We start from the raw sequence: 144,179 nt of genomic DNA on the forward strand, positions 1-144,179 counted from the left end.
TCTACCATCTGTTCTGGAGGAAGAATTGGAGTTAGCCCAAAGTAAGACAGGTTTAACTTGAATATTATGAAATAAATACAAATTGCTTCAGGTACTTTTTTGCCTTCTACCATTATAAAAAGAATCTTACATGAGCTACCATACATTTCTTATTATCATAGCATTCTATCAATCTGAGTTAAACAGTGACATGAATCTAAACTTATGCTCAGAGTATTATTTCCTTCATCTGCAGCCTTGTACTAGTTTGACTGTTGATACAGCAGTTGCTTGTTACTCACTCACTTAAATTAAAATGCTACTGACAAATCTCCATGCCTAACTTCTAATCATATATATTATTATTATTGTTGGAGCGAACTGAGAAGGCTTTGCTCTTGGTACCTTGAGGTTAAAAAGACAGTGACTTTGAACAAGGCTTTCTTGGCTGTGACACACCCCAGCCAATCAGAGCACAGCCAAGCTCCCACCCAATCAGTTCAAACCCCACTAGCAGTTAAAAGGAAGAAACAGCTGCATCACACATTGCTCCCAGAAGCACGGTTGAAGCCTGAAGATGACGAATGAGACTTCGCCGAAACGCCGCCAAGACACTTCCAATTTTACACGGAGAAAACCCAACAACCAAAGACCTATATACAAACACCCGTGAAAACCTCAGAAAACAAATATATATATATGTTGTATAGTCTGGAAAATTCATAAATGAATAGTACATTTCAGTCCAGGCAACGCCAATGCAAATTTGTCATACATATACAAAAACAAATCTTCATGGAAAAATAGTTTTCATGAATAGCATACAATGGCCAACTTTAAAGGGACTATGACACCATCAGTCTATTCAACTTTGTTTCTATTGCCCTTCTATCATATTTCTATTAAATATATATATATATATATATATATATATATATATATATGTTGTATAGTCTGGAAAATTCATAAATGAATAGTACATTTCAGTCCAGGCAACGCCAATGCAAATTTGTCATACATATACAAAAAACAAATCTTCATGGAAAAATAGTTTTCATGAATAGCATACAATGGCCAACTTTAAAGGGACTATGACACCATCAGTCTATTCAACTTTGTTTCTATTGCCCTTCTATCATATTTCTATTAAAGTCAGCTGACACTCAGATTTAATTCTAGCCAGCAAAAAGCCATTCTTGTTACTACACTGTCATTCAAGTCACTGTCTCTGCTCACATAATTTTCATGACTTTCATTTTTGCTTAACTTAGATACACATAGGGTGGGGGGGGAGAGAAGGGGAGAGGGGGGAGAGGAAGGAAAAGAGAGAGAGGAGGGAGAGGGAGAGGGATGGAGAGAGTGAGTTGGTAGGCTCAGTCGTCAACCATTCTATTGACCTACATTCCTTTCTTTTCCAATAAATTCCTAATGATTCAAATTCATTGACAAATGGATAGTATTTCAATTTCTTTATCTTAATTCATTATCTAGGTATAGTTTGTGTTTCTCAGTGTATAATTTTTCCTTTGGCTTACAGAATAATGCAGAATAATATTACACATCAAGAAATTGAATTGAAAGCAGTAGCTTATTTTTTTATCATTGCTTCTGTATCAAAATAGATTTGTTAATAATAATTTAGAAATCACTGTTAGTATTAAAATGGTTACAAGAAAATGATAGTGAAATGTGGCTTTTAGAAGAAGAAAAAACATTATAAAAATATTATAATGCCATGGCTGAATTTTAGCAGAATTAATTAGTAACAGAAGGGCACATCAGGCAATTATAATCAAGTTTTTTTTTCTATTTAATAAGTATGAATTAGAGGACAACATTAATGATATATACCTTGGAAAAACAGATTTGACATACTGACCACATTAGTAAAGGCTCTCAAAAGCTTATAGTTTTATCCTGGCTACAAGAAAGGTATTAAAAGAATTGAAAAGTATTGAAATAATCTTATTTTGTTTTCTTCTCTCAGTGTAGTTATATTGCAAATAAAATATTAAAGTTCTTGGATTTATTTTAAACAATGTTCTCTAATTTTCAGTGCAGAATGCTATTCAGACCAGAAGATTGTTACCTAATGAGGTTTTCTCACAAACTGAATGGACACAGCTAATGGATCTTGCTTTTTCTACCATCTGTTCTGGAGGAAGAATTGGAGTTAGCCCAAAGTAAGACAGGTTTAACTTGAATATTATGAAATAAATACAAATTGCTTCAGGTACTTTTTTGCCTTCTACCATTATAAAAAGAATCTTACATGAGCTACCATACATTTCTTATTATCATAGCATTCTATCAATCTGAGTTAAACAGTGACATGAATCTAAACTTATGCTCAGAGTATTATTTCCTTCATCTGCAGCCTTGTACTAGTTTGACTGTTGATACAGCAGTTGCTTGTTACTCACTCACTTAAATTAAAATGCTACTGACAAATCTCCATGCCTAACTTCTAATCATATATATTATTATTATTGTTGGAGCGAACTGAGAAGGCTTTGCTCTTGGTACCTTGAGGTTAAAAAGACAGTGACTTTGAACAAGGCTTTCTTGGCTGTGATTTCCGTATTGTGGCAATTAATCTCTCGATGTTTCTCCAGGCAAATTCTTATTCTTAATGTACATGGTGAAGCAGGACTACTAAATAAGTACCCTTTCTCTGGTAGCATTCATAAGACCATCCTGCTTAAGTGCATGTTAAGTGCCTCTGGTCTTTCTTATAACAAAGGATTCACTATTTAGGGAGCAAATGTCATCCTAAGCTATTTAAACAATATATACTCTTCTGCAATGCTGCAGCAATTTCATTGTTATCATTGCCCTTCAGGAATTATTTGTCCATTAGGGAGGATGCAATTTAAATAAAGCAAAGTTTAAACTCCCAAATTCTGAATAATAATCATCTTTTCCCTCCAGCCTTTTTTTAAACCAACTTTTGTTGCTTTTATTTTCAGATGTGCTCATTCAATAAATTACCAGGCATTTAAACTTACCCTTGCCACATGAAAAGAAAGATATTCATAGTTAACTACTACTTCCACCTGAATATTCACCAAGCCATCATTTCCTCTTGGGGAACTCTGCATGAAAAGGCTGCTGCTTTTGTATATCAAGCCAGAAAGCACCTGCTGTGCTGCTCGAAGCATGAGTCCTGACACCAGAGTTCTTTCCATGCATAGTCAATAGACGATCAGGGCAGCAGTTCACTTGCAGGAGAAAAGATGTGGTGGCAGAGGGTCTCAGAGTGGCAGGCAGCTTTCTCCTTCATCCTCACATCAGAGTGGGAAAAAAAACACCAGCATATCCTGAATGTGGGATTTTATTTATTATTGTGGACTTTTTTTTTTTAACCTGCCTTTATTACTGTTCTAAATAACTCAAAGTGGCAAACACAGTTAGTATTCCTTCCTCCTGTTTTTGGATTCTTCCTTTAAATTAAACAATCCATATAACATCTTGGTAAGGAATTACTGTATAAACCTTTTTCTGTTGATCGAGTCTTATCATGCCTAACCAGCAGCATATTGAGAAAACACGAGAAGGAAGGATAGATTATTATTCCACCTTTATTACCTCTCAGGTAACTCAATTTAGGCTGTAAGGTCTGCATTGTATTTAGCATTTGTAGTTTTCTCTGACATTGCATGCCATACAGTAAATAAATAGGTAACTCAAGGTGGTAAATCTACCTCCTGCTCCTTTTTCCTCCTAGTTTCAGCACAACAACCTTGTGAGGGTTTGTTCAGGTAAAAACCGTGATGGGTCAAAGTCAACTAGCTGGCTTTCATGTGAGCTCATTGTCATGTCATGTCTTGTCTTGTCTTGTCTTGTCTTGTCTTGTCTTGTCTTGTCTTGTCTTTCATGGAGCTCACTGTAACAGCATTGCCAAAAAGGTATTAAGAGTTGTTAACCTAATTTTGCGAAGCTTCTTCTCTGGTAACATTGTACTGCAAACCAGGGCATACAAAACCTTTGCCAGACCAATTCTCGAATACAACTCATCTGCCTGGAATCCACACTGTATAACAGACATTAATACAACTGAGCAAGTCCAGAGGTATTTCACAAGAAGAATACTGCACTCCTTTGTTCACAATAGAATACCTTATGCCACCAGGCTTGAAATTTTGGACCTGGACTACTTAGAATGCTGAATATGGTCTGACCTAAGCTTAGTACACAAAATTGTCTGCTACAACATCCTATCTGTCAATGCTACTTCATCTTCAATCAGAATAATACATGGGCAAACAATAGATTAAAACTCAAAGTAAACCGTTCCAAACTCGATTGCAGAAAATACGATTTCAGCAATAGAATGGTCAATGACTGGAATGCACTACCTGACTCTGTTGTTACATCCTCACACCCCTAAAACTTTAACCTTAAACTGTCTACCATGGACCTCACCCCATTCCTAAGAGGTCTGTAAGGGCAGTGCATATGTGCACCAGCATGCCTACCGTCCTTGTCCTACTGTTCCCATTTATTCGTACTCATTTCTTATATTTATACTTATATCTCTTTATACTTATATGTTAATAAGTTATGTTCATACTTATACTTGTTTTCTCATACATGCTTGACAAAATGAATGAATGAATGAATGAATGAATGAATGAATGAATGAATGTCTAAGGTGCTACTAGAACTAACATAGCCCTGGTATCTGCTCTGTTATCTTAACTACTAAACCAAACTACACCAAATAATGTGGAGTTAGTTAATGTGGAGTTAGAGCCATGGTGGTGTAGTAGTTAGAGAGCAGTACTGCACTCTACAGTACTTGAGACTACTTCTGCTGACTGCCGGCTGCCTGCAATTTGGCAGTTGTACGTAGTAATGATCGAGGATGTGATTAAAAATTTTATATGGTTTATATTAATTCTGTTACCTTCTCTCCTCATGGACTCTAATTGATTTAATATAAACAAAGAGTGCCTTGAAATGGTTTTTAAGATTCATGCTATTAGGCAATTGATTGCATGTGTATGGAAGAAGTGTAAAAGAAGATTAGCTGATAAAGTGCCACTTTTGCTATCACATCATGAACCACTATATAGAACAGAGATGATTTGGAATGTAAATGAACAGCATATCGAGACTTATTGATATTTGAAAAAGAGGGATTTAAGATAAGGACAAGAGAAAAATTAGTAAGTGAAGGATTTGCTTGTGATTGGTTTAATTATTATAGAATTTTTGAATCAAAGATAAATCTTTCTAAAGTTTTGTTTTTACAAGAACTAAATCTGAACTGGATGTTAATTTATGTTCTGGACATGATCACTAGATTTCTAAAGTATGTTTCACTTGATCACTTGATTCTAAATGTTAGTCAAGATGAATAGAAGATGAATACATTAAAGAGTGCATGGTAAAATGGGCAAAAAAATGGTATAATATAGTTTGAAAGAACGCTTTTATAAAATGATGTATAGTTGGTACTTGACCCCAGATACTGTAGACTAGTGAAAACATATAAAGGGATTTCTAATAAGTGCTGGAAATGTAGTCAAAATCCAGATTCATTTTATCATATATGGTGGTCTTGCAAATATGTGAAAGCATACTGGATAAACGTAACAATGACAATGCAAAAAATATTTAAGATACAAATATTAACAAAACCTGAAGGTTTTGTTTTTTTTTAGGTGTGATGGATAAGCCAATTGAAAAACAATTTGGGGTGCTATTCCTTCCCATGGTGATGGCTGCAAGGTCTGTACTTGCCAAACACTGGAAAGAAAAATGGATGCTGAAAAATTTGAAATTGACTGAATTATCAGAGAAGGTGAAATTAACTGCTTTGATTAGAAGATAATAGACTAGATAGCTTTATAAGAGACTGGAAACCATTTGTGGACTTTTTAAATATAATAACATATGATTAACAGAGGGATTTAAAAATTAGTGTAATGTTTAGTTTAACATGTTGACTACTTTTTCATATGTATCTATGTATGTATGTATATGTATATATGAAAAAAGAAGAAAAAGCAGTCAACAGGTTAAGCTAAACATTACATTAATCTTTAAATCCCTCTGTTAACCATCTGTTATTATATTTAGCATGTAGAATGTCCACAAACGGTTTCCAGTATATTTGTAAAAGGGAAGGAGAATTTACTGCTTTTCCTTTTCTTTCAGCACCCAACCTGGGTGTATGTTATATGTTAAATGTTAAATTTAATTGATCACTTTTTCCTCTTTTTGGTACACTATTTTTTTCTTTTTTGTTGTTAGGGTTGAAAGTATATTTTTGTTTTGTTTCATTTTTTTTGTGTTTTACTGTTTTATTTTGATAAAACAATAAATGATGTTTTTAAAAGTTTATATGGCTTCTCATCTAGGAAACAAAATAATATATTTACCAAAAAAGCAATATGTGAACTTATATCATCATTGTTGGGTATCATGGACTTGATTCCCCAACATGATTCTATCAAATATAAAGAACACTATTGCAGTGTTTATGGAAACCAATTGTAGGCAAAAGCAACAAGGTCTTCCATAAGTAACAAAAGTGGTATTTTGACTCTGTGGATGGATGATTAAGCTAATGTCTGTTGTGCCAGAGGTTTATCTAAACACTGCAGCAAGACTTTAGATTTTTATCACAATAAATGGTTAGTTGTAATCAAACTCTGCTCAAATGAAAACTTGGCCCATAGTTGTAATTACCACTCTCTTGGCAAAACAAAGGGTAATTACAACGTGCAGAAGAAGTGTGCTTGCAACCATGAAGCACTTGATTATAGAGTGGAGAGACAATCAGCATGCAGCAAATTTTGCCTGCACTGGTCTAAGGAGATATCATTGGAGATTCTACTTTGGTGGGGATTTATTAGGCCAAATTAAGTCAAAGGCAATTTCTTGTTTCAATGCATATAATATGTATGTGTGTGCGTTTGTGTGTGTACCCATACATATTCATATTCATTCTTCAGTTGTTCCTGTTATGTATTAACAGTTGTGCCTTTAAATATTTGAGCGGGAAATCAGCACGTTGCTGATTGGACGAAGCCTCCAGCAGAACTGTATAAAAGGAGAGGTTTTTCCCCCAGCCTGTTGCTGGGTTCACCATATATTAAAGAGCTGTTGTCACTACCCTGGTCTCCAGCCTCGTTACTTCCCGAACTTAACATTGGCGACGAAGGTGGGATCTCGAGGCTAAGGAGAACCAGAACCGAGCTGAAGCACGCTAGTTCCGAACCCAGCAAACTCAGGGCAGAAACGCGGAAATGGCAAACACGCCACCCGCACCGTACAACCCGGGCAAGGAGAAATGGGGAACATATATGACCCGTTTCAAAGCTTTCTAGAAGCCAACGAACTACAGGATCCTGATAACCGCAAACGGGCTTACTTCCTAAGCCATTGCGGGCCCGAGGTAATCGAGATTGCGGAAGCCCTGGCAGAGCCAACGCCGATACAATCGGTATCGTGGCCGACTCTGCAGACTTTGCTGAAGAACCATTTCGCACCGACGCCGTCCAAATACGTGCAGCGGTTCGAATTCGGAGAACGTAGACAGATGGAGGGCGAGTCCATCGGTGACTACATGGCCGCGTTGAGAAGAGCGTCCAAGGACTGTGGATACCGAGACTTAGACGAAGTGCTACTCGAGCAACTCATCCGAGGGGTCAAGGACATCCGCCTACGGCGACGACTGCTAGCCAGGAGCAACCTGACACTAGCCACCGCTCTGGACGAGGCCAGAGCACACGAAATGTCTACTAAAGCAGCAGAGACTCTGCAAAAGCCTCTTCAATCCAAGGCGAGCGCAAAGCCAACGCCAGTACACCAGGAGGAGATTCAGTCCGAATCAAGGTGAGGCGAGGATGAGGAAGGGTCTGCCGGACCGAGAAGCGCGACACTGAGGACCGTGACGAGTGCGGAAGCTGCGGAGGGCAGCATCAGCGCCAACGCTGCAGGTTTAAAGACGCAACATGCCGGCGGTGTGGGAAGAAAGGACACTTAGCTCAGGTTTGCAGAGCGCCCAACCTTCCCGCCGAAAATTCAAATCGGCCAATCAAAACGCTGAACCGGAAAGGCGGCCCGCGATTGGTTCAAACAAGAAAGGCGCCAAGTCTAACCAAACGACTGTCATTATAGGCCGCTACCAACCAAAGTGGAAAAGAAGATTTTCACAAAGCCCAAGATCGAGGGAGTACGGTGCAGGCTTGAAGTAGACACGGGATCAGCGATCACCATCATGTCCTGGGACACCCTGGCGAAGTCGCTGCCGTCCGTCAAGCGCCATTTGCAAGCACAGCGGCTACGAGTGCACGACTACCAGGGAATCGCATCCCTGTTCGAGGGACCACCTCCGTCCGAGTCGAGTACGGCCCTCACAAAAGACCCTGCCCATCACGATCGTCGAAGGAACTCTGCCCAGTCTGTTGGGACTAGACTGGTTTCGTGCCCTGGGCATGGGAGTGACTGGCATCTACAGAAGTGACTGCAATTTGAAAGACATTCTCTTTAACGAGTTCAAGATGTCTTCAAGGACTGCCTGGGCAAGTACAAGGGGACCCCTATTTCCTTCAACTTAGACCCCAGGTAGCCCCATTAGGCTTAAGGCGAGGAGAGTCCTTTGCCCTAAAACCAAAATTGATAAGGAGCTGGACAAGCTCATAAATCAGGGGGTTTGGTGCCAGTCGATCACGCAAAGTGGGAGACGCCAATCGTCACCCCAATCAAGTCGGACGGGTCAATTAGAATTTGCGCTGACTACAAGGCGACGCTTAACAAAGCCTTACAGAAAAGCGCTTACCGGTTCCCGTGGTGCAACATTTATTGCACTCTTGGGGCAAGGGCAAGTCTTTGCAAAGTTAGACTTGGCCCAAGCCTACCAACAACTGCCAGTAGACGCCCGCACAGCCGAAGCCCAAACGATTGTGACGCACAGGGGGGCATTCAAGTGCACCCGATTGCAATTTGGGGTTAGTGTGGCACCAGGGCTGTTCCAAAACCTGATGGAACGACTACTGCAAGGGCTCCCAGGGTAGTTCCTACTTCGATGATGTCCTAATTTCAGGGGAAAACATGGAGGAATTGGGGGAGCGGTTAAGAAAGGTCTTGAGCATTTTCCGGACAGCCGGATTAAAAGTCAAGACAAATAAATGTCAGATAGGGGTCGAATCGGTCGATTTCTTGGGCTACCGGATAGACAAGAAAGGAATTCACCCTACTGAGAGCAAGGTTAAGGCAATTAGGAAGGCTCCAGCGCCCAAAAACAAAGCAGAGCTGCAGGCATTCCTGGGATTGGTTAATTTTTACGCGGTCTTTTTAAAGAACAAAGCAACCGTTGCGGAACCGCTGCATAGGCTCTTAGGGAAAAATACTGTTTGGTCTTGGGGAAAGTCAGAAAATAGGGCTTTTGAAGCAGTCAAGAACCTGCTCTCAAGTGATAGCCTGCTCATCCAATATCACGACTCACTACCCCTAGTGCTGGTTTGCGATGCATCCCCTTATGGGGTGGGGGCTGTACTCAGCCATAGACTTCCAAACGGCACAGAAGCCCCTATAGCGTTCTACTCTAGAACGATGTCCTCCCCAGAGAGGAACTACAGCCAATTAGACAAAGAAGCATTAGCCATTGTATCAGGGGTCAAAAAATTCCATGAGTATGTCTTTGGGCGGAATTTTGAAATCGTGACTGACCACAGACCGTTACTGGGATTACTGGCTGGCGATCGCCAACGCCTGTGGCACTTTCGCCACGCTTGACTCGATGGACTATATTTTTAGCCGCTTACTCATACAAGCTGCAGCATCGACCAGGAAAAGAAGTGGGGCATGCAGACGCTGAGCCGATGCCCACTGCCAGGGGCGATCAAGACCCCACTCCGGGACACCCATCCTCCTTATTGACTCGTTGGACTCTGGCCCAGTCACATCAAAGGAAGTGGCTCGGCATCATACCGACATTGTGTTAAGGACTGTACTCGGTTGGGTACAGAGAGGGTGGCCGCTGCGCCGGGCGAACGGTTCAAAGAATTTGTTAAGAAACGTGATGAGCTCTCGGCTCAAGGGGTGCCTGTTATGGGGTGATCGTGTAATAATTCCTGTTAAGTTAAGGGCAAGGTATTGGACCTCCTCCACGAGGGTCACCCAGGCATCGTAAGGATGAAGGGGTTAGCTAGAAGCTATGTATGGTGGCCACTCATGGACGCAGAGATTGCTGAGAGGGTAGGGAAATGCCAAGCTTGCCAAGAGTCCAGACCGCTACCCCAACAGCCCCAGTCAGAGAATGGGAAAAGCCCCAAGGGCCTTGGTCAAGAATCCACATTGACTTTGCTGGCCCCTTTCACGGCCAAACATTCCTAGTGGTGGTGGACGCATTTTCCAAATGGTTAGAGATCATACTTATGAAGTCCACCACAGCCGAAGCAGTAATCGCAACCCTGCGCCACCTATTCGCAACTCACGGGTTGCCGGACACTCTGGTGTCCGACAATGGGCCCCAATTCACGGCAGCCCAGTTTGAAGAGTACCTGGCAGAGGAAGGCATCCGACATGCCCTCTCTGCACCTTTCCACCCTGCGTCGAATGGCCTTGCAGAGCGCTCCGTCCGAGCGCTAAGGAGGCATTGTCCAGGCTCAAGCCAGGTGACTGGCAAACAAAATAGACTTTTTCCTAGCCGTCCAGCACAGAACCCCAAGCACAGCCACTGGGAAAAGCCCAGCCGAATTGCTAATGGGACGAAACTCCGGTGCCCACTTGACCGTTTGAACCCCATTACACACCCGAGGGTTACAAGGGGAGCTAGAAAAACAAGGAAATGAGCATAGGCGACCGGGTGTGGGCCCGAAACTATGGGGACGGCCCTAGTTGGCTCGCAGGACAAGTAACAAGAGTAACAGGGCCAAAATCGTATGTGGTAGAGCTACCAGACAACCGAATGTGGCGGCGCCACATAGATCAGTTAAGGAAACGAATAACTGACCAGACCCAACAAACAGAGACAGGTAATGACCAATACCACTTTGAATCCACAGCTGACAATGACCCGGGGGAGGCGCAAGACTTAGCTGAGGTCCCAGAGTTCCAGCGACGCCATCAGGTCCCCGAGGGAAACAGCAAGGAAAATCCCAAAATTAATCCAAAGCCGGATGGCCAAGAAAAAGAGTCGGCCAATAATCCAGAGCCCGACGGCCCAGAGAAAGAGCTGGGAGGAGAAAACAGCCCCTCCGACCAGCTCGAAACACCACCCAGAACTGAACCGCGCAGGTCAGAAAGAACTAGGAGACGCCCAGGTTATTTGCGTGACTACGTCGAAAAATAACATGTAAATAAATATGTAAATAAGACCAAGTGTTTTCTGGGAGGGGAGGAGTGTTATGTATTAACAGTTGTGCCTTTAAATATTTGAGCGGGAAATCAGCACGTTGCTGATTGGACGAAGCCTCCAGCAGAACTGTATAAAAGGAGAGGTTTTTCCCCCAGCCTGTTGCTGGGTTCACCATATATTAAAGAGCTGTTGTCACTACCCTGGTCTCCAGCCTCGTTACTTCCCGAACTTAACAGTTCCCTTAGAGACATGAACAAAGACTAGAAATATACTGTAATAATATGGTAAAGTGGGTTTTCTTTCGTTTTTTAATCTACCTATTTGCTTTCACACAACGTGATAAGTCAGCCTAGTCACATCCAACTTTGAAAAAATACAATATTTAAAGCACCTGTTTACAATAGTAGCATGTCTTCTGTAAAAAAAAAATGGGGATGCGGACAAAATGCAGTACAATTATTTTTCGTAGCCTAACATATTGTTGGTTTGTACATTGAAAACAATTATACTTTATATATCCCCAAACATAAAATACACTTTTGAAGTTACATGCCTAATTTTATTGTTCATCCTTGTCATTTCTTTTTTTTTTCCTTCATAATACATTTTGCCCAATAACTGTAAGTTAAGAAAGACAGAATATCTTAGATCTCAGGGGAATCACAAAGGGATAATGGGGGGACAAAGGCTAATACCAGGTGTCACTCATGAAAATTAAGCAATTTGTCAGTCATGTATCTGATAAAACTTGTTCAAATTGCCTCCTGTGTAAGGAAAGAAAATTGATTAATAACTTAATGTAATGAAGGTGAATCAAAATGTTAAAGAAAACAATCTTAAGTGTTGAAAAATTCTATTCAAATATTAAGGGAAGATTTGTCTCAGCACCAGAGTAACCATAAACTGGCTGCAGTTCAGTAAACAAAGAATGATTAATTGTGGTTCCAAAAGAAAACAGTGGCTAAAGATGATGGAATATAAAGGAATTTAGAGATGACATTAATATGAAAGAACTGTTAAGGAGCAATTTGGAGATGTAATTACCTAATCCAGAGGTTGAAGCAAGCACAAGAAAGAAACTGAAAATAACTTGGCTTTTATTAGCATAAGTGGCAAAAACTTGGACAGGCTTTCAAGATTTTGCTATCCCTATCTGCTCTACAGCAATATAGAAGCTTTCCTGGAATCTCTGTGGTGTCTTGTTTCTTCACTTGGCCTATTTCCAAGGGCTGATGGGGAGTGCAGAGGAAAGCATTTGTGTGGAACTAATGTTATGAGGAGACATATATGGTGCTTAGTTTGACATGGATTCATTTCAATGAATAAAAGAAACTTTAGGTAGTTAAAGAAATAATTGCTCAGTTTTTCTGGAATTCATTTGTTGGGCCTCAATGAAAACTAGGAGATCTACAAAGACAGACCTTTTTGGTACAGATGTCCATATTCAAGAAGTAGGAAATTAGGCCCAGAAGAACCAGAAGTCAGAACCAAAGCAACCATCTGGAACTGTTTCTCCATAACCATGAACAGGCTGCTTCAGGTAATTAATAGAATTTGTTACATGCTATAGTAGATGGCCAGAGAAGGGCCTTAAAAGGATCTTCGTCCTCCTGCCCACATCCTTCAGCACTGCCTTGGCACCACTTTTATGGGCTACATCATACTTTTGTTATTCAGTGAGGTAGAATTCTAGTTTGAGCTCTTTATTGAGCTTTGTTCTTGTTCAGCTGGTGGGAAAATGAATAAACTAATCCCTACCAACTGTCAGCATTTGGAAGGACTGCATGACTGAAGGTTGGCTTCAAACTCATCTGTGAGATATCAGGTGAGTAGAAATAGAGGGAAAACTATGCCATTGTTGTCCAGTTGATAACACTCCTAGGAATAAATCAAAATGAAAGTTATAGGCAGCTGAGATTACTAGAAACCAATAGACTTTCTAAAGACCTTTAATAAACATACTGCTATTAGGCAAATATATATATATATACATACATACATACATATACATATATGTGTGTGTGTGTGTGTTTTCTGAGGTTTTCACGGGTGTTTGTATGTAGCTCTTTGGTTATTCGGGTTTTCTCCCACGTAAAATTGGAAGCATCTTGGTGACGTTTCGACGAAGTCTCATTGTCATCTTAAGGCTGGTGTTATCAGCTTCGTGTTTCACACATTGCTCCTAGAAGCACGAATGTGCTTCACACATTGCTCCTAGAAGCATGAAGCTGATAACACCAGCCTGAAGATAAAGAATGAGACTTCGTCGAAATGTCGCCAAGACACTTCCAATTTTACGCGGGAGAAAACCCGAATAACCAAAGACCTACATACAAACACCCACGAAAACCTCAGAAAATATTTTTATTTATATATATATATATATATATATATATAATTTTGTAAAAAGGAAAAGGCAAACATACAATACAGAGGAGTTTCCTAGCAGGGGAAATATCTATAAATGACTAATGGATTCAACATATATGTGGTTGGCTCTCCATCCTGCTTGCTAAAGTACTTCCTATACTATTAGCCTTAGCAAGTTCATATGATTCTCTAACATGCTGTTCTATCAGGAAATTAGGCAGACATCTCTAAAATTGCTTCTTATATAGATCTTATGATAAAGGCATGTTGCTGCATGGACAAGATATAGCTTTGAGCAAAGCATAATGGAAATTTTGAAAAGATTCCTACTTTTTTCTAACAGCATTATTTTTATTAGTACACTAGCTGGATACCCGTGCTTCGCAAAGAAACTATGTGATGGGGCTTGATAAATTGACATTTACAGCTTGACAATTAATGAGTAATTATGATCAGCCTCCCTCAGACTTACCCCACAGAACCCTATCCTAACCTATTTATTTATTTATTTATTTGATCATATTTATATACCGCCCTATCTCCCGAAGGACTCAGGGCGGTTTACAGGCACTTAAAAACACATAAATACAATATAAAAGCAATTAAAAAACTTATTCTAAAAGCCCAATAATTAAAAATATAGAAATAAAACCCAATTTAAAACCCATAAATTTAAAATCTAACTCAGTCCTGTGCAATTAAATAAGTATGTTTTAAGCCCGTGGCGGAAGGTCCGAAGGTCCGGAAGCTGACGAAGTCCAGGGGGTAGTTCGTTCCAGAGGGTGGGAGCCCCCACAGAGAAGGCCCTTCCCCTGGGCGTCGCCAGACGACATTGCCTCGCTGACGGCACCCTGAGGAGTCCCTCTCTATGAGAGCGCACGGGTCGGTGAGAGGTATTCGGTAGCAGTAGGCGGTCCCGTAAATAACCCGGCCCTATGCCATGGAGCGCTTTAAAGGTGGTCACCAAAACCTTGAAGCGCACCCGGAAGGCCACAGGTAGCCAGTGCAGTCTGCGCAGGATGGGTGTTATGCGGGAGCCACGGGGGGCTCCATCTATCACCCGCGCAGCCGCATTCTGGACTAACTGTAGCCTCCGGATGCCCTTCAAGGGGAGCCCCATGTAGAGATCATTGCAGTAATCCAGGCGAGACGTCACGAGTATGTGAGTGACCGTGCATAGGGCATCTCGGTCCAGAAAGGGGCGCAACTGGCGTACCAGGCGAACCTGGTAGAACGCTCTCCTGGAGACGGCCATCAAATGATCTTCTAGAGACAGCCGTTCATCCAGGAGGACGCCTAAGTTGCGGGCCCTCTCCATCGGGGCCAATGACTCGCCACCGATGGTCAGCCGCGGATTTAGCTGACTGTACCGGGATGCCGGCATCCACAGCCACTCTGTCTTGGAGGGATTGAGCTTGAGCCTGTTTCTCCCCATTCAGACCCGTACGGCCTCCAGACACCGGGACAGCACTTCGATAGCTTCGTTGGGGTGGTCCGGTGTGGAAAAGTACAGCTGGGTGTCATCCGCATACAGCTGGTACTTCACACCGAAACCACTGATGATCTCACCCAGCGGCTTCATGTAGATGTTAAACAGAAGGGGCGAGAGGATTGACCCCTGCGGCACCCCACAAGTGAGGCGACTCGGGGCCGACCTCTGCCCCCCTGTCAACACCGACTGCGACCGGTCGGAGAGATAGGAGGAGAACCACCGATAAACGGTGCCTCCCACTCCCAATCCCTCCAACCGGCGCAGCAGGATACCATGGTTGATGGTATCGAAAGCCACTGAGAGGTCTAATAGGACCAGGGCAGAGGAACAACCCCTATCCCTGGCCCTCCAGAGATCATCCACCAACGCGACCAAAGCCGTCTCCGTGCTGTAACCGGGCCGGAAACCGGACTGGAATGGGTCTAGATAGACAGTTTCATCCAGGTGCAAGGGAAACTGATATGCCACCATACTCTCTACAACCTTCGCCGCGAAGCGAAGGTTGGAGACCGGACAATAATTACCTAAAACAGCCGGGTCCAGGGAAGGCTTCTTAAGGAGGGGCCTCACCACCGCCTCTTTCAAGGCGGCCGGAAAGACACCCTCCACCAAAGAAGCGGTCGTAATCGCCTGGAGCCAGCCTCGTGTCACCTCCTGAGTGGCCAGCACCAGCCAGGAGGGGCATGGGTCCAGTAAACACGTGGTGGCATTCAACCTACCCAACAACCTGTCCATGTCCTCGGGAGCCACAGGGTCAAACTCATCCCAAACAATGTCACCAAGACCACCCTCGAGCGTCTCACCTGAGTCACCGCAATTTTGGTCCAACCCGTCCCGAAGCTGAACGATTTTATCGTATAGATAACCGTTAAACTCCTCAGCACGTCCCTGCAGCGGGTCATCCCGCTCCCCCTGGTGAAGGAGGGAACGAGTCACCCGAAACAGGGCGGCTGGGCGGTTATCTGCCGACGCAATGAGGGAGGAGGCGTAGCAATGCCTCGCTTCCCTCAATGCCACTAGGTAAGTCCTAGTATAGGACTTCACTAGTGTCCGATCAGCCTCTGAACGGCTAGACCTCCAGGAGCTCTCTAGGCGTCTTCTCCGGCGCTTCATCCCCCTCAGCTCCTCGGAGAACCAAGGAGCCGGTTGGGACCTGCGCCGGGTCAGAGGCCGCAGAGGCACGACACGATCTAAGGCCCCTGCCGCGGCCCGTTCCCAGGCCGCAACAAGTTCCTCAGACGTGCCGTGAGCCAGACCCTCAGGAAATGGCCCAAGCTCCGTCCGGAACCTCTCCGGGTCCATCAGGCGCCTGGGACGGAACCAACGCATCGGCTCCATCTCCCTGCGGTGTTGGATGGTGGTCAGAAAGTCCAGGCGAAGGAGAGAGTGATCTGACCATGACAAAGGTTCAATGACTATTTCCTTCAAGTCCAGATCTCTCAACCACTGACCAGAGACAAAAATCAGATCGAGTGTACCACCCCCAATGTGGGTAGGGCCATCAACTACTTGAGTCAGGTCCAAGGCCGTCATGGAGGCCGTGAACTCCCGAGCTGCTGTCGATGACGAGCCGGAAGATGGCAAGTTAAAGTCCCCCATGACTAAAAGTCTGGGGGTCTCAACTGCCACCCCAGCAAGCACCTCCAGGAGCTCGGGCAGGGCAGCTGTCACGCAGCAAGGAGCCAGGTACGTGACCAGCAAGCCCATCTGACATCTATGGCCCCACTTCACAAAGAGGGATTCACACCTGGCAATCTGAGGTACAGTGGTCTCCCTCGGCTCCAGACTCTCTCTAATCACAACCGCCACCCCTCCACCCCTACCCTGGGCTCTCGGCTGATGAAATGCACGGAAGCCTGGAGGGCACATCTGTACCAGGGGCACGCCCCCTTCTGCGCCCAACCAGGTCTCCGTAATGCCTATAAAGTCTGCGGCACCCCCCTGAATAAGATCGTAAATTAGGGGGGCCTTATTGGCCACGGACCGTGCATTACACAACATCAGTCGAAGGCCCAGGCTCTGAGGGTCTTGACCATCCGGGGAACGGGAAAAGTCTGGGGGCTCGGGGCGCGCGATCGCCTGCAAGCATCGAGCGCATACCCCCTTATTCCCCTTCTCTCCCTCAGCCTTGCACCACAGAAGGCTCCCCTATCCTATCCCCTTCTCTCCCTCAGGCTTGCCACACAGAAGCCTCTCCTATCTTATTCCCTTCTCTCCCTCAGCCTTGCCCCACAGAAGCCTACCCTATCCTATCCCCTGCTTGCTACTGTGAAAGTAAAACTGAAAGTGAAACTCCTCTCCTCTGCTTGTGTTTTGCATTTAGAACAGATTTCTTTTCAAGTGGAGAGGGGGAGTAGAACTCCTTAGCATCAGAGTGTGTTAATAATAATATAGGAAATACTAATGCTCTGATGGTCATTTTGAAAAATTCTTTCTTAGTGAGCACCTAGAAGCCAATAAGAACATACGTGACAAATTTCAAGTTTGTAGGCTTTACTGTTCTGGAGATTTCGTGATTACAGCATGAGTGGTTTTCGCATATATATATATATATATATATATATATATATATATATATATATATATATATATATATATATATATAGGTCTTTGGTTGTTCGGGTTTTCTCCCGTGTAAGATTGGAAGTGTCTTGGCGACGTTTCGACGAAGTCTCATTCGTCATCTTCAGGCTTCAGCTTCGTGCTTCTGGGAGCAATGTGTGATCGCAGCTGTTTCTTCCTTTTAACTGCTAGTGATCACAGCTGTTTCTTCCTTTTAACTGCTAGTGATCGCAGCTGTTTCTTCCTTTTAACTGCTAGTGATCGCAGCTGTTTCTTCCTTTTAACTGCTAGTGATCGCAGCTGTTTCTTCCTTTTAACTGCTAGTGATCGCAGCTGTTTCTTCCTTTTAACTGCTAGGTTTTCTGAGGTTTTCATGGGTGTTTGTATATAGGTCTTTGGTTGTTCGGGTTTTCTCCCGTGTAAGATTGAAGTGTCTTGGCGGCGTTTCGAAGTCTCATTCGTCATCTTCAGGCTTCAGCCGTGCTTCTGGGAGCAATGTGTGATCGCAGCTGTTTCTTCCTTTTAACTGCTAGTGATCACAGCTGTTTCTTCCTTTTAACTGCTAGTGATCGCAGCTGTTTCTTCCTTTTAACTGCTAGTGATCGCAGCTGTTTCTTCCTTTTAACTGCTAGTGATCGCAGCTGTTTCTTCCTTTTAACTGCTAGTGATCGCAGCTGTTTCTTCCTTTTAACTGCTAGGTTTTCTGAGGTTTTCATGGGTGTTTGTATATAGGTCTTTGGTTGTTCGGGTTTTCTCCCGTGTAAGATTGGAAGTGTCTTGGCGACGTTTCGACGAAGTCTCATTCGTCATCTTCAGGCTTCAGCTTCGTGCTTCACACATGTGATCACACATTGCTCCCAGAAGCACGGTTGAAGCCTGAAGATGACGAATGAGACTTCGAAACGCTGCCAAGACATTTCCAATTTTACACGGGAGAAAACCCAACAACCAAAGACCTACATACAAACACCCGTGAAAACTCAGAAATATATATATATATATATATATATATATATATATATATATATATATATATATATATATATATATATATATATATATATATATATATATATATATATATATATATATATATATATATATATATATATATATATTAATTATGTACCATCTTTCCTTTGAAACCCTACTGTAGAAAGTTAGCATCCACCCCTGTCCTAGAAGAAAGAAATATTTTGAGATATATTAAAAGGGCAGAATATTATATTTTCCTGGATGAGAAATGGAGAAACATGCTCTTGGAAAGCAGCCCCAACTTTCTTAATAGCGCTCAGTAGATGCCAGGTCTTATGAGATAAGGGGATAGCTAGCTCTATTCATAAGCAAATTTCCTGCAGCAAGGTGTGAACAAAGGTAGGATTATTCCTCAGCACAATAGGAATTCCCCAACAAGCTCAGACAACCTACAGTGCTAGCTATGACCCCTATAACAGCCAATAGAATACATGTTCTTGAACAGGAAGCTCAAGTTCAAAGCCCAAGAGAAGGTATAAATACCCCCGACGCTATGTGGTCAGCTGCCCATTACCATCCATGTGGTTCTGCTTCACCATTAAACCATCTTTCCTATCAGCCTCTATTTTGTCTCCAGTGCCTTTCTCCTGGAAATTGAACTGAACCAGATAGATATGAACCAGATGGATATTTCTTCCAACACTACTATGTGACATAGCTTACAACTCTGTAACATAGAATGGACTGATAGTTATTGGGTTAAAGTAACCTGGTGAGATCCTAGCAGAAATTTAATGAGAATATTACTGGTCTCAAGTCCAACATCTTAACCACTATGAAAATGGTCAGGAATGACACAGTTACCATGTTTCTCAGTGACTTTTTCCATGTTTCCAGCCACATCAATTACAAGGAGGCAAGCTACCTATATAAACAAATTGCTATATAATGACTGTATATTGAACAGGTTTTTTCTATTTTGCCTATGGAAGATTGAACTCCATTCTTTATCTGAACAATGAAATAGGGAGAATGAGCAGCAAGACAAGTTGCTTCATTCTGTTGTTTTAGGAGGCACTCTGGGATATTATAGTTGTTCTTCTTACGTTGGTGGGAATTTTCATTTCAAGAGATTCAGACATGAAAAATGTAACAGACCTGTCACTTTAGGTGTTGCATAGAGAAAACTAAAGTCCAGGAAATTCAAATACAGAGAACCAATTAGGAGAGCTTCTACCTGAGGAGGGCATTCTCCATTTTGCTTTTATCTTGATTGCATTTGATTTAATCCTCCTAAAAGGTGTCTGAAAGCCATCAAAAACAGGCCTGGCATTAATAGTTTGGACAACAAACAGCGATTTTACCTTCAGCACCTGGTCAGACTAAGGAAGGAGAAGTCAGTAACCACTTCTTTCCTCTTAGAGATTCAGCAGTTTTTCTCTTGAGTAAAGTGGATAACAGACTCATACCATTTAAACTCTCTCTGAAAAATCTCTGTTTTTGGAACTAGAGAGGATCAAAGCTATCCTCTCTAGTTCCCAAAACATGCTTGCTTGCATTTGGCACCATTACAATGACATCAGCATGGATATTTGTTTATAATCTGTTGCAGGTAGAGAGGCAGTTTAAATAAAACTGACTATAAAACAATGTGACTGATATTTCCCCTTCACACATAATTCAGATAGCCATTATATTTTTGTTTGTTTCTGTCATGATGGACAGCATGCACAGGAAACTAGTGTCACATGCAATTAGTGTTATCTCCCAATTCTAATTAATAACATCAGACACTGTCTTTTACCTCCTGCCTTAAAGGCCTGGTCATTTACTTTAGATAATAATTCTGATGCTAAACAACTAATGCTCAATCCTACACTAAAACTAGCATAGTGCCAAGGGATTGTCTGGTGCAGCCAAATAAACATGAATTGTAGAGTGGTGTTGCTGTAAGAGCACAATTTTCTGTATTTTGTTTAAAACTACAGATGCCTCTTTACAACTTAGCTTAAGGGAATCCACTTCTGCTACTACTGATACATAGGGCACATGAGCTGGAATATGAAATATTGTTTACCAGAAGCATCCTCTTTCTTTTCTGAGCTCTTTTATATCAGTTTTAATATCCACTCGTATGTTGATAGACATGAGCTGTTGTAAATATAGTTTCAGCAACAGCTTATGAGGATAAAGCAACAAAGATCTACTCACCAGCTTTGTAAATATTGTCCAGTACATCCAGTTCCAACAAAAAAGGTATATTGTATCCTTAGGTCACACTGACTGGTGGTACCATCTCTCACCAATGCAAAAATTAGATTTTCGGAATGATTCAGAAGGAAGGTGGCATTGACATCCCTAAGATTTGGCACTGCAGCGTAAAGTTGACATTGGAGTTTGTTTATCTTGCACTGTCCTAGGAAGTCAATGCCCCCTTTTCTTCCTTTTTCTCTTCTGCCTTGTATCACACACACCCTTTCCCCTTTCCCTCCCTTAATTTCCTATTTTCTTTTCTTTTTTGTATTTTATATAATAAAATAAAAATGATAAAGTGAAAAATAAATTGACATCCCCTAAGATTTGGCACTGTAGGTCAATATCTACTCAGCCTTAGCCTAAAACCAACTTTGAATACATATATCAAATGCTCTGAGCTCTGCTCTTCCACCCTGCACTGCAAATGCCAATCATTTCCAATGTTTAAATCTAACCTGCAATTCTACACAGACACTGTATTTAACTTCACCATCTGCAGATTAAAGATGTATTCAGCATAGTGAGTCCTGCTGCTTATGAAGCTCAGAGGCATAATAGCAAGTCAGCCAATCATTGATCTAGTCCATTCAGTCTAATCAATAGCTGAATTAAAATTAAAATTTCAATACATTCAAAAAATGAATGTAAGCTAAACAGTGCTCACATTCCCCTGTTCAAACTTGTAAGACATTAAGTTCATGATCCTCCCCAATTTTTAGTCTCTGTGGAGTAACAAGTCAACCATCAATCTTCCTTCACACAAAAAAGAAACAAAAATGTTTTATTTAATTACTTGTAAGACATTAAGTTCATGACCCTCCCCAATTTTTAGTCTCTGTGGAGTATTAAAGTTTGTATATGCTAGCTTTTCTTCAGGTTGCCTTATCAAATTAAAATGAATAGAAAAGAGAAGCAAGGCATCCTCATTTAATAATTCTATTTGGGACCAGAAACTTTGTCATTAAGCAATATTGTTGGAAATACCCCCCTATTGGAGTTCTTTCAGCCGGGATACAATGATCATCACTTTGAAGAAATAATCGAATAACAAAGCAGAGCTGCCAGAAAGAAGCTTTTAATGACAAGGAACCAAGATGAGTGACATTTAGCAAGGCTTCTTGGCTAGCTAGAAAGATTGACATTCAAACGTGATTTTATATATCCTTTCTGAGTTTTGGTCTAAAACTGATTCTGGTGATGTTTAATTCTGTGTTTGGTGATATTTAATCCTGTGTTTATTTATGGGATAATTTTCCCTATTCAGCTTTGTTTGGAAGGAAGAAGGTTAATCTCTGTCCCTGAAAAGAAGCAGGGTTGCAAAATCTGTCTAGTTCCTGTGTCTATTTGTTCTGGTAATTGGTCTAACAAGCATCAGCTACTGTGTTTGCTCTTTTGCTATATTCTACCGCTAATTGCATTTTTTGTAGTTAGGTTATCTCACATGTTACACGTGAGCTTGCCTGAGGTGTGAGCTCTGGCAATGAGCCTAACAAGGCTTTTCTTTCCTTGTGTAAATGGTTGTGATTTAATTATTTATATTGCATTTGGATTACTTCCTTTCTCATGTTTTCTTCCTCTATCTGGGGAGGGGGCCTCCCTTCACTGTCATCAGTCAAAAAACTATTTGATCACATCATTTAGTGACAGCAATTCTGGCAGTCCTGGTTGCCATTAAATGAGGACCATATGAGTCACTGACTGAGACCTCACATGATTGTAATTTGCAATTTTGTACTAGTTTCTCCATTAATTTTGATCATTAGAAGCTTGCAGGGAAGTTGCAAATCACAATCAAGTAACCATGAAGTTCTGTGACAGTTGGCAATTAGACTGACAAAATAAACAAAATAATTTAAAATTGATACATTTCAAAACATAATATTTGAATCAATAAAACAAAAGACCTGGGGAAACCAGCATTATTTCCCTACACATACCAAAAGAGAGCTTGTTTCATTTCCAGTGACAGCTTTGCTTCCGGTGCGGGCACCCATCTTCTGATGTTTTCTCTTTTTGTGATACACCAATACAAATAAAATAGAATAACAGAGTTGAAAGGGGCCCTGGAGGTCTCCTAGTCCAACCCCCTGCTTAGGCAGGAAACTCTATACCATTTCAAATAAATGGTTATAGAATAGAATAGAATAGAATAGAATAGAATTTTATTGGCCAAGTGTGATTGGACACACAAGGAATTTGTCTTGATGCATATGCTCTCAGTGTACATAAAAGAAAAGATACGTTCATCAAGGTACAACATTTACAACACAATTGATGATCAATATATCAATATAAATCATAAGGATTGCCAGCAACAAGTTATAGTCATACAGTCATAAGTGGAAAGAGATTGGTGATGGGAACTATGAAACGATTAATAGTAGTGCAGATTCAGTAAATAGTCTGACAGTGTTGAGGGAATTATTTGTTTAGCAGAGTGATGGCCTTCGGGAAAAAACTGTTCTTGTGTCTAGTTGTTCTGGTGTGCAGTGCTCTATAGCGTCGTTTTGAGGGTAGGAGTTGAAACAGTTTATGTCCAGGATGCGAGGGATCTGCAAATATTTTCACGGTCCTCTTCTTGATTCGTGCAGTATACAGGTCCTCAATGGAAGGCAGGTTGGTAGCAATTATTTTTTCTGCAGTTCTAATTATCCTCTGAAGTCTGTGTTTTTCTTGTTGGGTTGCAGAACTGAACCAGACAGTTATAGAGGTGCAAATGACAGACTCAATAATTCCTCTGTAGAATTGGATCAGCAGCTCCTTGGGCAGTTTGAGCTTACTGAGTTGGCGCAGAAAGAACATTCTTTGTTGTCCTTTTTTAATGATGTTTTTGATGTTAGCTGTCCATTTGAGATCTTGCGATATGATAGAACCCAGAAATTTGAAGGTTTCTACTGTTGATACTGTGTTGTCAAGTATTGTGAGTGGTGGAAGTATGGAAGGGTTTTTCCTAAAGTCTACCACCATTTCTACGGTTTTGAGTGTGTTCAGTTCCAGATTGTTTTGGTTGCACCACAAGGCTAGTCGTTCGACCTCTCGTCTATATGCGGATTCGTCATTGTCTCGAATGAGACCAATCACTGTTGTGTCATCTGCGAACTTCAGTAGCTTAACAAATGGATCATTGGAGATGCAGTCATTGGTATACAGAGAGAAGAGAAGTGGGGAGAGCACACAGCCTTGGGGGGGCCCTGTGCTAATTGTACAGGTATTTGATGTGATCTTGCTTAGCTTCACCTGTTGCTTCCTGTTTGTTAGGAAGCTTGTGATCCACTTACAAGTCTGTTCCGGTACCTGTAGCTGGTTTAGCTTAGTTAGAAGAATGTCTGGAATGATGGTATTGAATGCTGAACTAAAGTCTACAAAAAGGATCCTTGCATAGGTCTTTGGAGACTCAAGATGTTGTAGGATGTAGTGTAGTCCAATCGCTTCTTAAAAACTTCCAGTGTTGGAGCGTTCACAACTTCTGGAAGCAAGTTGTTCCACAGATTAATTGTTCTAACAGTCAGGACATTTCTCCTTAGTTCTAAGTTGCTTCTCTCCTTAGTTTTCATCCATTGCTTCTTGTCCTACCCTCAGGTGCTTTGGAGAATAAATGTTTCTTCTTGGTTTCACAGTAACTAGGGAAAGGTCATATCATGAGAATGTCAGCATAGATTTCTTCCTACATCTCAGGCATTTATATTATTTGCAAAGACTTTTCTCTGACATTCTCAAGAACTAGAGGAATCATTGCATAGTATACTGGAGTTCTTCAGTCCTTTCTGAATGTAAGAGAAAGTCCATTCCCTTCTCCCATATTCATAGATTAGCTCTTATTCCCAGATATCACTATGGTATGGTAGAGCACATTTATGTTTCAGGGACAGGCAAGGACTGGAAGAGAAGGAGCAGAGAAAAGTTGTTGAGAATGTGGAATGAAAGAACTATTTTATGAACTTATTTGAGTTCATTTTAAGATTAATAGTCTTTAAGATTAACAGTCTTTAAAATGTTTGCCAGTTATTTCTGTGCAGATCAAGATAAACATTGCAGAATTCTATAATGATGGACTTTATTTTTCCATAAAAAACAATGTTGGCTTTTCAGGCTAATCATACCTCTGTCCTGTTGTCCATTCCCTAACTAGCTCAATATATATAAGAACAATAATTCATCTACGGCAGGGGTCTCCAACCTTGGTCCCTTTAAGACTTGTAGACTTCAACTCTCAGAGTCCCTCAGCCAGCAAAATATTGACTATAAACTCAGATACAGGGAAAGCATTCATTTGGCAGATCACACATGAATGCAATGTACAAAATGTTTAGCTGTTTGTATGAACGGGTATTTCTAATAAAATTAAATAGAAACTTTGATCCCAATTTCTCATATACATTTTGGGGGAAAAAATGAATATCATTTTGACATCTTATGCTTGTCACTGTTTGTAGTCTGGAGGACATTCGCTTTCTGTTTCCCTATGTTGCTTATCTCTAGATTAACTCTTTCATCTTGATCCCCCCCCCACCTTCTTCAAAAGGTGAGATCAATTTTAGCAACAGGTTATAAACCTGATGTGATTATAGCTCAAAACTTGTCAGGACTTTTCAATTATCAGCTGTACACAAGGTATTTGAGCTGCCTAATGCTGTATCTGAAGTAAAATTTCATGCACAAAAAAACAGGCTGAGATTCTTGGACTTTGTTATGATTGAATCTGTATGGTTTTAATTTCCTTTGTATGGTTGGAGAGGAATCCTTTTAAAATCAGCATCTACAAAGGAAAATGTTCTTTTTCAAAATATATAAAGCTTATAAAAGGGTTTGCTGTTATGATGTATTCAGTTACTAAAACTGAAATGGCCACCTGGCATGGACAGATAAAAATGCAGAAGTGATTTTCAAAAGGTCAGCTATTTTTGATGCTATCATATTTTTAGAAGTCATAACAGTGAATTTAATTCACTAGGAACAAACATACTTGATATATCTTCTATGATTAGCAATATGATAATATTCACACATACAAAAAATAATTAAGTCAAAATTCAAGTGAGATGGACAATTTCCATATGATGAAGCAAAAGAAAGAAAAAAGAAAATGAATTATTGCAGGCTAAATGCAATTATTTTTGGATGACAGATGCAGAAATTGTATGTTAACAACTGTCAAAATGATAGAGTGAAAAGATTTATTTTCTGTTGGAAAAAATCTTAACAGAGTTTTATTGGACAAAAAGTTAATAGCACAGTATAGAAATAGTTAAAAATGGTTATCTCCTTATCAATTTCAGTTGTGTGCTGAATTAATGATGCAATGTTTCCAAAATACAGTGCTGAAGTGCAGATCATTGGAGTTATGATCAGTCATCAAGAGGTATAATAATAATAACAACAGAGTTGGAAGGGACTTTGGAGGCCTTCTAGTCCAACCCTCTGCCCAGGTAGGAAACCCTACACCATCTCAGACAGATGGTTATCCAACATTTTCTTAAAAATTTCCAGCGTTGGAGCATTCACAACTTCTGCAGGCAAATCGTTCCACTTATTAATTGTTCTAAGTGTCAGGAAATTTCTCCTTAGTTCTAAGTTGCTTCTTTCCTTGATCAGTTTCCACTCATTGCTTCTTGTTCTACCCTCAGGTGCTACCCTCAGGTATGTTCTGCACAACTAACTATATAATAGAGGTCTAGTAATCATTGTAATATTTCATGGGGAATCTATGTTTCCATATACTAACATTCTTTGGGCATTCATATTTTGGCTTACTAAACTATATAATATGTGTAGGTCCAGGGAAAATGTGCCACCTGAGGATAAGCCAACCTTCAAATTTTTTGTATGTTTTAATTTACACAATTGGCTTATCTACGGATGGCACATTTTTCATGGTATTTTGATTAAAAATTTGATGGTCTGCTTATCTGTGGATGGGTTTATCCGTGAGTGTATATGGGATATAAGGATACTTTTAAAAAGCTGAGAGAAAAATCTACCTTATATATTCACGGATAAGCCCATTCATAGATAAGCCAAACCCAATTTTGGAGGTATATTTTGCACCTAAAATTCTCCACTTATCTACAAGTATATACAGTATATGTAATATTCAAAATAGTGTTTGGCTTAAGATCTCTCTAAAACAGAACAACCGGAACCAATAACACCATGTTTTCCAATTAGGGAGAGATTGCACTACTAAATTCTTCTGATACATAAAATTACAAAATCATACATCATTGTTAACTGGGGGAGATCTTATACAATTTTATAGACTAATTATGTTAATACGGTGGATGAACTGCTGATAAATTTAAATTTAAAGGACACTTGATCATGAAGCTCCAAGTATTCTTGCCAATTTGCTTCTGATTAAAAATGGGGATGCTCATCATGGCTACCGTATCTTCTATGAAAATATCAATAACATATTATCAATATGTAAAACATGCCTGGATTAGACAACTTGAATAACCATTTTCAATCTAAACATACATTGGCATCTATTGAATGTGACTTCCACGAAAACTGGCTATGCTTGAAGGGAGTTATTATGACCACTGTGATTTGAGTAGCATTCTGTTGGAAGGAAGAGATTGACAAAGTGTGAATCTGTTTGCTGAAGACATGACTCGTGTTACCAACCCCATAGAGTTTCAGCGGTATCAAGAGCCTTTTTTAATACTAACAAAAAATGTTTCAGAAGTTGTATCTTTTGAGCCTATCATTTAAAATTCTTTGACTCTGCCTTGCTAATATTGAAATGTAATTTGCTAAGATGCACCAACCCCCAGGCAGAATTATTAGAAATGTAACTAAGAAAAAGGACTATTGAGCAACTTAAAGGATTGGTGATGAAAAAGAAGTTTTTAATTGCTGGGTCACTAGTTCAAATGCAGGCCAAATGGATTATAGCAACTCAGTGGAACAGCCACTAATAATCTGTAGTTAGTAAAGTGTCCAATTATAGGCCAATATTTGAAAATGCCAACTGAAGTATTTAATAGAGAAGTATGGCAAGAATATATAATTTACAGAAGGTCTAATTCTGAGATAGTTCATATATAATATGATGTTCATATTACTTTGGTGATATATAATTACATTGTTTACATTTATTTAAAGGGTTTCATAGCTTCCATCTAGATTATAGTTATATAATGTTTTTCATATCAAGATAGACATGGAGACTGAAGAAAGGGATTATGGAACAGAGAAATAATATGTGTTAAATATTTATGTGTGTGTGTGTGTGTGTGTGTGTGTGTGTGTGTGTTTGTGTGTGTAGGTTTTGGCATATTCAGTTCTTTTCCCGTGTAAGGTTGTCTATAGGATAGGTTTGGGTTTGAATCTGGTGAGGATGATTGGTGGTGGTGTCATGTGTTATACTGGGTCTGGTGTCAATTTTTGTGGCTGGGACGCATTTCTTGACTAGGGCTAGTTTCCAGATGTCTGGTAAGCGGGAGGTATCATCACATTTATTCATGTTGTGGGGGTGTTTCTCTATTTCAATGGCTTCCATAATTATTCTCTTGTGGTAGTGTTCAATTTTGGAGATTAATTTGGTTCCTTCAAAATCAATTTCATGTCCTGTGGTTTTAAGGTGCTGGAAAAGGGAGGAGGTTTTTTCTTCTTTTCTGACTGCGTTTTTGTGTTCTGCGATGCGTGCATTTATTCTCCGATTAATTTGTCCAATGTATGTGGCTAGGCAGATTTTGCATGGTATTTCATAGACTCCTTGGTTTTCTAGATGGATCTTGTCTTTGGGGTTTCTTAAGATGTTGGCTATTTTTGGTCTGTGCAGAAGGCTGTCTTGATGTTGTGTTTGTGGAAAATTTTGCTGATTTTATCTGTAGTGCCTTTGATGTACGGGAGGAGAGCAGTTCCATTGTTTTGTTCTGTGTCTTGGTTCTTGGGCTGGGTGGTCCCTTTGGATTAGGTTGGTAATTGTGTTTCTTTGGAATCCGTTTGAGATTAGGATGTTTGTGAGAGCGTGTAATTCAGTTTCCAGGTGGTCTTTATAAGATAGGCATTTGGTACTGGAGATGAGAGTCTTGGCTATGGAGTTGATCTGTGCAGGGTGGTGATGTGATTGTGCATTTAAGTAGCGGTTGGTGTGTGTTTTTTTCCTGGTAGATGGTATGCCCTAGGGAGCCATTTGGTTTTTTGTAGATTAGGACATCCACAAAGGGAGTTGGTTGTTCACTTCTATTTCCACGGTAAATTGTATTTCAGGGTGTAGGCTGTTGAGATGTGTAAGGAAGTTATCCAGTTCTTTCTTTCCGTGTGGCCAAATTACGAAGGTGTCATCTATGTATTTAAGCCAGAGTTTGGGTTTATGTACAGATTTATCTAAAGCATTGGTTTCAAAGTATTCCATGTATAGGTTTGAGATGATGGGTGAGAGGGGTGATCCCATGGGTGCTCCTTCTACCTGTTTGTATCTTTGTCCATTGTGGATGAAGTATGTGTTGTTAGGCAGTGATTGGTCAGATCTAGGATGTGTTTGTGGAGGTTGTATTTGTTTTGGATAGCTGTCAAGGCTTCTTTATTAGGCACTTGGGTGAAGAGGGATATGACATTGAAGCTCAAAAGTAGGTCACTGGGTTGTAGGTTTTGTTTATTGTTTCTATGAAGTGGAATGAGTTTTGTACATGTGAGGTGATGGATTCTGCGTAGGCTGAAGTTGTTTGGCAAGGAATTTGGTGAGATTTTGTAGAGGTGAGCCTATGGAGCTGACTATGGGTCTGAGTGGTGTTCCTTCTTTGTGTATCTTGGGGAGACCATAAGCTGGGGGCATCTGGATGATTTCTCTCTGGGGATGATTCTTTGCTGGATCTTTTCACTGATGGGAAAGGCTTTTATTTTGGATTTGGTGGTTTTTTCCAGGTAGGTGGTGGGGTCCATGTTTAGAGGTTTGTAAGCAGGGTCTTGGATAGGATAGGTTGGATAGTTTGGATTGGTAGTCAGATGTGTTCATCACCGTGGCATTGCCTTTGTCTGCTGGGAGAATGATTATGTTATTGTCTTTCCTCAAGCTGAGTGCTTTTTGTTCTTCTTTGTGTAAGTTGCTTCTAGGTGGGTTGCTGGAGCAGAGGACGTTGGTGACTTCAAGTCTGATTTTATTGGCTTCATCTGGGTTGATTTTGGTTAGGCTAGCTTCAACTCCGCATATGATATTTTTAGTGGGGATGCGTTTGGTGGCGACTGCAAAGTTGAATCCTTTGGAGAGAACATTGGTTTCTGCTATGGTGAGGGTCCTGTCTGATATGTTGTGTACTGTTTGTTTCATGAGTTGTTGTGGATCACCACACAAAGCAGGCTGACACACAACAGGAACACAACAGGAACACATGAAAGGACCTCGGACTCGGAGCCAAATCACACACACACACACACACACACACACACACAGAGGAAAAGGGGTAAAAAGTGTTTTGGCCTTTGACCATGCAAATTCCAAATGAGACAGATGACAGACAGACAGACAGATGATAAATACATCTTTGACCAATATATGGGTGGTGTGTGTGTGTGTGTGTGTGTGTGTGTGTGTGTGTGTGTGTCTATATATATTGACACACACACACATCCGCACACACATACATAAAATATATATTTAAATGGCAATTAAAATAAATTATATGAGTTTAAAAGGAAGGAAGACGCTGAAAAAAAGTTTTATAACTATCAAATATAAATGTAAACATGCAGCAGTTCAGCTATGGAACTATAGAAGGCCTGGTGTGCAGTGGTTAAAATGCAGTATTGCAGGTTAACTCTGCCCACAGTTTGGAGTTCAATCCTGATGGGACCCTTCCATCCTTTCAAGGTCAGTAAAGTTGTTGGGGGCAATATACTGACATTGTAAAGTGCTCATGGACCAATAATAAGTGCTATTATTAGGGGGCTAAGGAAGCCTGGAAAGAAGGAAAAAATAGCAGAAAACTGCTCTGCACAGAGAAGGAACAGAACAGAGGGCAAAATATTTGACCAGGATTAGGCATACATTCTGTACCATCTCTTTAATTAGTGCAGACACTGTTAACTGATTTCAGTGGATTTACATATATGGTGTGTGTGTGTGTGTGTGTGTGTGTGTGTGTGTGTGTGTGTGTGTGTGTGTTGTTTATCCAAATCATTAGAGACCTGATAGTTCTTGTGTAGGGGAAGTTTGATACCCCCTTTCAGAGGTGGGTTTCAGCAGGTTCTGACCAGTTCTGGAAAACTGGTAGCAGAAATTTTGAGTAGTTCAGAGAACCAGTAGCAAAAATTCTGACTGGCCCTGCCCTCATCTATTCTCTGCCTCCCAAGTCCCAGCTGATCAGGAAGAAATGGGGATTTTGCAGTAACCTTCCCTGGATTAGGGAGGGAATGGAGATTTTACAGTATCCTTCCTCTGCCACACTCACCAAGCTACACCCACCAAGCCATGCCACGCCCACCAAGCCACACCCACAGAACCGGTAAGTAATAAAATTTGAAACCCACCACTGCCCCCTTTGCTATTTTTCCAACCAATTCTTCCTTTACCTATTCAGCCATTTTTTCACTAACAGCGATTGTGTTCAGGAAAGAAGAAGACTCCCTGACAACAGCATCCTGCCCTCCCAGAAAGATAAATTTGCCTCCTAGAAACTCACAGAAAACACATGGAAGCAACGACTTGCTCTAGCTAGTTGTTTCAGTAGCAGACATTGAAATGGGACTTTTAACACGGTAGCTTAATCAAGAATAAAGACTTCTTCCATGAATTTATCTCCTCCTTTTTACAGCCTACTAAAACAAAAGACTATTATCCCTTCTTCCGAAAAAAATAATTTTAATTAATTTTGAACTAGTGCCAAGAAGTATTTCTTCCTCGAGTATCCTGTGGATGAAGAACTTCTCATCCTTTGTTTCCAAAGGAACTGTTGAAATACTCGCTTTAGCTCAAGGGAAACTTTATCTGAATGCAGCCCTCTTTCTTCTAGTAATTGATTTGTTTCACAGGAAGGAAATGAATCAACTCTCCTTTCTCCCCTGTTGAAATACCTTGTGGGTCTCCACTTGTAATGGCTATTACAAACACGGCTTTATAGAGTGTCCAGAAGCATCTATTCTATCCAAGAATCCATCTATATTTTGAAGCCAGATTTAGCCTGAGATGCTTGATGTCCTATAACATTCAGGAACAGTTTAACTGCTAAGGGAGTTGAACTGTCAGCCACCTAATGTTTGCAAATAGTTCAGCTCCTTTGAGAGAAGTGAAAGGCCAGTTTGGCTAGGGAAAATATGGAGCAAAGGGCAGAAGAACAAGGTGGGTAAGTAACAGAGCTGCATAGAAATGGTTCCCTGATGGTAGATCTAAGCTAAGTAAACTGCCAGATACTGACCTGAACATGACTTTTTAAGAGCTACCATGACAAAGTGCCTCATTGCCCTCCCTCTCTCTGTCACTGTTCACAGATGCTCAGAAAGGAGATTGATGACAATAAAGAAGTCCATTTCATACCACAGTGCTTTGTTAGCAACCACGTACCGGAGAGATTTCACAATTGCAGTAGTTAAAATATTTTTAATCCCCTCTTTGTTCATAAGTTTTGGCTATGCTGAATGATAGGAACTGTAGTCCTCAAGGCTGAAGCCAAAAGAAAAGCAGTTCCTATAATTAATAAAAGTTTGCCTCAACCATGTTTGTGCTTGAACTATGTTAGCATTTGATTGCCATATGGGAAAATACACGGTGAAAATTAGAATTCTGGTCAGGGCACTTGTTCATGTAGCAAAATCATCTCTCATGTAAGCTTTGCATTAAGTCTCATATATGAAACCAGTGTGTGTGTGTTTGTGTGTCAGAGGTGGTATTCAGCAGGTTCTGACCAGTTCTGGAAAACCGGAAGCAGAAATCTTGAGTAGTTCAGAGTACCAATAAATACCACCTCTGACTGGCCCCACCCCATCTAGTCTCTGCCTCCCAAGTCCCAGCTGATCAGGAAGAAATGGGGATTTTGCAGTAACCTTCCCCTGGAGTGGGAAGGGAATGGAGATTTTACAGTATCCTCCCCCTGCCACGCCCACCAAGCCACACCCACAGAACAAGTAGTAAAAATTTTTGAATCCCACCGTGTGTGTGTGTGTGTGTGTGTGTGTGTGTGTGTGTGTGTGTGTGTGAAAATGGAGGACTTTAGGACTATCCAGTCTTCTTGTAACTGAATGTTTTGATAGTTTAAAAATAAAAACAAATTTATTCTTTAGAGGAAGAAAAGGACAGCATCTATAGCTAAGCAAGCACTTCATTACAGTCCTATCTTTGGTCATCAATTACTGTTTACTTGTCAGCAGAAATCAAGACACCTACAGGGTATATCTTGAAGTTAACCTATTGGATGTTTAAAGAGCTATTAAAGAGATGCTTGATCTTAGCACAGGGTCTTTTGAAGTTGTGAACTAATGGCAGGTTATTTTTATTTCCAGTGATCAGACAATTAATGAGGTAAAATAGTGGGAAGACAGGCTTAATAGAATCATTGTGGCTCAATCACAAGGTAACCTTTGCATTTAGAACTAAGGAAAGCAGCAGAAGACAAGCCAGAAATTTGGGCTACACAAGTTGAAAGCAGAAAGAAAATAGAGGAAAAATAAACCAGGCATGTGTATTTTCTTTTTTAATCTCTTTATTAACTTTCTGTGGCGGAATCATAAATATTTAGTGTCTATCTTTGATATTTCTCCTTCAGGTTTTTTTTAGGAGTCTCGCATATATGGCCAGAGAGACTAGTCTTATGCAAAGCAGAATCATTCTGCAGTCCTATAGAACAATTGTACCATGCATCATGAAAAACTGACCATTGATTATTTTATTTACATCCTACCTTTCCCCCAGTAGTCATATTCAGGGACTTTGGAAGTTACCAATGGAAGAGAATATTTGTAGCTGTGAACTGAAGGGTCTTGAGTACTATCTCAGCTGGGCTGTTCTCTTGCAGACATTCCATGACCAACTAAGGTTACATCATCAGTGCTAGAAGAGAGTGGGCCTGCTAATAGCTCTTTCTTTTCTGCTATCCCCCCACTACATAATCTTAGGATGCTGAATTCTGATGACTGAGAGTAGACTTAAATCCAAGTCTTGCTAATCCAACATTTAGCCAAAACTTTCCAGAGTTTTCATAAAACAAAGACACAGTTGTACTTCCTAGAATTGTTCCAGACAAATTGTTTGACATTTTGGCATTCAGTCATTAATGCAGAATAACATTTCAAAATGAGATGTTTACTTCAACATGGGTGTGGGTTTGATGACCCGGGGCATGGCACAAAGATAACACAGGCAGCTGGCAGTTGAAACCACCCCTTTATTGCTCCAAATTTCCCCAAATGCTCCCATGGTTTCTGGCAAGTCCCAGAGCAAAGTGATGACAAACACCCACCCACACCTCAAGCAGTCTCTGGTTGCAAATAGTCCTGCCCAGAGCTGTGTACACCACAACTGCACAGCAGTAAATGCAGCAAGCAAATCAAGGACTTCAGGAAGCAAAGGATCCAGGTAATTAGTCCAGAAAGCCAGAAAGAATGTAAGGACTCTTGGAAAGTACAAACATTGGCAGTCAACAATTCAGGAATTCAGTGTTTGTTCCCAAGGAGAAACAGCATCTCCTTAAATCTCATTCCCAGGTGTGCCTTGTGAAGAGGGGCATGACATTCTTCTCCCAAGGAGCCTCCTCAGTCTGTGCTGTTCTTGCCTTCTCTCCACACTCTGTGCTCTCGGATCAGGAGGGGGTAGTCCTTGCTCATTGCCTGAGCTCTGTCTCTCATGTTCACTGCTTAGCCTCTCTTGGTCATCCTGTCCCTTTCCTCCCTGCCTTCAAGCTGTCCTAATCCTGAAAGGCCCTGGCCTGAGTGGTCCTGCCCCTCCCTATTTTTTTCCAAAGCCAACAAAGCCACCCCCTCAATCTCTGTCAGCACGAGTTCCAGCTCATCTTCCCCCACAGTTTCAGGCTCCAATGGGGACATGACAGTGGGCATGTGTGTGTCTCTCTCTGTGCTGAAGGGTCCATTTTACTGTTTTCTCTTGTTTTTAAGTGTCATGTGTAGTTATAAAAGGGCTATTTGGGAAAGGTCATACCCAGTTGGGGAAAAAAACGACTAAAATATGATGTAAATAATTACAATAATAATTACTATTATTATATAATACTAATATAATATATAATAATATATATTATATTATTATATTAATAATAGTAATAATTACTATTGCAACAATAGATCTATTTCACAGAAGGGAAACAGAAAGAAGATTATAAACTGAACAAGTTTCCCAAAAGATCATAAGGCAGGAAAAGGTCTGAGTTCCCAAACACAAAACTAACCATTTGAAACCCCATTTTCAGATTGAGTGCTATTACATAGAAGGCAAACTAACTGACTTCTTAAATCATATTAAAAGAATTGTTTTCTAATATTAATATACTGCCCATACACTCAAGGAGCAGCACCTATTCCTTCCCTGCACTGTGCAGGAATCCTAATTAATGCATCCCTAATGGGTTTCCATCAGGAAAGGAGATACAAATTATTATTACTGGTATGGAAAGCCAGTGTTGTATTGTGGTTAAGGCAGGAAGCTAGAAACTCTGAGTTGTAGTCTCTTAGTCACTGAAGAGATATGTTTAAGTGCTCTTATCTCTCTTTTCCTAGGATTTGCATATTTGTTTGATATAATATTTATTTTTTTAATGTAGATTTTTATATAGTTTATAGCAGTGGTGAAATGCACTTACCTTTGCTACCAGTTGTGTGTGCCTCTTCTGCGCATATGCAGAGGGTAAAAAATGGGACATAATGACATCCCGGTGGCTGGATGGAGTCTCCCACTGCAGGCACTACCATTTTGTGCAAGCTGGATAGATCCGGCTGAATTTTACCGCTGATTTGTAGGGTTTTTTTCTATCTTTATCATTTTTATCTGATTGTTGTGTCCTGCCCAGAATCACTTTTGGTGACATGGACAACTGTACACATTTGATTACTGTACTTAATTAATAGTTCCATCTCTGGCACAAAGCAAGCTGGGTGAACTTGGGCCAGTCGCTCTCTCTCAATCATAGGAAGCAAGCAACAATGACAAACCATTTCTGAAAACTTTGCCCCGAAAACTGGAAGGACTAGTCCAGGCAGTTGCCAGGAGTCAACCCTGACTCAAAAGCATAAAAAAGTAGTATTGTTAGTGGATTATTAAATTAAAATTTAATAATTTAAAGGGCCGGGATAGCTCAGGCAATAGAGAAGCCTGTTATTAGAACACAGAGCCTGCAATTACTGCAGGTTCGAACCCGGCCCAAGGTTGACTCAGCCTTCCACCCTTTATAAGGTAGGTAAAATGAGGGCCCAGATTGTTGGGGGGGCAATAAGTTGACTTTGTAAAAAAAATATACAAATAGAATGAGACTATTGCCTTATACATTGTAAGCCGCCCTGAGTCTTCGGAGAAGGGCGGGGTATAAATGTAAAAAAAAAAAAAAATCATACAACCTGTTTATATGGGCCTAATCAGGGATGGGATTCTACCGGTTCGGACCGGTTTGGGCAAACCAGTAGCTCCGACAATCAGTTGGGAGAAAATCGGTTCACTCTGACGATCTGGTGGGCACACCCGCACCTGTGCTTTACTGACCTATATCTTCTCAGCTGATTTGCACGGCAGAGCAGATTGCCACGCCTCAGCTATGTTACTCCCCAGCAGTAACACGGAAGGTAATTTTTCATAAAATTGTACAAGCACACACGATCACCAAACCAGTTGTTAAACTGGCAGGATCCCACCACTGGCCCTAATATTTGTAACCAGAAATCTCTGCTAACCAAACAAAAGAGAAGCAAATGTGTTTGGGGAGATGAGAAAGAAGTATTTTCACTAAAGTACAGGAACTTTCTTCCCAAGAACACAGCCTAGGACTTAAACACATGCAGTATGGGTTCAAAAAAGTGTGTATCCGTTCCCTGCCTTATTGTTTTTGCTTCAAATTGTAAATATAATGGCTTTAATTAATTCAAGATTTGGTGAGGGAAGAACATTTTTCAGTATAGCAGATTTCTCAGTGACTTATGTTACAACTTTTTGAATAACCTAGTAAGTTCATGGTAAGAACAGAATGGAATTCATCCATCGGTCACACCTGCAGCAACTGGGAGATAAAAATGTGTTCAATAAATAGATCCCCTGATGTGCCCCACACATTCTTGAGCATCCCCAGGACTTGTGTAGTATAAGAGAAACCCAGCCGTTGTTACAATTGCTGGTCTTTCTAAATTCTAAGAATTCTTTGATGTAAAGACTGGGATTTGATGGAGAAAAACAACTTTTAGCAAAGTGTGGATTCAGTTTTATCTATCCTTTTGTCCAAAGGATTGTCAAGGTAATATATACAGTAAGCTTTTTTTTTTTACTTTTTATATGTTTTTCTTAAATGAATATTGTTCAAATATGTCTTGCGAAAACAAAAATGTCAAAATGTAAAGAAAATTGCCCTGAAAAGCAACTAATAATCTTCCTTGATATGGCACTGTGCTGTAATCTAGCATTTATAAATCACAGTGAATTGTGTAGAATTTTAGCCAGATTGAGGCTGTGATATCCTGGTGCAAAAGACCCAGTCCTGGCTCCTCCATGCCTTTTTCTTCTGTCATGTAAACAGTTGTGTGAGCATTATGAACAAATAAGTTATTGGGGGGGATACGCCACCCTATTTGACTGGTCTCAAACATCTCAGCAAGAGCATCTCTAGCTAGCATCTGAAAACAGCCAAGAACCCATAGGTAAAATTAGGAAGCTGAGAAATGATTGATTGATTAATTAATTGGATTTGCAGATAGTCCTTGGCCTACAACCATTCAGTCAATAACTGTACCAAGTTATGATGGTACTGAATGAATGATACTTATAACTGGTATAATGGAATGTGTGGATAACCTTTGGGAGTGAGAGGAAGAGATGCTGTCTAGGAAACAATCAGACAAGAGAAGAAGGAGTCTCCAGTGACTTAAAAATCAGAGAAACAAACTCGGGAAAGACCTACCCTAATTGTACAGGTGGTAAAAAGTGGCAGTGGGAAGTTTATACCTTCACACTTGAAAGATTATGTTAATATAGCCTTACAATAAAGTAGAATTACTTATCTAGTTTCATGTCTGTATATCCAGGAGGACTAACAACTGATTCTTGCCATCCCTGGATCCCCAAGGTCATATGGTTGTGATCTGGGAGCTCAGCAACATGTTTGCTATTGCAACTGGTTGCTGAGAGCTTTGTAATAATGTGATCACCATTTGCAACTTTCCCTGCTGGCTTTTATTTTATTTTTTTTAATTTATTTTTATTTATTTATTTATTTTATTTTATTAAATTTTTATACCGCCCTTCTCCCGAAGGACTCAGGGCGGTGTACAGCCAAAATAAAATACAGAATATATACAATTAAAAGAATTTAAAATAAAACTATTACTAAACGGCTGATAATTTAAAAAGATTTAAAAATTTAAAATATTAATAAAACCCCAATTTAAAATCAACTATTTATGCCAGTCCTGCTTGATTGAATAGATATGTTTTAGATTTGTCACAACAATATATATAAGCATAAGCATGAAAATAACTATATAATATATAACCATATAAATGAGCATAAGTATGTGATAACTATATTAATTGGATATAATGAAAGAAAACAATAGGACAGGAACGGTAGGCACGTTTGTGCTCTTATGCACGCCCCTTATAGACCTCTTAGGAATGGGTGAGGTCAATAGTAGAGAGTTTTTGATTAAAGCTTTGGGGATTTTGAGAAGAGACCACAGAGTCTGGTAGTGTGTTCCAAGCACTAATAACTCTGTTACAGAAGTCATATTTTCTGCAATCAAGATTGAAACGGTTAACATTGAGTTTAAATCTATTGTTTGCTCTTGTATTGTTATGATTGAAGCTGAAGTAGTCTTCAACAGGAAGGACATTGCAATAGATGATTCTATGAGTAAAACACAGGTCCTGTCGAAGGCGGCGGAGTTCTAATTTTTCTAAATTAAAGATTTCAAGTCTGGTGGCATAAGTATTTTGTTGTATTCAGAGTAGTGGAGAACTCTTCTTGTAAAATATTTCTGGACATGTTCAATTGTATTGATGTCTGAAATGTGGTATGGGTTCCAGACAGGCGAGCTTCCTCAGAAAGTCAAAAGGGAAGCTGGCAGGGAAAGTCATAAGTCACTGGGATAAGTCATCCCAACCTATGCACTGTCCCACAACTGCTTTCTACTTGTGACATACCCACTACTTACCCTCCCATGCACCCTGCCCAGCCCATGTTGCACCTTCACACATCCTCTCCAATACACATGGTATTCTTGCTGACTCCTCACCTTCTCACACACCCTGTCCAACTCACCCATACAACCCACCTCACACATTTTCTGCAAGCTTCTCAAACCTCACCCAAAACCCAATTCACCCTTTTGCTTCCTCACCACCCAACAGTAGCCACTTAACTGCTTGCGGGCCTGGAACTTTCACTTCTTTGTCTTCAAAGTGTCCTAGAAGACAATGAAAATGACTTCAATAATGCTGCCAAGAAAACTATATGAAAGTTTTTCTGTTTGATTTAAAGGAGTCTTTATTTCTGCTACCATTACAGCACAAATCAAGAGATCAGATAAAAGGAGATTTTTTTTAAAAAAAAATGGAACTATTTGGAAGGAGCACACTTTAAGCTTGTGCATAGGACGTATAGACATGTAGAGTCTAAAGCTTAGTAAAATGATACTGGATATGTAGTTGCAACACACACATGTATATATAGACATATGCATAATAAATACATAGGTACACACACAAATGTAAAATTACCTGAAATTTTTTTTAAAAAAATCTTTTTTTTTTATTTTCAGAATACTGACTGCTGCCAGCTCTAGGATGCTACAAATCTATAACACCAATAGTTCCATAACTGAGGCAATGAAATACAGCAGCAATAAAACAAAACAAAGACCGTGCAAATTTATTGTCTTCAGATTTCCAGATCCTTTTTTACATTTTTTTGTGTTTTGTGTTCTATGAATAATAAGACTCTTACAGTTATGTAAAATGTTATTGGTTTACTATTCCATTAATTAATTAATTTGTAATTGGAAAGAATATAGCATTGTGTTGTACTGATCTTGCAATTGAACTAATCACATAAAAAAGAAACAGAAATCAACCTATGAACCTATCACTCCATGCTGGCATTTGTGCTGAATAGTCAAACTCTACCGCCTGATTCATATCTAGCTCTTTTTGCCATTGATGGCATTTTGAAATATCCACAGACCTCAGCTATGATGTTCTGTACAAATACTGTTGGTGTCAGATCAGTAATTTATGGAAGCAATTACCATATCACTATAAACAACTAAAGTAAAGTGCCCTGGGTGTAAAATATGGGCACACTTCAGAAAGAAAAGGCTGAATAAATTTTAGAGGTGCTTCTTTAAACTCCAATTTGCAGACTAGGGCAATAAAATAAGCTTTTTCCATTGATTTGAAACCCATTGATTAATTGCAGCAGGATGACCTTGTTCCTTCAACAAAATAGAAGTTCAGTTCATCTCATTTTGAGTGCCTCTGACATGTCTTGCCGTGTCATTAAGTGAACAATATCAAGTATTGCTCACACTGTGGGAACAATACAAATACAGCAAAATGAAGCCAGTCAAGAAAGCTTGACTCTTTGATGCTAAGCAAAATAAAACTATATCCTTCCATAACACAGAGTGGAAATGTAAATTGTCTTTACAAAATCTCCCACACAAGTTGAAGCACATACAGCACATACAGAAAATGCTGTCATTTTCTTCTTATAAAAACACAAGTGCTCTTCTGTTCCAGCAGGAAAGCAGTCTTATAAGTTACACCATCGATAGCGACTAAGTAATTGGTGAAAGCAGGAAAACAATCAAATGACTTTGTGAAATGTGCAGTGTACAGAAATGTCACAAATCTAACTGACTCTTGGGAAACAAAGGTAAATTTGAGGCAGCTACAGCAGAGGCAGGACTTCTTCTGACTGAAAATTATGACTTTCGTTCTTAGCCATGGCTGACTCGCCTTCCTGATCATCTTCTCCTGATTGTGAAGGGCAAGCACATCTGCATCCACCCGTTCTGTCATGAGCAGGTAACGGGAGCAAAGAAAACAACAGTAACCATAGCAACTGCAGGGCAGAGTGTCAGTGTGTGTACTCAGGGGTGCCCAGACCATTTAGGGGATAGTAGTAGACCTCTCAACTTATTAGGGAGTGACTCCCTACTGAGATACCTGACTGTTCTCTTCAGCACCAGCTAATAATCTCACACGATTCTGTCTTGCCTCAAATCAAATAGCTTAAACATCACTTGAAATGAATGGCTCAAAATGTCTCCAATGAAGAGGCTCCAACAAAGAGGCTGAAAAAAAGGATTTTCAGGGCAGAACTGGTTCTATACTCCATGGCTTTTCTCAGTACACTAAAATTAGTACCGAAAAGGGGGAAAGAATAATTCAATAGAGATATACAAGTTATTTTACATATTATTTCTAAATAAACAAATGTGCACTTTTGCACTATTTTTTGACAGAGTCTTCCTAAAGCTTGTCATTAAAAATTATGTTTATCAAATGCCAAATATAAGTACTGGGGACTGGGTTTGACACATCACCTAGTCTGCTTGGAGATGAATACTGGTTTGTTGATTAGCTTGCTTATTTTGAGAGCTTCACACTTCATTAGTTAACGAGAGATTGATACTAGCTTTGGCAGAAATATACCAATATTAATAGTAACTTGAATATGTGCATTTCAAAAATAATATCAGCTTCCTTCATCAAGAATTTACTTCATGGATTGTTTTCAAATTGATTTCACAGAAATAAAAGCCCATCCTGCCTTCCTGCCTGCCTACAACCTTCCTGCCTGCCTGCCATTTCCTCTGAGACCATAACAGTTCTATTGATGCCTATATTAGAAAAAGAAAAAGGAAATCCAAAGATCTACTAGTAATAAGCTAAATGTCCACAAAAGTATTAGTTACCAATGGGAGCAGGGGAGCAGATTTCAGATAACAAATAGCATTGACTTTCCTACTAAATGAATGCAGAATTATCCTGATCCATGTCTGAAAATATTGATTCAGTAGACAGTCTGGCATAAAGACCATAAGCCATCTGAGGACCGCTTGTTAAAAAAAAAAAGCAAAAGAATTTAAGTGGACTTCTTAATGACTTAGAAGTTCATCAGATCTCCCATGAATCTAAAAGCTCTCTCTTTTTCAAGAAATCACCCCAACTTTCTTCAGACTTTGATGTGAGGTGGAGGGGGGTGCACAGGGAGAAGAGGACAGAGAGAAGGGGGGGGAGAATACTTTAATTTCTTGCTATAGATGATCCGATTCTTAAAACAGTAGCACATTTTTCACATAGAAGTCTGGAAAAAGCAAGACTGCTTTAATGAATAGCCAGAAAGTATTGCACACATACAACATCCAAAGTACTTCTGAATCATTTTCTGAGTATACAAATTTCTATTAAGTAATTTATCATTGGAATTTTTTATTTTGAAAATTATTCTTTTTCCCCCCCTCTTTCTGTCACCACGAAGCAGGTTCTTTCAAGCATACTAACATACATATTTTGCTATTCAAGTCAAAGATGTATAATACCCAAGGCACAACTTCCTTTAATGCACATACAATTAAAATTCACATGCACAAGACTCTACCAATAGAGGCTTTGGGTTGTCAAACTGGGAATTATACTACCAAGCAGCTTCCCTTACTTGGCTAAAAGAATGGATAACTCTGAGACATAGACGATTACTTGTACTGGAGGGACATATTTGCAACTGGGGTGGCATGACTTCCTATGGTATGAGAAACACAAAACACACAAATACTAGACACTATACTAGAAATACTTTGTTCTCAGTATGGGCAAAAATTAAGGAAAAATACTATTTGAAAATACCAGTCTGACTCTCCAGACACTAATACACCCAAACGCAACAGAAATGGGAAAAATTGTAAGATACAATGATATATTGAATCAGAACGGGGAACTGAAAAACAAAAAGGAATTGAATAGCCACATTTGGTGGCCACATGTACAGATACAATCTAGCTATTATAAAGATGCTAAAACATGGTTTTTATAAAGAACCAACAGAATTGAATAAAATCTTAATGGCATGGGAGAAGAAATTAATTTAAAAATTTTATAATTATCTATTGACTATTAGAATGGAAGAGGAGCAAGTAAAAGAAACCATGATAGCATGGGCTAAAAACTTTGGGTATTCTATAGAATTGGACAAATGGCAAAAGTTGTGGGATAGAAACTATAAATTGACAATGTCCACTGCATATAAAGAAAACCTATACAAAATGTTTTATAGATGGCACTTTCCCTCAAGCAAGATTAGCTCGAATGTTTAAGAATATGTCTCCCAAGTGTTGGAAGTGCAACCAAACTCCGGGCTCATACTACCATATGCCCGAAAGCAAATAAATATTGGACTAAAATACACACCTGGATAGAAAAAATGACAAAGGAACATATAGATTTAAAACAGGAAATATTTCCATTGGGTATTATACCAGAAAAATAAAGTAAAAGGAAGGTATATTTAATAGTACATGTATTAACAGTGGCCAGAATCATGTTTGCACAGCACTAGAAAGGCAAGAAGATCCCTACAGAAGAAAAGATAATAACAAAATTTTTAAAATGTACAGAAATGAATAAACTAAAACTTGAAATTAAAGAAAAGAAAGACACTGAATATTTTGAGATATGTGATCTGTTCTATCGGTGGTTAAATAAGAGAAACAGAAGTTAGAATGTCTAAAATATTATAACTTATTAATTTTCATTAGTATTAATAATTAATATGCATTAATATTATGAAAAGCACTGTCATTACAAGATAACTACTAGAGAATATTATTATTATTGATAAGTATTACTCAAGTATAATAAGTATTACTCAACAGAATTGTAACCAGACAGCACACTGTTTATATGGATATTGAAAATATTGCTTTCTCTTTATATTTAAAAAAATAAAAATAAATAAAATTCACATACACAAACTTCCCATTCTTTGATACTTATTCTGTATTTATTTTTCTATTGTTTAGGTGTTTCATTCATTTATACCCAGTATTTCTAATCTGAAACATCCTTAATGTAGCTGAAAAAAAACTAAAATAAAAGCCAAATGTTTAAATTAAAATTTTATTTAAAATAAAATGTTAAAAGTACAGATTAAAATTAACAATAAAATAAATTCTAAGGTTATCTAATAGTCAAAAGCCTGATTAAAGTGATGAAACCAAAGAAGGCCTGAAACATCTGATCAAGAAAATCAAAGAAGAAAGTGAGAATTTTGGTCTCTTTCTAAATACCAAAAATACCAAGTTTGTGACTGCTACAAGAACTGGAAACATCAAAATAGAAATTGATGGTACAGCCCTGCATGTGTGAAGTCTATACTTTTCAGGAGAAGGTTGCATCCATGATTGATCTCTGACAGCAAATCATCTACAACGAGAGCTGCCCTAGAAATCTTAACAACTACATGGGCTTGTACTGATAGCTTTTCATATTTTACAGAAGAAAGAACCTAGTGGTCAATGAGAGCAGCTATGATGTTTTTCTAAAATGCAGAGAAACCTTCCTTAGTGGCAGGAAATTGCACAATGGATCTGTCTAATTCATGAACATTTTTCAAGCACTGTTCTCTCTCACTTGTACCTCACTGTGTTAAGGAGGAAGTAACCGGATTGCTGCCTTGTATTTTTCTATTTATAAGCTAGGAGCCTTGTATCTAAATTCCCCCCCCATGCATACCATTGGTGACTGCAAAAACTTGAACAGACAGAGACGGTTAAAGAATATTACCCACTCTCACTTATGTCAGACATACAAGACAGACTACAAAATGCATGCATTTTTATAACCTAGACCCGAGAAGTGCTTATCACCTAATCAGAATGAAAGAAGGACACAAATATTTGACATCCTTCGATACAAGGTAGGACAAGTGTGAATATACAATGATCCCTTCTGGCCAGTTTTTCTAGATTCATGAACAAAATATTTCAAGTTATTTTTAGACAGGTGATATACTTAGATGACATTCTGGTTGATTCTGAAGGTCCTCCTTGCATGCCACCCATTGCCAGAAATGTGATGCAAAAACTATAGGACAACAACTGCTTTGCCAAACTGGAGAAATGCGTATTTTATTTACTTCAGTTAGACTGTTTGGAGTTCAGAATCTCAACAGAAGGCATGCAAAGGTGGGTCTAGCAAAGGCACAGTATTTTCTACAATGGCACACATGGAGAGACACCTCGAAATGTGAATGATGTGCATTGTGCAATGTCCTCTGGGCTTTGCTAATTTCTACTAAAAGCCCATCCTTAATTTTGCTTACGGTGTAAAATTGCTGTTTCAACTGCTAGAAAATGTTTGGTGATTCTCATGGTCTGTTTAAGAGCAAGTAGCATGTCAAGATGGTAGAGATTCTCAGTCACCCAGGGCATGGTTGTCCCAAAGATGCTTTTTCAGGAGGCAACTGGACTTTCTTGTTTTTTCTTGTCAGAGATAAAGAAGCTTCTTGGATGAGAAGCGAAAGGTCTTCAAAAGAAAAAAACACGGAAGTCCAGTAGCCTCCTGAAAAAACACTTTTGGGACAGCATGTCAAGAGTTCAAATAATCCTTTGCTTCTCTACCCCTTCTCCACTACCCCAACCCTTCCCATCCCTTTGTGGTACAGATACAATGGTAGGAGCAATCCTGAAATAGCTGACACATTTCACCTCAGCTCTTTTTGGACCACATTTTTAGATACAGAGGATTAGTTAATCATGTGATTTCATACCAAAGATTCCAAATTTTGGAAAGATTTCCTATATCAGAGGCAAAGCCTCTTTAAAAAGCAGGTAATCCTAGATGGGATGCGGTGGCTCAGTGGCTAAGATGCTGAGCTTGTTTATCGAAAGGTCAGCAGTTCAGCAGTTTGAATCCCTAGTGCCGTGTAATGGGGTGAGCTCCCATTACTTATCCTAGCTTCTGCAAACCAAGCAGTTTGAAAGCACGTAAAAAATGCAAGTAGAAAAATAGGGACCACCTACGGTGGGAAGGTAACAGTGTTCTGTGTGCCTTTGGCATTTAATCATGCTGGCCACATGACCACAGAGACATCTTCAGACAGAGCTGGCTCTTTGGCTTTGAAACGGAGATGAGCACTGCCTCCTAGAGTCTGGAACAATTAGCACATATGTGCGAGGGGAACCTTTACCTTTACCTTAATCCTAGTAAAGGTCGAATGCAAAAAAATCAACATATACATCCAGACAAGAGGGAGTTGGAATTACAAAAGAGTGTTTAGTGTGGCGTTTTTCCATTTTTTTAAACTTCCAAAATCACAGAACATAGAATAATCAAATTAGATGGGGCCTTGGAGGTTTTCTAGTCCAATCCCCTGCTTGAGCAGGAGACCCTATATCATTTCAGACAAATGGCTGTCTTGTCTCTTTTTGAAAGCCTTCAGTGATGAAGCACCCACAACTTCTGAAGGCAAGCTATTCCATTCAATAATTGCTCTCACCATTAGGAAGGCTTTGGAAGCCCCAGGGTTCCATTTGGCTTTTCAAACTGGAGCTTGAAAATTATTCACCCCTCCCTAGCAATTAAACCAATAGCATTCCAGTTGCAACTGCCAGCCTGTTCTGACCTAGGCTTCCTGAGTCATTAAAACACACGAGTAGTCCTAAAAACCTCTTTTATTGCAACAGCTGTGAATTCTGTTCATTCACAGCTGAGTCCCAATTAGTTGTAAAGAGTCCTTCTGGAGAAGTCCTTCCGGATAATCAACCACCTTTATCTCCCTTGACACGCTGCCGAAGACCAAATTGGCAAAGACACAAGGAGTTCAGAATCAAACAGAGCTTCAGGCTTTAAGCTGAACAGAATGAACAAATGTTGCTTCCTGCAAAGGCCCACGTGCCTTTGCTCCTCTTTTAAGTCTTATTTTATTTATTTATTTATTTATTTATTTATTTATTTATTTATTTATTTATTTATTTATTTATTTATTTATTTATTTATTTATTTATTTATTTATTTATTGCATTTGTATACCGCCCTTCTCCCGAAGGACTCAGGGCGGTTTACAGCCAATTTAAAAGATACAATAAATACACATTAAAAACAAACTAAAATTTATATAAATAATGGCCAAAATATTTAAAAACTAACTAATACAAAAAACTAAAACCCCATTTAAAATTACTTAGTCAGGCTAGCCCAGCTTGATGGAATAAAAGAGTCTTCAACTCACGGCGGAAGGTCCGAAGGTCGGGGAGTTGGCGAAGCCCCGGAGGCAGCTCATTCCAGAGGGCAGGAGCCCCCACAGAGAAGGCCCTACCCCTGGGGGTCGCCAGTCGACATTGTTTGGCGGACGGCACCCTGAGGAGTCCCTCTCTGTGAGAGCGCACGGGTCGGTGGGAGGCAATCGGTAGGGCAAGTTAAAAGGCAGCTTAGCCCATAGCAGAAATGTGAGTGGGTCAAGAGGCTCAGAAGAGACACCTGTCCCATTTTGGGGGGCTGTTAAAAGTACGGCAGACTGATATACTTCCAGACTTCTGCAAGATTCTGTTGATGTAACGTGACAATAAAAGTAGAATTAGCTCTACTTGTCCATGTTTCCTGTCTGGACTACCTTGCAAGACTGACACATATTTGAGTTGCAGAAATCTGAATGACTACTAGATGGCAACAAAAAGAATCAGAAAATGCTCCCTCTAACCCTGACTAGCCATCAGTCATCTGTCCAGATATGTTTAGTGCAATTTTAAAAATCAAGACAGCCAGTGTAAAATTGGTCTTTATAAAGCCATATATTCTTTTAAGATACTTGGGAAAATGTGATGGGGAAAGAATCTATCAAAAAAAATCAACCTGATTCAAAGTAAATAATATATAAAATCTTTCCAGAATTTTTACACACACACACACACACACACACTCCTTGTATAATTTTTCCCATTCAATTTTTAAGCCCAATGCTCAGTCGATAGCAAAATGTTAATAAAACATGTTGGGAACACAATGCAAAACTATAGTATATAAGACCATTATATTGCAGTCATAATGGGAATGTAATATCCCTGTTATCTAACTTCGGAAGAAGAGGAGGAGGAGGACAATGACCGAATACCTGTTTAAATTATTGTTTATGAAATATTCCCTGGTTCCCTTCCAATTATGTGTGCTGAATTTCAAAAGCACATGATTTCAGATTTTGCAAATCATTCCAAACATCTAAAAATGCAGCAGTGTCTGGTGTTTGCTCTTGGCAGTTTTGCTCTTTTCCAATACGCTGCTGTGCAGGAAACCTCTTACAAATCAGGCAAGCTGCCAGAGATAGAATACTGAAAAGGATTCAGGGAAAGTGAGTGGCAACAGTTAGGTAATTGGAATCCATTTAGAGAGCAGTGCTGTGCCACTTTCTTCTTCAGGTTACATGAAAATCTAAGGAATGTGTAATGTAAGATTTAAGTCAAAGCAAGAAACACCCAATGCAGCTCACTCACATCTTGGACTTTCAAATTCTTAAATTTGCCCTTTACTGAAAAAAGTCAATGATTTCCCCAAGAAAGTTTGATTAGTTTCTTTTACTTTCTGTAATGAAGTGCCATCCTTTTTACACTTGAAAGGATCTTTGTAATAATGCAACATTGATCTTTTGAATACAGATGAGCTAACCCTGATAATAGGATTTGGTGCCCAAAAGAAGAGTCTTAAAAATATCTGTAAGGCTCCAGTGCCATCCAGAGGATTTGTAAGGTGGAGCAGCTATTCACTGAATTACAGGTTTGCACAACAAAGCTATCCCACCCCTTCCTCTTATACTCAAGCTGATCTTTTCAATTCGAGAAATCTGAAAACATTGAAAAAGTAACAGAAAAAGTTATCAACTTTGAGATAGGTGGCAACAAATAGTACCTAATTTATGAGACTGCCAGAAGAACAGAACAGATTAATACAAAAATTCAAATTTTTCTCCTTCCTTCCTTCCTTCTTTCCTTCCTTCCATCCATCCATCCATCCATCCTTCCTTTCTTTCCTTCTCCCTGTCTCTGTCTTCCTTTCTTCTTTTCTTATTGCTGTTCTCATGCTGTCTCAAACGGTCAATTTTTGAAAACAATAATATCTTTTTAAAACAAAACAAAACCCTGCAGACAAGCTATAGAAGAGAGATTTTTTTCCCCATCAGGATTCCTCACATCCTGGACATAAACTGTTTCAACTCCTACCCTCAAAACGATGCTATAGAGCATTGCACACCAGAACAACTAGACACAAGAACAGTTTTTTCCCGAAGGCCATCACTCTGCTAAACAAATAATTCCCTCAACACTGTCAAATTATTTACTAAATCTGCACTACTATTAATCTTCTCATCGTTCCCATCACCAATCTCTTTCCACTTATGACTGTAACTTTGCTGCTGGTAATCCTTATGATTTTATTGATATTGATTGTTCCTGATTGCTATTTGTACCCTGTGCTTATCATTAAGTGTTGTATCATTAAGTGTTAAATTGTACCCTATGACCATCATTTGTGTTGTAAATGTTGTACCTTGATGAAGGTATCTTTTCTTTTATATACACTGAGAGCCTATGCACCAAGACAAATTCCTTGTGTGTCCAATCACACTTGGCCAATAAAAAAAAATTCTATTCTATCTGCTTGGCCAACATAAGAAGAAAACATTGGGAGAATAGCAGCAGGTCATTTTTATGAATGATATTTTCTATCAATGACACAGTAGATCAGGCATGTTCTGGAACTGCTACTGTGGAAAAATCTTACTTTCTCCACATTGCTGCTACTTTGAGTGAATTATTATGGTGAATTATGCTTCAGTTGGCGTAGACATTTTGTTCTTCCTTTTATTTTTATTTTTTTTAGATAAAAAACACAAGAATTAAAACTCCCAAGTTTTTTGAGGCATTATAGATGAGCATTAGAACATGAGAGGTAACTTTAGTTGATCAGGTCCAAATAGAGAACCAAGAAGGGGCTTAGTAAAACTCCAGCCTGATTTATCTCAGTATTTTAGTCTAGCATCTTTAAATTAAGAATCAAAATAATTGGAAATAGCTGAAATAAAGAAACAAAGTACAAGCAGAACTATAGTGATTACTGGGCTGGAGAAACACAGAAGAACCCTGAACTAAGCAAAGTATCAGGTTGTATATCTTTGGTGTATACAGTTTTCTACATTTTGTAGAAATGTATAAAAATGTATAAGGCATACGCTGATCTCTCTCTCTTTGATAATACTTAACATAACATAACATCAGAGTTGGAAGGGACCTTGGAGGCCTTCTAGTCCAACCCCCTGCCCCCCCCTGCCCCCCCCTGCCCAGGCAGGAAACCCTACACCATCTCAGTCAGATGGTTATCCAACATTTTCTTAAAAATTTCCAGTGTTGGAGCATTCACAACTTCTGAAGGCAAGTCGTTCCACTTATTAATTGTTCTAACTGTCAGGAAATTTCTCCTTAGTTCTAAGTTGCTTCTTTCTTTGATCAGTTTCCACCCATTGCTTCTTGTTCTACCCTCAGGTGCTTTGGTGAACAGTCTGACTCCCTCTTCCCTCTACTTCCCTCTACTTAGAAGATAACCTTATTGTGATGCCACAAATTTGGGATTCTATTCCTACCTTAGATAACACAAAATACCATAAACAATTGCATGTATTTTGTCCTTATCCTGCCTCCTTTCACACTATGAAAAGGCAACTGTCTGGTTTTTGTTATTTGTTTGTTTAATCATTACTTCAGTCATGCTTAAGCCACATTCAATATATTCATGTCATTAAATCGCCACAGATTTTTATATTTACACACTTATTTAACTGAGAAATAGTTCCCATTTATACAGAAATTTTGTACATACATGGAACTTTATACTCCCCATATTTACATAGTTCTAATATTAATCAGCTGTAATCTTTCTTAAATGGACATTTTTTTGATTTCCTTTTTTGCATCAAGCAGAGATTTGATATGATGGTTATTGCCCATTCTGCTGCAAAATGAATCATTCTGATTGGAACTTGTGACTGAATACTTTAGCTCAGGGATGAAATGTAAAATTTGTTACTACTGGTCTATAGGCATGGCTTGGTAGGGGGTGGGTAATGTGACTGGGTGGGCATGGCCAACTTTTTTTTTCTTTTACTTTTAAAAGCATTTTTGGGCCGAAGAAAAAATGCTTTTAAAAGAAAAAAAAACAAATCTCTGATGATTGCACGGCTCAGCTGGGGCAGAGGGGCATGGATTTTTACTACTGGTTCTCTGAACCACCCACCACTGTTGCTACTGGATTGGGTGATCCAGCCCAAACCGGGAGCATTTCACCCCTGCTTTAGCTCCTTCATTAAGATTTATATTAATTTGGTGGCGGTGTTAGTTGCAAAGTCATGGCCAACCCATTGCGACCCCATGGACAATGTTCCTCCAGGTCTTCCTGTCCTCTACCATCCCCCGGAGTCCATTTAAGTTCACGCCTACTGCTTCAGTGACTCCCTCCGGCCACCTCATTCTCTGTCGTCCTGTTCTTCTTTTGCCCTCAATGGTTCCCAGCATTAGGCTTTTCTCCAGTGAGTCCTTCTTTTTCACTAGGTGGCAAAAGTATTTGAGTTTCATCTTCAGGATCTGATCTTCTAAAGAGTAGTCAGGGTTGATCTCCTCTAGGACTGACCGGTTTGATCACCTTGCAGTCCATGGGACTCACAGGAGTCTTCTCCAGCACCATAGTTCAAAGGCCTTAATTATTTGGCACTCAGCCTTACTTGTAGTCTAACTTTCACATCCATACATTGAAACTGGAAAAACCAATTAATTTGGTAATATTAATTAAAAATAGATTAGATTTCTATTGGACTGGGTACTTTTGGATGTGTGTTGAGGTTCAGCTATATATTCTCCATACAAAGCCATGCTGACTGACGATTATAGCAATAGCCACAGCACTTAAACTTAGTGCTTTACAGCACTTTCTGGGTGGTTTAGAATGTCAGCATATTGCCTCCAACAATCTGTATCCTCATTTTACTGACCTCAGAAGGATGGAAGGCTGAGTCAATCTTGAGCCCCATCAGGATAAAACTAAAGGCTATAGGCAGAGTTAGACTGCAATACTAAATTTTAATCGCTGTGTCATCAGGGCTCCTTTATAGTAGATAAACTCCAAAATAAATTAACAAGGCACCATGGTAGGGAGGTTGATTTTGGCTTTCATAGTGGGCTCAGTATCCTGTAGCTGATACAGAAATGAGAATGCTAGTGGTGATAATCTTTTTACATCATTTTTCTTTGCACTGAGGTTATTTCTGTTCCAGTGACTGATTGCATCTTGATAGCATCATCCAGCCATTGTTGAAGGGTTATAAAGCTTGTCTGCATTATTTTCACACAATACTGGCTGGATGAATGTAGAAGATTTTACAAATCACAAATCACTAGTGCATAAATGACCCGATTATTCCATTCTACCACCAGATGGAGAAAATTCAGTTACTAATCTTGATTTATGACAACTGATGCATCCTTTTTAAATGTTGGAATTATTTTATAGACATGGAGGCTACTAACAATTCCAAATATTACTAAACTAAATCCAGAGAAATTGCTTCTTTTCTTTTCTCGATATCTACCGCCAATCATATTCACTGGGTGATCCTAACTTATTGTTGTTTCACTGTGTTGAATTAGGCTTTAAAATGCCAATAGAAGGATATACATGTAACTTAGGGTTGAATTATGGAGGCTTTGATGTTCCCTGAGCATGGTTATTTGTTTGCAGATATTTCATTATCCAACTAGATAACATTATCAGTGCTCAAAAAACATGATTTTTTTTATTTACAAAACCCATGATTTTAAATATGATTTAAAAACATGATTATCTACCTCAGTGTATGTAAGTCTAAAATCTGATTTCATGAAAGATAATAACATTTTAAATAATTAGTGACATGTTGCTTCCCAAGCCACAGACTGCATATTTTCACTAACTAGTAGAGTAAGCAAACGGCAGTTTTCATTGAGGAATTTAAGTGGAAGGAAAGCGGTAATGTCACAATGTGATTGGGATGCCTTATACATGCTATTATTTTTTTTTAAAGATGAAATGTGATCCAATGTGTAGGATGCAAAGATATGTTTAATGTCACATCTATCTTGACCCCAATTTCAGAGCGGGCAGAAATGGACAAGTGGGTTGCAGAAATAGAACACAAAGTTGCATTGTGGGTCTGCCCTTTAATAAACTGCTTTGGAGGCTGGTGTGATAAAGGCTGCCTATTTCTGCTTCTTGAAGCTCACCTGCTGAACTCCACACACAGCAGAATGATGTTTTAAAATTAGAAATAAATAGATCATTGCCAACCCTTCCATGTTTCTTGCTGTCAGTTGAATTACATAGATGAATGACAGGGATTGCTAAACAGTGTCCAGATTTTCTTCCATTCACTTTGGTATGCATAATATCATAGTGACATTTCTTGCCTTATATCTCCTGTTCTCTGTTTCTTGCTCTATCAGAGCAGAACTGAACTACCTGTTCAAATTATTAACGTGTGTCAATCGGACTGGCATATGAAGACGAATCACCACTTCTACCTCTTCCATTGATCTAAATCCCACACAGAAAAACACATGTATATACTTATAATTAGGTTCTGTCTATTTGCAAAAAATAATGCACACATGCACACAGAGAAATCTAACAAATCCCTACAACTCAACCTTTAAAAGAGGAGTCCTTTTCATAGGGCAAGTCTGACCCCTGGTGCTTGAGATGAGGAACTTCATCCTGGAATAATAATGCCTTTGCTGTTTGATCTCTACAATCTTTATTTCTTTTTAAACTTGGATTAGCCTTCAACTTTCAAAATACATTACAGAGCCAAAGAAAAAAATAATGAAAGCAGACCCACCCTCCAAGGTTTTTTTTTTACATCAATAACATTTTTCTTTTTGCTATTTTCATAACTGTTTTTGTTTTGTTTTCAAAGACTTTTTACTCTTAATTTATTTAAAAGGGGCCTTTTTTAAAAGAAAGCAAACAAAACTTCAGTGCAGGGAGGGGATGCAATATGAGAAGTGTAATTTTAATGATCTTGCAAACTATTGCTGAAGAAACTAATAAAATCAAAAATGCTCAATAATAAATGAAAACATTATAGTTTGTTTTAAAAACAAATTTACTTTTAAAAATCAAATATGGCTTTCTTAATGACCTGGTTCCAATTGGTTGGCATCTTCATTTTTAGAATAGCTGTTCATACATAGTTCTACTCAGGGGTGAAATCTAAATATTTTTGCTACCAGTTCTGTGGGTGTGGCTTGGTGGGCGTGGCTTGGTGGTGGGGTAATGTGACTAGGTGGGCGTGGCTATGTAACCATGTGACTGGGGGATCAAAAGACAGAAACTCATTGACAATGTCCTGCTGGAGCAAAGTTGGACTAGATGACCTCCAGGTCCCTTCCAGCCCTGGATTATCCTCTGAAGCGGCATCTAGTGCCAGGTTTGTACTCCTTCCTTCCTTCCTTCCTTCCCTGCCTCCCTCCCTCCCTCTCTCTCTCTCTCTCTCTCTCTCTCTCAAAAACGAACCACCCCCCTTCACATTCCATTTTTCCTCCCAGTCTACCTGAAGCCTGCTAGCCAAACCAAAAAAATGGGGGGGGGGATTCCGTTTTTCCTCCAAGCAGGCTTCAGGGAGGAAAAACAGACTCTCCCCCCCCCCTCCGTTTTTTGGTTTGGCTAGCAGGCTTTAGGGAAGCCTGCTGGAGGAAAAACCTATTCCCCACCCCCCATTGAGCCACACGATCATCAGAGGTTTTTTGTTTTACTTTTAAAAACATTTTTTCAGCCGAAGAAAAAATGCTTTTAAAAGTTAAAAAAAAAACCTATGATTTAAAAGTTAAAAAAAAAACCTATGAGAATGCGGCTGCGCGGGTGATAGATGGAGCCCCCCATGGCTCCCGCATAACACCCATCCTGCGCAGGCTGCACTGGCTACCTGTGGCCTTCCGGGTGCGCTTCAAGGTTTTGGTGACCACCTTTAAAGCGCTCCATGGCATAGGGCCGGGTTATCTACGGGACCGCCTACTGCGACCAGATACCTCTCACCGACCCGTGCGCTCTCACAGGGAGGGACTCCTCAGGGTGCCGTCAGCTAGGCAGTGTCGTCTGGCGACGCCCAGGGGAAGGGCCTTCTCTGTGGGGGCTCCCACCCTCTGGAACGAACTCCCCCCAGGACTCCGTCAACTTCCAGATCTTCGGACCTTCCGTCGCGAGCTCAAGACTCATTTATTCATCTGTGCAGGACTGGCTTAGATTTTTAAATTTAGAGGGGTTTTAAATTGATTTTAATATTTATATTTCTATTTTTAACAATTGGTATTATTAATTATTGGCATTAGAATAAGTCTTTTAATGATTATTTTAATTTGTATATTGATGTTTTTATATGCCTGTAAACCGCCCTGAGTCCTTTGGGAGATAGGGCGGTATATAAGTTTAAATAATAAATAAATAAATAAATAAATATGATGATCGTGTGGCTCAGCTGGGCATGGGGGCAGGAAGCATTTTTGCTACCGGTTCTTCGAACCACCTGCTGCCATCGCTACTGGATCGGGAGATCCAAACCGGGAGCATTTCACCCCTGGTTCCACTTCAAAAGGTGAACAAATCTGAATTATTTCCTCCATTTTGTTGTCCTTTGCATCCTAATAAAGAATCCAGCAGCTCATAGCTTATATTACTATTTAACTATTTAGTCACTATAACAAAGGAAACAGTAGAAAACAAAACTTCTATTAGGTTATTATACTATTAGAAACAACATCTTAGTATTGCTATTGGAACAGTAATAATACAGGTAGTCTCGACTTACAACTATTTGTTTAGTGACTGATCAAAGTTATAATGGTGCTGACAAAAATGACTTATGACTGTTGTAGCATCCCCATGTCACATGATCAACATTCAGATGCTTGGCAACTGTATTTATGACAGCTGCAGTGTCCCAGGGTCATGTGATCACAGTTTAGGTCCTTCTGATAAGCAAAGTCAATGGGGAAGCCAGATTTACTTAAAAACTATCACTGACAACTGCAGTGATTCATTTAACAACGGTGGCAAGAAAGGTTGTAAAAGGGGGTAAAAGTCACTTAACAACTATCTTGCTCAGCAACAGAAATTTTGGGCTCAGTTCACTTCAATCTCTGTTTGTTGGACATATTTCGTAGTCCTCTGATTATCTTTACTGATCTTATCTTAAGATCCAAGTAGTCCAAGTAGTCTCAATTTTTCTTAAAGTGTGATGCCCAGAATGGTATACAATACTAAAGGTGGTCTGATCAGTGCAGGGGGAAAAATAAAAATATTAATTTTTGTTTAGAAAATCTAATAATTCCATTTATGCAACCTAAAATTGTGTGTCTGCATGTGTACTTGGAAGCTACTTCATACTGCCAAGTAATGTTTAATTTGTACCATTACTCTTTTTCACAAATAGTATTACCATCCTATATCCCTCATGTGCATTTGTTTCCCAAATAAATCATTCTGCATGCACTTTGCATTGTTAATTTCATTTTGTTATTTTCAGAACATTTCCTTAACATTTCAATACTGTTTTTTCTTTAAAGAAATTATTTCTGTCTTCTGGTGTTTTAGTTATACCTCTTCAGATTTTATATCACCTCTGTCTTCACATCCTTATCCAAATTGCTAATAAAATCCATGCTTTTTGAAAGACATGCAATTTAGTTTTGAAAAATATTTTTTTTCATCTTCTTTCAAGCCTTAAAAAAGGACAGATTCCTAGTGAATGTTTTTTTTTATTTATGTATCGTATTTTATAAGGCCATTCACAAAATGTGACTGTGGGCAATGTACTGTCAAAATATAAAAATGCTTTTTTAAAAGAAAAAAAAATAATACAAAAATTAAAATTACTATTAAAAGACTAGGAGAGAGTGTCAGATATCACAAACCATGGAGCCATCTCATCTCACTTAATCTTGCTTGCAGAATGTCACCTCCTTCAGTCAAATGAAAAAATCCCAGCCAAACTGTGCAAGACTTTAGCAGCCTGTTTGGTGTAGTAAAGCTGCCAATCCAAAATATGGACACTATGAGTTCTAGTCCCCACCTTAAGTATGAAAACCCACCTTAAGTATGAAAACCCACCTGGATGACATTGGACCAGTCACTCTCAGCCTAACTCCCCTCAAAAGAGGAAGAAGTATTAGATATGTTTACCATCTTGAGTTATTAGAAAAGATAATAAAGGAGGATTTAAAACAATTGTTGCCTAGAAATCCATTGAGATATATATGTAAACAATCTCTTTCACATTAGAATGAATGATGTGGCTTGCTCTGGACTCTAACCCTTTGGATAATTATTACCTTTAAAAGATAACCACATTCAGTTCAAGTATTTTAAAGGAGCGGCAGTCTGATCAGTTAACATTAGATGAACATGGCATTTCACATCAGCCTATAATAGTTATAATTGTCTGTTGATGCCACCATAATATCAAGTCTTTTGACATCTCACTTATTCTTGCTTGCATGTGACCTCCTTCAGTCAGTCTAATGAATAATAGGCTACCATTTGGGGTTTTAGCAAATTCAGCACCATCCATCTTCATTTTTCCTCATTGACTTCCCACTGTCTTTTTGCAGCTTTAGATATTTATATGAATTACTGCATTTATCACTTAAGCATCATTCTTTTTCTTTGTTCACACATCTTCTAAAATTATTAATAGAGATGCTTTAACATCATTCATTTTAATCTTATAAATGTTTCCCAACTGCTATTAAATAGGGATGCATCCTACAATGGGGGAAAGAGCTCTTCATATGAGAATGGTGGAAGACAAAAAACAAAACAGGACCAGAACTTCAAAATTCAACTTCCTAAGGACACCCGTTTTGTTACTTAGAGAGGGACTTTTAATAGATCACAATTGAAAAGATATCAGTGAAAGATATATAAAAAGCAGGGAAGAAAGGTAGTTATGATAATTGGACAAAGCTTCTCCACTTTTTCTTTGATGATTAATATGTTAAAAATTATAAGGCTTAATTTTCAATAATGTGCTCTCATTGCATAAAAAGTACACTTATGCAAACTAGAGATGTTTTGTTAGGTGAATATTTATACACAGACTTATAAGATGTACATTTTGGTATCTGTCTTTGCCACATCAAGATAGAGCAGTTAGCCTTCTATACCCACTAACTATATTTCTGGGTTATGAAAATGTGTGATTTTCCCACAAACTTTGCTCCCTCCCTGCCTCCCTCTACTTCCCACTCACACAGCAGAGGTGCTATTTAGCACACAGCAGGTTCTGACAAGTTCTGGAGAACCGGTAATGGAAATTTTGAGTAGTTCAGAGAACCGGCAAATACCACCTCTGGCTAGCCCCCGAGTGGGGAAGAAATGGAGATTTTGCAGTATTCATCCCCTGGAGCAGGGTGGGAATGGAGATTTTGCAGCATCCTTCCTCTGCCATGCTCACCAAGCCACACCCTCAGAACCGGTAGTAAAGAAATTTGAATTCCACCACTGGTAGATGGGCTATGCAAGGCTTGTCACTCAGATTACTGAGATCATTCTATAATTGGAACAAAGAAACAATTCCATTCTGTCTACTTACTAGGACTGCATCCTATATTTTTATAGGACAATTGAGATATTCAGCAGTTCAACTGTCAAGGATTAGTTTATTCCAAAGAAAAGGCTGGTTAGCCATATTTTTCTGTACACACACTTGAATAACTGTTTCCTGGCTCATTTTCACAGAATATTTTCGACAGCTTCTTCAATTAATGACTATTCCATCTTTTAAAATAAACAACTTTGTGATTTTAGCCAACAATCAAAAAGTATGCAGCAATTTTCCGGTGATTTAGGCAACTCTTAGGGAAATTGTTCCCTAGAAAACCAGTCACATTATAAGCTTCCTAAATTCGTTTCTAAAACAAAATTATATTTTTTTAAAAGAATGCTTACTGCTGTTTAATCCCAAATTTAAGAAATTTTTTATACAATAGGATTGCTCATAGCAAGAGTTTTGATATATTGTATGTAGTTAATTGAAACCAAAAGTACAACTGAACGATCATAAAAGCTAATGAACCTTCAAATTTCTTACACTGCTAATGTCAATGCTCATCCCTATTTAATATAAACAGGGATTTAAATAAGGTACCTGGGAGGTTGCTAGCACATCTGAGGCTGTTTCTACATATATATTTCCAGGGAGTATTAAAAATAAATCATATTCAATACTCAACCTCTCTGCATTTTCAAAGCAACCATTATGAATTGATTTATCTGAAGTGTAGCTAACTTGTTTAATTCAAGTATTCTGCTAGAACAATTTCCCCACTACTTTCAAATGTGGTTTATTCCCCAGCATGATTTTTTTTTCTTTTTATTCTGTATGAAAAATATATTTACTAACCTGTGAACAGCCAAATGTCCATAGCAGCTTCCAACTCGGAAATGAACATCCCCGTTTAATATACCTGAGACCTACATCTTGCTAAGGTTTCAGGAGTGTTACATACAGTACGTAGCAATAGCACTTAGACTTACTGGTATATACTGCTTCATAGTGCTTTATAGCCCTCCCTAAGTGGTTTACAGAGTTAGCATATTGCCCCCAACAATCTGGATCCTCATTTTACTGACTTCGAAAGAGTGGAAGGCTGAGTCTATGTTGAGCTGCTCAGAACTGAACTCCTGGAGTGAGTAGTACTGCATTCTAACCATTGTGTCACCATGGTCTCCAAAAAGAAGGGGATATAAATCTTTCTTCCCTCCAAAAATGTTAAAACAAAACCAGATCGTATAGTGGAAAATATGATACATTGAAGCATCATTATCATAAGTAACTTCAATTTTGTCAAGGATATTTGAGGGGCTTAGCCCGCCGTAATTTTTTTCTCATTATCAGTTTATAGTTGGAATTAACATTTAAACCTCTTAATATATATATATTAATCTCAGTGTAGTCTTTATTTTGATAACATTAACTTTGGCCCAAGACTTAATGGGACTTTTAACTATCAAATTATATTTACTTAAATTACATGTACACATAAATTGAATTTAGCATATTGTGACATAATTAAAAAAAGATATAAAGCCAAATGTTTTATGCAGCCTGTGCAAATGGTAAATCCTAATCTTTTACAGTAATTCATTAGCAGCAGCAGACCTGGAAGAGTCTGTTGCAGCAAGAGGTAACTGTGGTGGCATGCCGGAGGATGGGGCAGAGGCTATGATGGATGTGTGACCAAAGGAATGGTCAGCTGTGGCCCCGGGGCTGTTGGAGGCATCAAAGAGGCTACCTGAAGGCCGCGGGGTCGCTGGGACATGGTGGTTGGGCTCTTTGGAGTATGGCGAGCTCCGGGTCTCGACTGATGTAGGTCCTGACCCGACACCGTCAGGCACATTTCCCCAATGGTCGGAGAGGAGAATCTCAGAGGAAGACAACTGGAGCTACTCCACAACTGTGGGTAGTCAGACTATTGAGGTCCTGCAAGAAATGTATGGGGCTGCTGGGTTTCGGGGTCCGGGGCCAAGTGGTGGGTGGCATGTTACCCATTCCACACCCTGGCTTTTGCCTCAACCACACCAACTGGGAGAGAGAGGTGTCTGGTTCCCTGGTGGTGTCCAGCACATTGGGCCACATCACAACTTGACCTCAACAGTCCATAGGCACCTGTTGAACAGGCAGTAGTTGGCAGGGAAGGTCATTGTCAAGTTTTTTTGTTTCAAGTGATAAGCCTGTAATTTCTATAAATTACTGGAAATTCAATAGTTCAGTAGTTTTCCCTTACGATTCCTAGTATTTTTTGTTAATAACTTTCAAAGAACTTTTAAATTGTTCCGAGTGTATTAACTCTAGTTCTCGTAAATGAACAAACCTTTATTTTTTTTTTAAAAAAGTCCTTCTTAATATGTTCTATAAAAAGAGAATTCTTATAAGAACATATTCAAATACCGTGTAGAATTTGTTGGCTTATAATAGTTAAACTTCATACTTAAGAGTCCCTGGAGTTTGGTTTGAGATTGCAGTGGGCTATCTGAAGAATCTTCAATTTGATAAAAGTAGAGGAATCTTGTTGTTCTTTTTAATTAATTTGAAACGATTTTGAAGTACATATAAAAGTGTATTCTCTACATTCTGTATTTTAAAACAAATATCTATTAAATTAAATTTCTAATATATATGCTTGTAATTCCTTCTAAGTTTAAGAAACATGCTTCTAATTTCCATAAGAGATTTTTAAATAAATATAACATGTTTATTATGTTAGTGATAGGGGCACTATGGTTTCGAACCAGTAACTAAGTTAAGTAACTACTACTGGTCAGAGGGTAGGCTGAACATCAGCTGGAAAGCAGACAGCCTAGGTTCGACACCCAAGTGCCGTGCAAAGGTTGAACTTTCTTGCCCCAGCTCCTACCTATCTAGCAGTTTGAAAGCATGAAAATGCAAGTAGATAAATAGGCACCACTTGATGTGAAGGTAACAGGATTCCGCGTTTCGCCGCACACTCTGCACTGTAATATCATACTGACCACATGACCGTGAAACTGTCTTCAGACAATACTGGCTCCCTTGGCTAAGTAATGGAGATGAGCACTGCCCCCCAGATTCAGACACAACTGCATAGGGGAAACCTTTACCATTACCTATTATGTTAATGATAGTTATTTAATTTTATATTTTCAATTTAGCAAAGCATTACCAAGACTTCAAATAAAAGCAATGTTTTCTTATGCGAAGGAAATGATAGCCAAAACACCTCAAATTATTTTATTAATTAGATTGTCACTCTATCAGCATATTTTGAAGGAAAAGTCATAGGAACAAGCAATCCCCCTCCCCCTTGAGTGCATTACCTTGGGAGATCAGGGAATACTAGGAAAAAGGTATTGTCACAATGTATGTTATGTTCTGTTTTAGCAGAATCCTTGTAAATAATACTCCCATTACAAAGGTAAAAATACTACATTTGCATTTTAAAAAATAAACGAAGTGGATATGGATTCCAAGTTCTATTTAGTACTTGCATTCTTTAGGTTTTGCCTTTTATATTATAATGTACTACTTAATGATGTCACTGCCTGAAAATAGCTGTTCTGCAACAGCTCTCTCTTTACCCAAGTAAAATTATGTAATTATTTGGAATTTAATGAATTAATATTTCTTTGAATAATTTTCAGGATTTTATTGCCTTTAAATATTATTAACTAAAGTGCAGGGAAATGTACTTTTACGACATAGTAGAGAACATCTACTTAATGTTAATACACCTCAGTGTGCATTTACAACGGCATTTTTGAGAAAGGGATGTTGAACTGTTTAATGCAATTTGGAGTTTCAAGATGCAGTAAAATGTGGCAACATGTGAAGTGTAAGTACGCATTCATTCCAAACAAAAATAAAGTTTTATTTTATTAGAATTTTTAAATCATATCTAAAGCAGCTCCAATGCTTTTTTATTTTAATTTCAAACTGCATTTGGAAACATTGAAGTTCCGCATTACCATGTTTATTTATAGTAATCAAGAAAATAAATGCGAAGAAAGATTCTATCCAACAATTTAAACACAAAAATTGCATGTGAAGAAACATTCTCCTTCCATGTTACTGATGACTGCAATAATTGTAGATCACTAGATCTTTATGATAAGCCAGTGATAAACAAACATATATTAACAGCTTCAAACGGTTAATTTTTTTTATCAACACTTCTTACAATTTCACTAGTGCAAGACCATATTTTTTACCTGATTCAACTTGAAACACAGAATGCTGAATACAAAACTATTCTTTCTCCCCTTTTTAAAAAAGTGCGTCATATAACCATACTTAGACTAAAATATTTACAAGCTAGTGGAACACTGTCTGTCTCCATCTCTTGTCAGTGAGGAAAGGCCAAAGTGATTCCTTGATCCCAACTTGAAACGGAGTATGATGACCAATGCCCAGCATCAGAAGACGGGAACAGTCAAGCTGAGCATTCTTAGGACGAGGAGCACCCAGCACTGGGCTATCTGTAATCTTTAATTTAAAAGATGAATGTGCTTATTATTCAGAATAAAAAAATACTGAAATGCAGTAGTTTCTAAAAATCCTCTCTCTCCCATCCCAAAACCACTTTTCTCTCTCATAGTATAATATCAGCAAGAAATCCTGAAATCTGCCAAAAGTGCAGAACAGAATCACAGATTATCTGCCAAAACGTCTATCCATATTTTAGTCACTGAATCAAAGGTACATGCATACATTAAAGTCATTTGTGTCTCCTGAAAAGAAGCTTCTAAAGCAGGGGTCCCCAAACTTGGCAGCTTTAAGACTTGTGGACTTCAACTCCCAGAATTCTTCAGCTGGCTGTAGAATTTTGGTAGTTGAAGTCCACAAGTCTTAAAGCTGCCAAGTTTGAAAGCTTATGTTCTAAAGGTAGCCTTTGACTGTAAATAGAGCAAAAGTTGCTATAAGCTGTGCTCAACTTACAACCATTCATTTAAGGATCATTCAAAGTTATAATGGCACTGGAAAAAGTGACACAACTATTTTCCATATTTATGTCTGTTGCAGCATCCTCTTGGTTATGTGAACAACGCTTGGACACATGGCAACAGGTGTATATTTAAGACGCTTGCAGCGTTCTGGTGTCATGGGATCACCTTTTGCAACCTTCTGACAAGCAAAGTCAATGGGGAAGCCAGATTCACTTAGCAATAGTATCACTTACTTAGCAACTGCAGTGATTCACTTAATAATTGTGACAAGGCCGTAAAATGGGACAAAACTCACTTAACCATAGTCTTGCTTAGCAACAGAAATTTTGGGCTCAAAGTTGAGTTCTACCTCTACCTTAATTTTCACTTTATTAGAAAACTAGAGGTAGACAGAAGAGATATAGAGGAATTCATTTCTATATTCAATAAATTTGATATACTTTAAAGTCTTTCTTTTCTAATTTTCCAGGCCCTCAGGTGCCTAGAATTTCTTGCACTTGCCTTCATGCAATCATTTATTAGGTGAGTGTTTACATAAAAGGCAACGTAAAAGGACAATTCAGATATTACTCACTGAGATATGAGAAACTATAATCAAAAAGCAATTTTTCATCCTTTTCAAATACCATCTTAATTGCAGCTGAAATTTCTGAGTTACATTGTTATAAGGTTATCACTTAAAATTGCAACGACAAAAACAAACATTGCTTCTCAAAGAGCCAAAGGAAGATCAAATAATTGGCTAATCAATTTCAAAATTAGATAAAGAGAATTATTCCTCAAGTTAACATTCCATAGCAGTATATTAAAAAAATGCCAAATATTTACCAACTACAAGTTAGCTCATTCCGATTAATTACTTACTGGTCTTAAGTGGCTACTAGGAAGATTGAAAGCATCAGCCATAGCACATGCCATTTCAAACTTAGTCATCTGTTCATTACCAGACCAGTGGAATGTTCCCTTAATGGATGGATCCTTGGGAAAGCAACAAACACGTACAATTTGAATTCATTTTCAGGAAGGGGAATATAAATTACAAGCTTTGTGGGAAGCCACTAAATAATTATCAAAAGCAACATTTAATTCAATGCACTGTTTTTTGCATTATTAGAACATATTTTTCTGCTACATAATGCAATACTTACTATACATGTATGCAACTCAGGTACATGTTACTTTGTACACAATAGTGTTACTAGAAAAAAACTCAAAAAGAATAGTTATGGCTGTTTTACAACTGTTTTTGTTGTTATTGTTACACATAATTTCTAGAACTCCAAGATGCATTAATATGATGCAACATTTTAAAAACAATCTCAGTGAGCTCTCTGAATACTAAAAGTTTAGACTTGGTTAGAATTATCTGATGCTTTAAGTGTTAAATGAATACAGCTCCTGAACACACAGCATTTAGATTGACAGCAGGAAGCTTCCTAAATATAATGAACATCAGAAAGACAGGTGTATTTTTAATCACAGCTATTTCTTTTTTAAAATGTTTCAAAATTGGCAATACACACACACACACACAGAATATATAGACACACAGGAAGGAGGAGTTGACGAAAGAACTTTTGTTTAAAACTTTGAATCAACTAGCTATGTTTTTTTCAGATAAGCATAAAAAAAAATCTCTATTTTTATTTTTCATCTTCCACCAATACTATTGTTCTGCCACCATAGAATTCCTATTTACCTATTATATCAATCTTAACTACAGTATCATACATTGTATCGAAAATTTTAACCAGGTGAACTTGTACATGTTTTAATCAGAATTACATTGTTCGTATTTCACTGTAATCAGATAGACATGTTCTAGGAAGTCTGCATGTATTTTTGAAACCTCAAATACATAAAAAAATTATATGTAGACATTGAACATGTGAAGTAGTACTTCAAACTTTGATATACTACATTATAAGAAAGTTCTTACCACCATTCTCCTCTCAGCTAGCTGTCGGCAAACAATGGCTACATCCTTGACATATGTTGGAAACCTTTCCTGCCAGTGGTCCATGTTGGCTGATTTGTTATTGAATTGCACCTTATCAAACATAATTGTCACAGCACTTTCTTCCAACTTTTCAACTTCTCCATATAAAATAGGGATTCTAAGGATAGCAGCACCTAAGACAAAAGAAAGAAAAGCCATAAATGTTGCACAAATCAAAATACATATCCACGCAATTGCCCAGCATGCTATAAATTTCACACCAATAGAAAAAATGAAAAAGGGACAAATTTAACTGGGATAAGCCAAACTATTTTACATAAGATATGTGAACAACAACAACAACAAAAAGGCTGGAAACTGCTTCAAAACTGCTTCTGGCAATGTTTCCTAGAATAATTTCAGTGTCAAAATGAACTCCAGCTTTGTTTCCCATAATAATCTTGACAATAAAATATCTCATAGTGCAGTATTCTTAAGGTAATAATACCTGGGAAACTACCAACATGACCTTACAAATTCAACAGGTTCTGAAATATATACAAGAAATATCATTTAAAAATTCAAAATACAAAGTCTTTGCAACTTTTCATTTCATTTCAGCCTTTCCTATTTCTATTATCTATGTAATGCACAACTCATTCAGAGTATGTTACCTTTAATTATCAGTTAGCCATAATACATTTATTTAACATTCTTTCATTCTTTAAATTTTTCCCTCAAGAACATAGCAAGCCGATTCTTATGTACACATCCAACTAGCAAAAAATCTATGGAGATTCTCAGTCATCCAGGTCATGGTTTTCCCAAAGGTGCTTTTTCAAGAGGCATTCCTTGTTTTTTTTCTTTGAAAACACAGTTTCACTTCTCATCCAAGAAGCTTCTTCAGCTCTGACTGGATGGTGAAAAATGGAAGTATTTATATTCCTTGAAGATCATGGTCATTTGCATTCTTTTAGAGAGTCATTGAGGCAACCTGGAGGTTTATCCCTGTCCTAAGGGTCACCTGAGTAGTGCAAACAGATATTGGGCCTTCTTAGATGCAGGATGTTTTCTGCTCTTTGTGCTTTCACTGTTGAAGGCAGGCTGTTGGAGATGAGTGTCTTTGTTATCTGCACCTCAAACTGAAGGGCAAATGGTTCCTGTAGTCTGCTTTTTTTTCCTGGAAATCCATTCATAGCCCCACACCATTCGAAGGGCGTTCATTCCAAAGTGCATAGCTAAAAGCCTATAGAAATTCTTAGTCATCCAGGTCATGATTCCAAAGGTACTTTTTCAAAAGGCAACTGGACTTTGTTTTTTCTTTGAAGACATTCTTATCCAAGAAGTGAAACATCTTATGAATTAGATGTTAAGTAATTAAAAAGAAATATTTTCTACTGGAATTTCCAAAGATTACTTTAGAAAAGGATGGATATCAGATTCTTTCTGTATGTGTGTTAGCGCTTAAACTAATCTGACTCATATTGATTTGGTCCTGTTCTGTTCTGACTCCATCAAATCTGTGAACATAAACTTGGGGATGGGGGGAATGTAGTAGTTAAAGATATAAAAGTGGCATTGAATTAACATTCCAAAAATATGGAATTTCAATGGAAAATTAATCTTGGTAGATGAAAATAATACAACATTCTAGGTATCGAGTTCAAGAGATTGGCTCTTGAATCCTTTTTCAAATCTTATTAAAAAGATGTCAAAATACGTTTTGATATGGTCTAGGTGTCTAAGGCCTGAGCTACTTTTGTATTAATTATTTGGATTTTCCCTTCCTTTCTTCTTAGCTCATTTTAACCAAAATAATATATCTTTTTATTGTAATGTTATCATTTATTGTTTTTATTGTATTTCACTGCTATAAAAAAATAAAAGAGAGAAGGGGAAATGTATACCCAAAAATAAACTTACCTTCATTGTTTTTTAAAACTGCTCTTTCACCTTCTAGTTTGGTTCTGCCATAGAGATTTAGAGGATTTGGTACATCATTCTCCTTATATGGAGGGTTTGTTCCATCAAATACATAGTCTGTACTAATGTAGATCAGAAATGCTTCCACTTGAGCTAAATTTGAAAGATATTTATCATAATTAAATGTGTAACTAAGGGACTATTCCATCTGGCTTTCAGTTCTTCAGTAAATTATACCACTTAGAAACTTGCTAAATTATACCAAAGACCTTCTATTTAAAATAGAAATCAGTAGATCCCACATTCTTCTTTTAACAAGCCATGTTATAAAATTAACTGACAGAAATGCTTCAACTCTGGTCGAACTACCTACACTTTGAATATAGAAGATAATAATTTAACCTTATTTAAAAAAAATCAGTATTTTTTACCTGCTTCTTTTGCTATAATTCCTGAAGCAGTCACATTGAGCTGAGCAGCAGCATCTGGTTGACTGTCTACAATATCTGGCCTTCTCTCAGCTGCACAATGTATTATCACATGAGGCTGGAATATACACATATGAGTAAGTTCATTCAAACAGGGCCACTGAACTTTCATTTAAATATCCGTTATCTACCTAAAACTTTGTTATATTGCTGAAAGACTAATTTACCTGAGATCCCCCAGAATGTATACAATATTTATCCTTCCAAAATTCTTTCCCTGTTTAGCAGTTTTACTTCCTTGTTCCATTCCAAAGGATTTCAAACATACAACATGAAGTAAAGAATTCTAGCACTATGATCCTACTTTTAATAAATTCAATAAAATACTACTTTTCTGCAATATCATTTTTTCTAATTAAATAATTTTTAAAAAATAAATAAAGTCCCAGTTGTTTAAAAGCAGAATATTCCTGCTGCATAATGAATAAGATATGCTAGTATTTAGGAAAACCTGTTAAATTATTGAGCAATTCTGAACAATATAAGAAACATTTCCTTTCCTTTAAAAATTCTCACCTGAAAATCTTGAATTACACTGTGAATAGCAGCAGAATCTAAAAGATTAACTTGTTCAAACAGAGGTCGAGCTCTACTGTAACCACAGCCAAGAGTGTGCCAATGATTTGCTTTAAATTCTTTATAAACAGCTCTGCCAAGGAGTCCAGTGGCACCAGTAATTAGGACACGTCTATTTGGGATATCAACATCTTCCTAAAACAAAAGAAAATATGATCTATAGTCGTATAAAATTATCAGTGTTTTTTCCAGAACTGTTGCATGCTTCTCTTGCATATCTCTTTCCCTTATTTTTACATTCAATTGAACGTAAGCCACAGAACAGCAGCTACAATAATTATCTGTGTGGTAAATAAAGTTCAACTATTAAAGATAACGTACTATGTACACCTTCCCCCCAAGTTTGTAGTCACAGATTTGATGTTGTCATAACAGAACAGGATCAAATTAATATGAGTCAGATTATGGTAGTTTAAGTGCTAACACACATACAGAAAGATAACATACTACAGATGACTATAACTTTTCATTGCATATGATTGAAATTGATATCTACAAAAAGGTTAATTGAAAAAAATTATGTATTCTTTTTATTCTATTTGAAACTGTCAAGACAAAATCTTTCCAAGACGGGTTTTTTTTAAAAAAAAAAAAATGAAACAATACAAAATTACTTTTCTTTACCTATCAACCAGTAGGTTTTTCTATCAAGATTCTTTAAAGACAGAAAGGAGAAACAGAGTTACCAAAACTTCTACTGAAGTTTTACCTTAATTATAATTATTCCAGAAAGCATTTCCATTCCAGACGGATCAATGACTTTTAGCAGGTTTCTGGAATTATAGCTGATGTACACTAATTGTAATTCCAACTGCTTATAAAGAATAGTTATTGGAATTACACAACGTTGATACTGAGAGGTATTTTTCTTTACTCTTTCATGACGTCTTTTTTAGATTGCTAGTTCTATCTTGCCTTTGTTGATTTGTAGATTTGTCTGGTGTTCCATGTAAACTTAGGAGCAAGGGCATAAATGCTCTGAAAATGTAGCTGATCAGCAAAGGGTTAATGGAATTTCATATCCCTATCAAGCACTTAAACTAGTTTAAACAAATACAAGGTCTGTCCTTGAAGTAGAAAAAGCCCTTGACAAATAATAAAATCAGCATTTTTCTTTACTTTTTGTGACTCTAAGAACTAGGAATGATTACTTCAGGCTAGGCAAAAAGTAAGGCATTCTTATAGGAGGGGGGATGCAAATGACTGATCCCACCTCAGTCAAGAAAAAGAGCCCCCACGTCTGTCCAGAGTAACCATTAGAGAGAAAAAAACCTTAGGAATTTCATTAGAACCACAGTACTGCTGTAAGGTATTTTTTTAACTAGGCCCATGATAATGGAACTGTGAATATTTAGTTTTATGCAACATTTGCAGTTTAAGTGTTCGCCTCCCGGGATAGGCTGTTTTTCATTCAACAGCGATTTAAACAATCACGTGTGCGAGTGGCTTATTTTAACAACTCTCCTCCCACGCAGAACTAACGGGAACAAGGAAAGTCCCTCCGCAGCTAGCTAGTTCGCTCCCTCGCCCCGAGTGTTTACAAGCGTTCACCCAACCAGGCACCCTGAAGCTGGATTTGAACCCCAAGCTCTAATACCTCCTCCCCCCCCACCGGTAACTAATGCTGGCTGGGGATTATGGGCGTCCCGATCCAACCACATTGGAGGGAGCATGGAGGGAAAACTGCCATATAAACCCAGGCACGGGAAGGAAACCCTCTCGGAGCGGAGAGGGAGATATGCGAACCCAACTCAACATTTGCAGCTCCGAGGACCCCTTTAGGGCGTCGTCCGCTCCATAGGCAAGAGCAAGGAAACCGTCGCCAAAGCCGAGCAGCCGAGGCGGAAGAAGGGCGAGGCGGCGCAGAGGAGGCGCGGCTAGTTTGTTTACCACGGAAAAGCCAGCAGGGAGGACGAGGAAGGGGCGGGGGGGGGTTGGACGACGCCTTAAGAATCCTTCCTCACCTCTTCGAGCCAACAGCTCCCCGGCTCAAAATGGATGCGGAGCCCTTTCTCCCACCCGACCATCCCTCCTGCCTTGATCCGTAGGCGCCGCCGCCTCCGCCTCCGCCCGCGTTCAGCTAGACTGTGGCGGCGGCCGTCGCCCAAAGCCCACCCGTTTCCTCCAGCCGAGCCTCGGATTGGTCCTTTCCTCCGCGGGAGGCGGAGTTCAGAGAGAGCGCCTCACTGCGGACGTGCGGACGGCGTGCGCTATGGAGGGAGGGGAGGGGCAAACCCGACCCAGTTTTTCGTCTTCGAGATGGCTTTGCTGGCTTCTTTGGGAGCTTAACTTTCTGAACTGGACTTCCCGCAGTATGTTTGTGTATACGTACACACACACACACATATATATATGTTTCTACATCTATATGTTTTAGAAACTTACCCACCCTGAGAAAGCAGCCAGGGACCGCTTTTTGTACATTTTCTTATCCCGGAAATATTAGAGTAAAAAACAAAAAATACTGTATAATTATTTCATGCTTATGCTTATATATACTGTTGTGACAAAATAAATAAAATAAATAAAACATGAAAACATCCTGACCCCGCCTCCCCATGAACTGAATTTATACTTCTTTGCCTCGAAGCACTTCTTAAGTCAGTGTAACACAACGCTAGTGGTTTGGTATGCAAGACAGACTTGACTTTATTCTCTAAGCCAGAAATCTTTGCAAATGAGGTAATGTGCGATAGGCATATACTAAAAACCATGGAAAATATGCGTAAAAACGGCATGCTCAAACTTGCCACACAGTTCAAAGTAGGTTGCTTTAATGCAGATAAAAAGGAACCTGGTGAGCTCTTTTATATCCAATTGAAAGTGAAAGTGCTACCTAATTTCTTAGTGCTTTAGCTTTTACTTTATTTTTTTGTCACGACAGTATATACAATCATCAACATAAACAATAACCCATCATGAGAGAAAAAGTATATAAGTAAAAGTATAAGTAAAAGTATAAATATAATACTATAATGAAGAGAACAATAGGACAGGTACGGTAGGCACTTTTGTGCTCTTATAGTCCTCTTAGGAAGTCCTTACTTATTTGAAACTGTTGAAGTAAGGTTGCAAATGCAATCTGATTGCCCTCAAAATTTTTGTAGCTCTAAACTAAATTTACTTTGCATTAACTAGCTTCCTGAAACTGCATAGTAAAATCTGGAAGACAAGCCATTACAAGTTTGAAATTATTATCACTATTGATCTTTATTGTTTTTATGCTGTTTTTTTCCATTTGCTGCTCACTTCTTGTGAGATGGGTGACCATATAAATTTATTTATTGCATATCCAAAGTTCAACCTTCAACATGCTGAAAACATATCACATCCAGTCCTGGAGAAATCCTTACCACAAAGGCTTCTTGTGGGTCTTTATGGAAATGTAATAAGTTCCACAGTGAAGTTAGTAATAAACTTAGCATCATCAGTATTGTGAAAATAAAGAATTTCCCCAGGGTAGTCAAATTGAGGATGGGGAAATAAATTGCCTTGTTTGTTTTGCTGATTGAAGCTGTTTGGCTTCCCACAGTTTATTCTATCTATAGAATAAGACATGGGTAACAAATAGAAAACTAAAGGACATAACAGTTACATACAGTTAATAGTTACATACAAAATTAAAATATGACTCAGGAAAGCATCTAGTAATTGTGAGTCTCACAAATTTCTTTTAATAAAATGAAGGCTTATCATTTTATTTATCAAAATCAATTACTATTATAACCTAATGCAAATAATATTTAAAATCAGAATCATACATAGTTCAATTCAGAAGCTAAAAATATCAATTAGCATGGTAATTTTAAAAAAGGAAATTATGAGCTGCATAATGTTTGAAGACTAAGCACTTCCACAACTTTGAACTGTTTATGATCATAGAATAGAATTCCTTATTGGACAAATGTGAATGGATACACAAGGAATTTGTCTCGGTGCATATGCTCTCAAGTGTACATAAAAGATGCATCATTGAAGTAACTGTTTCAATTTCTAAAATACTGAACAAAAGTCAAAAGTTTAACTATGTAACATACCCTGTGTATGCATCTAAAGAAGTTCCACTTAGGTCTTGTATACTGAGTCTGCTACAAAAATTACCAGGTTTCACTTAAATGTTTGATAATTGTGCCCTATTGATATTTTTTAGAATTGCTGTGCCCATTTGCATTTTAGATAATTTAAAAGTGCTAATTACTTGCTTTATTAAAATATATATTTAAAGACAACTTTCTATTGTAGAAATATAGATTGTAGCATACAAGGCAATAGACAATACTTTCTTGGAAAGATGAATCTCAAGTGTGAATTTGTTCTTGATCAGTGTAGAACAGCTTGATTTTTGTTTCTGTTACCTGTTAAATAAATAAGAAGTTAATTGAAATTATTATAATTACAGATTTAATATTCATTGCATTTCTGATCTGTTCAATAACTGGAATTACTGCCACCAAATAGTTAATTAAGCATAAATAAAACAATAAATACATTGATAGTGCTAAATAGAATAAACATATTAAAGCTACTCTGCTGGTTGATGTATACAGGGCCAAGTTTTTAATATTTATGGAAGATAGTTATAAATACTCACTTTCTTTAAAAGGTGTTTTGGGAACAATATTTTCCTTGCTAGGATGCTGAAAAGCTTTAGAAGGATCAAACCGTCTAACACCTTGAATTTCATTAATTTCATCTTGGAGCTCTTCCCTTGCTTGTTTTTCCTTTGCTATTTGGGCACGCAACTTTAATAAGTCCTAAAAGAAAACATCCCAATGCAAGATAAATTCCAGATATTACAAATATGACAGTATATGTCCCCTGATCAATTGCACCAAAAAGCTGTGTGATATTGTTGAGGGTTCAAAACACTCATGACATGTATCTTTCATTTATCATATGTCTCGTCACATATCAAAATTGCCATGTTCTAATCCAAACAAATGTTTTTGAGTCAGTTTGTGCAAACTTTGTGGTTAGCAAGAAGCCAAGAGTAGGTATTCGCTTAAATTTATAAGAAAGGTTCATATATAAGAGAAAGGAATGGCTAACTCTTTAGTTCAAAGGACAAAAGGGTTTTTTTTTCTTATCAACTAAATCTAGGGAAAAACGGAAAAACATTAATAGTAGCTATGTTTGAAGTGGAGAAACTTTTATTTTCTTGAGTCTGTTTTATCAGCCTAAATTGTGTCTAGTCCTATTATATTGTACTATATATAGGTGACATGATTCTTGATTATCACTTCCATCCTTCCAAACTCAATCCAGTTTCAGGCATATGTATCAACTGTTCAATTTCCTGATGGATTAATTGCCTATCCCTTCTTTTTGTTTCTGTTCTTCTTCGCATGGCTAGTGTTTGACAATTAATTCGAGGCATGTTTTTTCGTCCAGCAAATGTTACTAGTTGCTGTCTTGATCCTTTTTTTTACTCACTTCTATCAATAGTGGGTCTTTTCACCAATAAAATTCTATGAATGTTGGCTTTACTCCTTGCTAATTAATGGGGATGGAGATAAACTCTACCTTTAACATGTTTGATTGTTTCATAGCTGCTTAACATACAGTTGTTCAATTATATATTAGGAATCTGGTAGCACAATAGTTAGAATGTAGTATTTGCAGGCTAACTTTGCCCACAGTCTGGAGTTCGATCCTGATGGGGCTCAAAGCTGACTCAGCCTTACATCCTTCTGAGGTTAATAAAATGAGGACCCAGATTGTTGGTGGCATTATGCTGAGGTTGTAAAACAATGGAATAAATCTAAACGCTGTTGCTAAATATTATTGCTAAGTACTGTTTAGATGTTCTTTACGCACAAATATATCAATTTGACATCCTATTTTGAGTTTTCTCCCACTTTTAACATACACATACAGAGGCACCTTGGTTATTTACATATCCTTTGATATTTCTGTCTCTCCCTATCACAGATAAACATAAATCTGTGTCCTTCATGGAGTAGCACAGACCTGTTTTAGTTGGGTATTCTCGTCTTTCAGTTTCATTACATGTTTGATCTTCTGCTTCTGATTCTGATGGCCCAGCAACTTAGCATAAGCATCACTAATTTTGTTCAGTTCTTCTTGGGTTGCACCATGCTCATTTAGAAGGGCATTTTTCTCTGCCTCATATGCATCTAACTGTTGCTGAAATGCAAAGTAAAATATATGTTGAATCATGATGACCAGCAAATCTCAAATGATGTCCCTGATCGACTCAACAGAATCCATAAAAATAGGATGAGGTGATCTCTTTCTCAGTTGTGCTACCCCTCTCACAGTTCAGAAGGGTCCCCCAATCCCCATATGATACAATTACCAATGATATCGGAAAAATTACTTTCCTGCACATGCTTGTGTTGATAAATTCTTTTAACATCAGACTATACCTATATTTAAATACTAACTGGAGAAGATAAAAAAATACAAACAACTTCAAATAGAAATAGAATGTCTGTGGCAAAGAAGACAAAGGTAGTACCAATGGTAAATAAGCTCTATGAATACAATCCCAAAACAAATGGAATAGGAGTTGACTATCTTTGTTCAAAGTAGTGTCACCACAAAAACACCGTGAGTCAATTACAAAAGGCAGCTTTATTTGGAACAGCTTACATCCTGTGATTATATCTTTAACATTATGAAACATCAATATCTGCCTATTCCAGGTCCTTGGGAAAAAATTGATAAGGTAGGATAAAAACGCCAAATCTAGACTGACTGTGCAACGAACCATAATAATCAAGTCACTGCAAGTGCCATCCATTAATACAGGGCATTTGTAGTATTAAAACCATGGGAGCATCCAAGACATAGTTAAAAATCCAGGTTGATTTTGGAGTTCCAAAGTAATATCAAAAATTGCCCAAACCTATCAGCGCTTATTAAGGACTAACCTGAAAAGGTTTTACTTTATTATACAGGTCTTCATAGAGCGCACGCCAAGTTTTTATATTCTTTTTGTAATCTGCTCCAATTTTTTCTGTAATGATTTTCCTAGAAACAAAAAATATTGCATACATTTTCTAATTATATGTATTTATGTAGACAGCCATTCCCTCTGGGACCACATTCTTTTGGAATACAGCATGCCAATAGATGGGATAAGACAATGTTCTCACTTTTGGAGGTTTTTTTTTTTCTTCTGATACCCTTTTGTCTGATATCACCTTTATTCTCCCCTCTTCCCTATTCTCTAGAGTAGGATGACAGCAAATAATTTTCATTTAATTAATATATTTATATTTCTCTTTATATGCCAAAGCTTCTCAAACTGGTTTACAACAAAATTTCTGGCTTTGGAAATTCTTTTTTTTTTCTTCAAATTTTTGCTGAAGTACATAATCCCTTGATCTTGGAAGCATTTGAATGATAGAATGGGGCAAAATGGGTCGAAAATGGGGCAGTAAGGGTTTTTTTTTTTAATGCAGGGAGTGTGATAATATTAGCTATAATCTACTAAAGGTAATTTATATGTAAATTAAATCAAAATTAGTTTTTAATCTACTGTGCCATATTTTTTTCTGGAATTTGGGGAAAAACAAGATCAATTAACAGTCATCCAAAGTCCAACTTTATGTTTTACCTGGGGAAAGAAAAATCAGGTATTCCTGTCAAAGAGTCTCAGGTTGCTCACTGCTGCTCTAATGCCTAGAATGTGATTTCTTTTTAAATGTGATCAGAACTCACATTCTTTTTCTCCCCAAGATTCAAAGTATTTTCCTCTGAAGTTCCCACGCAAGACACCTGAAACTCACCTTTCTATTTCCAGTTTTTTGTTCAGTTCTTCACTTTGCTGCTCCAGTTTGGCTTGTAGGTTAGCAATTTGCATAGTGCTCAGTTCCTTGATTTTGTCTATTTCTGCATCTTTTTGTGCTATTTTTGTTTGACTGTCAAGAAGCACCCTTAAAGGGAGAAGAAAAAGGAGCAATTTTCAGTAATGTTAAGGATGGTTGGAAATAGGCAAAATTTTATCCTAAAAAAAGAATGTGCTACATGTTATGACATAAATGGGCAAAAGATAGGTTGATCTCTAGATCAGAAAACAATAAAAACCGCACTGTCTAAATTATACTGCTAAAGTTCAAGTACTGGAAAACATCTTTCCAGAAAAAGACTACAATAATAGAAAAAACAAATTGTTTAATTCCAAATGTTTGTTGTGTCTTTTAATAATATACTCTGGATGTTGGATATAAATCCTAGGATTTTTGTTTATTTGTCTTTCTATAAAAGCAAATCCTATAGGGTAAAATCTGCTACTCTTCTGCTGATCTAAACGTTTTTCCTATTGAAATCATTGTAGATATTAATTCAGCAATATATGATTCACATACTGCAGAGCTGGGGGTGAAAGGAGATGTATACTTTTATAAAATTTCCTGTCAACCTGCAAACTTTCTGGCTGAATCAAGACAGATAATCTTCTCCAAGTAGTTTGTTCTCTCTTAAACTAATCCAAAATAAACTTGATAGAAATTAGAATTTCCTATAAATTAGCATTTTGATGGAAACTACATCATTCTAAAGCAGTCAGAAACTAGAACACAACAGAACAAAATATTGGAAGAAAAGTCCCAATCATAGTCATAGCAGTTTGACAATAGAATCAGTTAGGAATGAGGGCCTCACTTCACTGAATACATAATGGAGATTGGGTATCCAATTGTCACTGACACTTTAATTTGAATTCCTATATAAAGTTGTTGGACTTGATGAGCTAGACTGTCACTTTCAGTTATCTGATTCTATAAATGCCACAAAACACCAAGTACAGTCTTTGTAGTCAAATCGTCTCGGCAAAATTTCCCAACTGTCCATACCTCATATAATCTTCTTTTGCCTGGTCTTTAGCATGCTGTTCTTCTTGCATTGCATGAGTTGCATTCTGGACTGTCCTATTCATCTCAGTTAATCTCTCCTGCAAAACAGCTTTGTCTTGTTTGAGGCATGTAATCTCTTCAGTCATGCAGACTTTGTAACTAAGGAAGATTTTAAAAGTTTACATTACTTTTGACTTGAGCATAGTACTCTTAACCTCGATCATCTTTATGCTTTTACCCACCATCCAGATACAAAGGGTTATCCCAAAGCTCATGTATGACAGGTTGTACTAAGAGAGAGAAACAATAGAGCTTATTCATTTTTAAAGTGAAATTTGTTCACTTCAGTGAGCCTTTGCTACTTAAAGCAAGGAAACACAGTACAAGATATTGATTCCTGTTTCTATATAGTCACTCTGAAACAGATGACTACTTCCAGACTATGGAAAGACAAGAGTTCCCAATACCAAACAAATAAGACTCTTCCAATCCTTCTATGCCCCATGGTACTGACTTACTTTTCAAATTCAGCTGAGGTCTCTCCAAATTTAAACTGGAGCTGGTTATATTCCCCTTGAAGCTTTTCAATGATATTCTTATGTGACACAGCCATTTCTTCCAACTCTGCACTTTTCCTATAGAAAGTAATAATATTCACCTGTTAATATTTTTAGCACTCCAAAATCTACAGGTTGAACTGGAAGCTACAAACAGAGCATAAAGGAGGATTATTCTTTTAAATTGAATTTAATTAGTTCACACTTAAATGGATGTGAATGGGAGACCTCTGGAAATTTCTATTCTGAAACTCCACAGATAGCATGAAACATTTGGGCAATATAGGAAGAGTAAGGGTAAAAAAGATAATACAAAATCTTTCGACTCATCCTTAATTTTCAATAATCTGTTTAATTTAAACTAAAAAAGTTGACATATTTATTGCTTAATCACATTTTTATACATATATATATATATATATATATATATATATATATATATATATATATATATATATATATCATTACAATTTTTCCTTTACACAACAGTAGTACAGACTATATCATTTTATATACTTCAACATTCATTATATATATATATATATATATATATATATATATATATATATATATATATATATATATATATTTCACATATTTATTCATTTTATTTTCCTATCATATAAAACTTTACATTTTGGTAACAACTTTGGGAATCTCTAGACAAAGCTGGGATCTCAAGCCATGCACTACTGGACTACATTGTCTACCGTTTATGAAAAGGGCATTTATCCAGTAGTTCATGGCCTTACTTCTGCTTCTTCAATGGGAAAATTAAGTTTCTTCTTAGCACAGGTAGCCCAATTCTGTCCAAAAGGAATTTGAACATTCAGAAAAGATCTGAGAATACAGGCTTCAAAAAAGAAATCTATTCTATAATCCTATTAACTAATTGACACAGATAATTTCAATAGGAGTCTGCTTTTCTACAAACCTTTGCAGTTTTGTTTCCAGCTGTGATAACTCCTCATTTTGGAATTCATTAACCTGTTCCAAATGCTTTAAAAGCTTCTCAACTTTAGCTTCTTTAGTGTGCAATTTATCCAGCTCATCCATGGCTTCTTTCAATTCTGTCTTTAGTATCTCTCTCTCTTTAGCTATCTCCTCTTGGAATTTAAGTAACTTCTGATGCATATCAGCTGAAGTTTCCTGAAGTGGGTGTCAACAAAAATACAAATAAAATATGGCCATTAACAACAAGTTTTCCTTCTACCTGAAAAATATAATATTTACAAGAAGGAATGAATCAAGAACTTATAACCTCCACATATGACTCAGGCTTCCCATTTATTTTTTTAGATTTATATTTATAACAATATTTCTCTGCTATCCTACTTAATATAATTTTGCATAGAAGAAAATAATACTGTACATCATCATGTGAAACGCAAGCAAATAGAGTTGTCTTCCAAAATCTCAAGGTCAAGGTATTACTATAAGATTTTTAGTTTTTCTTCCACACATGAGATAGGGAGCCAGAACAGCTTTTTCTGGAATGAATGGATTGTTTCTTCTTAGGGGAGATAATCCTGCAAATACCTTAATATCAAGCCATGCAAAGCTGAACAGGTTAAAATCACCTTAAATTGGCCTCAGAATCATATCGGTAACCTGTAGCAAAACTTTACCATAAATGTTATACAGCTAAAGATATTTCCACCTGTTAATAGTTGGGCTTCTACTTTTTAACCTATTACAACTTCAGAGTCATCTTCAGAAGCAGAAATTATGAATTGCAAGGTTTATTACTCCAGAAATACCTAAACTGGTATACTATCTGCTCAAGAGTAGTTATGAATTTAGGGAGGATCCCATATTTCCCCTTTCTCCTTCAAGAAAAATATGACCTCATATTTACGGATTGGGATCACATTTCAATCATCACCTACAAATAGTTATCCAATCTTCAAGGAGTTAGAGCTTGTTTTGACCTAATTGGCCCCTCGTAGCCTTTAGACCAGAAGTCTTCAAACTTGGCAGCTTTAAGACTTGTGGATTTCAACTCCCAGAATTCTCCAGCCAGCATAGCTGGGAATTGATGTCCACAAGTCTTAAAGCTGCCATGTTTGGGGACCCCTGCTCTAGACATTTGACTAGGATACATTCCTAAATGTATAATTGAGTGTCATCAGCGATTGTACACCCCAAACTGACTGATAATCTCTCAAAAATCTCATGTAGATATTAAACAGCAGGAAGATAGAGCCAAGCTCTATGTAGTAGAGAGGCTCAACTAAAGAATGGCATCATCCATTCAGATAGGAACAGAATCATTTTAAAACAATGCCTTCCACTTCCAAATTCTTGCAGGATCCAGAAGGATAGCATATCTGATGACTGAATTCCACTGAGAGGGCCAGAAGTCCTGGGAAACATGGACTCCTTCTTCCAGATAGAAAACTATATGGAATAACTCAGCAACACACAGAGGATGCTCAGTACATGTTGAAGTTTACACAATTATAAACAAACCTTTAGTTATCTTAACCATTTTTTTTACCTGAAAAATCATCTTTTGCTTTTGGTGTTCCTGTTCTTCTATAGAAAGTTTTTCTTTTAAGCATTGTATCTCAGCATTCATAACTTGATTCTTTTCTTCATATTCATGGACACATTTCTCTAAATGAGAAGTTTGCTTTTTACATAAGAACTCACATACATATCTATAATTCTATTCTCATGTTCATATATTTTCTACATTCCTTGATCATTTTTACTATTACAGGAAAATCTGACAGCTTAGGTTTCTCCCCATAAACTGTTTCATAATAACATATTATTAGAGCCCTTTGAATACCATCTGAACTACTTAGAAGCTCTCAAACCTGAATTAATTCTTAGAAATGCAATTGACAGAGCAAAAGTGATTTCCAGAGTGGTTTTCAAATTTTTTCTTTCTTTAAAAATCCAAGTAAATGATTGAACATTTTCTTTTCAAGCTGCTGGGATCCATTAAAATAGCAACACTTTTTAGGGCTCTCTCTAAATTTTTATAATAGCCTATTAAAGGCAAAAATAATGGGCCGGGATAGCTCAGGCTACAGAGAAGCCTGTTATTAGAACACAAAGCCTGCAATTACTGCAGGTTCGAGCCCGGCCCAAGGTTGACTCAGCCTTCCACCCTTTATAAGGTAGGTAAAATGAGGACCCAGATTGTTGGGGGGGCAATAAGTTGACTTTGTAAAAAAAAATATATACAAATAGAATGAGACTATTGCCCTATACATTGTAAGCCGCCCTGAGTCTTCGGAGAAGGGCGGGATATAAATGTAAACAAAAAAAAAAAAGAGTATATTTCTTGGCACAACTTAAGATTTTTTTCTGTTATGTACACAATATATAACTTAGGTGTGAACAAAGTACCTAAGTGTTTGTAGGATCTGCCATGATTTAGTAATGCCCTGATTATAGTAGAAATTATATGCACGTTTCCAGTAGTTCCATCTGCCTTTGGAATTTCAATTTAAGGTCCCTTTCCTTCTTAATCTCCCCATTTCCCTAACCCAGTATTTCTCAACTGTGCCACCTTAAAAATGCATAGACTTTAGTTCCCAGAATTTCCTACCCAGCAACGCTTCCTATCATTCAAGCAAAGCTGGAATTCTGGGAGTTGAAGTCCATGCATCTTAAAGCTGCCATAGTTGAGAAACACTGCCCTAATCTACTATAGAAAGATGCAGGTAGAAGAAAGTTGATGTGATGCTAAACGGAGCTCATAGAAAGGACAAATATTTAGTAATCAATGTATAACATTAATGGAAATGCTAATGGATTCCATCCTTAAAGCTAGACAACTAAATGCATAAACATGCATGTTAGTGATCTAATTCCCTTAAGAAATCAATATAGAATCCATTTCGTTAACTATTAAGAAACATGATAAAAGCTCATGTTACAACTTTTCAATATTTTGAATAGTAATTTAAGCACCTGACTATGTTGCTAAATATATCCCAAAAGCACAGGTAGATACATTTTCCTTATATCCTTTTTCTAAGGTTCAAGTTAACATAGAAACCAGCCCACCACACTATGGGAGTTGGGATGAAGCAACTCAGAAGTCAGCATAAAAAAAAATCTTCTGACATATATTCCTGTTATAATATATATTAGTGTGCAACTCAGTTAAAGCAGAAACTATTGCTCTCAAGGTAGTATTTGCCTGGAGATCAGACATTACCATCTAGTAATTCTTTCATCTAATAATAGGCCATGTTGATTTTTCTTTGTCATGATGGAAAGAAAGAAAATATTTCTCAGCCAAGCTTAGAAATAGTTTTGATTCTAAATCCTAACAAATGGTTTATTTTGTTGTACAGTAATATGTACACAAACTGTATCACTGGAGTTACCTTTCTGCTCCTCAAGTATTTTGCACTTTCCATTCAGTTCTTTACTTTGTGTAGACAGCATAGTTTCTTTCAGATGAAGATTACTTTCCAATGTTTCAATGTCCTTGTTTTTAGATTCTATTATTTCCTGTAGTTGGAGAATATGCAGCTTGTATTTATCATCATCTTCTTCTGCAACATTACTATTGGAATGAAAGAAAAATCACACTAGTTTTGTCATTATATTTTACTATAATATGGTTGGTGAAGTATATTCCAGCTCATTTTCTTGTGTATAATATACAAATTAATTGGAGCGGGGTCTTATTTATTGTAACTTCTTTTAAAGTAATTTGTGTCGAAAAGTAGTCAAGCAGTAGTAGCCATATATAACCACTGAAGATAAACCACAATATCTTCCTTCTATATCACACAGCCTTTTGCTTCCAGTTGAAGTACTTTAGATTATATCTGTTCCCAGCCAATCCTTTCATTGACTCTTCAGTTGCATTGTATGCAGTAAGACGAGTGGTATCAAGCATCACAAAACAATTTCACAAGCATGAAAATTAATTGTTCAAAAATAAGTTAAAATGATTAAAATCAGAGATTCTATCTGATCTTAATTTGAATTTAGTGCTTCGCAGGCTGAAATCTTAAAAGGTTTCATGTGAAAACATTGACATATTTGACAATCCCCGTAAAGTGATAATCAGTAAAGACAGATGGTTAAAAGGATGGGCAAGTTTTCTGTTCTGAATTTCTGCAGAACTGTTTTGAGGAACAAAGAACTAAAATTCAGGGTGTTGGTAACCACCTTTAAAGCACTCCATGGCACAGGACCGGGGTTTACGGGACCGCCTGCTGCCACCGATAATCTCCCACCGACCTGTGCGCTCCCACAGAGAGGGTCTACTCAGGGTGCCGTCAGCCAAACAATGCCGGCTGGCGACCCCCAGGGGAGAGCCTTCTCTGTGGGGGAACCCACCCTCTGGAATGAGCTTCCTCCAGGGTTACGATTACTCCCCGACCTCCGGACCTTCCGTCGTGAGCTCAAGACTTTTTTATTTCACCATGCAGGGTTGGCCTAAGATACTGTTGTTTTATATGGGGTTTTATCATTGTTTTTTAGCATAATTTTTAATTGGTACTAGCCAAATTGAATTAGATTTTTATACTGTCTTTTAAGTTTGTTTATAAATATTGTTTTATGTTGGCTATAAACCGCCCTTAGTTCTTCGGGAGAAGGGCGGTATAGAAATTTAATAAATGAATGAATGAATGAAAATAGTTACTTCAATCAGTGCTGTCCTTGAGGGGTCCAAAATACATGTTGTTGTTAGTTGCGAAGTCGTGTCCGACCCATCACGACCCCATGGACAACATTCCTTCAGGCCTTCCTGTCCTCTACCATCCTCTGGAGTCCATTTAAACTCATGCCTACTGCTTTAGTGACTCCATCCAGCCACCTCGTTCTGTCATCCCCTTCTTCTTTTGCCCTCCCAGCATTAGGCTCTTCTCCAGTGAGTCCTTCTTTCTCATTAGGTGGCCAAAGTATTTCAGTTTCATCTTCAGGATCTAGCCTTCTAAAGAGCAGTCAGGGTTGATCTCCTCTAGGACTGACTTGTTTGTTCGCCTTGCAGTCCAAGGGACTCACAGGAGTCTTCTCCAGCACCAGAGTTCAAACACCTCAATTCTTTGGCACTCAGTCTTTCTTATGGTCCAACCTTCACAGCCATACATTGCAACTGGGAAGATCATAGCTTTGACTATGTGCACTTTTGTTGGCAGGGTGATGTCTCTGCTTTTTAGTACGCTGTCTAGATTTGCCATAGCTTTCCTCCCCAGGAGCAAGCGTCTTTTAATTTCTTGGCTGCAGTCCCTATCTGCGGTGATCTTGGAGCCCAGGAAAATAAAATCTGTCACTACCTCCATTTCTTCACCATCTATCTGCCAGGAATTGAAAGGGACGGATGCCATGATTTTAGTTTTCTTAATGTTGAGTTTCAAGCCAACTTTTGCATTCTCCTCCTTCACCCACATCAAGAGACTCTTTAGTTTCTCTTCGCTTTCTGCCATTAGAGTGGTATCATCTGCATATCTGAGGTTGTTGATATTTCTTCCGGCAAACTTAATTCCAATTTTTGATTCATTTAGCCCCGCCTTTCCAATGATGTGTTCTGCATATAAGTTAAATAGGCAGGGTGATAGTATGCAGCCTTGCCGGACTCCTTTCCCAATTTTGAACCAATCAGTGGTTCCGTGTCCAGTTCTCACTGTGGCTTCTTGACCCGCATACAGGTTTCTCAAGAGACAAATAAGATTGTCTGCTACTCCCATCTTTTTGAGAACTTGCCACAATTTGTTGTGATCCACACAATCAAAGGCTTTAGCATAGTCAATGAAGCAGAAGTAGATATTTTTCTGGAACTCCCTAGCTTTCTCCATTATCCAGCATATGTTGGCAATTTGATCTCTAGTTCCTCTGCCTCTTGGAAATCCTGCCTGTACTTCTGGTAGTTGTTGATCCACATACTGCTGGAGCCTAGCTTGTAGGATTTTAAGCATAACCTTACTAGCATGTGAAATGAGTGCAATGGTGCGATAGTTTGAACATTCTTTGGCATTGCCTTTCTTTGGAATTGGAATGTAAACTGACCTTTTCCAATCCTGTGGCCATTGTTGAGTTTTCCAAATTTGCTGGCAAATTGGGTGTAGCACTTTTACTGTGTCATCTTTTAAGATTTTGGATAGCTCAGCTGGAATACTGTCTCCTCCACTAGCTTTGTTGTTGCTCAGATTTCCTAAGGCCCATTTGACTTCAAAATACATGTAGCCTTATACATTATATATTTTCCTTTGAAGGGAGAAATGTACATGCATGCCTATTGTTTTTACATGTATATCTAGCAATATCAATTTAATCTCTGTCCACTATACAAGTTTAAAATTGAACACTTAGCTAGCAAGGATTTATTGCCAGTCACCAATATTAATTGATAATATTTGCTACATCCCCTATGGCTCCATACATCATAACAGTATGCTAGGATAGCCATTTTGGAAACTGGAGATTCATCTATCACATATACAACTATAGCTTAGGAAAATCAGGGTTTGTGAGCAATGTGCCTATCTATAATTTTCATTCATTTAACATGTTTACTCTAGATATACGAATATTTAAATATACTTCTATTAGTAGATAGAGAACAAGCCTCATAATTTTTATACAACACGGCGTGCCTAAAATTAGGATTTCATATGTATATTTGACTTACCCAAGTTCTATAGAACATTCTAGGAGTTTCTCCGAGTCATATTTCTCTTCTACTAGCCTCTCTGTTTCTGTTCTGAAATAAAGTTTGATCAGAGTATTAAATTTTAGAAAAAGGACACAATATATCCCAAGCCTCAAGTTGGCAAAAAAAGATACTTGTATTTAATTAACACCTTATCAGGATTGAGCTGGTCTGTTCCTCCCAATCCAGACCCAAACATCCTCCAGCCACAGATTCAGTAGCTCAGCAGTTTCTCACGTCCAACTCAGACACAGATGAAGCTGAGTACCAATAGCATACTGAGGATACCAAACCAGAATATGTTCTTACCAAACTACATTTCATCGACGTTAATAAAAATAGCTGGTACATGACAACTTATGAGATAACTTACAATTTTTCAGGCTGGGCTAGTTTTTCTTCCATAGTTCCTTGGACCACATTTAATTTAATTTTCATGTCTCCGCTTTTAGCAGGAACCATCTAAAATTGCATCAACCAACAGTGACTTATTATGAGAGGAACTATGACTGTCTTAAACTTTCTTTAGGCCAGGAAAAGGTATGAAAAATAAAACAACATTACTAGTAATAATTCTAACTCACATTCTCTAGTGAAAACTATAGGCCTAACATACTACCTTGTGATACTTACAGATTTTTAAGAAGCGAGAAAATGTAATCCACATTGATAATATACATATCTTTTTTGCATTCATTTTGTTCCTAAACTTCATTAATTCTAAATAGAGGTTGTGCATTTTGTTCTCAGTTCCATCTTCAAAACACTTAAAAATGACAGAAGGCAGAACAACTCAGTTTTATTATTAAATTTGACTTAGATTTGACTTCAGAAACGACACAAGAAAACATTGACATATCTGATTCCAGTAGAAAAAGATAATCCTATGCCTAATTCAGAAATCCCTTTTTTGCTCCCAGATACAGTCTTAAACATACTCTGGATTCTCCGCTAGAAATAAGTGAGGTTTAAGAGTGATCATAATACAGGTAGTCCTCGACTTACAACAATTCATTTAGGGACTGTTCAAAGTTACAATGACACTGAAAAAATGAATTATTGTTGTGACCTAGGCCCAAGTAGTAAGAAACTCAGTCTGTGAAAAAAAACCCTATTCGAACAGCTGAGAATTACTTCATTCCCAGCGTCGTTCAACTCAAATTAAAACAAATGCCTCCCAACACAAATTCCTCAGTTCTCTCGCAAACCTTGGTACAATTAGGCAAATTGTCAAAGGCCTTTCTTGGCAAAGGTTCACAAGTCACAAAAATAAAGGAAAGGGTGTAGATGAAGCAGAAGACGAAGCTACCAACGTTGTTTTCCAGCAAAGCTCAAATGCCGGTGCTGGTCTGTTTTAAGCCTTATGGGAGGAGCCAATAACCTCTTAGCCCTACTCCAGAGTTGTCCTTTTTGCTTGAGCTGCTCTTGCCTTCTGGTAGCTCTTCTCATGCGTGCATTAGAAACAGGCTCCTCCTGTTCCTCCACCTCACTAATATCAGACTCTGGAGGCTCTGAAGTCCGCACCTCACTTCCTGATGGCCCTGGCCTCACCTCAGCCTCATCGCTGTCCGACTCCGTTGCCAGTTCCATAGGCTGCTGACGGACCACAACAATTATGACCATTTTGCACACTTACAACTGTTGTAGCATCCACATGGTCACATGATCAAAATTTAGACTACTTCGCAACCGATTGATATTTAGGATGATTGCAGTGTCCTAAGGTCATGTAATCACCTTTTAACCACCTTCTGACAAGCAAAGTCAGATTCACTTAACAACTGTGGCAAGAGAGGTGGTAAAATGGGGGAAAAACTCACTTAACAAATGTCTCACTTAGGAACAGAAATATTGGGCTCAACTGTGGTCGTAAGTCAAGGACTTCCTATTCTTAAGGGATACCAATATTTCACGAAGATGCTCCACTATATGCCAGTATAGCATCCTGTAAAAACCTTTCCTTTAAATTCAAGTAGAAGCAAAAAGGTCATATGCACTATCCTCAGGGCTAGTATACATAACATGCAACTACTTGAATGGAATACTCACAATGCATATGTCAGTGCCGCGAAATCATGTGCTGAAATCTGTTTTGCAAGCACTCTATTTTTTTAAAAAAAACTTTATTCTTGGGGGTACTTGAACATTTCTTTCTGATTTCTCTTAGTCTTTTTTAACTGAATTGCTGGGAGTGGCAGATACTTCAACTGATTATGTTTTCTGCTGTGAATTTCTTCGCCACTATGAAGTCTCCCTGGCTGCCTGCACAGTCTGAAGCAATTTCAATAGGAGGAGTTCATTCATGCTCCTTCCCCCTCAGGAGTCATAGAAACTCCAGGCTGCTGTAGAAATTGTGGCACGAAAAAGAAAGAAGGCAGTCCTCCAAATTCCTTGGCCACCTCAAAACTTATGAAGGATGAGAAAAACATTATCTAATCCCAAATCTGTGATAACTGATGAGCTACCAAATTACAGAATAATAGAGTTGGACGGGATCTTGGAGGTCTGTCTTGTACTCTAATCCCCTGCTCAAGCAGGAAATCCTATACCAGGGGTCAGCAATCTCTGGAGACACATGTGGCTCTTTCACCCTTTTGCTGCAGCTCCCTTTCACTCAAAATATGTGTCACAATCGCCAATGTGTGACACTCACTGGCATGTGATTTATTGAGCTTTTCGACCCCCCCGGTAGGCCAACCATGGATTAATCCAAGAAAAAAAAGTTTCAGAAGAAAACATAACGTTTAATTCAACTACTTATGCTAGTTTTGTGGCCGCTCAAGAAATAGTCAGGCACGGGAAGGGTTTTGTGGCTCCTGGTGTTTTCTTTTGTGGGAAATGGGTCCAAATGGCTCTCTGAGTGTTTAAGGTCGCAAATCTCTGCCCTATACCATTTCAGATAAATGGTTGTCCAATCTCTTCTTTAAAATCTCCAGTGTTGGAGCACTCACAATTCCTGGAGGAAACTTGTTCCACTAATTAATTGTTCTGTCGGGAAATTTCTCCTTCGTTCTAGGTTGTTCTCTCCTTGATTAGTTTCCATCCATTGCTTCTTGTCCTGTTTTCAAGTGCTTTGGAGAATAGATTTGACTCCCTCTCCTTATGGCAGCCCCTCAAATATTGGAAAATTGCTATCAGATCATCCCGAGTTCTTTTTTTCATTAAACTAGATATACCCAATTCCTTCAACCATTTTTCATGTTTTAGCCTCCAGTCCCCTAATCATCTTTGTTGCTCTTCTCTCCACTCTTTCCAGAGTCTCAACATCTTTTTTATATTATGGTGACCAAAACTGGATGAAGTATTCCAATGATGGTCTTGAAAACAAATCCTCTTTCTTGACACTTAATATGAATTTCTACAAACATGCATAAGTTTGCCACACAGCATTATTACCACAATACTTTTGTAGAAGAAATGACTTTTAAGTGTGCAGGTACTCCTCACTTAACAACCACAATTGGAACTAGCAATTCCATTGGAAAATTAAATGAGACATTATTTGACCATAACAAACGTATGACCTCACTTTCACTCTGGTTGTTAAGCAAACTCACAACAATTGAGACATGCGACTGCGACTTGCAATTTTATTCTTCTTTGTTGATTCTGCTTGTTGGGAATTTGGCTGCAAAGCTCATATATGTTAATCATGTGATGCAGGACACTGTCATGATAAGCAAAGTTGACTGCATGACCATAGGGACATTGTGACAGTCATAAGTGCAAGGAATGGTTGTTACTTTTATAACAACATTGTAACTTTAAACAGTAACTAAAACGGGCAGTTGTTAAGCAAGGGTTACCTGTATAAAACATCTATCTTCACAGAATACAGACCATTACATATCTATACTACGTCACATTTTATCTTCTAACTATAAATGCAGGAGCCCAGCATTACCCCACCCAAAAAAGGGGTTTTCTAATGCCTTTAAAGAGAACTATCGATATGCACCTTTGTTTTGAGCAAGTCATTGCTTTTTCTCAACTCCAAAAGCTGTTTTTCCAGAGAAGCAACATTTGCTAAAAGGGTGTTTTTCTCCCGGACTGCAGCAGATAACTTTAATTCAGACTTGGCAAGATCTTCCTCCAGGACTTGCAATCTTTTATGTTGCTGGGCACGTATTCCAATTAGTATCCGAATCTACTCAAAACAGGATGAAATTACGTGAAACATTAGATAGAAAGCAAGTTCATCTCTTTATATAGTTTGGCAAAAGACACGGGAATTTATTGCTAATATAAAACCAGTGGACTGAAAGGTTCCATTCCTTACATGTTCATTGAAAGAAGCAACCATATATTTATTTGTAATATGCGCCTCCTTCTCCAATAATTTCAGGATAGCATATTTAAACCACAAAACACAGGTTAAATAAAGCAAGTGAAAGTAATTAATGTACTCCTATAATTTAAGATGTAAATTAAAGCATATATAACATTCTCTTCAGCTAGGGGCTAGTTTACAAAGGCTAACAATAAGACGGATTCTCCATCAAGTATCTGAAAACAATATGGAATTTTACTGATACTCTATTTGTTTCTTAAATTTGTAGGCAACTCGATTCATAACATCTCTGGTCAGCAAACAACACTGGTTCCAAAACTGGAGGTAAGGACCCTCAAGGGTAATTTAGAAATATCATGAGGGTAATGGAACAATTTGTCATTGTCTGTGAGTTGCGGATCCAGTTTAGAACTGCAGCTGAGTCACTTGTGTAAAACAAGAGTTGAAGGGCCCTTGGTGCTCTCTGAGCTTGCTTGTTTTCTTGTAGATGTTTCATTACCCAAACTAGGCAACATCATCAGGGCTAGTAAGGAGTGGGGTTTACTGTCAGTTTATACAGCCATCAAAAGACACATAGACATTAACAGCATCTATGGACTATGCAAGACAAACAACCAGCCAAAAATGGAACAAAAAGACCAAAGCACCAGCAATCAGCACCCAGATCAGCAAACCATTCCTTCAACCATCAGACCAACAATCAAGTAAACAATGCCCCAATCAAGAAACTGCCAAAGAAACCAACAGTAAACAGCCCAACCAAAGAATCTCTGAGACCATCTCCACTAACACTGACAGGGCAAGCCACTAAAATATAAACTGACAACAAACACACTCTTTACTAACACTGATGATGTTACCTAGCTTGGGTAATGAAACTTCTGTAAGAAAACGAGCAAGTGCAGAGAACACAAAGGATCCCTCATTTCAACCCTAAGCTACAAATATCCTCCTTTATTGGTATAACAGAATTTGTCTTTCTGTGGGAGTAATGACATTCTTCAAAACCAGAAAAACAGGTAATTAGGTCAACAGTTTAAGAAACCCTGGCATACAAGATAAAAACATATAGTTAAGACAAAAAACTATAAACCCACTTTGCACAGCTAGCTTATTGATTAAGATGTATCATCAACTAAGTGTTGACCCCACATCAGACTTAAAATAAATGTTGATTCATACCTCCTTTTCCAGCTCTTTTTGCTTTTTCAATTCTTTAATGGCAATCAGACTCTTGTCAGACTTTGTTCCTATGCTTTTTGGCTTTAAATTCAAGAAATACAAAACTAAAATTAAAACTCTGCAAGTTTGCTTCATAAAGTTACTGAAAGTTAGAAATGAGATTTTGCTTTCACGTTTTATGAAAACAACATTTAAAAGTATAAATGCAGCTTGAATGGCCACACAACTGAGAAACACACCAACTGTTGGGAAATCATACCCAGAGTTACACATCTTTAATGACATTTGGTGAAAATACTTTGAAAAACAGTTTAGCAAATTTTAAATTATTCAGTTTAATATGTGGGTTTGGAAACCCCACCTCCATACAACAATTGGCAGTCATAATTACTGTGTTTCCCCGAAAATAAGAGCCTGTCTTATATTTTTTTGAATCCTGAAATAAGCACTTGGCTTTATTGCCATGCGATCAAAAGAACTAGACACAAGAACAGTTTTTTTCCCGAAGGCCATCACTCTGCTAAACAAATAATTCCCTCAACAATATCAAACTATTTACTAAATCTACACTACTATTAATCTTCTCATTGTTTTCATCACCAATCTCCTTCCACTTATGACTGTAACTTTTTGTTGCTATCACTAAGGGTTAAATTGCAACCTATGACCATCATTTGTGTTGTAAATGTTGTACCTTTGATGAAGGTATTTTTTTTCTTTCTTTTTCTTTTTCTTTTATGTACACTGAGAGCATATGCACCAAAACGAATTATTTGTGTGTCCAATCACATTTGGCCAATAAATTCTATTCTATTCTATTCTATTCTATTCTATTCTATTCTATTCTATTCTATTCTATTCCTATTATCAAGGGGTGTCTTATTTTTGGGGAAACCATGTATTACAATGCCAAATTCTGTCTCCTTTAATGTGACTCACAGTTTGCTTAACATTTAGATATTACATATTCTATTGTAAATTTAAAAAACTCCTACTTAGAAAAAAATGATCTTTTATTCTCTACAAAATAATGCTAATGGTACATGAAAGAAGAATATGATTCTTACTCTTGCACTGAGAGATGGAAGTTTTCTTGTTGTTGCTGGGGAAGGCACGGGTTTCATGTTGCTTGGATTTGGCTGGACTCCTCCATCTTCTACAAAAATATAAAATGTGAAGTTTCATTCTCCATCCTAAAGAGTGTAATTTCCTCCAAATATATTTCAAAGCTATTAAATCAACACTGAAACACTAGAAAATAGACACTTTATACAGAAAGCTTGAAAATCAGGCACATTATCTATTTGACTTCTAAATGTTCCAAATCAATGGTGTATGTAACAAGTACCACTTGGCAATGATGTCATTTCAAAAAGTAACATTATCATTTGCCCCATTTCTATGCTCCATGAAAGCTTACATGCCAAATGTAAGCATATTAACAGTTTTATAATGAGATTAATGTGAATCTGAAAGTGAAATGTTAACTTCTTAAATGCATAATTCCTGTAAATATAGGATTTCCTTTTCTTAGTCTTCCAGCTAAAAAGACCAAAGGGACTGCTTTGTTTTAAACAAAATCATGTTAAATGTGAACTGGCAGAATAAAAATGCTGGAGTTAGGCAGGGAAACATATACACATGTTTTTGCAAGATTTGATTTAGTAAACTAAGATCAATTGAATACAGTTACAGTAAAACGAAAATGTACTTTTTTTGTGTATGCAGAGAGTCCTCGACTTACAACCACAATTGAACCCAAAATTTCTGTTGCTAAGTGAGACGTTTGTTAAGTGAGTTTTGCCCCATTCTATGACCTTTGTTGCCACAGTTGCTAAGTGAATCTGGCTTTCCCATTGACTTTGCTTGTAAGAAGATTGGAAAAGGTGATCACATGAGCTGGAACTGTCATAAATATGGGTCAGCTGCCAAGAGACTGAATTTTGATAATATGACCATAATGATGCTGCAACCGTTGTAAATGTGAAAAATGTTCATAAGTCATTTTTTTCAATGCCATTGTAACTCAAATGGTCACTAAATTAACTGTTGTTAAGTCAAGGTCTACCTTATTTAAAAGTAGAATTGTCAAACATAAGCAATTATTTAAACATTTGATTAAAATCCAATTTGCATAAGACACATAATTAAGGGTGCTAATACTATTTAGAATCATTTCACCAATTTCAAATTTAAAAAATAAATGCCCATTATGTTGTAAGTTTTTTTTAAAAAAAATTACTCACTGTACTATTACATTCTGAATTTTGTCGTTTTCATATTATTTCACTGTCAGGTTCCTAACTAGCAGTGGATGAACCTGTTTATCTCTATCCCATTCTATCTCTTGAAGTTAAGAAACAACAACCTTGAGGTAAGGTTGCCAATTGATCAAGTTAGACACTGCATTGAGCTTCAGTTTGCCACTAAGAATTGCTTAATTCTTAGTAACTGCTTAATTCTTAGTTCCTAGAATTTGATAGGAAATAAATCCTGCTATGTTTGCTAAGGATTGTTACAGGAGATAAATCCGGAGAAAGATACCCTAGTGAATAAGGTGTTATTCAACATTCAGCTGCTACACATGATCAAACTGCAATGTAAATTAGAAACAGACACAAACAAGTACATATAAGTAAAAAGCTGATGAAAAAACTTTGCAAAAGCCATTGCCATTCATAACCCAATTACTTACCCATCTGCATCTTGAATCGTTGAGACTTTTCAAAAGACACGGGTCCTTTGGATGGATCTGAAGTTTTGATATCATAAGAGCCGGGTGGTGGGGCACAAGCTAGAGATGTAGGTAGGAGACAGATATTAATCAAAGTCAGAGCTCCAGTTAAAATAAGTTTAATTTCTTTTTAAAAAATAATCTATTAGAATGATTATATTTAACTTAAATTCATGTTTATTTTGTGGGTTTTTTTTCTTGTTTTCATGGTTCCACTAAATGTAAAAGATACCTTTGAATATTTGTGAACTCTTAATAAAATGTCCCCATCATAGGGAGAGAAGGTAAATTGTATCTGTTCCAAAAAATATAACCTGAGATTGAAGAAAGTCACCCCTCCTAGAAGAATTAAATATTTTGAGAAACATTTAAAAAGGCAGAATATTATATTTCACCTAAAAGAGAAATGGAAATCTTAAGGGAGACAGAAACTCCCTGCTCCCAGCAGATGTTTGGTGCCCATTAAGAAAGACTGGGGCAGTCTATCTACAAAACAAAAGACCTTCAGCTCCAGGATGATAGGATTATCCTTCAGGGAAAAGCCATTCAGCCACAATAGGAACTGCACAACAAGCCCCTTCAAACTTCAACCAAGCTTAACTCAGAAAACCTACAAGGCTAGCTATGACCCCTACAGCAATGCAATAACAAACCACTTGTAAAATGTTGCCAGGAAATTATCAGGAATTAGATTCAGCTCAAAAGAGACAATCTTTTACCATCCTAAATTTCTAACTGGGCCTTTCATTTTCGCTTACTACTGAACAAGATCAAACCTTTCTATTTGTACATTTCCATATCTTTCCATTTAATTCCATTGCTCAATCAGTTAGTTTACATGGGGACTGGAGAGATGGGAAGGAACCTAATAAGAAGCATTTTTGCATCACTTCCAGAACTGGAAACACTAAAGCCTGCTATTGAGATTTAATTTTTTCGTAACAGTATATATAAGCATTAACATGAAATAACTATATAATATATAAGCATATATATGAGCATAAGTATGTAATAACTATATTAATTAAATTTTTCTTTTTCTTTCCTTCTGACCTACCAGCAAATGAATGATCTGTTTGAGCTCTACTTTTTCATGAGGTTTGCAATAAATAGTTCACTGTGAAAAGATATGAAAAGATGATGCTAAATAGAATTTTTTAAAAAGAATCTGTGGTTTATCATGAGATAAGCAGGCACCTCCTTTTTCAATCTTTTCACTGACTAACAATGATCAAAGCACTATCCTAGTGCATTAGGGCCAAGCAATTGCAATATTTTTTCCCCCAGCAATGCTTTAGTATCCTGTTTCTCTACAGGCCAATGGTAATGCCGGTTGGCAATAATGGGAATTATAATCCACTTCATTAGGAAAGCTCTGGATTGGATAAGGCTATCTTATTACATATAGAGGAAGGAAATGGTGATATAATATGCTATGCTATATGAAATGAAATAAAATGATTATATAATACCCTGAACATCTCAAGAACATAACTTCCTGCAATTTACAATCATTCTGGAGTTAGAAGGTTGCACAGAAGTGCGGCAAAGTAAGGCGGAAGGAAAGGTATAACACGTTATCGCGCATATTTTCCATCATGCTCGAAAAATATATTTTCAAAGATCTTTTCCTTCGGAACAGCAACCACAGCCTCTGGAAAAACAAACCAAGCCCAGCGTGGCCCAGCACCCATTCACTTACTTGATGCCTCATTGAAGCGCTTGATCGGAGCCTTCGGAAAAGACATAGCCAGCCCGCAACTTCCCACAGCCAGAACGCCGAGAATAAATTCAAAAACTGAACAGGATCCCGCCCGCTTTAAGGAACGCGCGAATCAGCCAATCGGAGAATTCGACCAAACTCAACAAATCAGGTCTCCATGGTGGAGCATGCGTGGACGGTGGGCAAACAGATAATTAGGTAGTAGATCTTTGATAGGTAATAGAGTATAATAATAAAGATTGCGAAGCCAGGCATGGTGCGATATGATTTTAGACTCCCATACTGAGTTGCAATGAAATATGAACAGAAATGATTAACAGTTTGAGGTTGTAAAGTAAAATGAGTATTTAACGTATTTTAGACCCGCTTTTTTCCCGTTAAGGATAAATTCAAAGCCTGTCCGATTTTCAATGAACCATTTTATGCAGATAACTGAAAATACATTTTATACTGTGTGCATAGAATGCAGTTTGCAACACGTCAACTAGATTGTGGAATATATTTAGCAAGCTTCCTCAGCCTGGCGTCTTTTTACTTCCAGATCAATCTTGTTTGAACTCATAAAAGGTATGGGGATAAGAGAGACTAAAAACAGGACCACATTTACTGCTCTATTTCAAAAGTCATATTGCATTGCTTGAAAATAAATAAAATAAGAGTATTAAAATAAAGTATTGCTTGACTTAAAGGTTTTTCATTAATAAAATGAAAAGACATTGAAGGAAAACAACTAGAAACTTGAACCAGCTGTTCCCACACGAAAGGATAGAGATTGTGAAACGTTATAACAGAGCACTCTACCCTTTTGTCCCCGTTCTGGATCTACGGGCGGTGTCGCAAAAAAAAAAAAAAGCTGGCGGAAGCCTGGCACGCTTGGCCTCGCCCCCCTCCCCCCACCACGATTTCAACTGGAATCGTTCCGAAGGAGATCGGACGAGCGGCAGCCGGGCAAAGGCGCATGCGTCTTTTTCAGGCTTGGGCGGCCAAGTAGATGTCTGCGCCGTTCGAAGAGCGGAGCGGGCTTGTGCCCTGCTCCACTCCCTGGGGACGCTGGTATCAAACCTTGGAAGAGGTCTTCGTTGAGGTGAACGTGCCGCAAGGGACCCGCGCGCGGGATGTGGAATGCAGCCTGAAGAGCCGGCACTTGGCTTTGACCGTAGCGGGGAAGGAGATGCTCAAGGTACCTTTGCAAAACAGGAGAGAGAGATGCAACTTCGGTTTAGTCCTCATGGGGGAGGGGAGGACATGGGGGGGGGCGTAGCACAGACTCAGTGCTGCGTGGTCTCCTATTGAGTTTTGCTTAATGCTTCCACTATGCCAGGGTCTCCAACTTTGGCAACTTTAAGCCTGGTGGACTTCAATTCCCAGAATCCCCCAGCCAGCTTTGCTGGCTGGGGAATTCTGGGAGTTGAAGTTCGCCAGGCTTAAAGTTGCCAAGGTTGGAGACCCCAACACGATGCTAAACATTTTTGGCAGGGCGGGGGGAGGTGTGTGGGTGTGGGTGTTCGGGTCAGTTTATTTATTTTATTTTTTCTTTAAGCATATATAAGATAACAGATAAAAGTATAAATGTGATTATGAATACATAAATGGATACGAATAAAAAGGGACATTAGGACAAGAGACGGTAGGCATGTTAATGCGCACAATCTTGACTCCTGGTGACTGCCTGGATAATGCCCTGCAGTTTTGTTGCCACCAATTCGGAAGTGATTTGCCAATAAATTGCTTTTATTGTCATTTTATCATTTCCCCTAGAAACTAGGAATCCGTGAGTCCTGCCTTAAGCACGAAGCTAACTGGGTGACTTTGAACCGGTCACTCACTCTCAGCCCTAGAAAGCAGGCAATGACAAGCCATGTCTGAAAACCTTGCCAAGAAAACTGCAGGGGAAGTATCTCAAGGGAAACTTGTGGACTGGTCACATTGATTAGTTAAAAAAAAATAATCTAAGAAAACAGTTTATATGGATCTTTAACAGTAACAGAGTTGAAAGGGACCTAGAAGGTCATCTAGTCCAACCCCCTACTCACGCAGGAGAATTCTATAGAATACACAGGAGAATATGTAGAATTCTGGCTTAATTGCCCCACTCTCATTTTGAGTACTGCATATAAAAGCTTCTGGATCGCCTATCATAGGCAGGCAATTCAGATTTCTAGTCTACCGTTGACAAAAAAAGCCAACAGTAAAGCCAAGAATACACTTAGAAGTATAAATAATATTTATGCTGTATAATCTTTTTAGATGCCAGTCTGTCTTGACAAGCTGATTAAAATGTAACATTTGTGCTAATAGGTAGTCCTTGGAGATACCAATTGGGATTGGCATCTGTTATTGAATAAAGCAGTTGTTAAAATGTCATATGAATGCTTTGTTCAGTTGACCAAAATCTCAGCATTTCTGGTTGCATTGTTAAATGACCTTGTAGGATGTTAAACAGATACAGTATGAGGTAGGGAACAGGTCTGCTTTGGGGTTGGGGGAGGCCTTGCACAGACTACAAGTGAGTCTCTTTCTGCTTATGAGATGAAATTCCTCCCTGCCAAAATTCAGAAAAGATTCTCATCACCCAAGTAAAGGGACGCTGTGCAGCTTGCACTGGGTTTCCTAGGGCTTCCTTCAAGCACCCCAACCACCTTGTGCTCCTTACTTTACATTATTGCTTCTCAACTCAGAAGCTGAAATTTTTTTTTTAACTTCCAAACTCCTGTATTTCCCCTCTCTAATACATTTGTGTTTTTTTAATCTTTTTTTATTCATAAACATTCTGAATAAAGTGTATTGTCAGGGTATATTATTTACAAAAGAAAAACAAAGAAAAGGCATTGAAAAATATTAACACATATATTGGTAACAGTAGTTACAGAGTAATTTGGCTAAACTTTTCTCTATATTGGCTTATTTATAATTCTGTTAAATATATTGGCATATTTATAGTTATAAACCATCTTTATCTTTAATTCATACGTAGCAATAATCTTCCTTCATCTAATTTCTACCTCTTATCTCTAACCACTCATAAAATCTATTCCATATCAAGTAATATTCTGTGTCATCCTTGTCTTTTATTTTTAAAGTCAGTCTGTCCATCTCAGCACAGTCTAACATTTTCCGAATTATATCCTCATCTGGTGAAGTATGCTCATTTTTCTAGTATTTTGCAAATCAGGAAGCTGAAAATCTTGCATGCTGCAATCCAACTAGGCACAAAGCTGAAATTCTTCAGAAGAAAGTCCTTTCAGCCGGCCCAGACACAAGTGAGAGTCCTCTTGGCAGGTGATGGCAGATTGTAACCTTCTCTGCTGGCTTCCCCAGTGAATTTCTGGAAAAACCAGTGAAGAAGATTGCAAATGGTGATCCCACAATTGTGGGGCACTTAGAAACTGATCATAAATGTAACTTAATCATTTCTTTCTCCTTTCCAAAAGGGATCTAATTTGGAATTAAAACTTCCCATTTTAGCAGGATAGAGTTCAAATGAAAGAAAAAACAAATGGTCATAATTAAGCTTGGAATTTTGGTACATTAGAATCTTCAATCTTTAATCGTCAATTAAAATAGCCAAATCAGTTAAAAATGTGGCCTCCTCTTATTCTATAATTGTACTGTTAAGCAATCTGATCTTTTCATGATCTACTAAATCTAATATTTATTCAGCAAAGTTTACAAAATTATATGCAAAACTATAGTATTTCTGTAGCCAATTTGTGACAAATATTATAAATCTATAATATTTGCTTTTGAAACTGGGCTCCTATATTTTTATTTTTATTTTCCAGGGTAATCTATTTGACTCTACAATAGCTGATGAAGCAACCTGGACGCTAGGTACGATCTGTGCTTCAGAAAACTTTACACAACAATTGTTTCATTGTGGACTTTCTTTCTACTAGCTTGGATTTTTTAATTATTATTTTTTTTAAAAAATCACATGGTATATGATATTGTTTTATAAGGACATGGGAGATGTGATTTTGCTACCATTTTTCCCTTTTGGCAAAATCACAGATCTGTGTCTCACTTATTTTGGCCATGTCATGTGAGGGAATTCACTAGCGAAAGCAATTACGCTGGGAAGAGTTAGTGATAAAGCAAAGCAAGGTGCCACAGAACACGGTGTCTTGACACTATCAAAGCTGACACCAACCAGAACATAGAAAATAGAGAGATCTGGTCCATAGAATCACCAAGAGTCAGACACAACTGAATGGATATCATCATTGTTTTCTTTTTTAAAATAAAAGGAAAGCTTCTTAAAGCTGAGAGACCTGCATAAACTACCATTCTCATATTCTGGTTTGTTAATAGAAATGGATGTGAAAATGAGTCTGCTGATTTCCATGTAAATACTTCAGCTACCTTGAGTTCAGATTTTTTCTAATTTGGTGGATCATTGAAGAAAAAGATAGGGATGTGACAAGACAGCACTAATCTCTTTAAAGTTTTAAAGGTTTATTGTAATGTCAGAACATGGATAGATGGAAGAAAAAGAGAAATAGGAAAGGTTCATATCCATGATGTGTACATATTATATACAAAGATTGACAGAATGCAATGATTAATATTTTGTTAATCCAGTATATGAAAAAAAAAGTTTTTATGGACGTCCTAATTTAGAAGAGTTTGAAGGTTACTCAAAAGCTACATTGCATTCAGAACATGGGAGAATGGAAAAGTTCTTCCCCATGTTGCACTGACCATCTTGGAAATTCATGAAGCATCTTGCTGATTTCTAACAACCTGTCTGGTTTTTTAGCTGTAAAGGAAAATAGGACTTGCAACAAGCAGTTGTATTAAGTTAATCTCAGTTTGAATATCACTAGATCTTGTCCCTTCACTCTGGAAAACAAATGTCTACAAAATTTGTGTTGTACTTCCTTATAGTTCAAAATATGAGCATTTATTATGGTTATATGCCATCAAATCAGTGCTGAATCTTAGGGATCAAATAGATTTTCTCCAGGATAATTTGTCCCCAACTTTGTCTTCTAACAGTGTACTCTTGGTTCTATAATTTAGTCCATCCACCTAATCCACCTCTTCTTGCAAATAATTGTGAATAAATCCAATGTTTTTTGTTTGAAAAGAGGATCAGAAATTGATACGAATCACCTTGACAAAAACCAACCGTGATGCTGGAAACTGTTGGCGTTCCCTGATGAAGAATGAGTATGCTGCTGATCCCTGGGTTCAAGACCAAATGCAAAGGAAGCTTACATTAGAAAGGTTCCAGAGAGAGGCAAGTCAATAGATGTTTGTTTGTTTATCTATTGAATTTATATTGCCGCCTATTCGCCCATGGCAACTCAATATTACCAAATTGCAAAACAATGGTGGCCCAGTGGTTAGAATGCAGTATTGCAAACTCTGCCCACAGCCAAGAGTTCAATCCTGACTGGTTCAAGCTTGACTCAGACTTCTATTCTTCTAAGATCAGTAAAATGAGGACCCAGATTGTGGGGGGCAATATACTTACACTTGTAAACCCCTCAAAGAGTGCTGTACAGTATTATGAAGCAGTAGATAAGTCTAAGTGCTATTGCTAAGTGCTATTTTCATTTAAAATATTGTTTCATAGAGAAGGCATTATAAACAAACAAAAATATATTTACAGATCATCTATATCAGAAAATAATATCATATATATCATATACTATTATCTGAAGTTCTATACCCTGTTTTCCCCAAATAAGACATCCCCTGATAAGCCCAGTCAAAAGCCCAGCTTTTGATCGCATGGCAGTAAGGCCAAGCAGTTATTTCAGGGTTCAAAAAATATAAGACAGGGTCTTATTTTCGGGGAAACATGGTATTAATTTACCAGGTTCAAGATTCATGGAGTGTACTTTAAATACCGTATTTTTCGGAGTATAAGCACATTTCTCCTCCCCCCCCAAAAAAGTGGGTGGAAATGTTTGTGCATCTTATACAGCGAATATTGTGGCGGAGGAGGGAAGCATGATTGGTGCAACGCCGATCAGCTGTTCTAGAATGGACCACGATGGTGGCGAACGGGCCGTGGCAAAAGGCGGCCATGGTGAATGGGCTGCAGTGGCTAATGGACCTTAGCGAATGGGCCGTGGCAAATGGATCAGATGAATACCAGATCGATGCTGGGAGGCAGAGGCAGATTTTTTTTTCTTGTTTTCCTCCCCAAAAGCTAGATGCGTCTTATAGTCTGGAGCATCTTATAGTTCAAAAAATACGGTACATTCTGACATTTAATTTGGCTTTCAAATGTATTAATGTTCCTAGAACACAGCTGGTTGTTTTTATATGTAGCTTTATTTAAAAATGAGGGGAGGATGGAAGAAATAGAAGGGGCATTTGCATAGGTGCAGGATATAAATATTATGAAATAAAAATTATATACAGGCAATTTAAGATTATTTGTGTTCTTCAAGTGCTAATACAGTAAATAGAAAATGTTAAAAAGAGTACATAACAGAATTCTGTGTACTCTTAGTTTGAAATATATCCCAGTAGACGTATTCAGCAAGAATATAAATAAAATGCTATGTCTTCTCTTGCAGAACCCTGGATTTGATTTCAGTGGAGCAGAAATTTCTGGAAATTATACCAAAGGAGGGCCAGACTTTTCTAGTCTTGAAAGATAGTGTGTTGGCTATATTTCCTCCAGTTCAACTATATTTCCTCCAGTTTCTCCAAAATGACAAAGCATTAAGCTTCAGAAGAGCTTACTGGTTTTTTTGGACAGTTTTAAACCACAAAATAATGACTTACCAGAATTGCACTTAATGCAATTAAAAATAAACATTTCATGCATACTCAGAGCAATATTATTTGTATGATGACAGTTTTGTGCAAGGTTAACAGCATAAAGTTGCAGTTGCTACACTTTAAATTGTTAATTGATATGCGAGTAATATTTTTCTTGAAAGTCTGTGATCTGGCTTATTTGGCAAAGCAGAGAAGTAAAAAAAACATTACTACCTAAACGCTATAAACACATTTTGAAGGCTAAACAGATTTGCCATCCTGAAAATTTGTACTAAACCAGCTTCAACACTATTTCACATAGAAGAGTCATTAAAACTAGTAATGTTAAAATCTGGTATAATTAATACCTTCCATAATTTTGTGCCAAACTGTACTGTCAGTCAAACCATAACATGCAATATGTATCCTTGGGTAAAGCCATTTAGCGTTCATAAATTTATCCCTGACATTCTTTATAAGAATAGGAGTTCCAGTGTGTATATTCTCTTAATAAAATTCAGAAAACCATTTTAGCCACTTTAAAAGAACGATTGCATGCCAAGGAAGATTTTACACTTTTGTTGTTTCGACTATGGGCACCTTTATGTTATATATCAAAGTGGCTGGAACACTTGAAAAAATAATTAAAGCGTGTGAACTTTTTCATGTTTTTTAAAAAAAATTCTGCTTAATCTGACACTTATATTTTTCTGCAGCCTAAGATGTGATTTATAGTCAGGCATGTAACACTTTTGTTAAAAGATCTGGGTTGAATCCTGTGATGTGCCTTTCCTGGACTATTCAAAAAGCTTCCTTTTGCATCCCAAATTGGCTCCAGCATGTTAGAGTTTATGGAACCAGTGGCAGGACAAAACAAAACAATGAGCTTAATTATCGAGTGACTGGAAATCCATTTGGACAACATGGCACATATCTTTTGTTTATATATGCAAGAAGAAAGTACATACATCATATGTAATTAAAAATTCTAATAGTTGCACCACATTTTGCTTTATGCATGTATATACTCATCCATTTAACAGAATGAGAGTTAATTGTAGTCTGATTCACTCCCTAACCATGTGTGCCATATCTATAATTTTTGTATCTTTATGCTTAGACATGTTTAGTTATCTATAGTAAAGTAAAGTAGTAATTTTCATGTTTAAAAAAGATTTAAACTATCTCAGTTTGTTCTATAGTATGTTTTAATTGTACATTTCCAGGGAATGCCAAGTGTTTTGTCTGCCAAGAATTCAAGGCTGCTATTTCAGCTATTAAGATGCCACAAGGAGAATTTGTATTGTTTATACAAATTGAGGAAATGGAATCAATAAAATTGATTTTGTATGCCTAAGGCAGCCGTGAAATACAAAGCGTGAGAAAAGAAAAAAATACATTAAGCCCAAATAACATTCTCACAAATAATTATCAGTAATACCGTGTTTCCCCGAAAATAAGACCTTGTCTTATATTTTTTTTGAACCCTGAAATAAGTGCTTGGCCTTATTTTCGGGGAAGTCTTATTATTTTTGGGCGCGTGGAGCAAGATGGGGCTCCTCTTGCAGTCTTACCTGATATCCAGCTCTGCATTTAAATATTTTCAGGGAAGGCTTATTATGGGGGGAGGTTTATTTTAATGCATGCCCTGATTGGGCTTAGTATCAGAGGATGTCTTATTTTTGGGGAAACAGGGTACTTATCCAAGGATGTTGGAAACAAATATTTTGACAAGGCAATGATCTTCAAATCATGATGTGCTCACTGGAAAGAAAAGTTTGAAGGTTTTTGAATGATCTTTTCAATCCCTAGATGAATGTTGTTGAAGATCTGCAAAAAATCTCAAAACATGCAGCCAATGGAGACCAAATATTGTTGAGCTGGAAGAAATCTACAAAGGGGTGTGGGAAAAATTCCACAAGAAATTCTTAGCTGGCTACAGGAAACCTGAAAGCTGTTATTTATGCCATAGGTGTAATTTTTTAAACTCGTATGCCATCTGATTCTACAATGACTATTGAGTGTAGTCAGTATCCAGACTTCTGCATTTGCCCTATTTTACATTTTTTTTGAATCTCTAAACAATTGTGATTATGCGTTCAAATTTGCAGGAAAATTGTATTCACTGAAATGTACTACTTGAACAGGGGAGTTTAAATCCTTGAACACAGTTGTACGTGGTTTTATCGTTCTCTACAGGTAGGGTTCCAAATTGGTGCTCTTAATTAAATGCCTTAAATCTAGGCTAATATCATCTGCGGACTTCAAGATATATTTTTTATTATTGGCCACAGTGGCCCAGATGACTGGAAGCAGAAATCCAAAACATCTAATCACCATTGGTGCAGTATTGCAGGCTAACAGTCCACAGCCAGGAGTTTAATCCTAACCAGCTCAAGGTTGATTCAGCTTTCCGTTTTACTGATCTTCCGAGTTCAGTAAAATGAGGACCCAGATTGTTTGGGGCAATATGCTGACGTCGTAAAATGCTCAGAGCATGTGTAAAGCAATATGGAACAGAATATAATTGAATGCTATTGCTATCCATAATCTAGGACTGGAGTAACTGAATTCACACAACACCCATTTCCAAATCCAAGTTAGTTGATCTATTTTAGAGCCAAGGTAAGTTCCCGGAAGCCCATCTGTAGTGGAATCAATTCTATTAGGCTGCAGAAATTACTTTTTCTGAAAGTTTTTCTTTCTGCTTTCTGAAAGCAATCGCTGAGAGAGCATCAAAGGTGTGCTACAATGATTGCTAGCAAAGTGTGTTCCAGGTATGTGTCTGATCCGGCATAACCAGGTCTTGTAAACACAGGCTACATATCTCAACATATAGCCTTGTTTAAAGCACAATAAATATTAACACATTTTGGAAAATATTTTTCTTTAAGCGAGTTACTTTCACAATCCAAGGCCATCAAATCAATTCAAGCAATTCCATTTCAATGTGTTTTATTGAAAGGTACTCTTGTTGCTTATAGGCATAATAGGACATTTTGATAACGAGTTTGTTCCTTTTTGACATTGTAAACATCTTATTGAACATTGTTCAGTTTCAATCTTCAAATACTAAAGGCATATAAGATACAAATTCAATTTAATAACATCCATAAAAATGATAGTTTGAGTAAACTTCCCATCAGTTTTGTTCTGAAGAGCAGCTTGCAATGAGGTAGAAGTAAATGGTTTGTCCAAATGCTGGGTTAAACCAAAAACAAGTCTTCAGATTTCTGTAATTGTAGTAAGTCTCCTAAATTTGTTACTTTGATTCTAAAGACAAGCCAGCCAGCTTTAAGTGAGCCATTAGGACAATGTGAAATTACATCAATGGTATATGTGCTAAAATTAAAAAGATAAGAATTGTTGCATTATCTTTCCAGTTTTTCTTGTGGCAATTTAAACAACCAGTAAAATTCCCATAAAATAACTTAGGGAGAATACTAAATTGAACACAACTACAAACAGATATTGCAAAAAGTGATTAATTAAAAAGAACCAAAGTCCAAAAGCTATTGAACATGTTGACAGTTGATTTAACAGATCATTGCTGGGTAGCAACTGTTGCTTCCTTAGGCTTTTAACATTCAAGAAATTGCAATGCACAATTTGTGCTGGTTTAGCCATCTCATTTCAATCAACTGATAATTATAAATAGAATGAGCAAAATAGTAGTTTAATCCTGCCTAGCTTTTAGCATCAGCTCCCAAAGTTCTTCCTAATAAAATTCACTCTAACTTTGGGCTGAACAAAGCAGTACACACTATGGTATGGTAGAATACATAAATTGGAAAGATAATTAAAACTGTTTAAAGTAACATAACGCTAAATTCTATGGTTTGAAATTATTTAACACATTTACTGAAAACTTGGTGGTAATCCAAAATCAGAGACACACTTCCCAAAATACATGCTTAATATAAACATAGAACTTTTTATGGTTCTAATAGCAACCCATAAAAAAAGTTTAATCCAAACCAGGAAAGTGCAGTAAAATTAAGCTTCAGTTTGCAGTGAAATGCTGAGGTCTTGAATTATGCTTAATTTGCCCCACCAATTTTGGTACATGCAAGCAGAACTAAAGACTGAGGTGAAACAGTTGGAGAAATTTAAAATGTTAATTCTATTTTTAGGCATTGCCCACATTCTCAGCTGGTGCCTTGACTTGCATTCTTCAAACAGCTTTAATTTCCACAGTGACCTTCCAACTTCTTTCAAATATACTTGGCTACAATCTGAACTGTAATGATACTTGCTAAAAATGTATTCTTTATGTTAATACACTGTAAATACAGACCTCTAAATTTGGCTCTTGAACTGAGTATGATCTAGGACCAACATATCTTTAATCCAGTTGCCAACCTCTAATGTAAATCAAGGTTTAAAGCAGAGATGGGGAACTATGACTCTCTTATGATTTGTGGACTTAAACTCCCAAAATTCCTGAGGCAGCCATGCTCATAAAGGGGCCGTAGTTCCCCACTTCTGGTTTAAAGGAATTATCTAATTTTGGATTGATTTGCAATTTTATGTTATAGTTTCTCAATCATTACCATTGCCATGAATTAGATGTCGTAACTTTCTTTCCCTTAGTAATGTTCCTACTCTCACTTGAAAATACATGCATATCTATTTTACTAGTTTAGTTTTACTAGGTTTACTAGTTTTACTAGTTTAGTGATGGTTATATTCATTTTCATTTTCTACCACCATTTAGTTCAGAAGTGCAGAATTAAGGGTCAAGCTTGACTCATGTTTTCACATTTCCATAGGGCAGATCAAAACAAAAGCAGCTGACTTGTTTGTAATTTAGCCCCAAACGTTTTATAAAAAAAAGTCTTCAGTTTTGTTAAGAACCTTGAGAAAATTAAGAGTCTTGTGGCAACACACTATATTGTTGTATAGTTCAAAACTTTAAAAAATGTGGTTGGAGTTTGATATTCATGAAATCAGACTTTCCATAAGTCAGAAGAATCCAAGAAATTCTGTTTCAGCACCAGAAAGCTTATATCCTTGTTGATTAAACGTATGTTGCCAGACAATGTCCCATCCTCTCTTCTTTACAATTACCACTAAATGAAAAAGAAATTTGAAAATTATTGTGACATAAAATACACTGATGCAAATATGGGGTAAATTAGCATTGTTTAAAAGTAATGCATTCTAAAAGAACAAACAGGAATAACTCTTTTGAAGATTCCAATTTTTTACTATTCCATTTTTATTTTCTTAAACAAAACTATGTTTATATTACAGGTAGTCCTCTATGCAACAGTTCATTTAGTGACCGTTAGAAGTTACGACACTGAAACAAGTAACTTATGAACATTTTTTACACAGCTGTTGTATCATCCCCTGATCACATGGTCAAAATTTAGATGCTTGAAAACTGACTCATATTTATGACAGTTGCAGCATCCCAGTGTCATATGATCACCTTTTGCGACCTTCAGACAAGCAAAGTCAATGGGGAAGCCAGATTCACTTAACAATCATGTTATTAACAATTATACTGATGCGCTTAACTGTGGCAAGACAGTTTGTAAAATGGGCAAAATACATGTAACAACTGTCTCACTTAGCAACAGAAATTTGGGGCCCAGTTGTGGTCGCAAGTCAAGGACTACTTGTACTGCAATCTTTGCTGACTGCACTGTCATGGATGGTAATAACCCTATCAGCAAGGCATTGCTGGAATGAAAGTTTAAATTATCTGAAAGGATCCTGGTTTTGCAAAGGTGAACTCTCTATTCTCCCATTAATTAAGGTCTTTAAGATTACAAGTAATCCTCACTTGCTGACCACAACTGGGGGATCAGCAAATCGGTCACTAAGCAACTCAGTCATAAATTGAAACATCACAACTCACTTACAAAATTAGTTTCAACTAGACTTGCAAGCTTCCAAAGCGCTTCTCTATTGACTTTGTCAGAGGCTGGCTATGAAGCAAAAGACAATAACATGCCTGTGGGATGCAGTGACCATTGTAAAATGTGTCCCAGTGCTAAGCACCTGAATCACAATCATATGACCACTGGGATGGTGTGATGGCAAGTTCAAAGACCAACCAAACAGTCAGTAAGGGGGGACTCTATGTATGAAAGTACATTTATATGCATACAAACCAGTGGTGAAATGTAAAATTTGTTACTACCGGTTCTGTGGGCATTGCTTGGTGGTGGTGGTGGGTTATGTGATTGGGTGGGCGTGGCCAACTTTTTATTTTTTATTTTAAAAGCATTTTTTCTACAACTTCTTCGGCTGAAACAACTGTGACAATGATAAGTTGAAGGAACTAAAGTTAAGTTTTTCAGCACCTTTGTAACTTTGAACAGTAGCTAAACAAGGCAGTTAATAAGCAAGAACTACCAGTATACTGAAGCACATTAGGAAACTTGAAAATATAGAACAGACACTAGATTTCAATAGGCTTTCAACATGTTTTCCTTATAAATACCTTAGAGATTATTTTTTTCTGAACAATATATATACATATAGATATTTGTATTCATACAAAGTTATATCTTCCAGATTCCTAAAAAGATTGCTTACACTTTTACACTATTTTTATTTCAACTCAAGAATTCAGAATAGTTAAAAATTCTATCTATCTAAATTTTTTGGGGGTAGCTTTTAAATTATACCTATGACACAGAGTCAAAAACACATTTAGAAAGTTCACCTTTTTAGGGACCAGTTTCTGGGATTGTGGGAAGATGGGCAATTCTGTAATAACTGTGTTTCAGTTGCCGGGCTGTGCGACCAGACACAATCCATTTTAGCTTTTGTCCACTTGGCTTAGAACATTTGCTTGAGGAATATTCTGAGAGACACTTTGATACAAGTTCTTTCCAAAAGGAAAATTCTCTACTATTTATCTATAGGGAAAAAAAATGGGAAATTAAAAACCAATCAGTACCGCTCATGAGCAACCAATGCATATCAATGGTGATCAGATAACACATAATAACTGACACATTTTCATTTAACATCTGAGTTTAAAAATGCTTATTTAACACATAACTGTAAGAAGATTTAGGTTGTCAAGATTTATTTACTATAAAGCCCTGGAGATATAAATACGAGGTTAAAAACGGATTTATTGCCGGAAAATACTCCAAAATGCAAGCAGGTTTACAATTAATTAGTATCTGTCATAAAAAAAAATTATGTGCAAGATGTTTTAGGTAAATAATTAAAAAAAGAATTCTAGAATGAAGGTTCAGTAGAAAAATGTTATGAGGGACAAAAAAATTACCGTACTGTACGCAATATATCGGTGTCTAGGGAAAAATGTAAAACAAAACAGTATGTTTTCAAATAAATTTCTCAACAATGAGACTTTAGTGTTAAAGTTACTGATCTACAATGAAATACAGTTATACATCAGAGAAAAAATAGTTAAAATGTATGATGTATCAATGTATTCATACACACATACGCCAATGGTGGCTTTCTACCAGTTTGCTCCGGTTCGGGCTAACCGGGTAATGGTGGCGGTGGGAGACTCAGCCCACCCGTCATCATGGATGCTCTGCGCATGCACAGAAGATTCTGTGCATGTGCAGAAGCGCAGCATGCAAGCGAAGCAAGTACACATACTTGCACGCTCCCAGTTCTGAACCGGTAGCGAAGATAAATGGAACCCACTATTGACACACATACGTAAAATTTGATTCATTTGCAAATATAGTCCATAAAATAAAACTGAAAAGGTTCTCTCTCTCTCATGCTTTCACCAAATGTACCTCTAATAGTTAAAAACATAGGTATCTCCTTCCAAAAGATGTAAAGATTTAAATACACTCATAAGAAGGAATTATATTTTTTTTATTTAATTTTGTCATAACAATATACACAATCATCACACAAAAAGATTATATAATATGTAAACATATATATGATGAGAAACAAGGAAATATAAGCATATATATATATAGGGAAAGAAACAATAGGACAGGAACGGTAGGTACATTTATGCTCTTATGCACGCCCCTTAAAGTCCTCTTAGGAATGGGGTGAGGTCAACAGTGGATAGATTTTGGTTAAAGCTTTTGGGGTTATGAGAAGAGACCACAGAGTCGGGTAATGCATTCCAAGCATAGATAATTCTGTTACAGAAATCATATTTTCTGCAATCCAAATTGCAGCGGTTGACATTAAGTTTAAATCTATTGGTAGCTCTTGTATTATTGCAGTTGAGACTGAAGTAGTCATTAACAGGAAGGACATTACAATGGATGATTCTATGAGCTAAACCCAGGTCCTTTATTTATTTAAATATTTAAATAACTTCAATCCAAATTAAGAATTTAAAATTCATGAGGAAAACACTTCCGGTATCCGGCGGCAACGGACATCTGGAGGTGCCTCTCCTGCCTCCAGTGTCCGAATCCGGCCGCCTCCGAGGCCCTTAGGGGCCAGGTGTTCCGAAAAGGACACCTGCCGCACGGACGGCTCGCCAGGGGTCTCCCAGCCGATATACAGGACTGGGGGGACCGATGCTGGCGCGTCCTAGGCTCGGAGGGGTTCGGAGGCCTCAGGCCGCGGCCATTATTTTGGTCGTCGCCTGGGCCGCTGTGCCCGGTGACACCGGGGCTTTGGATTTATAATTGCAGCAGCCTGGTGGCGAACAGGGAACGGAGAAGAATTGAGGAAGGGAGAAGGGAAGGAGATATCGGCAAATGTGAGTGGAGTGCTCCGGAGTGCGGGGGTTTCTCCCCTGCGACTGGAAGGAGCACGAATCACTTTGGAGAGAGGAGAACTTAAAATAACAAGATTACCGGTTTTGTGGAGCTCTGGAGAGAAGAGGTGATGGAGAAATTTAGGAGGGAGGGTTTGAGGCCCCTCCTCTGGGGAACAATGGTGGCGCCCAGCTTCCGCCTTCACTATGAGAATCTTGATGACATCACTTCCTTCGGCTTCCTGGTTGACTAACTGTACTCTGGACTCGTTGCTCCTGTGAGTGCCCCTGGTGGATCCGGAGGAAATTACAAGGATACTGTGCTTGCCTGAGGATTTTAAAAATTTTTTAAATGGCAAAGGTCAGAGACCAACTGCTGGAGAAATGGAGAGAATTTTGGAAAAGTTATCTAATATGGACAAGAAACTGGATGAAATAAGAGCAGAAATTGTGACTATCCAAAAGGATTTTAAAGGACACTCAACAAGTCTCAGCAGAAAACAAGCAGAAAGTGGAAGGTCTGAGGGTGAGATGCGGCAGTGCAGAAAAGAGAGGAGACGACAGGCAATGCTGTGCTTGGACTACAGATGGATAAAATGTCTTATTTCCTTAGGTTTCAAAATCTGGAAGAAGTGGACCAAGAAGACTTGAGAGATGTTGTGACTAAACTGTTGGGAGAATTTCTTGGGAGAGGTGTTGACTTTATGAATTGGGATGTGGATCGAGTTTATAGAGTTAATTCAAAATATGCACGCACGCATGCAGTTCCTAGAGAGGTTCATGTCAAATTTGTGAGAAGAGAGACGAGAGATGAAATTCTTAGAAAACATAGGAGTGGGGCACTGACTTATAGGGGCAGGGAGATAGCCATTCTGAGGCAGATTGGAAATACGTGAAATGAGAAAGAAATATTACTTTTTGTCAAGCAAATTGTACCAGAAGGGAGTAGGCTTCAGATGGCTGATGCCAGAGGGATTGATGATTTTCCGGGAGGGCATTACGAAAAAAATTAGTACAATTGCGGAGGCTGCGGCCTACGTGGAGGAACACAAAGCCCTCCTGGAATTAGATGACCCAGGAGTTGAAGAAGGGGAGGTTATAGACCATGGGGCGGAGGCGGCTGCCGCTGTTGCGGCCCTGGAGTTGGGTCAGGCTGAACCCAGAGTTCTGAGATCCAAAACTAGGAAGTGACAATGATATTTGGTATTGTGTTGGTTTTCCTTATTCTCCTTTGTATGATATTCTGATTATTCTTGACCCTTCTTTATTGCGTATGTAAGATTGATAAACTTAGCTACTTCGTATCACCTGCTTGCCATATGGCTGTTGTATGTGTTTAAAATTTTGAGTAAAATTCTTATCTTGTATAAGAAAAATGAAAATTTACCATACCTGATATGTATTTGTATAAACCTTTTTTGACCAATAAAAACTTTTTGGAAAAAAGAAAAAAAAAAAAAAAAAAAAAAAAAGAATTTAAAATTCATAATATTTTTAATTGTGCCCAGAAACGTGAACTTGCCAGTGTGTTTTCTACAATTAAATCCACTCAATTCTTTCATTGCAGAAGAGTGAATAATCTGAACTTTCCATAGAAAAATATATGATCAGTTATATGACCAGTTTTAAGACTTGAAGTGTTCTCCATTTGGTCTTTAGGAAATACAGGCCTTCAAAGCCCTGACATATTTTATATTATCATTTAAGACTTCATTTTTTTAAAAAAAGAGTTTTTTATACCATAATCTAAAAATTAATGAATTTATATATAAAACCAAGTGGGTCAAATAAAGTAAAATCCATGAACATACACAGGTTAATATGTGATCTGGAAAATAATGATTGTCTAGTGTTATATTAGACCACCAAATGGGGCTAATTCAACAAATCATGACTAATCTATGAATTAGCCTTGAACCTCACCATATCTCCACAAAAAGGTTTCTAAATTTATAAGCTGTAAAAGTTTTCATTCACAACATTCCTACTCAGCTGGCCTTCACCATTGTCCAAATATCAGCACCCTTAATCCAGAACTGTTTTCTAGTGTCACGTTTGCCCTTTAACTACCATTCTGCTGAGCACTAAGGGACTTTCTGGTTGGAACTCTATGCCAGCTACTTTATTCCATTTTAACAAGTAATTAAACAATGAAATCTGCTGAAATGCACTATTTGCTATGACAAAGATTAAGCCACACAAGTTATTTTAATGTTTAAATGCAAAATAATCATTGTTAAAGATATTTGGAAGAGATTGAAACTGTGACTCCAAACATATACTTGAGATACCTTCAAAAAATATGTTTCCCAGAACCGTCAGCAAGGATTCTCCTGAAAATTATTCTGTTTCTCTTGGCAATTAGTCTTCCTCTAACCAAACTAAACCAAACATTTTTAGACGAAAGCAGCCCTTGGTTGATATTTAAGAAGGCAGTCATCATATTTCCAAGTTAATAAAGTTAGAAGTAAATATCAAAAAGATATTTAATTATGACCTACCTTGGAATGTATTCGGAGACACTGTATTATTTCAACCAATTCTGGTACTTTCTCCTCTTCAGCTTCTAGAGCCATTATTGAAAGTGCCAATACTGAAGGCTAGTGGAAAATAAAATAATTAAGATCAATCAAATACATTAAGCTTTTGCAAAACTGAATTGATCATTAATTAATCATAATCCATACCTTTGCTTTTGAAAGAATAAGTCTGCAGTGGCAGGCCTTTAGTTGGGCTTCAAGTCTCTCTAATTTAAGATTATCGTTCCTGTATAAAAGAAAGCTTAATTTGTTGATTTTCAATATTTTTATATAAGGATTAGCACAAAGTAAAAAATAAACTGAGTACGTAGAAGATATGAAAAACTAAGTCATAAATCAAATGCACATTACCTAATATTTGACAACACAGCTCTAAATTCTCAAATTATTAAAAAAAATCATTTAAATACAACTATATTTCACTCACACCATATTTAAAAACAGTAACTAACAGTAATTCAGGCCTAGATTACATTCAGCTACAGAAGAGTATTTTTGATAGATAAATCATAAACTCTTATTCAGAAACTTGCTCTGAGTAGAGAGTGAGTAACTACAGAGGATTAGCAAAATTGAATATCGATTGTCCTTTATTTTCTGCTTTCATTCGGTTCCTCCATGCAGTTCTTGTACTAATTGTGAATTGCAAATGCACACCTGGATTATTTTAAAAAGGGATTTTTGGATATTTACCACACTTTGCTAACACATAGAATATTTTCTCTCCATAAATTTGTCTTTGGTCTAAAGGAATTGACACTTCCAAATTGGTCCAGGAAAGGACACTTACCTTTCACAGTTGATGCTGTCACGCAGAATTGAACAATAAAGTTGCAGAAACTGGAAGGCAGTTGTTGCTTTTACTTTTCCATGTAGCTTCTCTAAAAGAATTCCCTCCATTCTCATTAGGTCACTAACAGTAAACCTATACTGACTTATTCGGATTAAGTCAGTAGCTAGTGGAATATTACTCTCTTCTTCCATGACTTTCACAGCCAAGTAAAAGCAGCTTAAGCCAACACAGCCCAAGTGTTTTGGCTGCACCTAGGAGAAGAAAAGACTTTCAGTTGAAGCTACAATATACTTAGTTTATATACACACTGCAAACCTACAAATTAAATATTATGTAAGTCAATTGGACTTTTGACCTAAAAATGTTAAGATTGGGCTACCTGTTTTCTACTATGTTATATTTTAAACTTTTAGTGTGTTTATTTACAAGAAAATAAGAATTCTCAGTGTGGAACCACTTTGGTACGATGCGATTAATTTGTCTATTGTTCAGAAAAGTAAGCTTTCATGTCTTGCTGTTCAACATCAATCAAGCACCTATCATTGTACATTATCACTCAAAGCAATTCAGTTCAGTATAATGGCCAGAAATTTACCAAAAGGAAAAACAACAACACTCTGGTACTGTTAATAAGACTGGCAAGGAAAAGGTTTACATAATCATAGTAGGTTCCCTTGTTGGTCCTTATTAAACATCCTGAAAAGTCCAAATGCAATTGATATTTGTAATGATATTAAACCATACTAGCTGCTATAAGTGCTGCTGTAAATATTCCACCTATGAGCGATTTATCTACAATATTCAGCTAAAAATAAGTGTTGATTCCAGTTAATAAGATTTACATAGCAAAACTGCATGTTAGGATTACAGACTAATACTGTAGTGATAAAATATTCTTTGGCAGCTGAAACCAAATTAGCAGCAATCTCTGAAGTCTAAATAGAAATAAACTGGCTTATACCGTAACTTCATAATCTAAAAACCTACCTTCATTTTTGATAAAAAACGATCTAAGTAATTCACGGCAAGAGAAAACGTCTCTGTGCAAAAGCCGAAGAATTGAATCAAACTAAGCAGGTCTTTCACTTCAAAATCCCGCAACCTTGCTGTCATCCGGAGCCCATTATCATGTGCTGATTCAATTATTCGCAAGCCAGAGAGCTTTGGCTGATATCTTAATTCCTGCTCAAGCAACTCATTGAGCTGCACTAGTAACTCAGTCCCATTTGTTGCAAACGTATCAATCATCTGAAATACAAAACTTAGAATAAGCAAAACACTTAGAGAAGTTTGTTTGCTTTTGCCACTTTTCAGCAAAGCTGCAGAGACCCTGCTGCACGTCTATTCTTTAACCACATATGTAACATTTGCAGAAGTAACACAAAATGCACAAGCAAAAAGCAGCTTAACAAGAAGGGGGAAATGAGCAGAAATGGTCAGATTAATTATATAGAGTATATAAACCGAGCCTCTGAAGAGGTTTAAAAATACAAATATGAATTAAAGTTATAACAGAGCCATTGTATCCACAGTGCTGTTTTTCATATGATCCCACCTTCATTATATTTCTATTTTTTTTAATTTTTAGAAAGTGAAACATTTAAACTATAATTCTATAAATGGCCTATAATTTAACCTTTTAAGACACTGTGAAGAGCAGCAGGCACAATAGGATGAAGTCCAGTATTTATTTACCAGTCCATTAATTCTGTATTAGTTAAAGAGCACTGCTGTGAACATTATCCTGACTCCCCGCTCTAGGAAGTCCCTTGCTTTCTCCCAGTAGGAAAAGATTAACCATAATTTATTAGAGGATCCTTGCATAATAAATCTGTTAAATTAGCCTGTCACTATCTAGCAGCTTCTAGAAGCCTTGGACTTGACTGAGCTGCCAAGCGGCTAAATGGGCGTATGGTTGGGAGACGCCGAGTTAAGTGCGACCAAGTTTAACCAAATGAATGTATCAAGTAACATCTTAATAACATTCTCTAGCACAGCTGGCTTTATCTCACTCACTTTCCTTTCGGGAATCCTTATTTGGAAAATATAGGAAACCTTTCACTCCTGGTTCTCTCTTCCCCCCCCTTTGTATTATTTCAGAGACATAATATAAAGTTGATAGACATAGGAATTATTATGCTTAAAGTAGCCCCTGTCAAGTTATCTCTATTAACGATACCAAGTTCATCAAAGACATGTCTGGACTTGCTCTCTCGACCCATACGGCACGCTGACAAGCCACTCGCCAGTAGGAGCGAGTTACTGTACGGTGAAATAAATAGCCCAGCTCCCAGAATTCCAGTCTCTTACCTTTATCCTAAGAAAAATACAGGCGGTCGGAGCGTCTTCAGATAATCCAAGTCGAAAGGAAGAATAAACTATGGACTTTTAAAAAATAAATATATAAATAGCTACTTCCAGATTTAAAAAAAATAAATTAGCCTTTTATTTATTTTACAAAAGCACAGAACTAGAGTGGATGCCTGCAGCTTTGAGGAGGGGGGAGTAAATCACGTGAAGGTTCCCCACCTCTTTCAGCTCCGATGAAATCTAGATTCTACAGGCATTACTTCTGCTTACGCTAAATTCCGCCCCGGCTTTTATAGAAAAAAATGAGAATTCTTCTGATTGGCTATTGTCTTAATCTAGTAGACCAATCAGAGCCTCTCAGCCCGCAATTTGCTCCAATCGGGAACTGAAAAACTATATGGAGCTGGAAAATTGCGCGTCTGTTGTGCCTCTTAATGTCTTCGTTCGTTTCTAGTACCGCGATCGTCGGCTTTCCGTTGAGTTTGTGAGGAAGAGAAAGAGAGTTAACTTTTGTTTCAGCTTAAGGTAGATCTGTATATGTTTCTCTAGAGGCAAGCCTAGGAAAGGAAACCCCACCCCACAAGTCCTCTTTATCCGTCGGAGTACGACTGAGTGAATGAAAAAAATTACACAACCACAGTGTCACAGGTGATATTTACTCAGGCGTTCATTGAGACCAGACAATCGGCAAATTGCTATGTTGATCATTCCAACCTCTACTGTATGAAAGTAATAGAATCGCTCTATATTACAGGCTTGTCATAAATAATACCAGGCAGTCGCAACCTGTGTTCTCTTTGCTGACGATGTCAAACTATTTAACACCACTGATAATACATCTATCATTCAAAAAGACCTTGATCATCTAACCGCTTGGTCTAAAACTTGGCAACTCCAAATCTCAACCAGAAAATGCTCAGTCTTACATATAGGAAAAAAGAACCCAAACACTAAGTACTCGCTTGATGGACATCACAGATGACCCCCATCCCGTTAAAGACCTTGGAGTTTTCATGTCAAATGATCTCAGTGCCAAAGCCCATTGCAACTACATAGCAAAAAAGGCTCTAAGAGTTGTAAACCTAATCTTGAAAATCTTCTTTTCCAAAAACACTACACTACTAACCAGAGCATATAAAACATTTGCTAGACCAATTCTAGAATACAGCTCACCTGTTTGGAACCCTCACCATATCTCTGACATCAATACAATTGAACGTGTCCAGAAATATTTTACAAGAAGAGTTCTCCATTCCTCTGTAAACAACAAAATATCTTATCCCACTAGACTTGAAATCCTGGGCTTGGAAAACTTGGAACTCCGTCGCCTTCAACAAGACCTAAGTTTAACTCATAGAATCATCTATTGTAATGTCCTTCCTGTCAAAGACTACTTCAGCTTTAATTGCAATAATACAAGAGCAACCAATAGATTTAAACTTAATGTCAACCGCTTTAATCTAGATTGCAGAAAATATGACTTCTGTAACAGAATCATCAGTGCTTGGAATACTTTACCTGACTCTGTGGTCTCTTCTCATAATCCTAAAAGCTTTAACCAAAAACTTTCTACTATTGACCTCACCCCATTCCTAAGAGGACCATAAGGGGCGTGCATAAGCGCACAAACGTGCCTACCGTTCCTGTCCTATTGTTTTTCTTTTCTTCTTCATTCATATATATATATATGAATATATATATATATATATATGTATATGCTTATACCTTTATATACTATATAACCTTTCTTTATGATAGTTACATATATTGTTGTGACAAAATAAATAAATAAATAAATAAATAAATAAATCTGTGCCCATCTGTAATAGATAGCAATACATTGTTTGCACAAGACTTGAGCAGGTGACACTATTTAAGAACTTGCATCACATGGTTAAGCTCTCAGTTGAAAATGCATCATAAATTGCTGCCTTGGGGGAAGGTAATAGGTGATCGAATCACCGAAATAGTTTGTCAGCTGGCTTGATTTATGCATTACATTAAACCATGAAATTGACTTTTTGGAAAGGTGTTGGTTTAGTATGGAATATAAACTCGGCAACATCATATTTTGTTGCCAATTCCAGGACTGTTGGCTGAGTTTTTTAAAAAGGCCTAAGAACAATTTTTTTGTACAAAATAATTGACTATAGCTTTTCTAGAACAGGAGCTGGAAAGGATATAAGGAATAAAGAGTACCTACACCCTGCAAATAAGTCTGCAATCAGTAATGTTTACTCACAGATAAATGACATACAGTATGCTTTGATCGATGACTTGATTAGGTGCCATCAAATATTTTTTGATTCCTAAAAAACACAAGGATAGATTTTTCTCCCCGACCATTTTTCCCTAACATGGTCTTTTCAGGTATTCCAACAGTGTAATCATTACCACTTTTTATTTTATTTATTTATTTATTTTGTCACAACAGTATATATAAGCATAAGCATGAAAGTAACTATATAATATATAAACATATATATAAGCATAAGAATGTAATTGAATCCATCCACTGTAATTGAATCCATCCACTGTAATTGAATCCATCCACTTTGCTAATGGTTGTCCTTCTTTCCATCTTTCTCAGCATTAAAGTTTTCTCTAGAGGGCTAGGTTTTTGTATAATGTGTCTGAGTTAGAATATTTTTTTAAAAAAAAAGTCAGTTTGTTCTAGTACTTAAAGTATCAGGCTGAAAAGCAGGAGACCATGAATTCAAGTGTCATCTTAGCCATAATACCAGTGAGGTGACCTTGAGTCCTTCACTCTTTCTTCTCAGCTGAACCTTCCTCACAAGATTGTTGTTGAGATAATAGGAGAAGGAAGATGTGTTGGATATGTTTGTTGCCTTGAGTTATTTGTTAAAATAAAAGTGGGAGATAAATATAAACTTACGGGACTGCCTACTGTTACCACATGCCTCCCACCGACCTGTGCGCTCTCACAGAGAGGGTCTTCTCAGGGTGCCGTCCGCCAGGCAGTGTCGGCTGGCGGCCCCCAGGGGAAGGGCCTTCTCTGTGGGAGCACCTACTTTCTGGAACGAACTTCCCCCCAGTTTACGCCAATTACCTGACCTTCGGACCTTTCGCCGGGAACTGAAAACTTATTTATTCATTCAAGCGGGACTGGCCTGATTTTTTTAATTGCTAAATTTTTAAATTTTTTAAATTTTAAATTTTAATTATATTTTATTGGGTATTTTATATGGTCAATTTGGACGGTTTTAATTTCGGCCTTTATGGAATAAGTTTTTTAATTGTTATTTTAGGGTGTATATAAATTGTTTTAATGCAGGCTGTACACCGCCCTGAGTCCTTCGGGAGAAGGGCGGTATAAAAGTTTAATTAATTAATTAAATAAATAAATAATAAATACATAAGACAAAAAGACAAAAAGGACAAATATAAAAAGTGGAAAGAGGGGCAAATAACTAAGGCAGAATATCAGCAAATAGCCCGAGCCTGTAAAGATGAAGTGAGGAAAGCTAAGGCTCACAATGAACAAAGGCTAGCGACAAAAGTAAAAATTAACAAAAAAAACTTCTTCCAACATGTTAAAAACAAGAAAAAAGTCAAGGAAACAATTGGCCCATTGCTGGGAGAAAGTGGCAAGAAGATGACAAGCAACAGGGAGAAAGCAGATCTACTTAACTCATATTTTGCATCTGTCTTTACACAAAAGGAAAAAACAATCCAACCTATCAAAAACAGCACTACAAAAAACAGATTAGAAACACAAGTTAAAATAGGCAAGAAAATGGTAAGTGAACACCTGTCTACCCTAGACGAGTTCAAATCACCAGGACTGGATGGATTACACCCCAAGGTTCTGAAGGAACTGGCAGACGTGATCTCAGAACCACTGAACTATATCTTTCAAAGATCCTGGAGCACAGGGGAGCTGCCAGAGGACTGGAAAAGAGCTGATGTAGTTCCCATCTTCAAAAAAGGAAAAAAAACAGATCCAGGAAACTACAGACCTATCAGTCTGACCTCAATACCGGGGAAGATTCTGGAAAAGATAATCAAGCAACGAATCACCAAACACCTAGAAGCAAAGAAAGTAATAACCAAAAGCCAACATGGGTTTGTCAAAAACAGATCATGCCAGACTAATCTTATCGCATTCTTTGACAAAATGACAAAATTAGTAGACCAGAGGAATGCTGTCGATATAATTTACTTGGACTTCAGTAAAGCATTTGATAAAGTAGACCATAACCTACTACTAGATGAAGTAGAAAAATGTTGGTTGTAACTGGCTGACCAACCGCACTCAACGTGTAGTCCTCAACGGAACTACATCCACATGGAGGGAAGTATGCAGTGGAGTACCCCAAGGCTCTGTTTTAGGCCCAGTACTCTTCAACATCTTCATTTATGACTTGGACGAGGGGATAGATGGGGAACTCATCAAATTTGCAGATGACACCAAGCTGGCAGGAATAGCCAACACTCCAGAAGATAAGCTCAAGTTACAGAAAGATCTTGACAGACTTGAACATTGGGCGCTATCTAACAAAATGAAATTCAACAGTGAAAAAAGTAAGGTTCTACATTTAGGCCAAAAAAACAAAATGCACCAGTACCGTGTGGTACCTTGCTCAATAGTAGTACCTGTGAGAGGGATCTTGGAGTCCTAGTGGATAACCATTTAGATATGAGCCAGCAGTGTGCAGCAGCTGTTAAAAAAGCCAACACAGTTCTGGGCTGCATAAACAGAGGGATAGAATCAAGATCACGTGAAGTGTTAATACCACTTTATAATGCCTTGGTAAGGCCACACTTGGAATATTGCATCCAGTTTTGGTCGCCACGATGTAAAAAAGATGTTGAGACTCTAGAAAGAGTGCAGAGAAGAGCAACAAAGATGATTAGGGGACTGGAGGATAAAATATACGAAGAACGGTTGCAGGAACTGGGTATGTCTAGTTTAACAAAAAGAAGGACTAGGGGAGACATGATAGCTGTGTTCCAATATCTCAGGGGCTGCCACAAAGAAGAGATGGGCCGGGCTGTTCTCCAAAGCACCTGAGGGTAAAACAAGAAGCAATGGGTGGAAACTGATCAAAGAAAGAAGCAACTTAGAACTAAGGAGAAATTTCCTGACAGTTAGAACAATTAATAAGTGGAACGACTTGCCTTCAGAAGTTGTGAATGCTCCAACACTGGAAATTTTTAAGAAAATGTTGGATAACCATCTGACTGAGATGGTGTAGGGTTTCCTGCCTGGGCAGGGGGTTGGACTAGAAGGCCTCCAAGATCCCTTCCAACTCTGATGTTATGTTATGTTATAAATGAATAAATTTGACCCCGATCTAATGAAAACTCTGGATTTTGTTCAATGATCCATTGGCTTGTTTTCTTGGTTGTCCATAATGTTTCAAGAGTTTTATCCAAAATAAAAGTTCAAAAGCATCAATATTCTTTCTATGCTGCTTCCTCAAACTCTAATTTTTGCTTCCATAGATTGTCATAGGGAATACCATGTCTTGCACAGTTTTCATTTTTGTAGGTATAGACATATCATGACATTTGAATATATTTAACAAGGCCTTCAGAACTGCTCTATCAAGTTTAATGTGTGACACATTTCTTCACTTGCCAGTGGTTAATCTAAAAAGTAGAAGTGATATATCACTTTGCTATCTTTATACTTGTGGTGATGAGTTTGGTGTTCTTTATATTTCAATTTCGTTTCATTTTTTTCTTTTTGCTCTTTGACTTTCGTTACTAGAGGTTGGAGATCTGTTGTATTTTTCGCTATCAGAATACTGTCATCAGCATAGCACAGGTTATTGAAGTTTCTTCCTCCAATTTTAAAACCACACATCTTCTCCCAAACCAGCTTCTCTTAATATATATTCAGCATATAGATTGAATTAATAAGGGGAGACTATAATCTTGTCACACTGCTTTGCCAGTCTGGACCCAGTCTCTTTTGCCATGGTCTGTTTATACTGTAGCTTCCTTATCTGTATATAAGATGAGAACAATGCAATACTTAAGGATTCATATTTTTCAGAGCAAATTCCACAGCTTAACTTACTCAACATGGTTAAAGGCCTTGCTACAATCAATGAAGAATATAGTGACTTATTTTGATATTCTTTGGCTTTTTTAATTATTCATCATGCATCAGTAGTAATTTCTTATGTTCCTCAACCTTTGTGTCGGAATGGTCAAAAATTTGGCACTCCAAATCTCAACCAACAAATGCTCTGTCATACACATTGGCAGAAAGAATCAGAACACAAAATACAAGCTAGGTGGACATGACCTTGTAGATGACCATCTCTCTGTCAAAGACCTTGGAGTTCTCATTCAAATGATCTAAGTGCCAAAGCCCACTGCAGCTACATCGCCAAAAAGGCATTAAGAGTTGTAAAGCTAATCTTGCTAGCTTCTTCTCCGGTAAGATTACACTACTAACCAGAGCATACAAAACATTTGCTAGACCAATTCTCGAATACAGCTCATCTGTCTGGATTCCACACTGCATATTGGACATTAATACAATTGAGCGTGTCCAGAAATATTTCACAAGAAGAGTCCTCCACTCCTCTGATCGCAACAAAATGCCTTATGCCACAAGACTTGAAATTGTGGGTTTAGAAAATTTAGAACTACGCCGCTTTCAGTATGACCTGAGCTTAGCTCATAAAATCATCTGCTACAATGTCCTTCCTATCAACGACTACTTCAGCTTCAACTACAACAATACACGAGTACACAATATATTCAAACTTAAAGTGAACCGCTCCAATCTCGACCGTAGAAAATACGACTTCAGTAACAGAGTTGTTAATGCCTGGAATGCACTACCAGACTCCGTGGTCTCATCCCCAAATCTTTAACTCAAAACTGTCTACTGTTGACCTCACCCCATTCCTAAGATGTCTGTAAGGGGTGTGCATAAGAGCACCACCATGCCTACCGTTCCCGTCCTTATGTTCCCTTTAGTTGTATTCATTTTATGTTTTCAATTTATGCTTATATATATTATCTAATATGTATTTCATGAAATAAATAAATAAATAAATAAAACCTTTTCTAAAGTCAGTTTGAGCATCTGGCATCTCTTTCCATGTACAGTAAGATTAGAACTTCCTTCAAAGATCTTTTGAAATATGTTCTTGTTCTTCAATTTCTTTCCATCTTTCAGGGTTTTTGCAGGTGTTATAATGCTGCTTCTTATCTCTTCTAACAGGTCTCTGAAATTATTTAAGTTTTTTCCTGGGAACTTTGTCTTTCTTGGCTTCTCTTCTCTTCTTGACAAATTTCCATGGTTAATTCTGATAACCAGTTTGCTTTCTTCTCTTTCTTCATGTTTGGCAGTCATTTTTCACATTTATCCTTAATGACTTGTTCATTCCATAATTTACCTGATTCTCTATTGATGAAACTCAGGACTTCATAGCAGTTTCTGGTGTCCTCTTTGAAAATGGTAACTATACATTCAAGATCATATCCTGAAAACTGACTTTCTGTTTGTTCTCCATTAACATGGAACTTGCACATAAGCAGTTTCTGAACTTTTTTCACAGACAGCACCTGGCCTGTTTTTGATGCTATAATTGAGTTCCTCTATTTCCTTTTAGCAATAATATAGTCAATTTAATGTCTATATACTCTTTCTGCTGATATCCATGTATAGAGGTATCATTTTGTTTGTTCGAGGACAACAAACAGTGTTAACTATGAAGAAATAATTGGATTGGCAGAAATTGTCAAGTCAGTCTCCAGCCTTATTTCAGTTTTCTTATGTTGGAAGAAATGTCCATCTGGGTTCAGTTCCAAGTGGGGAAAAAGACACTGGAAACATGGAGACTACTTGGAAAGATGGTTTAATACTGGACAGGATCACATGGTTTGAATTCCTGAACAGAAAAGGGGCGAGATGCTGAGCGTGCCTTGCTTTTATGCCTTCTCTGAACTTTGAACTGCCTGGGGCACAGGAAGAGTACCCTGATTGGTTGTCAGACTCCCAGGGGATGGGGGTCTTAACTAGCCTTGCTGGCTGATGTAATCTTCCCAGGTGCCATGTGGTGAGTTTCTGTTGCTAGATGGGTCCTATTGTGTTGCCGATGATGGTCCATTGAAAAAGGTGGGGGGTGGATTGGGTTTCTGCCTCTGGCCCATTGACAAAAGTAGGGAGGGGAAGCAGGAAGTTGGAAGTTGCTTTGTCTTTAAAACATGTTTCTCCATTTCTCATCCAGGGAAATATATGCTGCCTTTTTAATATTTCCCCAAATATCTCATTCTTCTAGGAGAGAGGTGGGTGCTAACTTCCTACACTTAAGCCATACAATTCAAGTTGAATTTCTTTTTAATGTTTCCATCTTTGGCATGCCACTCTTCTATCCCAAAGAGCACATCTTGCTTGCATCTTTGTTGATTTCAAAATGAACGATCATAAAACTCATCAACCTTCTCTTCTTCTGCATTGGTGGTTGCAAAGGATTGTTTAAGCCTGATAGTATTCAGCAATTTATTACATATCATGTGAGGAATATTGCAAAAGGTGCATGCCTAAGTTTTGTTGTTTGATTCTGGGGGAAGTTCTTAAACTTGTATTCAGCTAACTTTGAAGACAAAGAAATGGCTTTTGTTAAGAGCTGAAGCATCTTGTATCTTGGGTCAAGTTCTAGATTGGGGTAAACAATATTTTTGATGGGTGGCAACTAACTTAGCTTTGGGGAAAGGACATGGATCACAGTAGCTGGATAGAGTAGCCATTTTTATTCTCGGGCTGGTGGGGTCCCCCTTTTTTTACACTATAAAAACAATATTTTAAGCCTTACTCTGTAGTACTTGTGTGTTTTCATTTCAATAACTCAGCGATTTTTGACAATTTCTCTAAACAAAATGAGGGAGGAACAGTAAGGTCTGCAAGGGAAGAGTCTAAACTGCTAATCTACAGAGCAAACAATCACATTGTAATCACACTGCCTCTTTCATATGCACATCAAAGAGGTAAGGTTTGCACTGTAATGCTCCATCTGCCATCTTGCCAATTTTAACCCTGTCCCCTGGTAACACTGGGCAGGGCCCTGTGCAATGCAAAAGGTTTCATTCACCTGAATGTCATCCTGGAAACAGACATATATTCTCTGTGTTTATAATTCCCAATAATAAATAGGAAATAAAAAGCATGATGGACATGGTACTTGAGAGTAGTGTTTCTTATATTAACAGATTAACCACATATTTACTGCCTACATAAAAATAGCATCCTCCCCATCATCATCAATAGCATCATCAATAGCATCCTCCCCATCCTCCCCATCAAAAGAATGATAAAATATGGATAATTCAAGTGTTACTCCCGCTCCTGGGAGGAAATGGGGGGTAATCATACATTAAGAATAGATTCATTAATAGTACCTTGATGAAAGTATCTTTTCTTTTATGTACACTGAGAGCATATGCACCAAGACAAATTCCTTGTGTGTCCAATCACACTTGGCCAATAAAAAATTCTATTCTATTCTATTCTAATGAAAAACCAATTGCCTTTTTAATGGTTAAGGTGATTCCTGAAATTGCCTAGTAATATCTAGTCTAAAGATTTTTTACTGAAATGTCTATATAGCTGGGGAAAGTATTAGAGAAAATTAAAAGAAAAAAGACATCAGTCTTCGTTGATGAGAAGAGGAATAAAACCCACCCAAATCCAGTTAATAATGTGTATATTAAGATCCAAACCAAACCCACAAATAATGCAAGCATTTGATTTCTGTACAACTAATCATTAAGACTACTTCGTCTCTTCTACTGCAACACAACTATGATACAGCATATTCTATATTCTATAGCATATTCATTTATTTAAAAATAAAAAGGGAGACCCTCAAAATTAAGCAACTGCACAGTGGCTAGCAGAGATGTCATTGGTACTAAATAATACATGACCACAAAATACACTGAACAAAGCCTTCAACAAATCAATGCCAAAGGTTTGTGAGGTTTGAGAATATTGGCAAAAGGAAGAAACAAAACAATAAATAAGTAAATTGGTGCCCTAACTGCCTGGGGACTGGTATTGATCATTGGCTACAATACTTTTGAGGGATAGTATTTAGCAAGTGACCCACTACTAACACTGGTTTGTTACAGGAAAAACAAACCCAACAAATGATAAACTTTGGCCATGATTTACTGTAGAGTGAAGAATGCTTAAACACAACAGTAAACCTCAATCCTCTAATTTTGCCCTTCAGAAATTCCTTTATAATTTCAAACTTCTATAGGAAAAATGATTTTAAAAACATATCTATATTTATGTTATGCTTTTGTGTTTTTATTCAGGTATTTCCTAACTACTTTTGGCTCAGTTTTCAGTGTGTTCCAGAAGACTGCAGAGTGAATTTTTGAAAAATGATAACAAGACTTAGATAGCTGCACATAATTACATTAATGTTTCATATACCTTGGCTGATTACTTTAGAATGAGAAACACTTTTTTCCTCTGCTAATTAGGGAATACTGTATTTGGGGGGAAAATATCACTACTAGACCTCTGCAGGTAATGGCATCATAATGTGGTAAACTTACGAGGAAAATTTCTGAATTGGCCAATATAACATGGCCTCTCCTGGAAAAAAAAATCCCCTGTCCCAGTCAAGAAGCTATATCATCTGTTGGCAGATCAAGAAGATTACAGAAACATCAAACTCAACTGATTTCTATTCAATAACAATCTTTTGTTATAGGAGCCTCTCTTTTTTTTGCTAAAGAAACCCAGAACCTTTGAGATTTCTATTCACTGTGCAGGAGGCCTCTATACAAACAGGACTGATTCTTTTATCAGGCAAAGGTTGTCCTGTCATGAGATACATGCTGAGGACTAGGCTACTAAATTTAACTATGTCAGAAAATTCTTGCTATTTGGGGTTAACATTGGTGTAACATTAAATCAGGTTTTGGTACCAGTTTGCCTGGTAAGCAGATAACATAGCCAATATCTGAACCAATTCTGTGATAACTGATGAGCTACCAAATAACAGAATAACAGAGTTGGAAGGGACCTTGGAGGTCTTTTAGTTCAACCCCCTGCTCAAGCAGCAAACCCTATCAATATTTCAGACAAATGGTTGTCCAGTCTGTTCTTAAAAACCTCCAGTTGTAAGAGCCCCTACAACTTCTGGAGGTAAGTTGTGGCATTGATTAATTGTTCTAACTATATAAAAATAAAATAAAAAGCACATGATAAATCAGTAACAACTATGATAGGCCTGTTAGAATTTAGCCTCATCATTCTCTTTCTATTCGATTTTATAGGAATACATGTGTGTTTGGAGAGGGGAAAGGGGAGAGGGGGGGGGAGAGAGAGAAAGGCTTTCTAACTTTTAACCAGAAAATTATATCATGCTGATGTTATTACTACGGTACTTACCTGGAAATAAGTCCCAATGAACATAGTGGTACTGAATGAATGCATACACAATTGTGCCATATACAATTTAAACACTTAGAAGATTGGAAAAGGAAATAATTACAAATTGCAGCTTTTTTCTGATTTAATTGGCATCCTGTGAAAGCATTTGGCCTTGCAAAATAACATGATCTGGCTAAAAGAGGAAAGACTGCTGACGGCACATATTCTTTTTACAGTCTACAGTTGTTTACAACCAAGTTCCTCTTTGTAGAAGAATGACAGTTCTTTAGAAAAGGGCTTGGGAACTGAGGGTTGAATAACACTTTAAAAGTGAATACAATCAAACAGCTGTGCTCTTAAAGTGGCAAGTCTAACTAACAGCTGTTGATTGTATATAATTCTGTCTTTCAGCTGTTAAATACTATTTTATGGTTTCTGTTTTTGGGCTGACAGAGCCATTTGCTGACAGGTAATGCAGAATTGAACACAATTAAGTTAAACACTATGCATAAATTATCTATTTTATATCCCAAACTGATGACCATATGAGGGTGCGTGTGAGAGGTAGGATGTCAAATTCTGCTAATTAATGTCAAATTGAACACATACTGTGTTTCCCTGAAAATAAGGCCCTGTCTTATATTTTTTTGAACCCTGAAATAAGCGCTTGGCCTTATTGCCATGCACTCAAAAGTCCGATTGGGCTAATTATCAGGGGGTGTCTTATTTTGGGGGAAACAGGGTAATCATGGCACTTGAGGCATATTTTTTGTCTTAAGAACATCCATTAGAAATAAAAACAACTTGATCTTGTTCAAAAGTTAAAAATTTCTGGATATGGCTTGTATCCACAAGTTATCACTTGTAAAACAAGATTTTTTTTATATTCATTTCTATGGATAGTCTATGATTTATGTGTCTACCTATCTTAAAGTTTCAGCACACAGCATACATCCCACAAATTTCTTACATTCCACAAATCAGCATATGAAATCTTTATTCCATCGGTGATCTTAATTATTTGATTATTTCTCATTTGTGCACTGCTCAGAGGCAGAATAGATCTAATAAAATATTAGAAGTTGTTGTTAGTTGCGAAGTCGTATCCAACCCATCGCGACCCCATGGACAACATTCCTCCAGGCCTTCCTGTCCTCTACCATCCTCTGGAGTCCATTTAAGCTCACGCCGACTGCTTCAGTGACTCCATCCAGCCACCTCATTCTCTCTCGTCCCCTTCTTCTTTTGATATTAGAAGTAGGACCACATTTATAATTGTCTATCCTCAGAATATGGCTTACTGGTTGCCGAGATGTGCAGAAACTATTTTGAGAATACAGGTAATCCTTGAAATTTGGGTCCAACATTTTCGTAGGTAAGCAAGGCAGTTGTTAAGTGAGTCTTGCCCCATTTTACAACCTTTTTGCCACAGTTGTTAGGCAAATCATTGCAGTTATGAAATGAATCATGGGGTTGTTAAACAAATCTGGTTTCCCTCATTGACTTTGCTTATCTGAAGCCGGCTGGAAAGATTATAAATGATGATTACATGACCATGGGACAGTGCAGCTGTCATAAATACATGCCAGCTGCCAAGCACCTGAATTTGGATTATGTGACCATGGAGATGTTGCAGTCATTGTAAGTGGTCATAAATTAGTTTTTTTCAGTACCATTGTAACTTCAGTTGCTAAAGAATAATTTCAAGTCGAAGGCTACCTGTACTACTATCTATTGAGCAATGTTTCTCAAGCTTGACAACTTTAAGAGGTGCAGACTTCAACTCCCAGAATTCCCCAAGCAGCATGATGGACATAGCATTCTGAGACCGACATCTTAAACTACTCAAGGTTGGGAAACATAGTTATAAAGACCTGTTTATGGCATATGGGAACAGGTTTTTCTCCTGAATTACTTTAAATACTTTCAATGAAAGAAAGGAGTGATTTTTTTACCCTCTTAGCCTTAAAAAATAAAATAAAATTATGTGCATTTAGTGATTTCACTGCTGCCTTAATGTAATATAGCTCCCTCTACTTTGTTTGCAAATATTTAGTCTAAATTGCTGCATAGTATCAGGCTGATAAATATGGTAAGATGATGTAAAAATGCTACTAAATTAAAAGTATTTTACATAGAAATATGCATTGCCTTGTCTCTTTCCTAATTTAGTGAAACTTACTTTCCTTGACTTCATTGTGCTATGTGAGAAAGGTAACACAAAGAAACAACTGTACTCTAAAAGTATCACCTGATGGCAGCATGATGATTGTTGTTGTTTTTTAAAAAATCTTTTTGTTGCCATCTAGTCATTATTTAGATTTGCGCTGCCCAGATGTACAGTAGTAATCCTATATTATCATTTTTATTTTTATTTGTATAGGAAATGTAATACATTTAATTTCAGAGTGTGTGTGTGATAGATGAATTCCACCTACATTTACTGGATAATCCTCTGTATACCAAAAGGACATACAGTATATATAGGTTTGCAGCCCTACAATTGTCAGTGTGCTTGTCTGCAGAAATCTTTTCACTGAATGGATAAGTATTATTGTCTACACAACGAGCTATATATTAAATGCTCAGAAGCCTGTGCTGATTAAAGAAAAGGAACATTGAGCTACTCCAGCAATCTTTCTGCTGTTAGCTTTCCGCTAGTTTTTATAGGATAGAGAAGTGCTTGGAGCTAAATTTAGAATGTTGAAAATGACAGTGAAACTAGTATTTAAATCAAATTCCACTCCACCCTTAACCTTGTGCTGAATGATGCTATTGGTTTAAATGAGGTATTGGCATACTAATGCACTTCAATTGCTTTTAAACTCAGTCTTGCCATCATGCCCATGGAAATAAATTATGAGAGTTCTAAACCTAACATTTGTAGGGCTTCAAGTTGCCAATACTTGCCCAAAGTATTCAATTTTCTTTTCTTTATTTAACACCTTCTCAGGAGTTATGCTTGAAAAATTTTGGATACTGCTTTACATTGTAGGAAGCCTCCCCTTCCCAGATTAAAATATTATTTATTCTTAATATTAAAATGAGGCAGGATAGAATGTTTTCCCTAAAGGAGGAGAGGAAGAAAAATATTAACAAAGGCAGAAAGAAGCCCTAGTCTTCCTGTCATTGGAAAAAAGCCCCAAGCAGAAGCTTGAAGAGGCTGGTTTTTTTGGAATGGCGATTTTGTACCCATTCAGAAAGACTGGGCCAATCTATTCATAAGCAAAGTGACTCCAGATAAGCAACACAATTAGGCAAACCAGAGCTGACTAGATTAGCTCAGAGAAACACCTAGAATTGGCAGTTCCCCTTTTGCCTATAGAGCCCCTACATGACTCCACAGGAATCTGGGGACAGCCATTAAAACATTAAAGGTACATTTTTTTTTAAATTTGAGTTTTATTGAATTTTAACAATTAAACAATTTTTATTCAACCCTTGTGCATTTACATATCATCCCATTAGTGTTCTTCTATACTCTATATAATTTTACTAAATCTACTATCTAAATTTCCCCTTTTTTCTATTTTCGACCCAATTATACCATTTCTCTCATATTACATAAAAATCCGAATCCATCCGTCCTTTTAGTTCAAGTGTCATTTTGTCCATCTCCGCGCAATCCAATACTTTTCTAATTATTAACTATTCAGACGGTCTATTTGAGCTTCTCCAACATTGTGCAAATGCAAGTCTTGTTGTCATATGTAAAATAATATATGTCATATTTTGTTTTCACCATTCCTAGAAGAAACAATTCTGGTGTATATTCTATCTGGAAGCCTATTACTTCCTGTATCCAACTATATTTTCATCCAATAGTTTTTTTGTTTCGGAGCATAACCACCATGTATGAAAGAAAGTACCTTGCTTTTGTTAAAGGGCACATTCTTACACAGGAACAGGCATCTCAATCACAAATCCCCAAAGAATGTATAAAAGCCCACATATCTCAACCCCATTTTGTCAGCCACCCAAAAAACATGCTGCTATCACTGAAGTTTCTGGCATCCAAATAAACAGAGATCTTTTTTCCTGCAGCCAGCCTACATTTCATTTCCAGCTTCTTTCTCCCGGCTTGGAACTGGGCCTGATTTTTCTTCCAACAACATCTACTAGCTTACTAAAATAACTAACTTTGTTGCTAATGATCTCTCAACATACATTGTCCCTTCTCCACTATATTAATATTAAATCCTCCATATTAACACTGAAATATTTTAAAGCCACTTTCTCTGCAAGTAGTGTTCCAGAAAATTACCAGCTTCTAAGTATTACTTAGCTGTTCTCTCTTATAAGACAATGTCATTTTCCCATAAAACTACCATATTTTTCAGCATATAAGATGCATTTTCCACTCCCCCCAAAAAGTGGGTGGAAATGACTGTGCATGTTATACACTGAATATTGCAGCAGGGGTGGGGGGTGCTGCGGTGCCAATCAGCTGTTCTAGAATGGGCCATGGTGGCAGCAGCAAATGGGCTGCGGTGGTGGCGAATGGGCCACAGCGGTGGTGGCGAATGGGCCACAGTGGTGGCGGAGAACAGACTGCAGTGTGGCGGCAAATGAGCCACTGCCACGGCAGCAAACAGGATAGATGAATACCGTATGGATGCTGGGAAGCAGAGGCAGATTTTTTTTTCTTGCTTTCCTCCCAAAAGCTAGGTGCGCCTTATAGTTCAGAGTATCTTATAGTCCGAAAAGTATGGTAAATTAGTTGTATTCAGTATTGATAAATATACACATTCAGAATCTTATATCACACGCAATACGGGGTGACCTTCAAGACAGGGAATCCGGGAAGTCAAGACCAAGAGCAATTCCATGCAAAGAAACTTAAAAACTGTCTCATCTTAATGCTCATCTAAATTTACCTCTATGACTAAATTATTCCATCATTTAATGAAATATATATTTAAGGTTTATATGACATCTACATTATATTTCCAAGGAAATGAAAAGTGCCAATTTTATGATGTTAATGACGATACATATACATATACATATACATATACATATACATATACATACACACACACACACACACACACACACACACACACACACACACACATATATAAAATAACCACCCATTTTCAAATTCATGTTAAGTTCAAAGCTCAAGGTAAGGAGTAGCTGAAGGAAAAACCAGCAGGCAGATAGAGAACTTTACATGCTGTAGGTATGAAAAATGGTCAAAAATGGCCATATGTCATCTTAGGCTATCTTACTGTGACTATCATTATCTCATGAAACCAAATCACTTTCCAATATTTGGGAAAGCTGCTATTTGGCTCCTATCACCTTTTTTATGTAGCAGACTATACAAATTATTTCTAGCATTAATGCACTGTTCTGTTTTTCTCTGCTTTTACTTTTCATACCAATGAGTCAGTAAATGTGTGCTCTCCACTCCCTATCAACTCCAGTTGGCAAAATCAAAAGAGAAGCATGTTGGGAGCTGTAGTTCAACAACATCTGGAGAGCTTATCACGCATGTTATTTATTTGCAGGCAACTTCTTGGCCTACATTTCAACAGGAATGGAGCATTTTTTATTCCTAATTTTTATCTGGCATGAAAAACATGAGTGCAACGCCATAATATATTCAGTGGGATTTAGCAAATATGCATGTTAATAAAACTTTTGTTGCTATTTTAAAAAAGAGGAAAACCAAACATTGTGGTTGAAACCTAGCAGTCAACCTTAATTTTTGTGACTATGTTGCAGTGTTTCTCACATACTTATTTTCCTGATAAAAAAGGCAGAACTACCTATAGCAGTGGTGGTGAATCTTTTACACACCATGTGCCAAACAGGTACGTGCTTCGTGCCCTTTGCCCATGTGCTGCACACGCAACGGCATCATCTGTGCATGTGCACAGCTTTCGTGCCGCTCCCACCATGCACTCCATGCACAATCACACCATCTGCATATGCATGCACTGCGCACCAGTACTCTCGTGCTCATGCACAAATGCGCAGGACAGCTTTGAAAACCAACTGGGTCTCCTGAATTGCGCGCATGCACACCGGAGGCGTGAATACTAGCTGGGGCGTGCGCGCATGCGCAGCTGCAGGTGAGTTGGGCGACAGCTTATGTGGCCAGAAAAATGGCTCTGCGTCCACTTCTGGCATGCATGCCATAGGTTCGCCATCACAGACCTATAGGGTTAATACATTTATTTATTTATTTATTTATTTATTTATTTATTTATTTATTTATTTATTTATTTATTTATTTATTTATTTAGCCGCCTATTTGCCCATGGCAACTCAAGAGGGCTTACAGAATATAAAACCACATTTAAAACAATAAAACTAATAAAAGGAATCAAATAAATTAATATAGTTTAATAAAATATAATAAAATCACCCCCGCCCCGGCGACAGCCGATCACACGAGTCATTTAATGGGCTCCATTCCGCTCTGAGTTCCCCAGGTCTTCAGTGCCTTCTGGAAGAGTATTATAATGGGGGCCATTCTAATATTGGGGGGGGATGATGTTCCAGAGAAAGGGAACCACCATGAAGAATGCCCTTCTTCTGGGTCCCACCAGGTGTATTTTCATTGGGGATGGGACCTACAGCATTCCCTGCCTCCTGCTCTGATGGATCTGATAGGTGTGACCAGCAAGAGATGGTCCCTCAGATAATACTTTTATTGGAGCAAGGGTGAGTTAGTAAGTTTGGAGAAATATTTGCTACCGTATTATTTTTTTCAGAGCAATTCTTGCTTTGAATCATATTTCCCTGTGTGATTTCAGTCTTTATTTTTAGGACTTTGTCATTTTTCAGCCCTATAAGTACCATTCAAGTCTCTTCAGACTTGAGCTTGAGTCCTCGGGAATTCATCCATATTTGCTTTCTTGGCAAAAGCACAACAGTGATTACCATTTATGTTTAGGATTTTCCCTCCAATTTCATATTCTAATTAACAGCTGTAGAATTCCTCATGGTCTGCACTCCAAGAACTCCAAGTGCCATTCAAATGTACAACAGATGTTATGCCATGAAACGCGATCAGTTAAATTACTCCTGAGAGGTTCCCTTATCTTTTCCTCTCTCACACAATCCAACCAGGCTGTACCTTCATAATGTGTCAGCCACACTAGGAAGGCCAGGCCAGGAAATTAGCTCAGTTATTTTTTAATCTGATGTTGCCTTAGTAGCAGCTCTTCCTTCTATTCTTCAAGGCTATTTTGTGTTCCCACTACAGGTAGTCTTCGATTTACGATCAGAATTGAACCCAACATTTATGTCGCTAAGCGAGACGTGTATAAGTGAATTTTGCTCCATTTTATGACCCTTTCTTGCCACAATTGTTAAGTGAATCATTGCAGTTGTTAAGTTAATAATATGGTTGTTAAGTGAATCTGACTTCTCCATTGACTGTGCTTGTCAGAAGGTCACAAAAGATGATCACGTGACCTCAGGGCACTGCAACCTAAATTTGAGTCAGTGGCAAAGCATCTTTAATTTTCATCATGTGACCATGGGGATGCTGCAATGGTCATAAGCAGTGGTGCTATTCAGCAGGATCTGACAGGTTCTGGAGAACCGGTAGCGGAAATTTTGAGCAGTTCGGAGAACTGGCAAATACCACCTCTGGCTGGCCCCAGAGTGGGGTGGGAATGGAGATTTTGCAACATCCTTCCCCTGGCACGTCCAAGCCACGCCCACAGAACCTGTAGTAAAAAAAAATGAATTCCACCACTGGTCGTAAGTGTGAAAAACAGTCATAAGTCACTTTTTTCAGTGCTGCTGTAACTTTGAACAGCCACTAAGTGAACAGTGGTAAGTGGAGGACTACCTGTACGAGGCTAGAGCAGGTTCAGAGGGAGGCAACTAATATGATCAATGGGCTGGAACAGCTTTTCTATGAAAAGGAATTTAGGGCTTTTTAGTCTAGAGAGGAGCAATTGAGAGGGGAAATTATTGATACAAAATTATGCCCGGAAAAGCTCACCCTATGGAATCCTAAAAGAATCCACGGACAGGCAAAAGATTTTATTTATTTTTTATTTATTTTTACACAGCGTATAATTGAACTCTGGAATTTGCCACCATGAGATATGCTTTTGGGCTACCAGCTTTCTGGTTTCAAAGGAAGATTGGATCCATTCAGGAAGATCATGAGGATCAAGCGCTATTAGCCTTGATGACAGCATGACTGGCTCTGAAAGCCATCTGTTGGGATATTAGTATGCTTCTCTGTACAGTTTGTTGGCCACTGTGAGAGCAGACTGTTGGGCCAAGAATCTGATCCAGCAGGACACCGCTTATGTTCTTAATGGAACGCACCACCATCACTCATGTTTCAGCAACCAACATAAAATAGCTCAGGGCACTGCCACTGATAATCTAGGCCAACTAGGATAATGAGAAGGAGAGAGAAATAATCACAAACAGAGTGACAGCATCTGCTAGCTTGTCTGAACACAAAAAGGCAATATATAAAGCTAAACTCCTCAGTCCAATTGTTTGTTTTCTTTCATAATCAAGACCACCTCGCCCCCCCCCCACATTAATGGTAATCCCACTTAGTGTCCCTTTCTTCTTGTGATCTGTTTTCTTTCTCCTTTCTCCATAGCCAGATCACAGGATTAGATTACTGGAGTCTACTGTGCAAAGGTTACTGAGTTTCCATCTATGCCCACCCTTATTGACTTTATGAAAATTAACTTTACTCCCTGTTACTTATTCAATATGCCTATGCCAGTGGGGATACTTAGAAACCGCTATACTGCAAGCTAAAGGGAGCAGGAGTCCCAGAACAATACTTTTCTGTGGTATCATAAAGAATCATAAAACTGTGAGGAAGAATTTAGGTCACTAAATCCAACTCCTTTGCTCTTTGAAGGAATCCAAATTTCTCCAAATGGTTGTCTAAGTATCTAAACGCATCCAATAAAGGGGAAGTCACCAGCTCACTAGATATTTGGCTTCCCTGTAGAGCTATTCTTAAGGTTAGGGATTTCCCCCCCCCCCCCGACATTCAGCTAGCATTTGCTTTTCTGTAACTAAAGATTTCAGGGATAGGTAACACTATCAATGTTTATAGGATAGGATAGAATAGGATAGGATAGGATAGGATAGGATAGGATAGGATAGGATAGGATAGGATAGAATAGAATTCTTTATTGGCCAAGTGTGATTTGACACACAAGGAATTTGTCTTGGCAATAGCACTCAGATTTATATACCGCTCCACAGTGCTTTACAACACTCTTTAAGTGGTTTACAATGCCTGCATATTGCCACCAACAATCTGGGTCCTCATTTTACTGACCCTGGAAGGATGGAAAGCGGAATCAACTTTGACCTGGTCAGGATCGAACTCCAGGCTGTGGGCAGAGTTAGCCTGCAATACTGCACTCTAACCACTGCACAAACACACAGTAGATAGAGCAGGAATTTGGAGAAAGTTTGGGTGACTCTCTTTGCATTTTAAGCAAAATAGCAAGAGTTATTATTAGAAGGGCTCCAAGTGTCATGAAGAAGGGGAAGTCATATTTGGCTGTGGAGCTCCAGCTCACCCACCTCTATTGTAAATACCTCCACTCATGACCATCTTTTTAGATCAGAATCTATTCTAGGCCAAGAATTTGAATAAAAGGGAATATTTGTAGCTCAGTGTTGGAACTGAGGTTGCACCAAAGACACTACATGAATTTGAATTTTTTTAATTTTTTTTTTACATTTATATCCCGCCCTTCTCCGAAGACTCAGGGTGGCTTACAGTGTATAAGGCAATAGTCTCATTCTATTTGTATATTTACAAAGTCAACTTATTGCCCCCCCCCCCAACAATCTGGGTCCTCATTTTACCTACCTTATAAAGGATGGAAGGCTGAGTCAACCTTGGGCCCGGCTTGAACCTGCAGTAATTGCAGGCTGCTGTGTTCTAATAACAGGCTTCTAACAGCCTGAGCTATCCCGGCCCTTTTTGTGATTACTAAGTCAAGTTTAATTAGACTTCCCTTAGCAACTATAACCAGTTGGGCTCACAAAAAAACGCTAAGGCTAACAAACCATATTATGTGAACACAGCCTGAATGAAATATATGGTATGAGATAATGGGATAGAACAATTAATCAGTGGGACAACTAGCATCCAAAAGTTGTGAATGCTTCATCACTGGAAGTTTTTAAGAAGCGGTTGGAAAATAATTTGTCTGAAATGGTATAGGGTTGGACTAGAAGACCTCCAAGGTCCCTTCCAACTCTGTTATTTTATTTTATAATGTGTGACTACCTTGTGGAACATTTCACAGAAATCTTTCAGTATGTAGCTTAAGTCTTATCAAGGAATTCATATTTGTTACTAAAGTAACAAGCTCATTTGTTTGGCTTAGACAAATGAACAAAATTCAGACAATCACAAGAATCAGGCCAGAAGTCTTTCAGAAGAGAAAAGATCATTTTAGGTGGCTCCATTAGGATTGATCCTAATTTTCTTTGAGCATCTTTGGCTAGCTAAATATAAGAAATTTCTTCCTATTAAACTGAAACTACATATAAAAGGCTACCTAGTCAACTAATCCATGAAGGTACTTATAAATTGACCAAACCAGAGTACTGGAACATAAATCAATCAATCAATCAGAAAAATCCTGAAAGTTTAAATAGTTGTCACTAAGCCAAATACTGCAGATAGAATCAAACTACTGATTTCTTCATCTTGACCGCATCCTCACAGCCACTAAAGTCTGCTGTATTTTTTATTACAAAAACAACAATCATTCTAGAGTTTGAGTATCAATTGTTTGAAGGAATGCTGCAATATTTGGCTAGTAGATTAATGAATTTTAGTTTAGCTTTAAAATTAATTTGGGGTTCATATGGTTTCCAGGATTGCTGTTTATGATCCCTTCCTAGCACTATTTCTATTTTATTCTGACATCAAACACTTGTTCCCAGGTGACTCATTTGTTTTCTTCAACAATTTTGCTACCCTGTTGACCCAGAAAAATTCAGCTAGTATGGTGATTTTCTATCAGGTATTCTGACAGTTCCCTTGGAGAAATCAATGTTGTTGTCATTTCCTGCAGACTAGCCTTCTCTCAGCTGGCTAGCATCATGAGTGCTTTTTCAGTCTGACAAATGCATAGGTAACAGAAAGGTTAAGTTTAGGGTCCCGTCACCAATGAAGCATGACTCCTCCTGATTACCGTTTCATGTGGAGATATGAAGTGGCAAACCTGCATTTTTGTGGGTCCTCACCTTGAATTCTGGAACTATACATAACACAGCTCTTTCTGTAAATACTTCCTCCTTTCATCTGTTAGCAATAAAAGGATAAGATATCTCTACTTTGTGGATCCCCCCCCTCATGGCTTGTAACTAGCAGAGAAGGAAAACAGATGCTGTCCCCCTCAAAACCTCAGGATAAAATCCCAGAATCTCCCCCCCGCCAAAAAAAAGACATGAAAGCAGAGTCAAATAGGAAGGCCCACTTCTCTATTATGACAAAAATAATAATCCTTGACTGATGTCTTATGAGATGAAATATGGAGAATTTCGACAAAGAAAATAGCAGATGGGGGTACTGTAACAGCAGTGCAGGTAAGGAAGTTTTGGAGATCCCCCCCCCTTCAAAAAAATTGCCAAATAAATCCAACAATCACAATTTGGCTGGTAAGTAAGAACTGCATACTGTGTTCATGCAAGATAATATGCTTATATATCATAATCAAATGATTGGAACTATGCTGATAGGAAAATATTGGCCTGCTAGCTAGGATTACAATAGCTCTAGATAATATTTCCAAGTCAGGAAGTCTAATTTTGAGAGCATATCCTGGATTTTCTCAGAAGATAGTTGCTAGAGGGCAGCTTGTATCTATTTATAATAGTTGATATGGTGGTCACAGTTAGGGTTGTCCCAACCCCAAATTATGGTTAAGGTACAGCAAAAGGAGGAAATGTCCTCCTATTTGTCCTTATGTCCTCTGTCCAGCAGGCATAACTTTAAAATCAAATATTGGGTAGTTTTTTTTTGTTTTGGTTAATTTTGAAATGTTTTCAGAGTTAGAATGTAGGAGGAAACTACGCCCCACCAAAACTGGCAGGGAAAGCTTTTGTACATAAACAGGCAGCAAATGCCACACTGCCTTGCACTCATGATGTTACCTAGTTGGATAAGGAAATATCTGCAAGCAACCAAGTTCAGAGAACACAACGATGAATAGATATGCTCTCATATTGGAGATTATAGTCACCGATTGTTTATTTCCAGATACAGAGGTGCAGGGTGTTTGGATCTAGAGTCCTTATCTGCTTCATTCGAATACTGAGCACCCCTAAAAGCTATCTAAGAACGTCTTTGAAACCCAGCCAATGAAGACGAAAAGACAATCTAGCATTTTCTTTGCAGCATCCTAGCTTCCACGTTCTCTGTCGTTTGTGGTTAGTCATTTTTGTTTCTACAAGATAATCCTGTGGGTAGAGAAAGTCAGACCGACCCTGGTCAAAATATTCCCAGAATCAGGTTCATAATGACTGTGAAATTCAACGTAGGCAAAAACAAAACAAAACCCCACCTCTATTCGCTTCGCCTCTCCTTTTTTCCACCCGGTTCGGGTTTGTTTTTTTTCCCCATCTCGAGGGTTTGGTGCCCTCTACGGCCTCGAGATGGCGCCATTGTTCCAACATTGGTGTTTTCCCCTTGCCATGAGAACAATCAATCCAGATTTAGGTGGAGGGGAAAAAGACACTCTCCAGAGGCGTTCAATAAACATTATACTCCTGTTCTAGCCCTGTTCCGCAGTCGTGACATCCACCTGCTTCATAGCCCTCCCGTCATCAACCGTGGCAGTAAATATCCCCGCTGTTCCGAAAACAGATCCCGAAAGGGAAACGCGCTGCTTTCCTTCTGTTTGCTTGACATTCTTGTCCGGGCGACCGCAGCAGACGTAAAACTGTTCTCTCCTGATTATTAATACTGTGGTCGTCGAAATGCAGTTAAGTACAGTTCAAAGGGCCCCAACCGCGCAAATGCTTTCGTTACAGAAGAAAAAAACAACAACAACAACGAACAGGTTGCTGAGGAACTGGAGTGGCTGATTCACCATTTGAAGCGAGAACCGGGGCGCGCGGCGCGGGGGCTGTAGGCTCAGAGCTGCTTCGCGGCCGCTTTGAAGCCTATTGTAGCCCGAAGCCGGGCCACAGAGACCGGATGTTGCCCCAGCTGCAGGTTACATGCTTATTTCGTATTTAGTCTTGTTTCTTTCCCGTTCCCAGTACAGGTAGCCCTCGTCTTACCACAGTTCACTTAGTGACCGTTCGATGTGACAATGGTGCTGAAAAAAAGTGACTTAGGGCCATTCGTTTCACACTTATGACCGTTGCAGTATCCCCGTGGTCACATGATTTGCATTCAGATGCTTGACAATTGACTCACATTTATGACGGTTGCAATGTCCCAGGGTGATGGGGATCCCCTTTTGTGACCTGACAAGCAAGGTCAATAGAGAAAGCAGATTCACGTAACGACAGCGTTACTAATGTAAGCACTGCAGCGATTCACTTAACAAATGTGGTGAGGAAAGTCGTAAAATGAGGCAAAACTCACCTAACAAATTTCTCATTTAGCAAGGTAAATTTTGGGGCCAGTTGTGGTTGTAAATTGAGGACTACCTGTATCTGGTATCCCACTGAAGAGGTCCAGAGCGGGCCAGTCACTTAAAGGTCTATCCATGTCACATGGCTGTTGTTGTGGGGAAACTAGGAGTATGAAGGAGTATGTTCAATTTTGGGCCTTGATGAGCATGAAAGGCATGCTTGCTGATCCTGCCACTTATCTTCAAAAAGAACATCAAAAACAGAAAAGAGGAGTCATCTTAGAAAAGCAGAAATTGGGAAAAAGCGAGAATAGGAAGTCCCTAGCCAAAAAGCTACCTTGACTTTTGCCCCAACCATTGTGGCAACTCTGTTTCTTGGAAGAAGGGAGTTATCAGCGCAGCTCCCCTTCACAGTAAGATACAGTAACAGAGTTGGAAGAGACCTTGAAGGTCATCTAGCCCAACCCCATGCACCAGGGGTGCTATTCAGCAGGTTCTGCAGAATTGGTAGCAGACGTTTTGAGTAGTTTGGAGAATTGGCAAATACCACCTCTGGCTGATCCCAGAGTGGGATGGGAATGGAAATTTTGCAATATCCTTCCCCCAGGAGTGGGGAGTGAATGGGGATTTTGCAGTATCCTTCCCCTGGAGTGGGTTGGGAATGGAGATTTTGTAATATCCTCCCCTGCCACGTCCACCAAGCCACAGCCACCAAACCACTCCACCCTCACCAAGCCAAGCCCACAGAACTGGTAGTAAAAAAAATTGGATTTCACTACTCCCCTGCCCCCTTGATGTCGTTCTGGTCCAGACATCCCAGGAAACTGCTTCGAAAAACGTTATAACCAACTACCCCATTTTATTTGTTCATTTATGCCAGTTGTTTCTTAGTGGGTGACACATGGAGAGAGAAGTCCCAAAGGTGCTTTTTCAAGAGGCAACCATGACCTGGATAACTGAGAATCTCCATAGAAATGGAGAGAGCAGCTCTTTCAACAGCTGGCCTTACTGTGTTTAAGGGTGTCTGGCTTGTGTTTAAGAACAGCCACTGATTTACAAATATGGCATCATACAAGTCCAGTTGTGGTTTATTTGATAAACTCCGGTTAAACAAACCAGATATTCATGCAAACGTCTATGGAGATTTTCAGTCATCCAGGTCATGGTTGTCCCAAAGGTGCTTTGTTCAGTTTCCTTTTAGGGAAAAACAAAACAAAACACTTTGGGACATGTATTAGTGCAGTATGTGTGCCCAATCATTCTTTAAAAAGTTGGTTGTGAACATTGTAATGCCACTCATTTCTGAGGCATTATTGTGCCAATAACTAAATTTAATTGCTACTCTAGAGACAGACGTACATTAACAAATCTAGTATAATATCTGTTGCACTGCAATACATAAAGGGAAGGGGAGAGGGTAAAATTTGAAGGATCACATGTTTTTTCACTGATGTACAGGAAGAGTTCATATTGGCAACCTCGTGAATATCATGGTTCAATAGCAAATTCCTTTGCATTTCTAAAGAACTCCTCTCTTCCTTTTCCCACTGGCCTCTGCTGCTGTTTTGAAACTGCTATTTCATTTCATTTTGCTTTGCATACTGACCTCTCTAGCTGTGCAGAAATGCAGGTTTAAAAATATGAATAGTATTGAACTTTTCCTGGCTTTTTTTTCCCCCCTTCAAAGGAGATTTTTTTCCCCCTTTCTGTACATCACTTTTAAGTGCTTTGGCGTTTCTCTAGATGTGCTTTAGGCCTTGAATCTATCCATTAGAACTTACTTTCTCCATACCTCTGAAGTTTTCCTGGCTACCCATTCTTTCTGATCTGAGAAAAGGTCGATGGTTAGAGTTGTGTCATTTTACTTTGTTCAGTTCAGTTCATTCTTTTACGGTTTTATTGAAGTATGGGAAGGCAGCTTGAGTACTGACCATTGAAACGACAAGTGCAAGATAGGATATTCATAAATTACCGTGTGTGTGTGATATAAAACTATGGTAAATTATGATTATCCTCTGAAATGAAACAAAGACAATGTGGGCAAACCTTGAAGAGATTTTCAGAACAACTTGAGGTTCAAGATTTTTAACTGCACAGTGGTTTAGGTGCACAGTGAAATATAGCCTCTGAGAAAGAAAAAAAAAAAGAAAAGAAAACCTGGCCATGAATTTCTTGTCCACAGACCTTAATGTACAATACCAATAACTCATTTGTACAGGAAATTACAGCACAGCAAAAACTGTTCTAAAAGTACAGGAATGAATTAAAAGGAAAACTGGAGAACTTATGTGCTGTGCAAGTAAGCCATATATTTCAGCTCTGGGATAAAACATGCTAGAATAGATTGCATATTTTCTAATCACCTTCCTTGATGGTCTCTCAAGGAACAGTGAAAGAGGTATGGAGAAAAAAGTAAATAAAATGTCTACCATGTCTTGCTGTATGGAGTGGCGATCTTGTATTTAATTTCCATGGGGACAGAAGGAATGCCAATTGGTAATATAATTAGACCAAAGAAAAACTTATTCCTTGTTCTCATAAACTTTTTTTAGAATTTATGTTTAAGTTAATATTATTTGCAAGAAATAATAACGTGCCCAATGAGGAATACATTGTTCTTTGCTATCTCTGTTGACCCTTGTGCTAACTTGGACCATTCAAAGTCAATCAAGAATAGC

General features: G+C 37.9%; 4 protein-coding genes across 6 annotated transcripts; 1 reads left to right on the forward strand and 3 right to left on the reverse strand.

The window, feature by feature from the left end:
- Positions 1-62,553: 62,553 nt before the first annotated feature.
- On the reverse strand, positions 62,554-70,686 carry MAT2B (methionine adenosyltransferase 2 non-catalytic beta subunit). 2 transcript variants are annotated; one of them, XM_058170639.1, is made up of 7 exons: positions 70,527-70,686; positions 68,503-68,697; positions 67,930-68,044; positions 67,499-67,651; positions 65,576-65,769; positions 64,501-64,614; positions 62,554-63,175 (listed from the first exon to the last, which is right to left on the reverse strand). In XM_058170639.1, exons 1-7 carry the CDS (start codon positions 70,587-70,589, stop codon positions 63,005-63,007), a joined length of 1,005 nt encoding a protein of 334 aa, XP_058026622.1. In that variant the 5' UTR covers positions 70,590-70,686; the 3' UTR covers positions 62,554-63,004. The 2 variants fall into 2 exon arrangements, with proteins under 2 accessions (XP_058026622.1, XP_058026623.1); XM_058170640.1 differs by lacking the exon at positions 70,527-70,686 and adding an exon at positions 69,272-70,266.
- Positions 70,687-71,356: 670 nt separating this feature from the next.
- Positions 71,357-95,609, reverse strand: HMMR (hyaluronan mediated motility receptor). The gene is made up of 17 exons (XM_058170637.1): positions 95,484-95,609; positions 93,743-93,841; positions 92,115-92,203; positions 91,048-91,128; positions 89,533-89,721; positions 85,948-86,036; positions 85,554-85,625; positions 82,294-82,475; positions 80,442-80,560; positions 78,876-79,090; positions 77,903-78,019; positions 77,385-77,543; positions 76,320-76,466; positions 75,459-75,558; positions 74,533-74,709; positions 73,154-73,316; positions 71,357-72,917 (listed from the first exon to the last, which is right to left on the reverse strand). Exons 1-17 carry the CDS (start codon positions 95,527-95,529, stop codon positions 72,883-72,885), a joined length of 2,079 nt encoding a protein of 692 aa, XP_058026620.1. The 5' UTR covers positions 95,530-95,609; the 3' UTR covers positions 71,357-72,882.
- Positions 95,610-96,402: 793 nt separating this feature from the next.
- Positions 96,403-103,413, forward strand: NUDCD2 (NudC domain containing 2). Its single transcript, XM_058170152.1, has 4 exons — positions 96,403-96,684; positions 99,287-99,335; positions 100,595-100,746; positions 102,041-103,413. The coding sequence occupies exons 1-4, from the start codon at positions 96,496-96,498 to the stop codon at positions 102,122-102,124; spliced, it is 474 nt and encodes a 157-aa protein (XP_058026135.1). The 5' UTR covers positions 96,403-96,495; the 3' UTR covers positions 102,125-103,413.
- A 711-nt stretch (positions 103,414-104,124) lies between these two features.
- CCNG1 (cyclin G1) lies at positions 104,125-116,798 on the reverse strand. Of its 2 annotated transcripts, none has more exons than XM_058170150.1 (7): positions 116,554-116,798; positions 115,231-115,491; positions 114,241-114,494; positions 113,598-113,676; positions 113,412-113,510; positions 108,910-109,105; positions 104,125-107,299 (listed from the first exon to the last, which is right to left on the reverse strand). In XM_058170150.1, exons 2-6 carry the CDS (start codon positions 115,489-115,491, stop codon positions 108,914-108,916), a joined length of 885 nt encoding a protein of 294 aa, XP_058026133.1. In that variant the 5' UTR covers positions 116,554-116,798; the 3' UTR covers positions 104,125-107,299; positions 108,910-108,913. The 2 variants fall into 2 exon arrangements, with proteins under 2 accessions (XP_058026133.1, XP_058026134.1); XM_058170151.1 differs by lacking the exon at positions 116,554-116,798 and adding an exon at positions 115,939-116,407.
- Positions 116,799-144,179: the final 27,381 nt, after the last annotated feature.

The sequence above is a fragment of the Ahaetulla prasina genome, chromosome 2, assembly GCF_028640845.1.
Source record: "Ahaetulla prasina isolate Xishuangbanna chromosome 2, ASM2864084v1, whole genome shotgun sequence".
NCBI classification, from domain to species: Eukaryota; Metazoa; Chordata; class Lepidosauria; order Squamata; family Colubridae; genus Ahaetulla; species Ahaetulla prasina.

What these genes read in the sequence shown, in the direction of transcription:
- MAT2B (XM_058170639.1), bottom strand. Translation starts at nt 70,589, where the DNA reads ATGGTCGGGTGGGAGAAAGGGCTCCGCATCCATTTTGAGCCGGGGAGC. An exon ending in GTGTAATTCAAGATTTTCAG is followed by an intron (nt 68,045 to 68,502) that starts GTGAGAATTTTT and finishes TGTATATTCCAG; the next exon opens with CCTCATGTGATAATACATTG. An exon ending in CTAGTAGCCACTTAAGACCA is followed by an intron (nt 63,176 to 64,500) that starts GTAAGTAATTAA and finishes TTTAAATTAAAG; the next exon opens with ATTACAGATAGCCCAGTGCT.
- HMMR (XM_058170637.1), bottom strand. Translation starts at nt 95,529, where the DNA reads ATGTCTTTTCCGAAGGCTCCGATCAAGCGCTTCAATGAGGCATCAA. An exon ending in ACGATTCAAGATGCAGATGG is followed by an intron (nt 92,204 to 93,742) that starts GTAAGTAATTGG and finishes ATATTTTTGTAG; the next exon opens with AAGATGGAGGAGTCCAGCCA. An exon ending in GCAAAAGAAGATTATATGAG is followed by an intron (nt 76,467 to 77,384) that starts GTATGGACAGTT and finishes TCTCCCTTTAAG; the next exon opens with GGTGCTTCTTGACAGTCAAA.
- NUDCD2 (XM_058170152.1), top strand. Translation starts at nt 96,496, where the DNA reads ATGTCTGCGCCGTTCGAAGAGCGGAGCGGGCTTGTGCCCTGCTCCACT. An exon ending in TGAAGCAACCTGGACGCTAG is followed by an intron (nt 99,336 to 100,594) that starts GTACGATCTGTG and finishes TTGTTTGAAAAG; the next exon opens with AGGATCAGAAATTGATACGA. An exon ending in TAGAAAGGTTCCAGAGAGAG is followed by an intron (nt 100,747 to 102,040) that starts GCAAGTCAATAG and finishes CTTCTCTTGCAG; the next exon opens with AACCCTGGATTTGATTTCAG.
- CCNG1 (XM_058170150.1), bottom strand. Translation starts at nt 115,491, where the DNA reads ATGATTGATACGTTTGCAACAAATGGGACTGAGTTACTAGTGCAGCTC. An exon ending in TTATTCTTTCAAAAGCAAAG is followed by an intron (nt 113,511 to 113,597) that starts GTATGGATTATG and finishes ATTTTCCACTAG; the next exon opens with CCTTCAGTATTGGCACTTTC. An exon ending in GTCTCCGAATACATTCCAAG is followed by an intron (nt 109,106 to 113,411) that starts GTAGGTCATAAT and finishes TTTTCCCTATAG; the next exon opens with ATAAATAGTAGAGAATTTTC.